Here is a 144,179-nt window from a genome sequence, read left to right as displayed (position 1 = left end):
ATAACTGCAGTTCCATCTGCTGAATGCTACACTCAATTTTCCCTAGCTCAGCTCTATACTTTTTTCTTTTAAATGCTTGGATAGAAGTTATTCTCCTCCTCAAAAAGGCTTTCTACACATCCCAGACAACCCCTATTGGGGCGCTGTCCCAGTTAACCTCAAAGAACTCCTGGAACTCTAAACCTAGTTTCTCAATTACTGCATCATCCAATAATATGGTTCGATCCATTGTCCATCTCCTATGTGATGTAATTTCTGACAAAGCTAGTACTAGAATTACAGCAGAGTGGCCCGAAAGGTGCGCTCCTACGTGCCTAACTTCCTGTACCTGGTCTTTTATCTCTTGATGAATCAAAAAGAAATCAATTCTTGATTGATTACCATATTTTTTATTTTTATATGTAAAGCTCTTTAAGACACCCTTTTTCACTCTCCACATGTCACACCACCCTAACTGCTTGATAGTGGCTATTATTAGAGACTGCATCTTGCTATTTGTTACAGCTCTGCTTTTAGATGAGCGGTCTAAATTGCCATCGAACACCACGTTAAAATCCCCTGCTAAGATAATTTGGTCTGGGAAATCTAAGAGCTCCATCAGCAAACCACTAAATGGGCTAGGGTCATCTAAATTTGGGCCACAACATCCAATGTCCGTACACAGCCGATGGTAACACCTTAATCTGGCAATAGCCCATCTGCCTCTCTTATCCACGCTACTCTCCTCTATTGTAATATAAGGGGATTTTTTTTACCAGGATTGCCACAACTTCTATAGTTAACTGTTGGCTAGTAAAGATAATTTCTTGCAGCCACGTTCTAGACTTAAACATCTCTCTCATTTCCGGACCAGTCAAATGAGTTTCCTACAGAATTATAATCTGGGCTGGAGCATCTCTCAAATACTGCAGGATCTTTTCCCTCCTCTTAGCCCATTCCTATTCCATGTTAAGATCTCCATCCGAGTATTCTGGTCAGGGCTCATCTCTTACCCTGTACCCTGTAAACTAAGTACAACGGGGGTACCAAGAATCATAATTGGTCAAAGAGGATGTATTTTTTTTTTCCTCCCATTGCTCACCACCCAGTGACCCCAACCCTTCCTGGGACTCCTATGCCCCCTCCCCAGAGAACCTTCCTTCTACCTCCTCCGTGGCCTGTGGGGATCCTCCAGAGTTGTGAAAATACAAAACACCTTGCTATATTGTACCGCTAGGTCTGACTGCTACTTTTTTAATGAGCTCACAAACTCACCTAGAGTATGATTATTGGTAAAGAACCCAGGAAGCCTGAAAAAGACAGAAAAGTAGGAACTTGGAGCTTTCCTCGGCCCCTAAACCCTCTGTAACTTATCTCGGCATCTGATAAGGACTTTATAAATTCCTCTGCATCTTCCACATGCCTAAAGTTGTGCATTTTGTTATTATACATCACGTGCATGATTGCAGGGAATCTCAGTTGCGCCGTGGCACCTAGTTTTCTTAACAGGTCAAGCAGTTTGCCTAACTCCCATTGCTTATTTGCCATGATCTGTGACTTGTCAGACCTTATCTCAAAACTAATACCACCCACAGTTAGCATTTTCATTTTTAAGGCCTTGGTAAGAATTTCTTCCTTCACTTTTTACGTGTGAAAGTGAACCAGGATTTTCCTAGGCTTTGTTTTATTTGATGTTAACCTAAAGGGATCTCTATAAAACCTCGGGATGTCCTTTATGATGTCTTGTTCCAAACAGTCCACCTGGGTCCCTACTTTGATCAATCTTGCCACAAATGATTTTATGTCATCCACCTCTGCCCCCTCAGACACTTTTAACAAACAAAGGTTGTTACTTCTCTGATTATTCTCCAAGGATTCCAGGTTTTCTTGAATCCCCACTCCATTACCCTTTAGAAGAGTATTCTCTTTTTTGTTAGCCCCTGTTTGAAGGGTTAGTTCTCTCACTGAAGTTTCCAATGCTGACGTTCTGGCTGTGAGATAATCCAACTTCTTTTCCAATTTATCACAAGTTTATCTAATCTCCATTTGATTTATCTCGGAGGTTTCAAATCTGCTCCTGACTTCAGTCGTTAATAATTGGATTAGGTTGGAAACTGGTTGAGGTGGGGATTGGATTGGGGGTAAAGGTACTAACTCAGATTCCGCCCCCTGCCCTGACTGTTTATCCAGAATCCCTTGTACCGCTTGACAGGGAGTTCTTGTCTACCGCTGACATCATATTTTCCTCCTCTAACCTCAGAATGCTGGAGGTAGCCACCTCAGGAGACTGAGGAGCCCCTGCCAAAGCTTGGAACCTATATGGACTTACTATAGAATAAGGAGGGAGACCTCTTGGGGCAGCGAGACGTTTGTCAGAGAGGATATACCTGGGTTTTTTAGAGTTAAAGTTTTTGGCATCACTCTAAAGAAAGTCTGCAGAGAAGGGTTGATTTTTAAATTCTGCACGTGAAGATCTGCTTTTTTCTTCCTATATTTCCCTCTTATGGGATTAACCTAGTCTTCTGCAGATACCTGATCTGAGTTTGATTCTGTTGATTTCCTTACAGTGTCCGTAATGCTGTCCTCTCCTCTCCTCCTTCAAATTCCATGTTACCTTGCCGTCGCCCCCACCCCCTCGAAGCTAAACTTCTGAGAGGATATCTGCCCTGAGATATAATACTCTCCTGTGGGAGACATCCTTTACAACGCAACTTTTACCACGCAGTGCCTTTACGACGCAACTATTACAATGCATTTTATTACAACGCATAGCGCTGGGGGGCGCTCAAGGATAGGGAATAGATTTAATTTACTATCCAACACCTTCCCTACTATCCACGGGGACTGGAGTTGGAATAGTAAATTAAACTATTCACTATCCAGCACCCCTTAACGCTATGCGTTGTAACAGCATGAGTTGTAAAAACTGCGATGTAAAGGCATGCGTGGTAAAACCATGCGTTGTAATGTCATACATCCCCCTCCTGTACCTTCACCCCACTGTAAAGTTCCTGGGTAACCTTTATTCTCCCTTGAACAGTCTTTCCTCCTACCACACAGAGTCTACTCTTATCTTTATTTGCCTGTTTTTTCTTAAAAGCGTTACCTTCTTTTCCGCATTTGTTCCTCAAATATTCTGGACCCCTTGTGCTGTCTCCCTCCTAGCTTGGCTCCGCGTTCTCAGCCCTCCTTTTCAGCTCCTTCAGGGGACTTACAGCGCTTGTGCTGCCTTTGCCACCACTCCCCCGGAAGGAAATTTGTGTGACCTCTTTCTGCCCTCTGCCAAGCTTGAGCGCCACTCGAGCCCAGTGGGAGTCCCGGTCAGGAAATCCCTCTGACACCGTCGCTACTAGGAATGGACCCACTGGCACAAAAAGGGGAGAGGCTGCACTGCCCATCAACCCCAGATTATGGTAGGCATACCTTCTTGTCCTTATTGTCCTTGCATCTGAAAAAGATGTTAACACGCCTTAGCAGGAAGCGAAGAGTATCTCACAACTCTGGGAGCCTCTGCGACCTATCACTCGCCAGCCGCAATGTTCTCCCCTCACTCCACCGGGCCAATCCCGTCTTATGTGCAGTGTTGCTCTGTCTTTTTTCCCTGTGAGTTCTTTTTAACCCGTTGGGTGCGTCGGACGGGCCCTGGCCGTCTGCCTTCACAGTGGGCGTGTGCGGAGGACAGCCGGGAGCCGTCTGAAACACGCCCACTCATTAATTCACCCGCACAGCGGCGGAATTCACGCCGCAGTCAACAGGTTAATGGCTCCCTCATCCACCAAAAAGGATTATCGTTAAGCCCAGGCAAAGTACAGCAAACGTCACCATAGACAGTCCATTCACTGTTTCATGCTACAGAACCAGGTTGAATCAGTTTTAAGTGTCTTTTTTAGGCTGCTTCCGATGCACAACCTTTTTTTAGAGTGATGCTTCTCAAAGAAGGAAAAACTGGCTATGACTCCAAACTGGAGTACCCACAACATGACACAATTTAATTATGAGATCGCTGCACCTGTTTGTCATCAACCTTCTTGAAGCAACAATGAAGAGCATACAAAAGGTGAGGCTTGACCGAGAAACCTTGTATCCTTGAACAACAAATTACAGTCTCATCTGTTCCCATACTATTCACCAAGGGGCAGTTCTCTGGATGAACGAATCAGCAGCCCATTGCTAACAAGGCCAATGCCTTCATTGAATTTGTAAGGAAACCCCTTCGCATTAGTGCTCAGTCTCCACCCTCCAGCTACAGGAATGCAGGCAATTCACGATAACAGTCTGAGGCAAGCCATGTTCACCAATGTCTTGTGCCATGCCAAACCAAGGTCATCCAAAATGGATCTCACTTTGCTTTTGTAGTAACACTGAAACCCAAACCGTAAAGGTGAGCCAAACTTTAAAACCTTTGTATGTCTTTTGAATGAGCACTGTAGGGCAGGGGTATGAATTGAAAAAGGCCTGAATTTGTGTAGGCAAAGTAGGATCTATTTGGGTTGTAATCAGAGTCATGGTAATAGACGCGCAAGTGCAGATAAATATTATGCTTGCTCAGAACTGTGCCTGTTACATCATTTGGCATCACACTTCACACCTTTGTAGTGTGTTTTCTTTCACTTTGCTTCCCTAGAATGTCACACACTTGACAGAAAAAAAATTCAAAATACTGCATAAAATTTATGCTCAACGATGATGAGGAGTCTACTATCAAATTTGCTAGAAAAGACCATGGTCTTACAATAATGAAGGGAGCAAGAAAGATTATGAAGTGTGAGAGAAGGCACTAGATGAGAGTGACACTGCTACTAGCAGCAGTGTTATCACCCCTACAGAAGAAAAGGCACAAGCTAGTCCCCTTAGAGATGAGCAGCATCATGCTGCGGAGATTGATACAGACAGAGGAAACACTAAGCACTAGCTAATAGTTTGATACATTATCACTTAAACTGCATACAGCCACAGTTTTTATTAAAGATGTACTTACTAAAGGTGGGAAACAATTATTGAGAACGTAGGCATCTGTGGTTAATTGATAAAGGTCCTAAACTTCGCTGTTCTGTTTGTCGCCAAGTCTGTGATCATGGTGCTGAATATGGAATTGTCGAAAGAATAGACTGTAAAGGCATATGGCACCAATAAAGACCAACAGCAGAAACCATTGAGAAAAAAGATTGCAGAGCATGTACAAACTAAGGCTTATGTTGCAACTTTAAAGATCTTTGAAAACATTAAAAAAGATAATTTATTGCAAGTAACTGCAAACGCTCAATCTGAACAAATATCAGCAAAATCCAGAATAATCTGTATAGCTTATAGGGAAGCAAAGCAGAACAGGCCAGTGTATGGTTTTGAAACATAGATACACTGCCCCCAGTTGAATGGACTGGATACGGGGCACATTTTGCACTTTAGTGTGGCTTGCTCAAACATACAACACCACATATCTTCAGAAATGAAGAGAAAAGTATTAGCCAAAATAATTGAACTTTCCCCAAAAGTAAGTATTTAACTAGATGAATGCCAAAGCTTTAAAGACGAAAAGTTATTTCACTATGTACATGCAAAAGCAGCTACCTAGTTATTTGTCAGCTGAAGGCATAGTAAAAGTTCACTATTTGCACAAAGAAAGATCCAGTTAACATTAGTGAGGACTTTCTCTCCAAATGCCTGGTTTCAGTTGCCTGTGATAGGGTTTCAGTGATGTTTGGCAGCCACAGTGGTGTTGTAAAGAGGTTGCAAGAAAAAAAATCTCTCCCAATATTGTTGCCTAACACTGTTCATACATCGCCTGGAACTTGCTGTTCATGATGTCATGAAAGATATTGGTGTTACAAATCATTTCAAAAGCGTACTTGACAAGCTGTATTCTCTATTTGCCACATCTGCTAAAAAACATTTGGAGCTAAAAGAATGTGCAGAAGCTCTTGAAATTCAGCTTTGCAGAATAGTTTAAGAGTTAGACACTCGTTGGGTTGCATCAAGCTTCAGAACAGTGGGAACTGTTTAGAATGCTTATCCTGCTCTCTGGTAGCACTTAACTAGTGCAGCTGATGATGATTTCCATGATAATTCAAAATAAAATATGTATGCAGGCCTAGGAAGGCAGTTATCATCTATCCAGTTTGTTTTTAATCTTGGCCTCATGTATGGTGCTCTTCAGGAGTTATCAGAGTTAGCACTTTAGTTACAGATACGTGACTCTCATTGAGTTATTTGTCCGCAAATAGCAGTGTTTGAAGCATTGGTGGACAGGCAAGGGAACTATTTCTCACAGTGTAAAAAGGCCATATATATATAAAATATATTCCAAGGTGTGACGATGCACAATGGAAACACTACTGACAAAATAATTGAACTGGGACAATTTTTTCTCAGGCTTATAGAAAAAAAAGGAATTGTTTGCTGTCTACAGTAGGTATTATTTCTACTGACAATGTTGTGGGAACAAGAACTTGTGTTTAGCTGTAACAGACAATTAATAAATTAGTAACGCCAACGTTCCACCAAGCCGATGCTGAGAAAGGGTTTCAGTAGTTTTTGCCAAGTTCTGAGTACCCAAGGTACCATTTTCCAAGAGTCTACCAACTTGCAGTAAAAGTTCACAAAGTTTGAAAAACGTTTGAAAACATTTGGTAAAAGCTTCTGCTGAGTCTCCAAAGGATGGAAAACATGGAAATTGACTTGGCCATCTTGTCCACATTCAAAATCAATGATCGGAGAGTGCTGCGCAGGGACCGAAAAATAAAACTGGAGTCACTGCCAAATAAGAAGACCTGGAAAAAGCCCTCAAAACCTGGGAGCAAGCCTGAAGAGATGAAGCACCACTTGCAGGGGAGATTACCCCATTACAGTGGGGAGGAGGATGATGGCAGAGATCCCTTTGATGAAGAAGTCGAGGAGGACAATGAGAGTGGGACCCCTACAGTAAGTTCAAAGTATGCCTTCACATCTGGGAGTGAACAGGGCTCCACTTCAATTACGGGGCCCAAGGATCTAGAGGCCGAGCTTAGCCTCTTAGAGCTACAAGAGAGGAAGTTGGTCCTATAAGAAAGGAAACTGAGCTTGGAGCAGAGAAGGGTCAAGCTATGACTGAAGTCCCATGGACATGGCGGCAACAACAAAGACAGGTAAATGCAGGGAGTGCCTATGACCCTAGGTTGCCCAAGGTTATTGTGTCAAAATATGTTGAAGTGAATGATATAGGAAAATGGCTAGCATCTTATTAGAAAGCTCTCAGGATTGGAGGGGTGGGTGCACACCACTGGGGATCCTTACTATAGGAACTGATTCCAACAGTGGGGAGGGATAGGCTGCTGACACTATAAGATGATGTAGCAGTCATATTCACATATGAAGGAGGCACTAATTGAACTGTTTGGTCTAACACCTGAAGAATACAGGCAAACGTTCAGAAATATACACAAGGGTCAACTCAGACTTGGTAGACGTAGTAGATGCGTCTGAGAAGTCGCTGGAAGTATGGATCAAAGGTAACCAGGTATATACATCTGAGGGGCTCTACAATTTAGTGGTAAAAGAACACATACTTATACATTTTACCTCAGAGAAGTTACACCAGAATTTGGTAAATTCTACGTTACCTGGCCCCAGAGAGCTAAATAGGGTAGCAGATGACTGGGTTAGGACAAGAATACCCATGAAGAACCAGGGTTGACACCAAGGAGAGGGCGGAGGGTTAGGCTCACAGAAGGGAAAAGGGGGGGCTAGTTAACCCACCAAAGAGATTCCCTTAGGACCACAGAAACGTAAGGAGGGGGGTCAATACCCAGCCCACCTTTAGTAAGCAGAGTTGTGTTGACCCAGGGTTAAATCATGGCTGTGCTTTGGCTGTCAGCAGCCAGGACACCATAGAATAGATGGAGCATGCCCCAAGAGAAATCTTACCACAAGGGGGGCTAGTGTAGCCTTGGAGGAGGATACCTTAGATTATGAGGTTGCAGAAGCTTTTAACTGGGCAAAGTGTAGGTCCAGATGGTAAGTGTGTTATCCCTGAGGGTGGTAGTCAGCACTTCCACCAACTCAAGGTCAGTTGGGCCCCACCACTGCCCTGAAAGACACAGGTTCAAGTTACTCCATAGTGGTGTGCAGTTTGGTGTCCCCGCACCAGTATTTGCTAGGAGAGGTATGGAGAGTAAGGGCAACTCCAGGGGAGGTCACAGACCACCCTGTGGCCTAAGAGATAGGGAGTACTCTTACCTGGCATAGTGTGGTAGTCAGTCCTGACCTCCCCCTAGAGTGCCTATTAGGCAGTGACCTCCCATAGGTTGGTTTGGGCCTAGAGCGGCAGCCGCCCTGGGTGCTGTCAGTCTCAAGGATCTCGGGGTCCTGTCCGTAAGGTTATGAGATTTAGGCCCCAGAGAAAAGGTAAAGGTGGGAAAGGAAGGCCACTCTTAGTAAGAGACCCGGGGAGTATGGGGCAGCCTACCCAAGATCGGCCCTGAAAAGGTCTCTCTAGACCCAAAGGAAGCCCTGGAATGTCAGGCAACTACTTAGATTCAGCCACCTACACCCCAGGACTGATAAGAGGAGTGGAAGGAGCGTGCCAGCCACCTGAGGTGGTAGTACCCCACCTTGAAAAGTTAGAGAAGTACCCAGATACCACAGCAGGCCAGCCCTTCAGATGTCCCATCCACCTGTCAGTGGAGAGCTCAGGGTATGGTTATGGGCACTGACAGTTGTCAGTGTCCTCTAGTGAGTGCTTGCCTTCGTGGCAGCACTATCCTTGGCATGGGAGTCAGATCCCATGATTGGGAAGTAAGGTAGACCTTGTGTAACCACAAGACCCAGAGGAGATCTGGGGTGATGGAACCAGAGGCACGGGGTGCTAGGAGCCGGCAGCCTCCAACAATAAATGTTCAGCACAAAAAGAGCCGCTCCCAGTAAGGTGTCCCAGGTGCTACAGTTTATTAATATGTGAGTGCAGACAACTCACAAAAAGTGAAGGACTGGTCTCACACACCATCTGGTGGCATGCTTCATCATTGACCAGTACTGGCCCTCTAAAAACTTGTTTTGGTAGAGGGCGGGCATACACCTGACAACAGGGATGCACTTCTAAACTGAGTGGGGGCCCTTACAGACAAAAAGTGAGTTTTAAAAGCCATTATAGGTGTCAAATTAATTTTAATATTGCAGGCATCTATACTGTAGTTATAACAGGGTGATCGGTGTGTTGGGGATTATATTGTTCCCCCACCCATGTCAATGGGGTCGACATGTTTCTGCCAAATGGCCCAGTAGGGTCTGTGGCATTCATCAGGACCTTTGTGAAATAACTGTGTGCTCCACCCTTACCAGGCTGTGGTGAGAGGGTTCCACTATGTGGGGTGATCGGGATCACACTCCACTGTGATGCGGCCTGAGACTAAAGCCTGAAAGAGGGTCTGAGTTTAAGGCCCTCCTCCAGCCCCAGGCACCTGCCTGCACATCATCCCTATTGGTCCAGTGGCGAGCATCTCTGCTCTGCTGCTTCTCTGCACCATGTATCTCTGCGTTCTGCCTTTCTGAGCTCTTTTTCCTTCCTTTCATCTTTTCTGCTTTTTGGCTCTTTTCTTTCACTCTTGCCTCATTTCACATTTTGCGCCGTTTTCCCTAATGATGTCAGTCGCATCCCTTTAAGGTCTCCAGCAGTAGAACTGATCACTCACCAGCTCCCAATGTGCCCTGAATTTCCTGGTCCGACACCTGAGCAGATTAAGGACTTCAAGGAGGCAATGCTGCAAATTTTCTAAAACTATACAACTGGCACTGTGGGCTAAGAACAAGGGTGCCCTGGTGTAATATCAAGACAATTCTTTTAGCACACTTTCACGCTCAACTTTGTGGTCCCACTGCCCCTGGGCCACGTTAATGCAAAGTCCAATTTTTGAAAGAATGGAGCATGTAAAAGTCAATCAATTATTTTTATTTCTAAAATTCAAAGAATAGTGATATTCATTCCATAACTCTTTTCAGTCCCCATTCAAAAAAATAATCAATTAGGAGTCTTATGTTTCTTAATATGGATCTAAATTTTATTCAATCAATGCTTTTCATTAGAAGCAGTCAACGCAGCCCAGCCAATGTGTTACGTCCCTACGTACATCATCAGGGCTGTAAATCAAAATATACATATCAATCATATGAAGTTGGCTTTACAATTTTCATATCCACCACTATACAGCATTATCCCGAGAATACAATAAACTACCCAGAATACCCCCACAAGACTCCCTACCTATATACAATCTATCGTAGACATTCTGTCTAATGAACTCATTGTGACATTTTATAATGTTTAAACCCTCTAATTCAACTATGTATGTAAAATCAAGATTCATTTTAATCCCTTTTGAAAAAATGTTCGTTATATCTTGATGCCCCCTATCTATACATATTCATCCTCTCTAGATATTATGATGCTTTCACCTATTCAGCCACACCCTCCATCCCTATGTTCCACCTCTCAATGATAGGGAACCCTCCATCTGTGTATTTAACCATCCTGCTCTCCCTCCTCCTGAGGGATCAAATATATTTTTTCCAATGTGAGCGAATACAAGCAATCATTACCTCAAGATCCCAATTCAGTCAGAAGACTCTGATAATTCTTGGGGAAACACTTGGCTGATGGTAATGGAAGGGTGTACACTTTGGGCCGGGTCCCGTATGATTGACTAGGAAACAGACCACCGAGGATAATTGAGACATGGTGACTTATAAATCTTGCCTGAGGAGCTGGCACAGGGTTTTACTTCCGGCCCACGACTGAATGTCTTAAGACTTCCGCATTGGCCGAGCGGTTTGTGATTTTTTCTTTTCACGGTTTCCCTTCTGGTCCGCCGCATCAGGGATTGGCTAAGGAATCAGAAGCCCGGCAGTGAAGACGAAGACAAAGTTCGATGAATTGAGGTGATATTCTGCAGCAACGAGAATAGTTTAAAATGTAAGATTTAAGCATAAGAGGGTTACACATAAAATAAAGGGAAGTGTGTGCAACCATAACAGTAAGGAAAGATGGTGTTGCTAGCCCAGAAAGAGGACGAGCAGCTGCTTTTGAAGAGGGGATAGTAATTTAGGTTTCTGATTGGCTATGGGGTGGAGAGGACCAGATAGGGAACTTGCACGCAGCAAACACATGCTGATCCGTGATTGGTTGGATATCGAGTATAAATAAGGGAGGATCGGAGACATAATCGCCTCGGCAGGCAGCCAAAACTCAACACTATCAGAAGGTACTAAATAGACAAAGATGAGACTCTTTGAGGAAACATGCTGACAATTCTGCAAACTCAATTGACCGCTACCCGCGGCCCATCACCGAGCTGACCCTGTGATACAAGCTCAACTGTGACAAAGCATCACACATCAATAAGACAACCTAAACAGCGACTAAAAAATTCAAAATGAATGTGGAGTAATGAGGCTACTGCCTCGGTATCCAAAAACTCACCACTGTCAGAAGGAATCTGACAGACGAAAATAAGACGGTAGACAATGGCCAAGCATCGACTAGATGGATACTGGATGAGTAGCAGTCAGGAGGTCTCGATGGACAAGTTCTATGGACTTGCAGCATGGTATGGGACCAAGAAGAGGCTATTATTTTGGGCAGATGCAGAGGAATGGTTGGAATCAATTGATAGGGGATGTTGGATGGGCATTGACAGCTTTTGACCGTTTTACTTAAGAATTGGGGCAGTTGGATAAGGGGAAAGGTGAAGGATACCATTGTCCTGGGGACTGAGGACGATCTGTAGGATAAATGCTTTAGAAAATTGTTTTCAAGAACCCTGGGGTTTAAAATAGGATAGTTGGATGAATGAATTACTATTTTTTTTATAAGGAATGGATTGATCAGCTGTGTCCATGTATTCATTCAGGTTAAAGGATAGTGGTTTGATGGAATGAAAAGCTATCTGGTCTGAATCACTGTGTCTTATATTATAGAGATCAATGAGAACAGGAAATCATACATGAATGTGAATGGTGTTGCACCTTCGCATACACAGCTGAAGAATTGTCAGAGTCTTCTGACTGAATTGGGATCTTGAGGTAATAATTACTTGTATTCAGTCACATTGGAAAAGGGATATTTGATCCCTGAGGGGGAGAGAGCGCAGGATGGTTAAATACACAGATGGAGGGTTTCCTTTCATTGAGAGGTGGGACATAGACATGGAGGGTACGGCTGAAGCGGAGAAAGAATCATCATATCTAGAGTGGATAAATATGTATAGATAGGGAAACTTCAAGCTATAATGAACTTTTTATCAAAGAGGATTGCAATTAATCGATGTTACATACATTGTTGAATTAGAGGGATTAAACATTACAATATGTCACTATGAGGTCATTAGACATAATGTCTACAATAGACTAACATTAACTGGGATAATGCTGTATAGTGGTGGATATGAAATTTGGAAAGCCAACTTCATTTGATTGATACATATGTTTTAATTTACAGCCTTGATGATGGCAGTAGGGACAAAACACTTTGATTTCCCTGCATTGACTGCTCCTGATGAAAAGCATTGATTGAATAAAATGTGGATCCACATTAAGAAACACAAGACTCCTAAGTGATTATTTTTCTAAAGGGGACTGAAAAGAGTTATGGAATGAATATCACTATTTTTTTTTATTTTGGAAAGAAAAATCATGGATGGACTTTTACACGGTCCTTTTCTTAAAAAGTTGGACACTGCAAATTTTCGGTGTGCATCTGGCTCCCTTGGGTGCACCTTCAGGCCCCATGGAGCTTCAGGGTACTCCAGCCAGGTTACCGCTGGTGGGTCCATCCCTGGTTACACATGGGACGCGTTACAGAGCCCTTACCAACGCTGGTACAGACATCTACTCCAGCCCCAAAATCTAATTTGGACCCTGCTACCCCGACGCCAGTGAGAATACCACTGGTGCCAGATGATAACCTGGTACTGATGTCAGTGTTGGACTCAGTTGGAATTGGCACTTTCTGGTTGACTGAGGCGATGCCCTGGCCAGGCAGAACCTACCTCTCCCGTCAGGGGTAGTTAATTATACTCACTGTATACACCTGCGCTCACCCTTGGGTAGCTTGACACTGAGCAGTCAGACTTATCACAGAGGCAATGTGTAAAGCATTGGCATAGCACTCTGACACAACAAATACACAAAAGAGACTTCACACTGGGTGTATGTAAATAAAGACTATTCAACACTCACATTAATCAACAAAACATGAATATCATGTATTTCTGGGCATAAATCAAATTTGGAAATAATACTAGCAGTACTACGCCCAACCGTTTTAAAATTACATCTGTAGTATGCATACCTGGGAAAGATCCTACTTTACCTCCAGCAGCCTTATGCGCGGCAAAATGTTGTCAGAACTAGGCTCACCCTGGTAATTATTACAGTTCAATACCACACAGTTATAGGATCCCCCCAGATCACTACGATATAAAAAAGGTGTACACACAGATAATTACAAGACTTTTAAACAGCACCGTGGGCCAAGGCCTCACAGGTGAAAATCAACGTCAAACGTAGTATTCTTTTGGCAAGGAATCAATGTGTATAGCAACACCGCCGTGAAGTGTAATTAATAACAGGAGGTCCTCATGCAGTAACTCTCATGCATTCACTCTTCACCGCTACGAGGTGCAAAAGATATAAGGCATATCTGTATGGTGCGCACTCACACCCACGTGCACACCTCATTGTAATGTAGTACAACTGATATCCGACAGCTCAATTGATAATTCAAAGGCGAACCCCATGGCCCAAACCATCCTCCACCTTTCAACTAAACCCAACTACCCTACATCCACGGGTTGAAGATAAAAACCCTCCCCCTGATTCTAGGCTGATTGTAGCTGGAGTCACACTTAGTCAGGGTCCCAGAGAAGAAGGTGGGGGTAGGTAGCAGGGTTAATTAGGAGGCAGTCGAAAAATTGAGGTTTTGGCCACCCTTGGGATGGGGAGCAGAAGCGGGCTGAGGGTGATATTGTTTCAATCAAAGGATTTCACAATTGATTTTCCAGCACCAACCTAGTTCTGCGAAGCACTGGTGGGGAGGTTAGGGGGGTGCACACAGTCTCTTAACCTGCTTCCAATTGCTCACAAAAGCGTTCCTCAGCCCAGTCAAGTACTCTCGCCACCCATGCCCGATCCGGGCAATGCTACCTGGAAGTCGTCGGGCCAGGTGAGAAGAGGGCAGTTGATCTGACGCACAGAGGGCATACAAGAAACCAATCAATGAATGGGGGTGAAGCAGGGGAGCCTCTCAGAAGAAATAGGCACCCAGTTTGACACATGTCGATCAAAGTAGCACCCAGGAAATTCAGGTACAATGGAACACAAATCCGCTCATCTGTACCTCCCTGGAAATTAGGTACGCTGGTGCATGTTGATACGGTCACACCAGACAGTTCTGGTCACACACACTGAAGAGTAGCAAACCCTCTACCTCCCTGTACTGTAAATGAGGCACAAAGTCTGGTGTGCTTTGATCCGGGTTGCAAATTCTGTACCTCCTTGGAAATGAGGCACATCTGGTGAACGTTGATACGGGTCGCACTAGACAATACCGGTTACAGACAATGAAGAGTTGCAAATTCTGTACCTCCCTGGAACTGAGGCACAACGTCTGGGGCACATTAATATGGGTCGAAGCAGACACTACTGGTCACATGCGATGAAGAGTTGCAAATTCTATACCTCCCAGGAAATTAGGTACAACGTCTGGTTTGCATAGATGTGGGTCACACAAGACACTACCAGTCACACACAGCAAAGAGTTGCAAATTCCATTCCTCCTTGGAAATGAGGCACAACGTCTGGTGCACATTGATATGGGTCACACAAGACACTACTGGTCACACAATGAAGCATTGCAAATTCCGTACCTCCCTGGAAATGAGGCACAGCGCTTGGTGTGCATTCATATGAGTTATATTAGACAATTCCAGTCACACACAGGCGCAAGTTCAGCAGTGCCGCATGAGGAAGAATGAGGCACTACTAAGTGTACGACCTCCCTCCGAGGGTCGCAACCTGTGACTTGGATACCGCACGCAATGAGCATGCAGTCGACATGTCGCACAAAAGAGATGCGGCACGATCGATGAAGCGGGCCACGCAATATCCCTCAAACGGTGAATCTGCTCATCAAGATGCTTATGCTTGTTAAGGCCCCCATGATGGAGGGGCAAAATCCCTAAATGCAGGCAATACTTTTGGGGCTCCGCACAAGGCAATTTGGTCTCCAGGCACAATACTTAGTTCCACTCTCACGCTGCCCTACCAAGTGGGATCCAGCAAACGATGTGAGCACTTGAGAGTAACCCTGGGCGGAGTATACAGAGTGGTGGTCTGTGTAGTTCCATGGTGTTTTAAATAAACTCAGTGGAACTACGCTCCGCTCGGCCCACAAAAAGGGTTAAAGAACAAAATGTACAAATCCCACTTACCTTCTCTTCTGCCTGCCCTCCTCCTCACTGTGATGTTTCCTTCTTCCGTCGTCCTCCTACTCGTATCCCTGTACGTATTCCGTCTTGCGTGAACTGCGCAATTCACGCAAGATGTAAAACGTACCGTGACACGAGGAGAAGGGTGACAGAAGTAGACACCACGGCGAGGAGGCGGGCAGGTAGAAGAGAAGGTAAGTGGTTTTTAATTTTTAATTAAAGGGATGACCTCGTACTCCGCTCCGTCACAGAGTCGGAGTTTTGCGGAAATTTCACGTTCCTAGGGGAGCATAAATTTGGTAAAACTCTGCAAACTCCGCTGGTGGAGCGGAGTATTCAGCCCGGGGTTACTTAAGAAGGCACCACTGTCCAGGTGACACACGTAGACAGAGTGGGTCCCTTGCGGAAGGTCTTTAATGTCCCTGACACCTCTACAAGAAAACATAGGACAAGCCAACAAGCCCTTGGAGAGCACCCTTCAGGGTGCCACACGGCAGGAAGTAGGCAGCCCAGGCCAGCCACTATTCAGGAAGGGTGCACGGTTCCTTCAAATGGCAGTAATTCTCCTTGTGCACAACAGATTCCTCTTGCAGTTTACAGCCCGCAGTTCCAGGATATTTGGTCCCCCGCCCCCACAAGTGTATCGCAACACTCGTTCGGGAATGCACAGATGTGCTCCCCCAGCGCGGACTGGAGTCAAACTAAAAGGTACACAGTAGTTATACTGTAGTGTTCCTTTGAAGTTGGGGCTGGTTCAGAGGGTTTTTCCTTTGAACCACAGATGTCTCCCCTAAATTCCAGGCCTGTCTGTCATGAGGCTGTGGAATGCATATCTTAATCTTTAGTGGGGCCATGATTTGGCTTCCCAGAGGCCAAGTGTGAAAACCATCGCTCCAATCTATCCATTCAGCCCTTCGAATGGCAGAGGTCTGCTGTTCCAGTTACATGCCCAATGTTTATGGCTGTAGCTGGGGAATGCACAGATGTGCTCCCTCGGCATCCAGTGCAGACTGGAGTGAAACTAAGAGGCACACAAAGAGTTTTAGAGCAGAAAAATGCCCACTTTCTAGAAGTGGCATTTCTACATTATGAATGACAAATCTACCTTTACCACAGGGAAGGGTTTGTCATTGTGAATCCAATCATATGAAATATTATGAGGCTGCACCACTGTAAGCCAATATTGCAGCTTGGAGTAATTTGATCAATACCCCTGTCCCTGAGACCTCCACAAGAAAACAGGGTAGAAGCCAGCAAGCCCTTGGAGAGGCACCCTTCGGGGTGCCACACAGCAGCAAGCAGTCACGCCAGACCAGCCACTATTCAGGAAGGGTGGACAGTTCCTTAAAATGGCACTAATCTTCCTGGGCACAACAGATTCCTCTGGCAGTTTGCAGCATGCAGTTCCAGGATATCCGGTCCCACGTCCCCACAAGTGGATCCCTACACTGCTGAAGTATGGCACCAGTAGTTATACTGTAGTGTGTCTTTGAAGTTCAGAGGGTTTTTCCTTTGAACTACAGATGTATCCCCTAAATTTCAGTCTGCCATGATGCTGTGGAATGCAGATCTTAATCTTTAGTGAGGCCATGATCTGGCTTCCCACAGGCCACGTGTCAAAACCTTCCCGCCAATCTTTACAGTCAGGCCCTCAAATGGCAGAGATCTGCTGTTCCAGTTGCATGCCCAGTATTTATGGCTGTCGTTGGGGAATGCACAGATGTGCTCCCCCAGCCTCCAGTGTGGACTGGAGTCAAACTAAAAGGCACACAAAGAGTTTTAGAGCAGAGAAATTCCCACTTCTTTGAAGTGGAATTTCTATGATATTATTGACAAATCCACCTTTACCACGGGAGAGTGTTTGTCATTGTGAAACACTATTGCACTATGTTAACCTATGGGAAGAGCAAACCCTTATAGACAGTGAAAACACACATGACTATTCTTCACTACCTGGCCAGGAAACACAAGTGTGTACCTATCCTGCCTTTGACCTACCACCTGCTTCACCCCTCAAGACGTATCCGAGAGGTGCTCTAGTTGTGGTGAAAGGTCCCCTCAGGATTGAGATTTAAAAAGGCCAAACTGAGCCTATGTGCAATTGTGCACACACAGGCCTGCAATGGCAGGCTTGAGACATCTTTATGTCTCACATACAAATTATCTTTCCTCCCCTTTTATTTGTCACATAATGACTACTTAATCTATTGCTGGAGAACAGTTTAACCATCTGTTGATTTTGGAACAGATAATCATGTATAGAATTGAACGCTCCTTTTCTTTTGTTATTTCCTGACCTTGTATTGGGGTGGCCTTTTGGCATTGGGGTCACAAAAATAGAGCGTTGAGGAAACAGAATTTTTAATAATTACATATCAGTGCGCCGTTTGAAGCCCACATTGCCAGTGTGCTGTTTGCTAGTATTTATTGTAAGGGGCAGGTGTAGCGCGGTGTGAGGGACAACAGGTACAATTGTTTCGGTAATCATACAAAGTCCAATATGGAGGACGTTAGAGAGAAACTAGCAGCAGAACCTATTCAAACAGAGTAAAACTATACCAACGGGAGAGGCTAGAAATCTCCCAAATACCTGTTTCAGAAGCAAGTTCTTGAAACTAGAAAAACTTTTTTAAAAGTAGAGCTTTTGAAATGGTGGGTTGGGATACCACTGAAAAACTATTTAGATAACAAGCGTATTCCAAGGGGACATAGGATTCTACTTTTTCCGACATTCGATGACCTTGATGATAATCTTCTCAAACAATGTGGGAGGATAACTTATTTACTTCATCATTTTGCAAGATGCAAATTCTGATTAAGAATGCAGAAAGAAAAATAGAAAAGTTATACTACAACTAGGAGAGCTAGAGAAAGAAATCAAGGGAATTAAACTACAAGATCTCACAGAAAAGAATAATGCGATCCTGAAAGAAATGATCAATAGACACCAGCTACAGATCAAGGAAAGAAAACTACATAAAATCAGACGAGATGAGAGAGATTACAGTTTGGGGGGGTTCACTTTTGCAAAAAGCTATGATGATACCAACAGCCCAGAACCACATAAAGTAGTGAGCAAGCTGCGAAGCTGAGTTCTGTTAATTACAGCAGCTCCGATTTGTCCTCAAATAAGGACCCAGGACCGAGTAGTTCAACGGGTCTTAAACCTCCTGTATGTTCTTCTTTTTCCGAGGAGATACTGCGGATGAGGCTAGGAAGGAGAAATCTTGGGGGAGGATAATGAGGGGAAAACGTAAACACAAAAACACCAGAATTGGCACCCGAACTCAGAACAGGAACAAGATCTAGGATCAGACACTAGGACAGATAAGCTAGATTCAGATAAATCTACTACATTGCAGGCCATTAATTTATGTGACCGGAATCTTAGCCAGGTACAATTGCAAATTCTGAAACAGGGGCTTGCGTTTTATCCAGACACACCATGTGATTTCACTGATCTCCAAATTGATTTGTTTTAATTTGCAAGAAGATTGAAATTGAAAAGTTTTTCCCAGCTATGGATAAATGTGATATTTCTCACAAAAGTGTAATAAAAAGATCAGATTTGACAATAGTTACGTGCATGATGTACAAATGTTCTTATCCTATTGAATAATGATAATCTTGAATTAGAAGAATTGTCCAAAATGCTGGATATTGAAATGGATAATATTTGTACTAGAGATTTATCATTGCCTTCTTAATTTGTACCCCAAGGGAACCAATTTGCAGCAATTGATTTGTTTGTTAACAAGACAACAGAGGAGTTGCATAAGATTGAGGATCAAAACTATGTTCGTAAAACACATTACAACAGGCATGCTAATATTAGCATTTAGAGAGCTTGGAAGTGATCGAACAATAGTAATAAGGGAACCGAATAAAGGAGGCAATATTGTTGTGATGAGTAGTTCGGATTATAGTAATGACACTAACTGCTACAGGAAATTGGCTGGCAACCCTACTTTGGAAGCGGGGAAGCTGATTGCAGACAAACTCTTCTCTTGGAAAGAGATGGGTTTGTTGGATGAAAAGATATTGAAATACTTACATAATGAGTCCAATATTTCCCTTCATCTATACACTTCAGAAAATCCATTAATCCTGAGAAATTCCCCAGGGTAGACCTATTGTTTCCACCATTGGCAGTCTGACTGAACATCTTTCAGAATTTATAGACATATTCTTAAAACCACTGGTGGTGAACTTGCCTTCTTACAAGCTGGACCCCATGGATGTGTTGAACAAATTGAAGGATGTGGTATGGGATGCGAGCATGAGTTTTGTTACACTCTATGTACTAGGACTATACACTTGCATAGATAATGATCGAGGACAACCAGCATTGCAAACTTTTTTTAGGAATAGGAGTGCTAGTCTTTTGGAACACTCCCAAATGATTCTGGAAATGAGTGACTTAATTCTTAAGAATTATTTTTTTCTCTTTGAATGAAAGTGGTACCACCGGATAAGAGGGACTGCCATGAGGTCACGGTGTGCTTCCTCTTACACCAACCTATTCATGGGGTGGTTTGAGAGGGAGCATGCTTTGTCCTTGAATGCAGGAAAATGGATGGATTTCATTTGTTTCTGGGGATTCTTTATAGATGACATCTTGGTCATCTGGAAAGGAACCAAGGAGTATCTTGGAGAATATATGAGTAATGTTTGCTTCACAGTGTGTCTCAACATGGAGAAGATAGATTTTTTGGATGTACAGTTATATGTAGCCAATAATGGGATTCAGAGCAGGCTATTTCAGAAGGAAACTAACACGAATAGCATTTTAAGAGCAGAGCGTGCCCAACCCTCAGCAGTGCTTAAAGGTATCCCTTATGGGGAAATGGTAAGAATTCACAGGAATTGCAGCACAGATAAGGATTATATTACCTATTTACGTGATCTGAAAATCAGATTGAGCGATCGAGGTTATCCTGAATATATTTTGAACCAAGCAGAGAATAGCGTAAATGGGGCGTAAATGGGGCATGCTGCGTGTGCCCCTTGCCTGCCCTCTGCCTCGCTGCTGCCTCGTTTGCCGGTTGCCGGCTGCCTCCGCTGCAGAGATTGTTTTTGCCTTGTTTTGTCGATAATTTGTGCCTGTTTTGTTTAATTTCATTTTTCCCTTGTTTTGTCAATACTTTGTGCCTGTCGTGGTCAATTTCTTTTTGCCCGTGTTTTGGTTTTCCTTCCTTGTTGTCCGCCTACCTCGCCGCCCTCCGCCCTCCCTTCCCGCCACCGCCGCTTTTTCCCGCCCCTTTTTCTATTCTGTACCCTCCCCGCTCCCGCCTCCCAGCTGCTCCGCCCACCCGCGCACTTCGCCTTAAATGGCGACCGTGCGAACGCGCAGCGGCCACGCGCAGCGGGCGCGCCGATTGTGCGCCGAAGGCGCGCCAAAGGTAAGCCCGTCTGCGCCCGTCCGCGACCGGATCGCGACCAGCGCCAGGACCCCTGGCCCACGTAGACCCCGACCGACCCGCCTGTCGTACTCCGCCGCCACCCTCACCGCTCTCAACACCGGCCGACTCCCAGAATGCCATCAAGCCACTCCACGACGTACCCACGGACCTTTCAGCTGCCACGCCTGCAAGTTCACCTGCATCCGGACCAGCCTCGCACCAGCACCCGCCAAGTCGAACACCAGCAGCACCCACCTCAAGTGCATCCTGCTCAACACCCGCTCCGTCCACAGACACGCCATCGAACTCTGGAACCTCCTAGACGCCACAGCCCCGGACGTTGCCTTCCTCACGGAGACCTGGATGAACGCCTCTTCAGCGCCCGACATCGCCATCGCTATCCCAGAGGGCTACAAGATCGTCCGGAGGGACCGAAACGCCAACCAGATGGGAGGAGGCATCGCCATCGTCCACAGGAGCACCATCCGTCTCACGACCAGCACCGACAACACCCTGACCAGCGCCGAACACCTGCATTTCCAGATCCACACCAACCCGAACACCACCCTCAGAGGCACCCTGATCTACCGACCCCCTGGACCACGCACACAATTCAGCGAGGACATCGCCGACTTCGTCAGCCCGCATGCCCTCTCCTCCGCTGACTACATCCTCCTGGGAGACCTCAACTTCCATCTGGAGAACAACAGCGACCGCAACACCAGCACCCTGCTCGACAACCTCGCCAACCTGGGACTCAAGCAACTGGTGTCCACCCCCACCCACCTCGCCGGACACACACTTGACGCAGTCTTCTCCTCCAGCCCAGACATCGACTTCAGCCACGCCACAGAGCTTCAATGGACGGACCACTGCTGCGTCCACTTCACCTTCAAGAGAACGACGAGCCACCAACACCAGCAACAGGCCGCCCGCAGAAGCTGGAACAAGATCACAGCAGACCAGCTCGCCACCTCCCTGAGCCAGCACCCCCCTGCCAGCTCAGCGAACCCCAGCCAGGCCGCCGACAACCTCACGAAGTGGATCAGCAACTGCGCGGACGAACTCGCCCCACTGAGGACCCCGCCTAGCAGACCCGGCAGCAAGAAGGCCCCATGGTTCACCGACGAACTCAAGAGCTCCAAGAAGAATTGCCGAGCCCTCGAGAAAGTCTGGAGAAGGGAACCGACACCGGACAACAGGACCTCCTTCAAACTTGCCACCCGGAAACACCACCAGCTGATCCGCGCCGCCAAGAAAACAGCATTCAAGGACCGGCTGGACAACAACGCACACAACTGCAAGGAACTCTTCAACATCGTGAAAGAGCTCTCCAACCCCAGCGCAGGAAACAACGACATCACCCCATCGCAAGACCTCTGCAACTCCCTCGCTTCATACTTCCACAACAAGATCGCGGACATACACAACAGCTTCAACAACCAACCAACGCACACCATGACCGAGCAACCACCCCCCACCACCACCCTCCACGCCTGGACCCCGATCAGCACCGAAGACACCATCCGCACGATGAACTCCATCCACTCCGGATCACCAACCGACCCCTGCCCTCACCACGTCTTCAACAAGGCCGACGCTGTCATCGCACCCCACCTGCGAGACATCATCAACACATCCTTCGACACCACCATCTTCCCTGAGAGCTGGAAACACGCCGAACTCAGCGCTCTACTCAAGAAACCAACAGCGGACCCCACCGACCTCAAGAATTACCGCCCCATCTCGCTCCTCCCGTTTCCAGCCAAAGTCATCGAGAAGACCGTCAACAAGCAGATGGCCGCCTTCCTCGAGACGAACGGATCCCTCGACCCCTCACAGTCCGGCTTCCGAGCCAACCACAGCACCGAGACCGCCCTCATCGCCGCCACCCATGACATCCGAGCCCTGATGGACAAGGGAGAAACAGCGGCCCTCATCCTCCTAGACCTCTCCGCGGCATTCGACACGGTCTGCCACCGCACCCTAGTACGGCGCCTCAGCAACATCGGAATCCAGGACAAGGCGCTGGAATGGATCATCTCCTTCCTCGACGGAAGAACACAGAGAGTCCGCCTACCACCGTACAAGTCAGAGGCCTCCAAAGTCATCTGCGGCGTCCCCCAAGGATCATCTCTGAGCCCCACCCTCTTCAATGTCTACATGAGCCCCCTCGCGGCCATCGTACGCAAACACAACCTCAGCATAATCTCCTACGCCGACGACACCCAACTGATCCTCTCCCTGACCAACGACCCCGCCGCCGCCAGAGCCAACCTACACGAAGGGATGAAAGAGGTAGCCGAGTGGATGACGACCAGCCGCCTGAAACTGAACTCGGACAAGACGGAGGTCCTCATCCTGGGCTCCTCACCCTCCGCCTGGGACGACTCCTGGTGGCCCCCCGCCCTGGGCACCGCACCCAAACCGACAGACCATGCACGCAACCTGGGCTTCATCCTGGACCCCTCCCTCTCCATGACCAGGCAAGTCAACAACGTCTCCTCGGCGTGCTTCAACATCCTACGCATGCTACGGAAGATCTTCTGGTGGATCCCCACCGAGACCAGGAAGACCGTCACCCAGGCCCTCGTCACCAGCCGACTGGACTACGGCAACGCCCTCTACGCCGGTACCACCGCCAAGCTCCAGAAGAGACTCCAGCGGATCCAGAACGCCTCAGCCAGACTCATCCTCGACATCCCGCGAACCAGCCACATCTCCGGACATCTGAGAGACCTTCACTGGCTCCACGTCAACAAAAGAATCACCTTCCGCCTCCTCACCCACGCACACAAAGCCCTACACGACCAAGGCCGGAGCTACCTCAACAGCCGAGTCAACTTCTACGCTCCCAAACGCCACCTCCGATCAGCCAACCACGCCCTCGCCGCCGTCCCCCGCATCCGAAGAGCGACTACAGGAGGGAGGTCCTTCTCCTACCTGGCCGCCAAGACCTGGAACTCCCTCCCGACCGACCTGCGCCTGACCCAAGACCACCTCTCCTTCAGGAAGAAGCTGAAGACCTGGCTGTTCGAGCAGTAGCGGCACCCCCCCCCCCCCCCCCAGCGCCTTGAGACCCTACGGGTATGTAGCGCGCTTTATAAGTGTCACTGATTGATTGATTGATTGATTGATAAAAAGGCAGGACACTTTGGTGCCAAAACTGAGGAAGCCATTGTATCTATTTATAGCACTGAACACAATAAGGTCCTGTGAGAAAGTGCCCTCTTTCTTGCATGGTATGCCCCCACTTTTTGCTGAATTGCTGATGTACTTTTACTGAGTGTGCCCTGGGCTCTTGCCAATCAGGTACTCAGGGCCTGTGTTCCTTCCCTAAAACTGCATTGAACCCTAAACCCATTTGGCATCTCTGGCCACCTGTCAGCCCCTGGTAAATGATACCATAGGTTCCCAGGGCACTGTGACCAGAGAAGGTCCCTAAGGGATGCAGCACTTATTGTGCCACCTTTAGAGGCCCTGTGCCCTGACACACACACACTGCCTTGGCAGGCAGCATGTCTTGGTGCAGAAGAAAACAAAGAGACGATATGTGCCATGGCCACAAAACTCTGCCCTGGCATACATCAGTCACCCTTCTAGCTGGGTGCCCTATGCCAGTGGTGAGGGTCCAGGTGCATGAGCCTTGTATCCCTAGAGTACCCAGGGCCATTCCTGGGCATTGTAAGTGCAGTGCTGCCATTAGGAGTATATGGTGCTGGGAGGTTGTCAATACGAACTCCACAGCACCATAATGGCTACACTGAAGACTGAGAAGTTTGGGATTTAATGTAAAATGCATGACAGAGGGCATCTTAGAGATGTTCCCTGAAACTCAACCAACTCCCAGTGACCTGAATGAGTGGCTGCCGAGGCTGCCACTCCCAGACACGTTTCTAGACCCCTGGGGCGAGAGCTTGCCGCTCTCGGGGGCCTGAAATAATGCACATCCTGGGACGAGGCGCCAAGCCTCCTCCCCCAGGATGGACAGGGTTCACGAAGGAGAAGCTTTAAAACCATACCGCCTTTGTGAGCCTCTCCAGACCACTTGCTGTACTCAGCAACTGGTCCCCGCTGGTTCTACCCCCCACTTTGTTGGGGAGACCTAGTGGGAAAAACAAAGTGAAGAAGAGAGGTGTGCCCACCTCTGCCAACTCCACCCCTAAGGTGGGGGAGGTGAGGTGAAGCACAACCTCGAGTCCCCGACATCCTGAGGATGAGGGGACCCAGCCAACCATGGACAGGCTCCTGCCCCCCTCCCACTGGAGAGTGGCAGAATAGGGGGTGTACCCACCCCTGGGAAGGGACCCATTGGTCCCTGACCTTTACCTACCGGTAACGCCCCTAAATTTAGTATTTAGGGGCACCTTGAACCTTCCTTCCTCAGATCCAGCAATGACAAGAAAAGGACGAGAAGCAGCGCAGAGCTAATAAGAGGACGACGACCACTGACTTGGCCCCAGCCCTACAGGCCTGTCTCCCCTCGAACCTGCTCCTGCAAAATTCCGGTGTGTCCAGCGGCCAGCAACCTCACAAACCCCGGAGGACCTGCCTGCATTCACTTCCCAAGCTGTTTCTCCCGTGAACACCGGACGTGTTTGAACTGCAGCTTCTGATGTCAATCAGGAACTGCGAATCCAGCACACTCTGCACCCTCCGAGCCTGGCCCATGTTTGAGTGAACAAACACCATGAGGAGGTCCCCTCTGCGATCCTGACCTGAGATCTGGCGACCCCTGACCTGCCCCAAGTCTCCAGACGACGGCTCCAGCCTCAATCAAAGGGGGCCCCCCTACCACGACCAGAGCGGATAAGAAAATCCGACGTCCAAAGACACCCCTGCACCCGACGCCCCACGGCCTTGTGTGCCCAACCCAGCGGTGCCTAACCATCCCTCTACATCCCAACTTACCCCTCGAAGTGGTGGTCACTCTTGGAAGATCCTTGTCCCCGAGCCTGCAGTGTTTCTTTGTCCCGGAGAAATCCCATTGAAATCAACAGGGCAGCCGACCTCAAAACTGCACCCTGCACCAGGCTGCCCTAGCGCCACTGAGGGTGCCCCTTTGGTGCTAACTTGGTCCCCAATGTGCCCTGAGCTTAAACCTAGGAGCTGTGCTCCCACAACCCTGTGGCCTGCTTGTCAGCCGCCACTGACCGGAGTCCTCCTATCCCCATTGGATAACATTAGGCCTCAACACTCTGCTCCCGTCCGACTAAGTGCTGCTGAAGGTGCAACAACAGTGCATCACTGACCCTGGGAGACCCCTGAGTCTAACCCCAGAACCCTAACTCAAAAGACCGATTACACACCTTGAAAACGATAACTCATTTTTCCTCGTAGGATAACATTGACACTTTTTCTCCCAAAAAGTTTCTAAGTGTCGACTTTTGAAAACTGCAAATATTCCTTAAAAATCACCCGAATAACGAAAACGCATTTTCTCAACTGTTTTCAGGAAATGTCCCAGTGCTGAATATAGGATCCAGCACTGAGTAAGAAAAAGTAACAATAACCTAACTTAACTGCTAAGTGAATTGCCTCCCATAGGATAACATTGGTGATTCTATGTGAAAAAGTTTCGAAGTGTCAACTTTTGAAATACAATAATATTCCTTAAAAATCGTACCTTTAACCAAAACCCATTTACTCACCTGTTTTCAGGAAATGTCCCAGGACTGAATCCTGGATCCAGTCCTGTGTTAGCAAAAGTAATCTGAAAAGTAATTAACTGCATTTTTCTTAAAAAGCACATTGTATTAAATATACCATACCTGCAATGTGTTTCGAACTGCTTTCTTAAAACTGTAACCAAAACCAGTACAAGTTACACTGCTATTTTGAACTGTGTTCATACAAGTAATTTACTACTGAAATTATTTGTATGCTTACCTGTACCAGGCTTGCTTGGTTCTAGAAATAAAACATCAGTATATTTTTTTATACAAACAATTGGCCTAGAGTTCAGTTCTTGAGGGTGTACATCAAATGCTTTACACTGTCCTCTGATACTGCCTTACTGCTCGACCAAGCTACCACTTTAGAGAGTAAGGTTATATCTAATTTTAGCTTCTGCCAAACCTCTGGAGACTGCTGGACTCTGTGCACACTGTACCTCACTTTGGTGCAGTATATACAGAGCCACTTTCCTCAAGGCTTTAAGCAAAAATTGGGATCTTCTTAAAGGTGTTCCTGGATTAACTGACTCCATTTCCAACAAACCTTTAGAGACATATAGGAAATGCACCAGGAATTACCTGGAACCAGTAAGAGATTCAGTTTCTAACTGGTTGCCCTAGCAACCGAATGGTTTCTACACGTGTGGCTCATGTAGTATCTGTGAGCTCGGCCAAATAGATTAAAGGAGTTTAAGTATAATACGGACAAAGCATATGGCTTAAATGAATCTATCAACTGTAATAGTTGTTTCGTGATAGATGACATTTTATTCAATTGTAGAAAAGTGTATATTGGGAGCATGAAAAGATGTTGAAAATTAGGATTCCGCAACATCGTTGATCCATTGCTAATAAATGACGTGAGATCTCCTAACCTGCAATACATGAGGGTCAGTCATTGAGATTACCTCAGGTTCGAATTCCATGGGATTAAACAAATTGACAAGGTTAGGAGAGGTGGTAACATGGAACTAAGACAGGAGGAGACTAGGTGGATAAGTTGACTGAGGACAGTGTGATTTGGCATCAATACAGAGAATGAGTTGCATTACTTCCTATAACATTTCTATTTTGGCTTTGGCTGGAGGTTTCACAAGTGGGTGGACCATCCCAGTAAGATGGGAGGTGAAAGTCTGGGAAAAAAGGATACCTGGTTAACAGTATATGGTTGGAGAGGTTGTCAGCATTAGTTACGGAGAATGGATATGCATTTGCTTCCGGTCTAGGGACCAACAGTTTAATGAAAAGTTGGTGCTCTACACCAGCATTTTAAGTGATGTGGAAGTATTTTAAAAAGTTGGCTGAAGTATATTATCTTTCTCGCAGAGTAGGTTTTAGAGCGGAATATTTTATTTTGTTGATGAGGGCATCTCTGCACTGATTTGGAGTACTGCTAGTTTTGTGATTGGCTGGAAGAAGAGTTAGTGTTTCCTAGAGCTGAGAGGTTGGAACTACTACTGAATTACCATTGCAGCAGAAGGTTATATGAGTTACAATGGTCTGATAACAGTTTCCGACCAAGTGATAGGATATCCTATGGAGGGCTCTGCTTTGAAGGGATTTAAAGACACACACAAACGTAGACACTTGAGATTCAAATTGTTGATGTCAGCATCAGATTGGAGGACAGCTAGTCTTAATATAATACAGGGTGTCCTCTCTGGTCCGGCGGACCTGCGATTGGCTGGAAGAAAAGTTAGACTTAAAGACACACACAATAAAAGTCACTTGAGATTCTATTTGTTGATGTGGGCATCGGATTGGAGGATAGCTTGTCTTAGTAGAATACAGGATGTCCTCTCTGGTCCAGCAGACCTGTGATTGGTTTGAGGAAAAGGAATTCTTAAAGACTCACAAAAAAGATATTGGAGATTCAAATTATAGATACTGGCATCGGATTGGAGGATAGCTAGTCTTAGTAGAATACAAGGTGTCCTCTCTGGTCCGGCGGACCTGTGATTGGCTGGACAGAGAATTAGATATCATGTGACAGAATATCCTAGGTAGGGCTCTGCTTTTAAGCGATTTAAAGACACACAGAAAAAAGACACTTGAGGTTCAAATTGTATATGCCGGCATCGGATTGTCCTAGTATAATACAGGGTTTCCTCACTGGTACAGCGTGGCAGTGACTGGCCAGAATGAGGGTCTGAGCTAACATTTGGGTGGTTAAAACTCATTAATATATGCATGGATTTTGGCTAGGATGAAAACAAGTGATGTGTTTGGTACTTCCTTAAAATGGGCCAGAGAGGGAACATGTTTCTGTGAAGGTTGTGATTGGTTGAGAAACAGGTATAACTAAGGTATAAATAAGGTGGCTTAGAAAACCTGAAAGCTAAGCATGAACTCATAGGACATTCAAACCATGAAAAAGAAAGGATGACGTCAGTACTGGGAAGGATATTGCCCTGGTAGATAGCTTAGACTATTGACGGGAGGATATTTTAGTGGTGATTTTAACCCCATGTTTTGGTGAAAGTGAGGTCCAATAGTGCTTGGGGCTCAATTGTATTGGGGTCACAAGCTTACTCTTTTTGGAAAGGAATTTATGTAAGGACTAATGGAAATTGATGTCTTTTTGGTTACAACTTTTTTTTAATTGTGGGTCGATTAGAAAGGTATGGGATCCTTGAATTGAATTTTGTCATTGAGGGTATTAAAAAGGATACTGAACTAAATCCTTTTGTTATAGATAAGTGGGAGCGCAACACGCCATCTAACGGTACAAAATTGTAACTAGCAGGATTAATGAGATAACAACAGGAGCCAACACTGGGTGAAGAAAACGTTGGAATATTGGTCAAGTGAGTGATACAATTTTCGGACCAGGGATTTTTCCCTGGGAAGAAGGACACTTTTTAAACTGTGTGTTCTGGAATTGGGAAAGTGGGGTGTGCAAGGACATCTTGATATTACCCAGTCTCCCTATACTGGTCAAATGTTTCCTAAAAATGAGACCTTTATGGGATGTAAGGCCACTGTCTCCTGATCTCCATACACAGGCCAAATGTCTCTTAAGGATGAGAACTTTGTGGAATAAATGGCTAATTATCTATTGAATGTAATTATTTTGAGATTGTTACCTGATCTTCATACATAGGGGAAATGTCTGTGAGGTTGGTTGGCCATTGATATAACTTTGGTGGCAAATTCAAAAATGTAATGGTTCTAAGAATGTATTAATTATAATTGTTTATGGACTATGACATACACTGGGATGGTGGAAACCCTCAGTGGATGGATTATATTAGTATGTATATAAGTAGAGAGTCTTGCTGGGATATGTTTTGCTGTTTTTTGTGGAAAAAAGGTTAACCGGTGAATAGGCAGTGTACTACAATTTGTATGTATCAAACATCACTGGTGATATGTAGGTTTTAAATTGTAGGCCCTGATGAAGTCCCACTGAGATGAAAGGCATTGGCTGGGCCACATGGATTGCTTCTATCAAATTGGCATTTGTTGAATAAAAATGGATTCAAAGCAACTCGCAAGACTCCTCAATAAACTTTATTTGTCACATCATGACTACTTGATCGATTGCTGGAGAACAGTTTAACCATCTGTTGATTTTGGAACAGATTATCTTGTATAGAATTAAACGCTCCTTTCCATTTGTTATAGTTTGCTCACCATGTCACCTCAGTTTGGACCCAGCCGTATGCAAATGAGCTTTGACCCTGCTCCAATGGATGAAGGTCCAGCCTGAACTGCCAAGCAAAGTCCTCCCTGAATCAAAACACAAGCAATCTAGGACCATTTCCACCCTACTTACGGCTCATAAACCAGGTATAGCCTGGTTCCAGTTTAGGGAGGACCTTGCCTGGTAGTTCGAGCTGGACTGTTCCCACGAGGATCAGGGTGAAGACTGATTTGCATATGGCTGGATCTAAACTAAAGTGACATGGTGGGTCAAAAGCTATGGATTGGAATACGACCCGAGCGATTGCATGTGGCTGAGATTAACTCAAGCATTTCATCCATTACCTTGTTGTTTTTGTATTTGACGCCCTAAGTGCACCAGGTATGTCCAGATATGGGTGCCAGTTCCCTATGCTACTGAAACCAAGCTATACCTCGATCAAGAACCCTAATAAGTCAGAAACTGGTCCTGGTTTGCTTGTGTTCCAGTTCATGGTAGATCTTATTTATTTATTTATTTATTAAGCTTGTAGAGTGCGGCAGCTACCCAAATAGGGTTTCCCAGCGCTGGACGGACTAAGTACAGGTAATAGCTAATTTAAACTAATAGACAGAGCTACTGGTTGAATAGCCAGGTCTTAAGGGATCTGCGGAAGCATGTGTAGATGGTTTCTTTGTGGATGTCGGGGGGAGAGAGTTCCATAGCACTGGACCAAGGTAGGAAAAAGATCTCCCACCCATCCTAGAGAGTTTGACTCTGGGTACAGTGAAATTCCCATGAGTTGTAGACCGTAGTGGGAATATCGAGACCGACAAGGGCTTGTTAAGTACTGTGGAGCCGTGCCCATTTTGATTTTAAACATATAGCTCAGGGTTTTGAATTTAATACGACTTCCAACCCTGAGACAATGTAGGTCACGGAGGTAGCCGGAGACGGGGGTGGCTTTGAGAATCCTGCACAGTAGTCTCGCGGCAGAGTTCTGTGCCAGCTGCAGTCGTCTGATCACTGCCTTGTTAGAGCCCAGATAGAGGACATTACCATAATCCAGCCGAGATGTTATAAGGGCATGGACCACTGATCTCTGGGTGTCGCCTGGCAACATCCAGATTATTCTCCTTAGCTATTTCAAGATAGTGAAACAGACGGCTGAGACCTTGACTGCCTGTTGGTGCATGGTTAGGGAATCGTCGATAGTAACTGCCAGGTTACGGACGTGTCTGGAGGGTAGCGGGAGGGCGCCCATCTCGGCAGGCCATTGTGACGTGCCCCACAGGTCTTTCTTTTTACCGAGAATCAGGACTTCAGTCTTTTTGCCATTCAATTTAAGAAGGTTGCAGTTCATCCATGTAGCAATTTTCCATAAGCCTGACTGAAGGAGAGATGTCGAGCCGGGGTCAGTGCTCGAAAAGGGAAAAGGTGATCTGGGAGTCATCAGCGTAAGTAAATAGGGTCTAGCCGGCTTGTTCGGCAATGTGCGCTAGAGGCCTGACGTATAAATTAAAAAGCAGAGGGCTAAGAATAGATCCTTGGGGTAACCCATTAGGTGAAGAGTGAAAGTTGGAATTGGCCGTGGCAGAAAAGATTTGAAAGGTGCGGTTGGCTAGAAAAGACGAGATCCAGTTAAATTCTGGGCCACAAATGCCTAGTGAGCTTAGTGTGTTGATAAGTATGGCATGGGAGATCATGTCGAACGCTGCGCTGAGGTCGAGCAGTATACATGCAGCTGTGTCTCCTCTATCAAGGTGAAATCGCAGTTTCTCCGTGACCCCCAGCAGTGTGGTTTCAGTGGAAAAACCAGTTCTAAAGCCGGATTGAGAGGGTTGAAGGATTTTGTTAGATTCAATGAATTGGGAGAGAGGGGAATGAATGTGTCTCTCAAGAATTTTGGAAAAGGCTGGCAGAAGAGAAATTGAACGGGAATTGGAGAGACCACTCGAGTCGGCTGTAGGTTTTTTCAGTAGAGGGGTCACCATGACGTGCTTCCAATGTGCAGGAACTGTGGATTCGAGCAGGGAGGAGTTTAGAGTTTTTAGAATAATGGACAGATGAAGGTTATCAAGCTGTTTTAATATTGGGATTGGAAAAGGGTCCATCGGAGAACCGGATTTTACTTTCCCTAAAATAGTTTTCAGGGAATCCAGGTTGAGAAGAGGCCAAGCATCCAAGTGTGAGGTAGTGTGGGGTAAATCAGTTAGGAAAGGACCGGGCGTGGTTAGAGATGTGATAATTGAATGGGGCTGCGGGGTCCTGTCGGAATGTGATTTAGCGATGTCCGTGTAGATTTTTTCAATTTTGTGTGTGAAGAATTGTTAAAGCTCGTAGCACTGGCATTGGTTGAGGGGCGGCGATTTTGCAGTGGTCTCAGAGCCAGCAAGCTCTCTGACCAGCCCAAAGAGTTCTGGAACAATTAGCAGAATTGGAGATTGTTTTGGAGACAAAGCTGGCCCTAGCAGAGTTGCAGAGATTGTGGTACAGCTATTTAGCCTTCTTATAGACATCTTTGGAGTCAGGTGTATAGTCTTTCCTCCATCTCCGTTCCAAGCGTTTAAATTTAGATTTCTCGGCTTTTAAGGCATCGTTAAACCAAGGAGCCAGAGGGCAATGGTTCATACGTTTTTTGTGAGTGAGGAGGAGAGAAGAGTTTATAGCATCTGAAAGCCAGTCATCCACATTTCCTGCCAGCACTTCAGTGCTAGAATCGGATGAGGGTGGATTGGAGCATAGGATTTTGTTTAATGCGTTGACATCCAATTTTTTCCAATCTCTTTTTTGAGTTTTAAGAGACGAGAGGGGAAAGGTAGGGTCAGCGGGGGGAGGGGGGAGGGAACTGAATTTAGATAAAAAGTGGTCGGATCAGGCTAAGGGCACTGCAGGGGCACAGTAGATGTGCGGAAGGCTCGAAAAGATAGGGTCGAGAAGATGGCCAGCTATGAGTAGGGCCCACGTTTAAGAGGTTAATGTACATGGCAGCTAGGTCAGAAATGAAATTGCTGCACGTAGAGTTACGGGGAGTCATCTAAATGGAGATTTAGATCACCTAGGACTGAGACATTTTCGGAGTTGATAAGAAGAGGGGTTACTTGGTTGGGAAAGGATGCCTGGCCGTTTTGGCAGAACTGATCTGAAGACTGATTTGCAAATCGCTGGGTCCAAGGTCTGATGGCATGGTGGTGAAACAGATGGATTGGCATGCTGCCCGAGTGATTGCCAGTGGCTGAGATAATTTCAAGCATTCCATCCATCACTTTTTTTTGTGTACCCTTTCTTTAGGGTGCACCAAGAGTGTCACTAACAAGCACTAGATCTGCAACTTTAACTGTCCATGGTACTTAGAAGACTCACAAATTCAGCTGGTTTGCTGTTTGTGGACTGGTTGCACACTTGTGTACCTAGGTGCAGCACCTTTGTTGTCTCAGTACATGCCATGATACCATTCAACTGGGAGACTCTAGATGGGATATTCTGCCACTCTCATATTTTTCAGTTGGGTGCTGGCCTAGTGGGCTGCTTTCAGAGCAGGATGGGCTGCCATTACTCAACCATGGCTTGATTCAAGTTGCTCCCTTCTGCAGTGTTGTGTTGCTACTTTAGCGTAGTTCTACAAGGTTTGCTTTCCCACCCACTTGTGACACAAATGAACTTAGTGAATGCACCAGCGCTAAATGTGAAAGACTGGTTATTGTAGCCCTGCAAAAATCTATCCAATACATTGTTAAAATAGAGGTATTGATTTTGAGTTACTAACAATCCCTATAAAGGGATCAGGGACCCCGTGGTAAGAGAAACAAACCCATTTCATTGTTCACAATATCACACACATACTGCATTAAGAAGAATAGACACTTTTAGAATAAAAGCATTTATTATGACAGGAGTAACCTGTTTCTCAGTACGTCTGAAGCAACTAAAGACGATATCATTAAAACAGCAAGAAGGCACATTATAAGCAACGAGAATAAAATTAAACATTTCTGACATGTTTAAAATGTCATCTAATACGTAATGCCCTAAAACCCACTTGTATGCACTACACTTAGCATGGAAGCAGAGCAACTTGCAGTCTAGAGTTCCTTACGGAGAAGAGACACACTGCATACATTGTTGACAGCAAGGGCTGTTGTTATCCGCAGAGGCATGACGGCAGTGTTCCCTGTGAAGGGCAAACAGGCACTGCAGTAGCTGCCTTCCTCAGGGACTTATCTTTATCAGCACTGAGCGAGAAGTAGCATCTTTGAAGTGTGCCGGTGTAGGAAGCTGGCTTTTTATATATCAAAAAGGAGATATACTATGCAAAGAGTCAAGGTATTTCCTTATAAATTGACTGGGGCTTGCTTTAGCACTCCCAAGGTGCTCTTCCATGGAGTATTGTGGTACAGCAGCCTTAGTCTTATCAGAGAGTAGTGTTAGACATCTGAAAATATACACAATAATCAATAAATGCACACGACTCAAGAAAGAGATTACACCAATTTATAAAAAATATGTATCTTTGTACATGTTTAGGCACCAGAATCGATACGATCAGGTAAGTACGTTTTGCAAGAGAAATACTTTACATTTTACAAAGTCAACAGTGCATTTTTCAGAAGCTGCAATGTTATCCTATGGGAGGAAAAGCAAGTATGGCACTCAGGTACAGTTCAGCGACTCATGAGGCCAATATCCTGGACTTAATGTGAGTATGGGGCAAGGTCCAAGGCGCCCGGGTGCAAAACAGCGGTGGTGCCCAATGTTAGTCAATTAAGACTGGTCTGCAGGAAAGGAGGTGCATGTTTGGACTGGGATGCCAGTTGGGCCCAGATCTGGGTGCCAGACTCCCCGTGCTACTGAAATCAAGCTATACCTGGCTCAAGAACCATAATAAGGCAGAAACTGGTCTTGGTTTGCTTGTGTTCCAGTTCAAGGAGGAACTTGCCTGGCAGTTTGGGCTGAACTGATCCCATGATGGGCATGGTCAAGACTGATTTGCAAATGGCTGGGTCCAAAGTGCGGTGGCATAGTGGTGAAAAACGATGGATTGGCATCAACAGAGGGGCTAAGGCCTCACGCTGCTCATGGAGGTGGGGACACCTTTGGTCCTCTTCTCCACGACTAGGGTCAACGGGTACAGAAGTGTCCTTAGGCAGTACCAGGAGCGGTCGCTGTTGAGGGGGCCTCTGAACAGAGGCTGTAGGCAAAATTGAGAAGTCCACAGCTGGAAACCCAAGGTGGTATTTGAGTCTGGTCTGGAGACCACATTGACACAGTTGGCCCACTTCAGCTCAGGGTAGGTGGCTCGGGTGCAGTGGTGTTTTCCGGCATCAGGGTTTTGCAGTCTTGGAGCTCAACAGCTTAGTCTTTGGTACCTGCACGGTGCAGGGGAGCAGTTCTGCAGTTCCACAGGAGTTCTTGGTTCCTGTGTAAAGTGCTGGCTTGTCTCCCAGGCTTCAGAGACACAGCAGCTGCAGAACAAGTCGGCTTTTGGTGCAATTTTCAAAGTCAGCAGGCAGGCTGGCATGGTTGGTGCCAAGTTAGTTACTGGTACATATATGTAACAAGAGGGGGAGAGAGAGAGTACAGTGGATTCAGTCTCCCTGGGCAACGTCAATAAACAAAGTGGAATGAGGGGCAGTCAGAGGAGCATTGTCCTTGGAACCGTGAGTGATAAACTTAGAGGCAGCTTTGGTAAACGAAGGTGAAACTTTTAATAAGACCCTAAAGCCTGGTTTTCTCTCATACCTACAGAGAGCTGAATCTAGCCTGATGGGACCCCCCAATATTTGGCGCAAAAGCTCATGAGGCACTGTAACTTATGAAAAAAGTAAGGTTTATTCCTACAATAGCACCTTTTCCTTTATCCTCAACACCTAGGATAAGGCAGGAACCATTAGAGATATGTGTCACATTAGTGTTTTGTGTGTGTCTGTGCTTTTTTGTTTTTTTGTTTTTTTCTTTCAACAGGGTGCATGATTATCTGAAGGCAATCAGCAACCCTACACGTTAAACAATATGTGCATACTCCTAGCCCCTTAGGTCAATGATACCTGCTTGATTAAGTTATGCTTTGAACATTAGATAGGTATTGATTGTATACTTTTCTCCCTCCAGGTCCAATTTAACCGCCAACTGGGCGCTAGGACTTCGTGCTGAACAACACGATAGGTACACATACACCTATAGTTTAATTTTTAATTAATTTTTGTATAATACACTTTAAAACATACACACATGTGAGTAAGGTGGGGAATTTTGTGCTTTCCTGTCCTGAAGAAGGAGTTGGATACTCCGAAACATGTCCATGTCGACGCACTTAAGAGGTAGCTGTACATAATTTTACAGCGGTAACCTCGCAGAGCACCCCCTTTTTTAACAATACCAGCCGGGGCGTAATTAAAGTCTTTTTTTCCCCACGTGCCAGGTATTTTTTAATTATCACTCTCACCACTCCACCACTCACGTTCTATGCCCCACACACTACCACACATAGTCCACACTTGAAGTGCTCCCGCGTATTCGTAGGTCGCAGCACGCCGCACTCCGTAGAGGGGTGCGAAGACCCCAATGATGGTAGAATGACACCAAGGGTCCTTTTGGTGTGTGAGGGGTACAAAAACAACACTGTGTGCTCCCCACCACAGTGGGGACCACATTAACCCCTCAGTGGATCCCACTTTGTTTATTGAAGTTAGTTACTGGGTCTTTTGTTCTTGCTGTTTGCAACTCTTCACATCTGCATTTTTCATTGATATCGGCAGGATCTGATTTTCTGATGCCAGAGGCTCCCCTAAAGACTGAAGTTATGGGTGTTAGGGGAGTGTAGGGTAGTAGCCAATGGGCTACCTACCCCTGGAGTCACTACGCCTTTTTTTTACCGCTTACTGTCAGAAGTGGGCATTACCCTGTCCTAGATTTCCTACTTTTGCCATCATAAAGATGGCTAACTGAAAAGTAGACTGCACTTCAGGTAGCCCACCTTAGGGGTGGTACTAGCCTGAGGGTGGATACGCCTATCTATCTAATTTTCCCACCTGTACAGGTGCCAAAGGGCTATGGACAAGAGAGGGCTGATCATCTCTTGTGAGAGAAGCCAGATTCACAGTGGGCTCTTCTATGCTTTCCTGCCTTGGAATACTAATCTGCACATCATCCTATGGGAGAGGGTGCAAACACCCTCTGCTCGAGCGGGCTTTGTTTCTGACCTTCTGTTGAGCAAAGACCCCCACCCTTGGGAGTCAGAATATTGTCTCTGGCAGCAGGTTGGCTAAAACCAGTCAATGAACAATCTAGCAGCTGGCAGATTTTCAAGGGGCACCGCTAAGATGCCCCTCTATGTGCATGTAGTTATTAATCAAACACTGGCATCGGTGTGGGTTTATCTACATGAGATGTTTGATACCAAACATTCCTATTTTCAGTGAAGCTATCATGTAGCTCGGGAACTCATTTTCACCAGTGTCCAGCACATTTACTTAAAATGGCTTCCCTGTACACTTGTACTGGCAGCAATGGAACTGGCCAGCACAGGGGCATATCTGCTCATGCTGTTATGCCCTCACATGTAGTATAGTGTACACTGCCTTAGGGCTGTAAAGCCTGCATTAGGGTGACTTAGCTATACTGCATGCAATGTCTGTAGTCATGCACACAGGGTGTGTGCCATGTCGTGTTTTTGTCATGTTTTACTCGCCTTTTCGCAGGAACGTCATGCAAATGAGGAAAGGTGCTCAACCTCTCCTGGTCACCTATTGTACCCAACTGAGTCAAAGTATCAACAGTAACCCTGGGAAGAAGGGAAAAAAGACAAGGAGGAAAAGAAAAGGTCCCATGGCGCACCCCACTCTGGGACAGAACCAGTCAGCCAAGAGAGATCTCTGTTAAAAGAAAGGAAAGAAAAGAGGTAAGTATGCAGGACATTTCTAATCCTAAAATCTAGGCTTTTCTTATGCATGTTTATAACTACCTGAATAATTCCCTCCTTCCGTGAATTCTGGTGACTGTTGTAAATGAATGGGGGATTTTATCTTAAAAGGGAACCAAAGTATGATCAATAAGGTTTTCAGAGTTGTGAGTAATGAATAGGAAAACGTGTAAGGCAAACTGTAATGAAACCCACCTAGAGACATGTGATGACTGAATAAAGGAGTTCCAACTGAATATAGCATAAGGATCTTTGGTGGCGCTATATGGTACACTGTATAATCTCCACCTTAACTTCAGGCAGACCTAACATTCTTCCTTATCTTTCAGGAATCTTCAGGAATTTTTTAGGTGATAAACAGCAGCAAGAGCACATCTCCATAGACACGGAGATCACATCAGATAAGTAACATAAAGATTTTAACCATATTTAGTAATGTCAGCGCTAAAACGCTGCTACCGTAAATGAATTATGCAGCTTTTTTATCTCTTTGTATCTTTACTGCAGGTAATATATACCCGGGAGACTGGAACATGTAGCCGACGTAACTGGGATCAGGAGTGTTGCCAAGAACAGTCAGGAAAAGAAACGACGGTCACGGAGGCACCGACTCGACGAGGGAGAACGTCGAGGCTGGATGGGCGACAACCCGGAAGAGACGGTAGGTGAACTGAAAGAGGATTACTCTATCCCGAAGCTAGAATGCGAAGAATCTCTGTTAAGAAAGTATGCACGCGTGGGTTCTTATCCCATCCTCGTCGCTGGTGTGTTAAGAAAGTATCCTTTAGCAATAATCATGAAGCAGAGTGAAAGGAATTCTTCAACGAGGTTTATTCAGAAAGAGATCCGTGTGGTTCATTCATAGTTTTCCAGTACCAAGAATTTCAACTGTAAACCCTAGTACCTCCCAGCCTTCTACATATCAAAACATAACATGTTTATTGAGAGCGAGACAGTCACGAGCTGTGACAAGAATGCCACGTTCGTGACAGCCATGATAGAGCGTGCGGGACCACTAGCTCAATTTTACCATACTCACCTAGGCCCATAAACATTCACACATTGACCTAGTAGTCCTGCCTGTTTACTTACTTACAGTCTATCAGTACTTTGAGTCCTTTTAGGACTTATACCTGTAAACCATGACCTACCAATCCTTGTCCCCTTAGCTATAATTCCTAGGTATTGAAGAGAGAGTTAGAATAAACAGGTAATATTTAAACAAATGTACCTATCCTCTAATATGATGCCGGGAGTCAGGACGTGTTTTTAACGCCGACAATAGGAAAATGAAGACATCACAGCTAATGTTTAGCATGGTCATCAAAACTCTGGACTACCTAAAGAATCCTTTGTTGAATTTTTGAATATATTGTTTTATAAGATGCTTTTGAATCTACGATAAAAATAAGAATTTTAAGAACTGGACATCAGCTTTTAAGAAATATCCCAGACTTGTTGTTATTGAGTATATCACTTACATGATATATTGAAATTCTGAATTGAAACATATAAACTTCACAGTTTTGAACCCTGCTCCATCAGATCATCATTTCATGGTGTAGTCAAAAAGGTTTTTCCCAAGTTTATAAGTGGCCTTCCTGCCGAAGACGCAGTTTGCATCAAAACGCGCGTCGAAGACTACCATTTTCCTTGCCACAGGAAAAATTATAATTATTGTGAATTGCTGATATCTGCTGACATGAAAAATGCAATGTTTTAATTAGACTGTTTTTAGGAATGAAATGTTATTTTGTTTTATGTATTTGAGATGTTAAAGAGATATTAGCTTTTTGCCAGGTCATTTTTATTGTTGATTGTGTCAATAATTTGAATAAATATATGTTTTTAACTTGATACATTTTATTATTATACTTCAGTTGGTCTCTACAAATTTTTGCATTTAAGACAAGCACTGTAAAAATGTAGATCAAAGACATATAGGTAACAAGTTGATTGCCTAGGGGGAACTGCTGCCGAAGCCCAGAGAGTGCTGATCCCTTTGTGTCCTGCTTTTCCTGACTGCAGAGCAGCGCCTCGCGGCCCCCGCTTCGCGGGTGCCGCTCGTAGGCTAAAGACTCTGCTTAACACCTGTTCTTGGTAGCTGATAAGTGCATAGGAGCACCAACGCGATTTTGCCGACCTGACATCTGCTCCCTAAGGCTTGAGGCGGGACTGCGAGGACCAGCGTGCAGCGCGGCACTGATTGGCCGCAGCTGGTCCTCTTCCCGCCCCTCCACCCATCAAAAACATTGAGGTGAGAGAGAAGCCTGGGAACTGCTGCCGAAGCCCAGAGAGTGCTGATCCCTTTGTGTCCTGCTTTTCCTGACTGCAGAGCAGCGCCTCGCGGCCCCCGCTTCGCGGGTGCCGCTCGTAGGCTAAAGACTCTGCTTAACACCTGTTCTTGGTAGCTGATAAGTGCATAGGAGCACCAACGCGATTTTGCCGACCTGACATCTGCTCCCTAAGGCTTGAGGCGGGACTGCGAGGACCAGCGTGCAGCGCGGCACTGATTGGCCGCAGCTGGTCCTCTTCCCGCCCCTCCACCCATCAAAAACATTGAGGTGAGAGAGAAGCCTGGGAACTGCTGCCGAAGCCCAGAGAGTGCTGATCCCTTTGTGTCCTGCTTTTCCTGACTGCAGAGCAGCGCCTCGCGGCCCCCGCTTCGCGGGTGCCGCTCGTAGGCTAAAGACTCTGCTTAACACCTGTTCTTGGTAGCTGATAAGTGCATAGGAGCACCAACGCGATTTTGCCGACCTGACATCTGCTCCCTAAGGCTTGAGGCGGGACTGCGAGGACCAGCGTGCAGCGCGGCACTGATTGGCCGCAGCTGGTCCTCTTCCCGCCCCTCCACCCATCAAAAACATTGAGGTGAGAGAGAAGCCTGGGAACTGCTGCCGAAGCCCAGAGAGTGCTGATCCCTTTGTGTCCTGCTTTTCCTGACTGCAGAGCAGCGCCTCGCGGCCCCCGCTTCGCGGGAGCCGCTCGTAGGCTAAAGACTCTGCTTAACACCTGTTCTTGGTAGCTGATAAGTGCATAGGAGCACCAACGCGATTTTGCCGACCTGACATCTGCTCCCTAAGGCTTGAGGCGGGACTGCGAGGACCAGCGTGCAGCGCGGCACTGATTGGCCGCAGCTGGTCCTCTTCCCGCCCCTCCACCCATCAAAAACATTGAGGTGAGAGAGAAGCCTGGGAACTGCTGCCGAAGCCCAGAGAGTGCTGATCCCTTTGTGTCCTGCTTTTCCTGACTGCAGAGCAGCGCCTCGCGGCCCCCGCTTCGCGGGAGCCGCTCGTAGGCTAAAGACTCTGCTTAACACCTGTTCTTGGTAGCTGATAAGTGCATAGGAGCACCAACGCGATTTTGCCGACCTGACATCTGCTCCCTAAGGCTTGAGGCGGGACTGCGAGGACCAGCGTGCAGCGCGGCACTGATTGGCCGCAGCTGGTCCTCTTCCCGCCCCTCCACCCATCAAAAACATTGAGGTGAGAGAGAAGCCTGGGAACTGCTGCCGAAGCCCAGAGAGTGCTGATCCCTTTGTGTCCTGCTTTTCCTGACTGCAGAGCAGCGCCTCGCGGCCCCCGCTTCGCGGGTGCCGCTCGTAGGCTAAAGACTCTGCTTAACACCTGTTCTTGGTAGCTGATAAGTGCATAGGAGCACCAACGCGATTTTGCCGACCTGACATCTGCTCCCTAAGGCTTGAGGCGGGACTGCGAGGACCAGCGTGCAGCGCGGCACTGATTGGCCGCAGCTGGTCCTCTTCCCGCCCCCTCCACCAGACCTTCCTAGATAACTTGCGGTAGCAACGCGCACGCGGGACGCGCGCGGGGCAAACACCGGGGCGAAGACCGGGCAAAGAGCGGGCCGTTTAAGGCCGTTCAAGGACGGCAGAGGACGGCCCAGGCCCTGATTCCCTGTCTTATCGCCCTGAAACCACCATCCAGGTAGGCCGTTTGTCATTTAACCTTCCTTGAGGCCACTGCTATCCAATACCTGGTATAGCATTTTCATCTTTAACGCCAACCATGCGGCACAAAACAAGAAGCTGTACCAAAAGAGCTACGGAGGTAGCGCAAGTGACTGGTCCCATTGACCTTTTCATCTCACGGGTAAATGAGACAATTGACAAGAGCATTGTACTCCTAGAGAAAAGAGTCTCCCTGGACCTCATGAATGCCAAGCGTTCTTCCCTGGGCTCCCTTGCAAATGCAAATTCACCCTCTCAGCAAGCTTTGAACAATTGCTCTTTGCCCTTGCCCTTGACCACTATAGGCACTGTTACAGTACCGAGTGCTGTCGATTTGTCCGTTACCTGTTCGGAGTCGGACCCGTCCTTTGTGGATCTGGAGGCGACCCCAGATCTAGAAGCCTGTCGGACACCTAGAGAGGCGGAGCCGGGTCTGGATGGGTTAACTGCCAAGTCGACCCCTCACGTGCCTAGTGATTCCAGGGGAAAGGTTGCTTTTATCCCCATAAAAGTAGCGACTAAGTCCAAAACTAAGGAGTCTAAACCTAAGGAGAAGACTAAAGCCAAAGTTAGCAACCACAATTTGGTAACACCTATTCCACACACAGCGCCTGGTATCCCATGTTGGGTCGAAAACATGGTCACGGACCTTAAGCACGATCTTGAAACTACAATTGCGGCCCAAATCAAACCCTTGATTTCTAAACTTGATAGGCTAACATCGCTCATTAATACTAAATGGCCCAATAAAATTAATGAGCTTGGGCCTGTCCAGCAGCAAGGGCATAGAGAACCACCACCCAATTCTCAACCGCCAGCTAAGGTCACTAAACCCACAACTGATAAAGCGAACATCTTCCCATCTTCCAAGGACCAAGCTGCATCACATTCTCCCCATCCAGGGAACAACCCTGCTCAACCGCCACCTATTCCCAATACAAAAGCGGTGAGCAATCTTTCATCTGTGCAGCAATTAGCCGTTGGTACCAAATCTAACACCTCTCAAACCACGGATCCCAAAAGGAAACCTACGAATACCCTAGCCTCTGACTCTACCAATAACTCTGAAGCTCCTAAGCCAAGGCAGTCTCGCTATAAGTCTATTAGTCTGCCACCAGAAGTTTCTCCTTTCGTGGTTGTGTTAACTGCTGTCCCCCCACTGAAGGAAGGAGTTAAAGAGACCTACGTAGAGTTAAGAAACAAATGTGCCCAGTGGCTCCAAATACACAAACCACTGCCTAGCAGCATGAGCGGGGATATTCTTACTGTGCGTAGAGGGGATTGGGTGGGTAGGAGTAAGAAAACAATACCAGGGGATGTAATTACTGTTAATTTTAGGGATGTGGGGGCTGCGACTTTCATCTGTAATACACCTAACAGCGGTCCTGCCACCCAAATCAAACCACTCCCCTTGTCTTACTTCCTCCCCAACTTGACAAGACCCAACTTCCACCGGCCAATCATTCCAAGTAACCAAGGGCCTGTACGTCCCCCTCAATATGCCTCTAACCATTGGCAACAGCCGCCTAACTTCCCACCTTTTGTTCCGCATCATGTTGGCCCCCAGTGGCAACAACCTCTCCACCCCTTACCACCTTTTTTCCATTCTACTCAGCAGTGGCAGCAACTTCCTCAGCAACCATTCATTGCCAATCACCATTGGCAACAGCCATGGCAGGATCCGTCTCCATCCCTGTCCTTTAACCCCTCCTATACACAGTTTGCCCATTCAAATAGGTACGGTGCATTGGATGAGGTTGATTGACTTTCTCCTAAGGGAGGCTTAGATACTAACCTCCCTCATGTAAATACCGACATGAAGGATGTAGCGCTGGGTACATTTCACCCTACAAACTCAGAGGTGTTACCACCTACATTAATTAGGGACAGTGCAGATTCATCCAACCCCCACTGTACTGTGTTTCCAGACGGAAACTCAGCACATGGCGAGTTAAAAATCCTTAGCTGGAACCTTGCTGGGATCTCAAGGAAACTAGGCCTCCCGGAGTGGAATGCCCTGGTTGATGCCCACAAAATTTGTATATTTCAAGAGACATGGGCCATGGAGCCACTGCACCGGGTGGGGTTTGTCACTCTTTTTACACCAGCAGTAAAATCCAAGGCAGGGAAGGGACGGCCATCGGGGGGGCTTATTATTTGGATAAGTATCCTGCTTAACTGCAGAATATTTACTAAGAAGGCAGGAACCCCGGATATTCTTGGTGTCTCCCTACTGGGTCTACGGGGAAGCATAACTGTTGACCTCTACAATGTCTATATCAGGGGAACAAAAAATGGGTGTATTTCACCCACAATGATGGAGCTTGAGGCTCGGTTGGGAGAGCAGAGCGGACTTGGACATATCCTTGTAGCAGGGGATTTTAATTGTACATATGAACCCCTCCCTCTAGAAGGAATTCCAGATTTAGGAGAAGAGGACAGTAGATGGGGTATCCCTACCCTCTCTATCCCACCCATCAAGCGCTGGACTCGCAGTGCAATCCATCTAAATGCACTCACATTGGAGTTTGGATTAAGAGCTGCCAATGGTCGCACTCGATCTGACCTCCTGGGTGCTCCCACATTCAACAGAGTTGGCCAATGCACACGGATTGACTATATTCTGCTGGATAGGGGCCTCTGGAGCCATGTTAATGACATGGTTATTACCAACACTACAGAGAGCGACCATAACCCACTCTCCTTATCCTTAAAAAATCCTTGGCACATTGAAGTACTGCCAGTCTCTCTTGGCCGCCCACAGGGAATTACTGTCGCCACTTGTGGCAGGCGTCTAAAGTGGAGTAAGTTTATGTGCAACACCGACAAACTATCCACAATAGACGAAGTGGTTAAGGGCACGCAAGCCGAAATTGGCTTTATTGATCTAACTATAGCAGCAGACAAGGTCACTGCTATTTTTGAAGCTGCCGTAAAAAATATTGGGGACCTCTTTTGGGTACAAATGCCATCAGGGAAACAGAAACCTAAACCTAAAGGCAAACATGATTGGTATTCGGTATTATGCAGGAAGGCCAAATCACGCTTAATAGAGGCAGTCAAAGGGAAGTCTCCCCCACTAATCCAAATTGCCAGAAGAGACCATAAAAAGGCCTTACAGGTAGCTAAAAGGGAGTGGGAGGATACCTACTGGCTAACCCTTAAGGAAGCCAGTATGAAAAAAGACTCTAAATCCTTCTGGGACACCATAAGGGCACGAAACAGACCGGACAGCGACCTTGTAACCTGCAACATTCCGAGCCAGGTATGGGAGGCTCATTTTTCCAAACTTTATTCCTGCCGTAATGATATGAATGGAAGAGGGTCAGTCCAATCCTCTCCTTACATTGATTATATTCTTCTCCCTAGTGATCCTGACTTTACACTGAAGGAAGTAGAATATGCTATTAACTCCATCATTCCACAAAAAGCTGCAGGACCAGATGGCATCCCCGGGGACCTGCTAAAATCCGATGGTGTTAATTGGGGTAAATTAATCCACTCCCTCCTTCTTGCCATCTGTAGGGGTGCCCCCATTCCCGTGTCATGGAAGGGGGCAGAGGTGGTTCCCATCCACAAGAAAGGCCCTAGGGATGATCCGTCCAATTATAGGCCGATTAGCTTACTAGACGTAAGCCAAAAAGTTGTCGGTAAAGTCATTCTACTCAGGATACTTAACTGGGTAGATGAAAACAAAATACTTACCGATTTCCAGGCCGGTTTTAGAGTAGGCACAGGAACGATAGAGCAGGCCTTTAGGCTTATGATGATCTACTGGAAGACGGTAGTGATAGGCAAGGGCAGTCTTTATCTCGCATTCATCGATTTAAAGACTGCCTTTGACCTTGTCCCCAGGGATTTGCTATGGAAGGTTCTGGCCAACATGGGGCTCCCACAGTATCTACTATCCCTACTAGTCAGGCTCCATCGGGACAGCTTTGCCCAAATCAGGTGGGGCCTTGGAGGGGAGAAAACGGGCTGTATTCCGGTCGAGAGAGGGGTCCGCCAGGGATGTGTTCTGGCTCCCACCCTTTTTTCCTTGTACATAAATGGGGTGGTTGAGCACTTACTTAAATCTCCATCCGACGAACCATCCCTGGGGGGGTACGCATACCGACCCTCCTCTTCGCGGACGACACGCTCCTAATCTCAAAAACCCCAATGGGACTACAGAAACTCTTGGACAATTTCCAATCCTTTTGTACTGACCGAGGCTTGGTTATAAACACCAATAAAACAAAATACCTCGTCCTTAATCCCCCTAAACAGCAAGTGCGTCCCCCTATTTTAAACACTGAGTCCCTGGAAAGGGTAAAAGAATTTGATTATTTAGGGATACGCATTTCAGACAAAATGGATTGGACTCCCCATCTAGATAAGATGCTGCTGAACCATAAAAGGATCACAGGTGCCCTATTAAGGGAGCAACGTTCCAGTTCGTTCAAACCAATAGGAACAGTCCTAGAGATCTACGCTGCCAAGGGTGTCAGCTCTGCACTTTATGGAGCTGAACTTTGGGGCTTTGCATCTTCTCAAGCTTTACAAAAATCTGAGAACAATTTCTGTAGACAAATAATGTCCCTCCCTCAAAGCACCCCACTTTTGCCCTTATTTATGGACCTTGGCTGTACCCAGATTGGCGAAATTGCGAAATTTCGTCCTCTCCTATTATGGGCCCGTATTTGGCGGGTAGAGGAACTCAGTGCCTACGCCAGAGGTCTGGAAGAAATAATGGCGTCACCACACTGGGCCAGAGTCAAATGGCTAACAGACATGAAAACCTTATTGTTGAATTTGGGCTTATTGGATTCCTGGTTAAGCAGAACCTCTCCTCCAAAACAAGTACTTAAAAATCTTTATCGGGATTGGATTTGCTCCCAAAGGCATTCTAGCATATCCATTGGCAGGCTTACAGAGGACTTTTTGATGTTTAAAGACTGTCCCAGGCGAGAACCCTACCTAGATATAATCGGGAAACCGTTTGCCCGGTCCTTGTATTTTAAATTTAGAACGGGTACTTTGCCATTGAACACTTTTACCAAAACATGGAAATCCTGTATAGACAAAACTGACTTGTGTCCATCATGTTTAGCCCACCCAGAGACATTAGCCCATTTCTTATTTGTCTGCAAGGAATATGCCAATCCACGAAGGGCGTGGCTGAAGAACTTGTGCCGGCAACTGGGAACTAGGAGCCATGATGTGGCAATTAGGATACTTGTTTCGGATAGCTATGTACCCTATGCCTGTGCCCTAGCAAAATTTTTATCCTGGGCTTGGGCTATTCGAGCCAGAAAGCTTAAATACTCTGTTTAATTTCTTTTTAAACAATATTAATTTTAGTAAATGTTATACTCTTTGTTATTAACTGGATATGTGCTGCTAATTTTATTATTAACTACTAATTCTTTTTTAACTTGCTTTTATGATAATGACATTTTATCGAAATAAAGCTTTTTGACTTGACTTGACTTGATTGCCTAGGGTTTTACTTTTGACCTATCCTGTAATAACCACAGACTCGGAAGAAGTTTTAAAAGTTTTATCTATGCATGGTTTTCTGAGTCAAAGGCCACAATACAGTGACCATAAATTTTACAAACAAGAATATGATTATTAGAATATAAAGTTTGCAAGAAATCACAGTAACACCTTTAGACATTGGTACCTGGGAAGGGTGAGAAAGGGAAATAGTATAAGGACATACCACATGGATTATATTTACCTAGAATGGTGCAATGACCGATCCTGGTCACAGGCTAGGGCAAAAGACAAGGCTCCCGACTAATCAGGTGCCCACAAGACAAGACAGGTGCAAATCAGGACAGTGACCTCCGCTAAGTGCAATGCCAGTGTCACACCCCTCTCTCAATTAAGCCAATTAGTACCCCGACGGGTAATCAATAATTTCCCCAAACACCTCGATTCTTCTGACAGAGTGCTCCTCCAGCACCTCTACTCTCGATCTCCTATAGCATGCGTGGGGTCAGTGACAGGTCAGCTATCCGGACAAGTCGGATAATTTCTCTATCTAAGCCTACCTTAGTTCTACCATTTCCAGGGCAATGTACCACCCCTAAATGTTGCAAATCTATGTGTTCCCCTTCAGTGATTGGTTGGAAAGACGAGGAGAGGTCATCACACCATACTAAGATGAGGTAATGTCAATTGACTGGAATTTATCAAGTTCTCACCCATAATTTTATTTACTCACGATTTTATTCCACCCACCAATATTATTTCATTTTAGCATAGTGTTATAATATTTAGCAAGTCTTCTTCCATTCCTCAGGTCATGGGGTGAGGTTCTCAGGCTCATTGCGGGTAAGACAATCCCTGGCATGGTTTCAATGCCACAGCTCGAGGTCTCTCGTTTCTCCCGGCACATGTGCGGTGCATTTTCAAAATGGCGTTGCAAGTCACCCCACAGGCCCAAATAAGAGCTATCAGCAAAGTCAAAGAGAAACATATTAGAATGCAAGAATAAATGAATGCACTGTATACCACTTATCTCTATTCTAACCCCATTACTTAATTTTAACTTTTGAATTAATGGTTAAGCAGAACGAACAAGTTTAATACAAGCAGCAGCATAAGCATTAGCATGTGAGGTTTGAAGCTGCCATTTCTGGCACTAGTGCGCAGAAGCAAAGATTTTCCCACCAAGCAGAGATACGTCACACCACGTAGATGTGGCAGACACATGCGCAGTAAAGTTCCCACATTTTCGGCGGCCATATTAAGACACTTGGGTTACTGTTAGTAAAAGCACATCGGTAAGCTTCCCCTAGATACTAGAAATGTTGTGTAATACAAATATTAGTAAGACAAAACATGTTGATTAATTAATTAAAGGTTATTTCGAGAGGGCTGAGTGTGAGAAGTTAGCCTGGCATATGATGTCCACTAGTCTAGTGGGCACCTTGCACCAGTCTAAACGACCCTTATTGATGGTATTTGTAAAGTCAACCTTATAGACAAGCTATCCTAGTAGTAGCATGGACCAGCAGTCTTAGACTAGAACTTCAGAGAGCATGTGAAGCCAGCTGTTTTACCATATATAATCCCTTGAATACCAAATGAAAGGACACCACACAAGGTATATATCAAATATATATGTATTTATTACTAACACAACCCCTCTGCACTTTTTATGAGGTCAGAGTTCGAGATACGTTACAAGTTACTCATTAAGCATACTATAAGTTGCACAAATACAATTCTGCCCTAGGTGCCTCACAAACCATATTCTAAGTAAGTGGTATAAGAACCACTTCAGGAATAGTTAATAGGCCTAGGGCCTAGGGAATCACTGGGGATACACTACAGAACCAAAGGTTAGAAAGTAGGAGACCCATGGGAGATGCGTGGAGTGTGGGAACACAGTCGCGAGCTACCGTTGACTTACAATGGGGAACGAAGAAGTCACAAAGTTACTGATTAAGGACACTTGCGGGTGGACTATGGTGAAACCCCTTTTAACTAGGACACTTGAAGAGTCAATACACAGGGGAGCACCGGAGTACTCGAGTTACCTCACCCAGGAAAGCGGGGTGCATAGGTGTCTTTTCGTGTCGAGTTTCGTCGATGCTTTCAATGGAGACCTGCAAAAGAAGTGCTGCAGGCGGCCGAAGGAAGAGTGTCCGGGTGGATCCAAGGGTGGATCGAGGAGCTGAAGAACCTGAAAGCAGAGGGGACAGAGTCTGGTTCACTACCCAGTGACCAGGAAGGAACCAGGATGGAACCAGGTGATGTTGCGATGCAAACAGGTGAAGAGGTGAAGCTTGTCTCTGCAGCCACGAGGACCAGGAGGCGTCGACGGCGACCAGGAGCTGGATTCGAGCTGTCCCACGAAGGATCTAGTTGACTGCGGGGTCGGTATCTGGATTGGACCCAACAAGCCTTGGTAACCGCAACCCAGCAGGAAGTGAAGATTGGCTTCAGGTCAGACCAGCAAGGTCTGAGGAGCTTCTCCTTTGCAGGGAAGCTGGAGCAAGCCTGGAGCAACCAGGAAAGCAAGATAATTTCAAAGGTTCCGGGAAGACGCGTCGAGCTGAAATGCAGGAGCGGGCCCCACGCGGCACTCGTGGAGTGCTGAGCTTCGGTGCAAATGGCGCTCGGGTCTGGGGCTTCTCGTGCCCCAATGCACAACTGCGAGTTACCTCAGGAGTCGATGCAGTTAGCAATTTGCAGGATGTCCAGGGAGTCTGGTCCCACGTCTCTCGTGTCCGCCACGGGTCTCAGCTTTGCTGTGGATGTGGGTCGGAGTCCAAGAAGTCGAAGTCCAGTCCTGAGTAGCTGAGTCTTCGGGTTCCGTCGGGAGTGTCGACAAAGCAAACTGGCAAGTTACTGGTGGTGCCTGTTTGAACAGGGTGGTCACTCCTTTACCACAAGGGAGATGTCTTCCGTCTACTAGTCGATGTAGAAAGTCGAAGGTCCAAGAGTTTCGTTTCAGAGTTTCCGTCCAGGATAATCTAATGTCTCTAGTCACAGCTCCTATCTTTATACTAATCTAGGGGGCTGGATTACCTGCTAGGTCCCTCCTATGGGTGGACCCTGAGAAGGGGGTGTTTACACCCCTTTCTCTTTGTCCACTTTCACGCCAGAGCGGGCTGGAGTGCCCCAGCAACTGGTTTGAACCGGGCTATGCATGGAGCACCTTGTGTGCCCTAGGCAGTTTCTTGTTTTGCAGCCCTCCCTGCCCCAATACACTAAAAGCCTGTCTGGGGAGGTGCTAGCACCTCCCAAGGCAGGAAACCTATTGCCCAGGCCTCCCCTGCCGGAGTTTCGTCCAGCAGCAGGAGGTCAGACTTGTGTCTGTGGCAGCAGTATCCATTTTGTGATGCTGAGGCTCTGTTTAACTTTAACCGGGTAAAGCAGTAACCAACATGTCTTCTCCCTCTAGAAGGGTGGAATGCTACCACCGCCGCCAGAATTGGCGGGGGTAGTATTTCAAAGTGTTTGACACCTTACACGACATGTTTTGATAAAGCCAAACCAAAGTTAGCATTAACTGCGAGGATTATACTGCACTTAAGAGTATATGGTATGGCTATATCATAGAACAGCTATAAGGGCATAGTTCGGAAAGCTACAGAGGGGCTCAGCTCATGCTAGGGCACCCTCTCACATAAAACCAAGCACTCTGCCTCCAGGATTGTTATGTGTCTATATATAAGGCAGATATAGATATACTATATCTAATTAAGGGGTTATTACACCACCTTACCCAAGCTGAGTGATCAGCCTGTGGTGTCAGTTTGGATGACCAGCCAGGGGTGGCATAATACATGCTGCAGCCCCTGGTAGGCCTTGGATGCACCTATGTCCTGGGTACCTATGGTACACTATACAGGGGCTCACAAAGGTGACACAATACCCAATCAGGTATGTACCTAAAGTACATGGTATCAATTTAGAGAGGTGTGGTAAATAAATAAATAATACCTCTATTTTTGACTGGACATAACAATAACAGATAGCTCAATAAATAAGAGTCAAGATTCGAGGTAGTAGGAGTTTGCAGGTTTTAATACAGCATAAAGGACAGGAACAGGACAACCTGCACGGGCAAGATCTGGGATGGCTAGCCAACAGGGGGGCCCCGACAGCTGTCGGGCAGGATCTGGAATGAGCGCGCTGTCTTTTAATAACAATACACAAGTATATATACTAAAACAATTGCATTACAGTACATACAGTAGGTGTGACAGTGGGTGGAGTTAGCAACAGTCGCGAAAGATAGGGATGAAAGTGGGTGTAACAGGAGGCGTATACATAGACATGTGATGTTGACGTAACAGAATATGTCATAAATGGGGCGGAAACATGGAGGGGGCTACCTGAGGAGCCGGGACCTCTAACCTAGTGGTGCGCGCAAGCTGGCAATGACGTGTAACTAGGGAGAAGCTGGGGGCTATGACTTCTGAGCTAGAAGGAGAGACGAAAGTCTGGAGAGTCAGAGCGACATGTACCTAAACACTATCTAGTATCTGATGTTTAGAGAACATGTTGATAGAATCCAAAAGTTATCAGGGCAAAGGCTAACAGACACTAAGACTGGTGCATGCATTGTTCTACATGTAGTGTGTGTTGAGGAATATTAAATGACCATAAATACAGTATTTCTCTTACATGGAGACGTAAAGGCTAGACTGTGACGGAAACTATTGATGCGATTCAGTAGCTTAGGAATGCAGAGAAGGAGAGCTGGACTGATAACTGGAATCATAACATACTCTTGGCAGACTGGCAGGCAGAGCCAGGACGAGCCGGGCACTGTGAGGCAGGAAGTAAGTGAAGGGTCAAGGATACAGGTGGGGGCTGTATCGCTCCTCAGCGAGGGTTCAGAAGACAGGAGCTGAATCTGAGTCCGGGCCCTTTTGAGGCCTAGAAACGGGGACTTTACAATGAAATAACGTGCACACTGTGAAACGTGGCAACGTAGCTTTACATAGGCCTAATACTCGTAGCTTTCACGAGAACTGGAGACTGGCATACTAGAGATGGACACAACTGTAATTGCGTCTTTAATCGATCATGGGGAATACATATGCATATTAATCGTGCACATATAACATAACATGGGGAACACGTAGGGACACAGAACATGGCAAAATTTTACTTTTCCACATTCCCTCCTTGTCACTACGTTTCCATCAGGAAACATCAATATTCATGATACCATCTATCATTTCATACAGTATCATTTGCTCGTCTCGAATTTTCTTGGAACGGGATCTAGGACGGGACTTGGGACTAGGAATACAAGAGGTAGCACAAATGCCGCAAATCGCAGGGCCACATTGTATACAGAGGCAGCAACTGAATATGATCGCTACTGCAATACCTAGAAATGACAATATTTTCCATCCCCAGGCAGAAATAATACTCCAAAACCAACCGGACCATGTCCAGGTGCCTGGATCCTGGTGTAACTGATGGGCAATTTTATGAAGTCTGGTTATAGCTGAATAAACAGACGGCGCGTTATTTGGAATGAAAATGCAGCAACTAGATCCGATGACTCTACATGCTCCTCCTCTATCGGCCAGTATGACGTCAAGAACGAGACGATTTTGGAGCACGACAAATCTCATAGCAGATTGCTCTTCGGTTAAGTTACCTAGGGCAGAAGCAGTCTCATTCACTACTGCTTCAAGGGTTCTGGTTAACCTACGTATTAACTTACTATTCTGGATAGGTCCTATAAAGAAAAAGAATCCTCTATTGAAATCTGTATACTGTTCTAGAGCAGTTTCAGTATAATCGACAATTGGGGACTCGATCTCCCTTCTATGTCTAATGTGTACTAGATGTGTGTTTCTGTGATAATCAGATGGGGCTAGAAAAACTGGTGGCAGTAGGAAGGCAATGTAACAGGTTCCCTCCCAATCGAGGGGCAGACGAACATATGCGGTCTGACCACAAACAAAATAAGAATGACGTGAAGCTTTGAAAATAGATTTCCCACTGTCACTATACTTGATAATAGTAGTACAATCACTATGTCCTACATGTACGGAACCATTATTTCTGACACATAATTCGCCTTTGACTGGTAGTACTGAAATAGCAGGTAAGTCTGGAGTAGGATCAGACTGAACATTCAGGACCATGAAATTCGAAGAATAATTACCCAAATTATAAACTTCATTTTCTAGATCTAACCCGGTTCTGTGGGGAAGACCTTGCTTGTCTGGAGAACATGTACTGTTCAGAAGGGACATATCAGTTGAGGATGACGTTAACATGGACCAGGCTCCACATGAGCCATTATGGGAAAATGGGTAAGGAAACAGTGGCAGAACTCCCTTAGGTGTCTGGAAAGGGGGGAGTCGACCACACACCCAACAATTAGTGACATTGCTGGTCTGGTGTGAATAATGTAACATACGGATAAATGTATTGTTGCGCATAGCAAGACGATAGGATAGTTCATGAGGAGGCAGATCACTAAACGTGTGCTCTACTGTAGCATTAGAAGACTTATTTACATGAGAAATTGGAAAACATAAATGAAATGCATAACTCGTGCAGGTAACCATCAGGCTTAAAAATAATATGAAACTTAGAAAAACGATACATCGGATTGAGTTTTGACTAACTCTCTCGCTATGGGGGTCTATTTCATACATGTCAGAAACCTGTCTAACCGTTTCACCTAGGGGAGGACTTAGACAATTAAACTGGCTGACTTATTTTACTAGACCGTAGCTTACTTTTATACTCCTGCTGTGGAGTTTTCTCTAACAGGGGAGGCTTGGTATCAATGTCATTTGCGGGACAGTCCTTGAGAATAGTATTTTGGCAGTCTTTAAAATCTTGACAATCCTTGGAAAAGTTCTTGGAAACAGTTTGTAGTCGGGGTCCGTGAAATTTCTTAACATGAGACAAATGGACCCACCCCTTCCTGCCTTCCAACTTGACGGCAGTACGGGTGGTTAAGAGGACCAACTTCGGCTCCTTCCAGCGAGGCTCCAGCGGACTTGAACGATCAAAATTGCGGACGAGGACCAAGCTTCCTGGAACGATTTCATGTGGTTTCACCTCGGTATTGTCTGGAAATGCGGCGGCAACCTGTGAACGACAAGAGTGGAGGGCAGACATCAAGGAAGCTAGGTAATCTGTCAGCATATTACTGGAAACATCTGTAATACTTCGGGGTCTCGGTGTACCCCACACGTTCGGGGGGCGGCCGAATACGACCTCATAAGGGGACAGACCTGATCTGGAATGTGCGACCATGCGCATATAAAATAAGGCGACTGGCAGAGCTACTAGCCAGTCCACACCTTTTTCTTGACAGATTTTAGCAATACGTATTTTCAAGGTTTGATTATGTCTCTCTACGAGACCGGATGCTTCAGGATGGCGTACACAATGAAACTTCCACTGGTACCCTAACAACAGGGACACGTGCTTCATTAGTTCGGATGAGAATGGCTGGCCGTTATCAGAATATACGACCCTTGGGAGTCCATAACGGGGAAAATATTCACGAACCAGCTGCTTGGCAGTGGTCGCGGCTGTGTAATCTGGGACTGGATATGCCTCTGTCCACCTGGACAAAGCGCATACAACTACAAGGACATACTTGAAACCTCGACATCGCTCCATCTGAATATAATCCATCTGGAGGACTTCAAAAGGGTGGTCAGGGGGCTGGAATCCACCTTGTTCCACCGGGACACTTTTACCTGGATTGAACTGGCAACATATCATACAGGTACGGACTTTCTGCTTGGCTGCAGCTCGTAAATGCTTGTTAAACCAAATGTTCTGGATACTGTCTAACATGGCTTTTTCTCCTAAATGTGCAGGACTATGTGCGGTATTGATAATGACTTGAACCATTGAGTCGGGGAGAAACCATGTGGCTTTTCCCTTCGTGGCCTAAGTAGATCACTTGCTGGACACAGAATTGAAGCTTCGAAGGGGACACCTTGTGCCCCATCTCGGCTAGGAAATACAGAACTGTAAGTGACGCTCGCTCGCAAGCACGTTCAGAACGGGCTGTGATCAGTAGATCATCGACATACTGGAGCAGGGCAGTGTCAGTTGGCATGTGAATGTTGTCTAGTTGTCTCTTAAGTGCTTGACTGTAAATGCTAGGACTTTCTGTGAAACCTTGAGGAGCTCGTGTGAATTTATAGCTCCTTCCATTTAAACAAAAACCGAAAAGGTACTGGCTGTCTGGATGAATTGGGACACTGAAAAATGCGTTCTTGAGGTCTATGACTGTAAAAAATGTGGCTTCAGAATCAATGGCTGTCACTAAAGAAGAAATATCTGGGACTACTGGGTACTGGGGAATGATACATTTATTGAGTTCTCGAAGGTCAATCACTAATCGATATACTGGGGGTGCATTTGGATCAGTACGTTTCATGACTGGAATGATCGGAGAATTACATACATTGGAGTCAGTTTCTACAACTACTCCTTGAGCCATGAGCTCGTCAATAATTTTGGATAAGGCTGCTACAGCCTCAGGTGGCAATCTGTACTCGTCTGATTCGTGGTAACACTACACCTTGCTTGAGAGTCACACGATGGGGTGTGATTTGCATGAAGCCAACATCAGTTGGACCTTGCGCCCATAGATGCTGCGGAACATTAGACAATCTCGGATCAAAATCTCGTAAAACATAGTGACCCTTGAAGTCACGTAAAAACAAACGTATCCCCTCTGGGGAACAGCAAATAACTGCACCTAATTCTTTCAGTGTCTTAATGCCTAACAAATTTTCTGGACATGATTTCGTAAGTAACAGGTCAGTAGTTCGGGACAATGGACCTACTTCTAGAGTAACTGGTTTTGATATCTCGTTTACAATAGGCTTTCCTGAAAATCCAAGGGAAACATTTCTAGAGCCTGAGAGCGGAGCCCCTGGAACCTCGTCGTGACTAATGGTAGTCCTACTTGCCCCTGTATCAATCAGAAACTTTCTGTCTTTCCCTAATACTTGACTGTGAACATAGGGACCTTCTTGATCTACAGGAATCTCGATGAGAGGCAAGCCTACCTCCCTCTCTAGGCTGTTTCATGAATACTGTTGATACTCTGGATACTCGGACTGTGCATACTGGTACATCTGCTGTGTAACATGCTGTGTTGCAGCGATAGGCTGCGGTGCTGGAACTGTCTGTTGTGCATTCTGTGGCTGAGAAGTCTGTGAAACTTGTTCTTGTCTAGGCGGACGTGGTCTTTCTTTAGTCTTACCGGTAGCTATATTGTGTTTCAGAACTGCACACTCGTTTATAAAATGACCTGGCTGTTTACAATAATTGCATGTCCCTTTAACGGGAGCTGCAGGATGACTGGCTTGATTCGGACCCCTCTTCTGACTGTCTTGAGGAACAGATTGTGCAACTAGTACTTTCATTTTCGTGTCTTTCATACGTCTTCTCTCATGTTCTTGCTCTTCTCTGATTCTATTCTGGTGATACTGGAGCATCTGGAGCATTTGGGACGGGGTACTAGCTTGCCAGGTACTTTCGACTTTCAAAACTCGATTTTTAACTTGTGGACTTGAATTCTCGACTAATTTAGTAACAAAAAGATGAGGGTATGACTCACTACTCGTCTTGAGACCACTGTTTATTATAAAGCATTTCTCAAATCTAGAATAAAAATCACTAGTATCTTCGTCTTGTTTCTGTTTACAGGCTGAGATTGCATCCCAGTCTTCCTTTTTCGTGGCTAGTAATCTTGGCAAAACTTGTATTAATAGTTCAGGTAATTCTTTACATTTACCTCCTAGACCGGTACCTGGTACACGTGTATTTTCTTCAGCTTCTAGAGCTGTCCAATCGATCTTTTTCTCTCCCACCTCCCAATCTTTTTCCTTGAGTTTTTCGTATATGCCCGCAGGCAACAGGACTTTTAGCATTTTAATAATATCTGGATACGTGTATTCTCCCATACGGAGCATGTCCTTTAATTCTCGGTGGAACCCTGCTGGATCTTTGTCGTGACAGGGAATTAATTTCTTCATTTCTAAGAGTTCCATCTTGGTAACTGGGGTGTAAACAAATACTCGTTGCATTTCACCACCCGCTGTCCTAACTGGGTGTACTTCTCGTAACGGATTCTGTCTGTCTATGTAAAACGGTTTACTTTCTGGGGGTGAGACATGAACAAAATGCGGGTTCAAAAACGTTCTGTATTTGTGGCGTTGTTCTAGAATGACACTAATTAAATCGGTACCTAAACCTTTCCATCTATACTGGAGTAACTCGTTCAGGATATCATGTAACGGACCTGGATCAGAATGCTGACCCTCATACAGTGTAATGAGGTGTTGGATCATATACATACCCACCAGTCGCTGCTCGGCTGGGGGCAATTTCAGAAACATTTGTGCCACTATTTCGTCTGGAAAAGTGGTAGAATCAGTAGTCCATCGGACTGCTGATCGGGCTAGTTCTTGTTCATGCATAGTACTTAACTCACTATAACCGATTCGTGATTTCAAAATGTAATCGGTAGCTTGAAATACTTGTTCTAGAGAACCTTGTTCTGGTGCTGGAAGATGAAAAACTTTCTTGTGTTCTAGGCGTAAATGTCGGTCTGGAAATCTAGATTTACCTACATACGCTATTCTGGCAGTATTCTCGTCGTCTACCTCTTCAGTAGAAGAGTCATTTTCTTTCTCGCTTACTTGTGCTTCTCTGCGTTGTTCGTGTAACCTTATTATTTCTTTACGTATTTTCTTGTACATATTCTCTATACTATTGAGTGTCTTGTGCTTACCCTCGGCTATATTATCATTCCACCTTGTCAGAACTTTCATTTCGACCGGATCTTTAGTCGGGGAATCTTGTTCCCGTATTAAACAATTGATCAGAAACTTTAATAACATCAACTGGATCTCAGATTTCCTGAGAGACATGACTTCAGCAATACTTTCTGGATCTTGTCCTGTACGAATGAAACAATACATTCTGTCTAAATCTTCTTTCATGTTCGGTAGGGTGACCAAATACTCGGACACCTGTCTTATACGTATGGAATATAGAACCATACTATCCTCGCCTGGAATTGGATCATAACCGCATTCAGTAAGAGCTCGCCTGATTTCTGCAACGGACTTATATTTGGGCGTACGCTGTAACGCACGTTCATGTAACTCGACTGTTCCTAGACGTCTACTTGGCGGCGGGGTGCCAGGAGGACCTCCTCCTGCGGCCCCTATACTGGAATCATCGACTGATACTCTTCGTGCTGGCAGAGTGACTGATGTGGCGGGGATTTGTACTACGGGCTGGACCGGGGGTACCGTAGCAGGTACTGCAAGAGGTGCCCCGGTGACTGGAGGAGCAGGATTTACATTATTTACAGGAGCTGGTGGAACAGGATTTGCATATTCTGGGACTGTGTCGTCCAAATAGGACGAGAGAAAAATATCAGCTGCGGTCGGTTTGTGACGTAACTTGGTCGGGACTAAAGGTGGCGGAAGATTACTGGATGCTTCCGGGGTTGCTTTTGGCAAGCCCTCGGCAAGAAGAGGGTACATACCCTTAATAAGGGCATTCCTCTGTCTGTCTGACTGTTCGGTTTTAACTCGTTCACCTATCTCGATTAGTTCCCTTTCTTGGGCTCTTTCTGAGGATTCTCTACTTAATTCTGACTTTCTGATTTCTTTTTCGGTTCTTTTATGAGATTCTTTGCGCCATAACTCGATGGCATCTTTCTGTGACTGTCTGGCTTTCTTTTTCCATAATACTTCTTCTACTCGCATGATGCACTCGGCATCCCACGTACCTGATACGGGCCATCTATACTTCTCCTCTAATTCCTTGGTGTACTCCACCCATAAATCTAGATATAATATGGCGCTTATGCCATGCTTTTGATACATAAAGTGACCTGGACTGTCCCTAGGCGGGACAGGAACTGCTTCTTCTAACAGACCTTTTCTAGTTTTTAACTGACGTAATTTAGAAAACAAAGGCATGACTGGGCTGGAGCCTAGACACAATACAATACACAATAAACACAATAATTACACCACTTTTCATACCACGACATTGAAATACATGAATGACATTTTAAAATAACAGTTCGGACAAAATTCCACCTGGAATACTGAAAACAGATTACATGAATTTCTCGAGAACATAACAGACTAGAACAGAAACTAGATGCACTGCTAAAACAGTACGAAACTTACCGGTCTCATAAAGAGACACGTCAGGACCCGCATCCACCTAAGTGGACACTTCGTGTTGGATCTGTGTACCCCAAACCCACGGACCAGAGACAATACAATTGACCCTGTCTAGATACTACCCCAGCAACGGTACTCACCGGGCAGCAAGAACGGAAGGCCTCGGACTGGACTGGACTGCTACGACGCCGGACGGACGAACTTCGGACTTCAGTTACGGGTGGGCCTCCGGATACCTCGGACCTTGGACTCTCGGCTTGGGCTCTGGTCGGGACTCGCCGCGTTCCTCCACCGCCTCGTCTGGATGCTGGACCGCAACCTCCGTCTCCTCCGTGGGCCTGAGGGATACTTGAAGCAGAAATATCTGCCACTGCGCAGGATGGTTCCGTCACGACTGCAGAGGATCAGGGGGCTTGCGTGGCTTCTCCGGCGTGTGGGGAAAGGGCAAGTCCCTATTCGGGCGCCATTATGTGGTAAATAAATAAATAATACCTCTATTTTTGACTGGACATAACAATAACAGATAGCTCAATAAATAAGAGTCAAGATTCGAGGTAGTAGGAGTTTGCAGGTTTTAATACAGCATAAAGGACAGGAACAGGACAACCTGCACGGGCAAGATCTGGGATGGCTAGCCAACAGGGGGGCCCCGACAGCTGTCGGGCAGGATCTGGAATGAGCGCGCTGTCTTTTAATAACAATACACAAGTATATATACTAAAACAATTGCATTACAGTACATACAGTAGGTGTGACAGTGGGTGGAGTTAGCAACAGTCGCGAAAGATAGGGATGAAAGTGGGTGTAACAGGAGGCGTATACATAGACATGTGATGTAGACGTAACAGAATATGTCATAAATGGGGCGGAAACATGGAGGGGGCTACCTGAGGAGCCGGGACCTCTAACCTAGTGGTGCGCGCAAGCTGGCAATGACGTGTAACTAGGGAGAAGCTGGGGGCTATGACTTCTGAGCTAGAAGGAGAGACGAAAGTCTGGAGAGTCAGAGCGACATGTACCTAAACACTATCTAGTATCTGATGTTTAGAGAACATGTTGATAGAATCCAAAAGTTATCAGGGCAAAGGCTAACAGACACTAAGACTGGTGCATGCATTGTTCTACATGTAGTGTGTGTTGAGGAATATTAAATGACCATAAATACAGTATTTCTCTTACATGGAGACGTAAAGGCTAGACTGTGACGGAAACTATTGATGCGATTCAGTAGCTTAGGAATGCAGAGAAGGAGAGCTGGACTGATAACTGGAATCATAACATACTCTTGGCAGACTGGCAGGCAGAGCCAGGACGAGCCGGGCACTGTGAGGCAGGAAGTAAGTGAAGGGTCAGGGATACAGGTGGGGGCTGTATCGCTCCTCAGCGAGGGTTCAGAAGACAGGAGCTGAATCTGAGTCCGGGCCCTTTTGAGGCCTAGAAACGGGGACTTTACAATGAAATAACGTGCACACTGTGAAACGTGGCAACGTAGCTTTACATAGGCCTAATACTCGTAGCTTTCACGAGAACTGGAGACTGGCATACTAGAGATGGACACAACTGTAATTGCGTCTTTAATCGATCATGGGGAATACATATGCATATTAATCGTGCACATATAACATAACATGGGGAACACGTAGGGACACAGAACATGGCAAAATTTTACTTTTCCACAGAGGGAACAGCTGGGCTGTGGGTCTGATTAGCAGGCCCACAGCCACACTAAAGTAAAAAAAACAGAGAATCACAGCAAAAAGTGGGTGTGACCATAGGAAGCAGACCCTACTCTCCTACACCGAGTACAAGCAAGTTTCGGCATATGTAACCTTGCTCCATCAGCCACGCTCCATGCACACAACAGTCTCTGCTTGGGATTAGAGCGGATTTGTACTTTCCTGCCAATTCCTGCGCATGCGCGCTAGCGGGGACCGGCCATTTTTGTAGTTCGCCAGGCGTGCATGACTGGCAGTCGTGACAGTTTTCACTTTTGTCTGCACCAAGACAAGGAGCCTGCAGGGGCTGTCTGTATGTGTTTGTTGAGGGGTCTTTAGGGTGGTACAATTTGTGCCGCAGCCCTTAAGGACCCTCTTTCGCCTCCATGACCGGCGTACCAGGGGAACCATTAACTGGGGACTTACAGGGAGCGCTAAAGGTATTGTTAATTGGGGAAACAATTGTACAGTTTTGGGAAAGAGATCTGGTACTGGGGCAAAAAGTAGGCGGTGACCATGTAAAAATGTGCCACTTTCCAACAGCCTGCAGTAGGTGAGATGATCTTCTGGCAGAATCTTGTGCGATAATGTGCGCGAAGGAAGAACTCTTCTAACAAATTGGCTGTCCTTATATACTAAATCTTATCAGAGATAGGAATTTCTGGCATAAGATGACGTCAATTCAGACTACACTATATTTATGTTTATGTTTATTAAAACTTTTATAGCGCGCTCAATTACCACGGGGTATCCTGGCGCGGTGAGTGATTGGACAGCAAGAGTGAGGGATCCGGGCCTGAACAAGCTGTTAGAGGGGGGCATTGAACAGATGAGTCTTGAGTTCCTTCTTAAAAACAGTGATGGTCGGCGCAGCTCTTATTTGACCTTGACGTGGTGAAAATTAAATACCTGACCCAGACTGATATTGCGGCAGGTGGTATATTTATGCCATTAGTCGAACGACCTGGCACTACCACAGTTCTTAGAGATATAGTCAAACAACATCTGCATCAAATGGTAGACATGATAATGATTTTGCATAAAATAAGAAAGATGGCGACATTCATTGTCTAAAATGGTGACATCTATTGTCTAAAATGGAGATGGTTCCTACTTAAAATGGAGTCAGACGAGGCGCACCTTAGGGGCTGTACAGTAATTGGATGGTTTGGATTTCTAGTCCAACCTTGCATATCTTCACTGAACTGTTTGTTCCGCTGGCATATGTTACTTTATGGCACACACTCCAGTGGCTACCAGAAGCATTACTAAATACTGTCGTTATCTGGCTGTCTTGTGTGGTTGTAGTAGTTATTCATTGTTTATCCTATGAACCGTTAAAAGGTAGAAAAATGTGGAGTAGTCTTAATTTATCAACTCCGGGTACTTAACATATACTTGACAATTTAAACGGCTACCAGATACAGCGCAAATACGTTTCTAAGATGTGTCAAACTGCTGTGTGTAAGTATCACGGATAGAATTCAAAATGTCTTCGTCCCTCTTTTAAACCTTTTAAACTTCCTACCTTTGACTGAATGCATGGTCTGGGCAGCGACAGCATGCGATTACACCTTTTGAATAACCTTGTGTGGTCGCACTACTGACCGATGTGCCCCTTTTCTTGTGTGATTGATGTGCAACACTGCATATCTAAGTTAGAGGATGTATGGAGATTGTGTTCTGAACCTGGTAAATGAAGGGTCTTTCAAACTATGTGTTGAGATTACAACCCTTCCACTTATCTTTTCTAGGTTCCCCTCCAGAGCAAGACCTGCTGGCTTGCTTCCTGATTGACCCATTGAGGTTGTATTTAGATTCTTCATTTATTTATCGTTTTTCTTTTTCTTTTTCACTGTGTAGTACTCATTTGAGGTCCTGAAGAATTGGCACATTGCCATGAAACATGTCGACCTTTTTAGAGGGTTGAGTAAGTTCACTGAAGCCTTAACAGTCCCTTTCTCCCCTCCCACCCTTTTAAACTAGGGAGTCAGCCACCCCAAATAAAGTTCATTGTGGACTGACTCACCTATTTTTAAACCTCACCTTTTCACTCACGACTACACTCACACCAGACCCCTCACCTTCACGCAAAAACTGGCTGGAACAAAAGATCTCCATCAAAGAGCGCCTACGGCGCCCGTCAGACATTGCAGCGCCAGTCTGACGAGGAGCAGGAGACCGATGATGAAGCATGACACCTAGGCTCCCGTCTGGGTGTGTGAGGTCCCCCAGTTCCAACAAGGGAACACCTTGTTCCCTGACTAACTGACACGCTCCCTTAGCTCCATACACTCCTCGTTTGCTCTTTCACCTCTCTCTAACCTGGGGAACTAAGTATCAATTTGGTTATAAGAATTCAAAATGAACCATCTTCGCGACCGTCTGCTAGGCAGGAAATATGAGCTGTACATCAAGGGATAGACAAATCGCTAAAACAGTGTGTTTGCTGGAATCATAGCAGAAATCATGTGTTAATCATGTATTAATGCACCACATGAACAGTTGGAAAACTCTATTTATATATCCATCAAACGCTTATGTAGGTTTTTAACTTGGAAGTTGGAGAAATCGTCCTTCGCTGTACATCAGACTACCAGTCAGATGCATGGGATAAATAATTTTATGGGGGAAAAAAAATCGCCTCAGTAGGCCTGGGCAATACCTGAGGCTGGCTGTGCTCGGCTGGCACTAGGACCCAGTGGGTTCCTTGTCCCGGCCCTGCCGAGGCTCTAGCTAGCGCCGTGCAGCTGCCCGCTAGTCTCCGCTTCCTCGCGCTGCTGTGGGGCTCTGGCTCGATGGTGAGGCTCCCCACCACCTCCTGACGGAGCAGACCTGCACGCCCGCTCACCCCGTCTTCCCCATGGCCTCCCCCAGGACCGTGACCATCGTGGCCCTGTCCGTGGCTCTCGGACTCTTCTTCGTCTTCATGGGGACCATAAAGCTGACCCCGCGGCTCAGCAAGGATGCGTACGGGGAGATGGTGAGTGCCGCGCGCCTGGGAGCGGGCTGGGGTGCTATAGTGCCTTTTGTCTCCTCCGTGGTGCCTCGATGCCGCCAGGGTGCCTTGGCACGGCCTGGGAAGGGGGCGAATGCACCGGGCGTGTCTGGTGCATTTCAGAGTGGCTCAGGTGCTGCTGGCACCCGAGGTTATTTTGTAAGAGGCATGTAAAGTAGAAGTGGACATTTACACTCGTTGTTGGTACACTAGAAGTTTGATGAATGCATGAATATTTGCACGTTAGCAGAAACCGTTAATGTATCCGGTTATTCACCGGCCGGTGCAGCAATACCGGTCCTCACTCACCGACATCCAAACGCAAGAGCCTTGTATGATGATGGGTGGGGGAGGGGTGCTGGGGTCATATGGCGACCCCCAGTAAGTGGCTGTCCACTGAGCTCTCTATCCTCCAGACGGATGTCCCAGCGTGACGCCTCTTAGTGGAAGTCTTCCAGCCGGTGTTCCGCGCGGCCGCTTACAGGGCCGTGGAAGCTTCGGGAAAGGGTTTCTGGGTATCATCGACACGGAAGGCAGCAGCGTGCCATTTGGAAATGCTTTTCCATCCCATAGTTAATTGTGGTCAGCGTTTGGGAATACCAGTGAGGCAACGGAAAGATAAATATTGTGACTATTCCAGTTTGAAATTGCTTTTAAGCAATGTCTATTTTTAATAGGGCATTGGGAAAACATTGAGAAATGCCACCACACTGGATTTTTTTCAAAGATGAAGCTCGCTCATAGGCAGATGTGGCATTAATGCCGGTTGAAAGCATCATGGAAAACAATAGAGCTAGTTGCGAGCGCTTCTCTGCAGGCTTCCCCTACCCAACCAACATCTGCTTATAGTGCATGTATGCGCGCCCCTCCCCCGCCCACAGCGCCTTTGCATACCTTTTAAAGCCAGTGCTGAACATATTCCATTAATAATGAATGGAGGGGAGGAAGGCGAAAAGTGACAGATTTCTACAAAAAGGGAAAATAACATTGGAATGGGAATTACACACTGAGCACATTAGGCGAAATGGGTCCTCAGCCAGTCACTCGGGTTCTTTTTAAATAACAGACCGAGGTAATACTAATTTAATGAGCCAGTGTTGCCACTGTACAATGATGTGGTTTCAGAAAAGGGTGCCACGAAAACATAATTACTTTAAACACAGCAGTGACGTACTGAAACTTGAGGGGTGCCCCCTGCAAGGTACAGAAGGACTCACCCCCGCTGGATTCAACCAGGCGCTCTCAGACCAAGGTACTCTGTTGAGGGGCCCCCCTGGAGATCGGGCCTTCTCCCCTCCCCCACCACAGGGGCTGCGGGGGCTTTTGTTACCCCACTGTCAGACAGGGGCGCATCTAGACCCACACTTGTGGGGGTCTAAGACTCCCAGACTTGGCCGGCTCGAGCACTGATGACAGCCTTTACGACAGCCTTTTTTAATGCTCTCCTCCCCCATAACCTCCTCCATGAATTTCCACATTACCTCTCCCCATCAGTGCACCACATCACTCTGTAGCCTCTCCCTGAGGTACTTTTCATTTTTTTTTATAGTGCTACTCATAGTTCACTCACACTCGGTTCTGTGATCTGCATGGTACACATTCTTTACGGTAGGCACATTAACCCTCTGTGCTACTTTACGATGAGTTAAAACTGACACTAAACAAAATTCCGAATTCTCACTAGTAGGAACATTAATCACCAGAGTTATCTCGACATTTTTATTGTTGCCTGAAAACTGCCTGATACACAAGGAAGCTCATGTGCTTTTGAACACAAAAAATAAAAAAAAACTCCGCCTATGTAAGTGGTGGGGTGTGTTACTTTCCCCAAATTCCAGCAAGCAAAACAATTTAACAGATTTGTTGTAGATGATTTAAGGAAGAATAGACTTCTCCCGTGAGAAGTTTTTGAAATATTTGGGATTATATTTCTAAAACGCTGCAGACCCTTATAGGGCATTCATAAAATATTCCAGTACTTTCATGGTGCACCAGGGAAGCCTGGCCTTTCCTAGGAGTAGATCTCATGTTTTTTAAAATGTCTGAAGTCAGAAATGAATTCCACTATACCAAGGTCATAATTTTTTCATGAGTGAGTCCCTTATGCCAAGGAGTACATTCAATATGACAGTGCCAGAAATTTACCATGGATACTTCAACCACAGTCAAGGGTACCTCTAAAAATTCCCTCCGGTATACAATGGTGAGCTTTTTTCCATTGACTCCCCCTTTAAAATTAGTACAATAAATATTATGACAAGAGTTACCTCAAATATCAGTTCCAACATTTTGCAATGGATCCACCTTGTATGTTAAGGATTATGTGCATCGTGTCCTGGCCTTCTGCCGGGTGTGGTGGCGCGTGTCCTGTCCCTGCCACTGGGAATGACTGGGTTAGAGGCTTTCTCAGTTAGACAGTTCGAGTCCCCACAGCCAATGATGTTGTCTTCATAGAAGAATGTCAGGGCCTGCAAGTTGAAATAGGTAACACCTCCCATCAATATGCTATTAGTGCCAGTGTCCATAAGGCAAGAATAACCTCCATTATGCCAGATCAGCAGCACACTTGCCGCTTAACACATACACTCACACACATTCTCACTGTATCTCTTACACTCTTTCGTACCTTTGTACTCTGTCTCACACACACACACACACACACACTGCCACTCACACTTCCATTAGTCAATCGGCTTTTATTGTGTTAGAAAAGGTTGCTCCGCTGCTTCTGCTTTACCTGCCTTGCCGTTTAGTGAAGCTTAATAAAAACCTATTCTCTATACGCTATTCAAAAATAATAATATATTGCCATGTCAATGTTTCTTACAAGTATGATGTGAATGAAAAGTGTTCTTCCTTAAAATAGCTGTATGGGGCTTATATTTGGTTTGACGTGTGGATCAAGTAGTTACAGTATTGGAAATGAACTAATCCATGTTCTAACATGCAATATCACAGCATCCAACAGATCTTATGAAATATTTGACTTCTTTGGCAACCATGGAGTTCATCCAGGGAACACTATGCATTTTTGGGTTTTTGAGACCCAACTTGCAATGTAAAAAAAAATCAATGTGTTCCGGAATAAAGTTACAATACAAGAGGGAGATAGTGATGGTATACAAGGTAGCACATGAAATCTATTAAATTTGAATGGAAAAATCCATAATTAACTGCAAAAAAGGTCCTCAGTAATGGTGTCTCTCAAGGTGAAGGACCGACACCCCACTACCAAGGTCCCTACAGTGAAATTCGAAAAATCCACTGGTACTTAATTACTATAATTGCACCCTGGCACTCTTAATTTCTATATTTTCATTCATGTATGGTAAAACATTTCTTTTGATTACAAATCAATGTAAAAACTCACAGGAAAGACAATTTTAAATTCCTATTTATTTCCTATCAACAATGTTACACTCCAGCAGTGGTATGCAAAAGTACAATGGTACAACAGGAACCAATTCCCCACACAAAGATCTTAATCTGAAATCTTCTTGGTTGACATATGAAGATGGCAGCCAACACGTGTTTCGTTACATAAGTAACTTCTTCAAGGCTGCAAAAATTATTTGATATCTGCATAAATATCCCAACACAATAACCATCATGTTATGAATAATGCAAAAAACCTTGATCAGCAAAGTTTGCAGGTCACCTTATATTCCCAAGACAAGTGAAAGATTGGAAGTGACATTGTGAACCCGTGAAAAATCACCGGAAAAGGAAAAAATCAGTGTGTTAAAGGAAAGCCAAAGAAAAGTCATTAATGTCCTCAAAAGTAATCATGACTGGCAAGGTATGCTTATCCAAGTATCTTGAGTGTACGGAATGAAACGCCGAACTGAATAAGCCAAAGTGTAGATCGAGTTGAAGTGAATAGCCCAGAAGTCTGTGTGTACCAGAAAAGCTGGTACAAAGTGTATACAAGGCCATTCAGAATACGATTGAAATATCTACCTTATATTTCTTGACAATTGTCAACTTGATGTGAAAATAGACAGTTCGAGCCCCCACAGCCAATGATGGTGACTTCATAGAAGCATGTCCGGGCTTGCAAGTTGCCATAGGTAACTCCTCCGATCAATATGCTATTGGTGCCGGTGTCCATAAGGCAAGAATAACCTCCAGTATGCCAGATCAGCAGCACAATTGCACGCTACTCACACACACATTCTCACTATATCTCTTGCACTCTTTCGTACCTTTGTACTCTGTCACACACACACACACACCTACACACACACACACACACACACACTTCCATTAGTCAATCTGCTTTTGTGTTAGAAAAGCTTGCTCCTCTGCTTCTGCTTTACCTGCTTTGCCTTTTAGTGAAGCTTAATAAAACATATTCTCTATACACTATTCAATAATAATAATATACTGCCATGTCAATGTTTCTTACAAATATGATGTGAATGAAAAGTGCTCTTCCTTAAAATAGCTGTATGGGGCTTATATTTGGTTTGACGTGTGGATCAAGTAGTTACAGTATTGGAAATGAACTAATCCATGTTCTAACATGCAATATCACAGCATCCAACTGATCTTATGAAATGCTTGACTTCTTTGGCAACCATGGATTTCATCCAGGAACTCTATGCATTTTGGGGTTTTTGAGACCCAACGTGCAATGTAAAAAAAATCAGTGTGTCCCGGAATAAAGCATTGTGGTGAATTAAAGGTCTGGAATGGCTGAAGCTGTCACACAACCCTCCATCCAGGACCATACCCCAAAGCCTCAGCCCTAGTCTCCCTCCTTGTGCCAGCCCACATTCTCAGTCCACTCTCCCCTCTTGCGCCTGTCCCGCTGTTGAAGATGGAATTAGGTGGGCATAAAGATCCATGTAAGTGTACCTCAGAAAGAGCAGGTATTCTTTTGGGTGATTTTGTTGAAATATGTGTCTATTCATGAGCGTTGTGTAATTTTTATATTTGCAGAGTAAGAGGTGTGCTCATGTAAGTGCTGGGTGATGGTGAATACCGTCAGTGAGTGCAGTGTGAGTTGTGAGAGTGTAGGGTGAAAAATGTGCCAATGTGAGGGTCAGCTGAGCTGCATGAATGCAATGTGAGAGGAGGGCCCATGTGAGTGTTGGGTGAGAGGAGTGAGTGCAGAGTGAGAGGAGTGAGTGTAGGGTGGTGTGAGCAGTGTAAATGCAGGGTGAGTGGTGTGCCTGTGTGTGATGCAGAATGAGCAGCGAGAGTGAAGGGTGATCTGTGAAAGTGGCTGGTGAGTGCATGGTGAGAGGAGTTAGTGCAGAGTGAGTGGTGTGTGCCTATGAGTTCTGGCAGACTATTGTCCTTGTGGGCAGGCAGGATGAACAGAGTGCCTGTTTGAATGCAGACTGAGAGGTTTGTCTGTGTGAGGGCGGGGTGAGTGTAAGAAGTGCAGGGTGAGTGACGTGACTCCAGGGTGAGTGCTGTGCTTGTTTGAATGGTGTGAGTGCTGTGCCCATGTCAGAGAAGGTGTGCATGAAGATGTGAAGGAAGGGTTAGCTGTGTGAGTGACAGGAGTGCCTTTGTGAGTGCACAGTGAGCGATGTGACAATGTGAGAGTAGGGTCAGAGAAGTGACTGCAGGGTGAGTGATGTTACATACGAGTTTGGGTGCGGTTGAAAGTGCAGAGTGTGAGGAATGAATGCGAGGTGAGTGATGTGCTTGTTTGAATGAGATTGCAAAGTGAGCATTGAGAGTGACAGATGAGTGACGTGTCACATGAGTGCAGGGTCAGTAGTGTGCTTGTGTACGTGCAGGGTGAAAAGCGTGAGTGCATGGTGAGTGGTGTGATTGCAGTGTGATCACTGTGAACACAGGGTCAGCGTTATGCTCATGTGACCGCAGGGTAAGTGGAGGGAGAACGGCATAGGATCATTACGAGGGGCATGAGTGCAGTGTGGTCGCTGTGAGTGCAAGATAAGCAGTGTGCTCATGTGAGTGCAGAGTAAGAGGAGGATGAACGGTGTGAGTGGAGGGTAACAGCGTGCGTGCCATGTGATTGCTGTGAGTGTAGGGTGAGCTGTGAAAGTCACAAGCGAGTGGATTGTCATGTGCGTGAAGGGTGTCCGGTATGCTCATGCGTGTGCAGGGTAGGAGGAGGGTGAATCGCTTGAGTACATAGTAGGCAGTGTGAGTGCAGTGCGATCGCTGTGAGTGTAGGGTGAGCGTCAAAGCGAAGAGTGAGTGATGAGAATGAGGAGTGAGTTGTCTGAATGCAGGATGTATACCCAGACACCTGGAGTTTCCTCAACATTGTACTGACGGCTGCCGTAGGGTTTCAGATATGTGGTATACTATTACTTTTATCGCATCAATCAGGGTATTTTGATGTCGCAGTTAGTACAAAAATAAGCAAAATCACCTAATGCCGATATTTTTAGCACTCATCTGTGCACACTTCAAACAGCACATACAAATAGAAAGCTCTTTTAAATATGTTCCAGGGATGCATTCATGATCCATGACTAATATTTACAGTTTAAGTTTAATTAAACAAAAGGAAACAAAGACCGAAAAGTCACGTTACAAATGAAGACATACCATTTTATTTACAGCCCTATTTAGTTCCAACACACGGCCTTTGCAGACTCTTTAAACAACAACAAATAGCTAGTATTTCTTGGAAAGGTGGCGCCCCTACTTTTCATGAAATGCATTCTACCACTGCAACCCTCATTATCTAGGCTAGCTGGAATCCCGCGGCACAGTGAGCCAGGGACCCATGTGTGGGCAAACCTGGCACACTTATTGCGAGAAAGCAAAAGACACACAAATGATGGATGGAATGTGGAACAAATCAAACATTCACCACCAGTCAAGAGATCTGGGTTAAATCCATTGTTCTTTTTCTCACCATGCCATGTCTGGACATTGGTCCCGTGCTCGCTACGCCACCTAATTCCAGCTAGCCTAGCTGATGAGAGGTGATACCCTGAAACAAGCCCCAGGATGCTTGTTTCTGGTCCAGGGAGCACCTGGCCTAGTAGTTCGGGCTGGACTGTTCCCATGGGGAGCAGGGTCAAGACTGAATTGCATATGGCTGGGTCTAAAGTGGAATGGCGTGGTCTGCAAAAAAAACAATCGATTTAATCCAGATCTGTGACTTGGGTGGATGTTTGATTTGTTCAGCATTCCATTCATCAACTGTTCTTTTTGCATTTGTTAGAAAAGGGGGCTGGTGTATCAAAGGGGTTTACCCATTTTGTGTCTGAGGGTTAATGTGCTAGTACATATAGATCAGTATTCTTATGAACCAGCATTTTCACCAATCAGTAAATTAATTAAATAGTCTTAGGTTCTCTAGTGTAAAAAAATAATTAGATCAGACATAAAAAATGATTCTAAACCCTGCACCTTTAATCCAGGCAGTCAAAACTGGAGGAAATATTTGAGTGACATCCCTAAGTAACAAAGCTCAAGCAGAATAAAGTTAGACCAGTATTTCTTGCTGGTGCCTTATACAACAACGTTACACTGAATTGGCCACTCCAGGAAGAAACAAAATTGACTAATTTGCTCTCACTTTCCTTTCTTTGAAAGACATTTTAGTTTGTGGTTGAGTAAGTGGTTATCTGTGTGTATGTTTACACTGATGAGGATTGTTTTCCTTTTGGTGGGGGTTATCGGTTATTATAGGATTAAACCTAAAACAAGATGGCCTATGCTTAAAATGCAAGGGACATTCTCATTGCAACAGATACTCTTCCCAGATCATTCTACCCAGCAACTTACACAACTAAGGACCCATACGTGGTAACAAAATTCCCGTAACATTCTGTGAGTACAAGACAAGCTTCCACTTGGGTACTTCCTGCACTAACACCTACTGGATCTTAGCACCCAGTGGGTGGATCTTCTTGTTGCCCACCTGATGCCCAAGGAAGACTACAGAGGACTGCCCCACCACCAATGTGGCGTCTTCATGATCAGTTTTGCTCACTGCGTCCTGGCCAACACCTGTTTGAGGTGCCTCAGATGGTCCTTCTACAAATTGCTGAAGATAGCATTGTGGACACGGTAGTTCACACAGACCTCTTCAAGCTCTGCTAGAGCATAAATTACCAAGTGCTGAAAAGTGGTAGGAACATTTATAAGCCTCAAAGGTACCACCATTAACTGGTACAAGCTCTCTGATGTTAATAATGCAGTCTTCTTTTTGCCACTAGGCACCAGTGTGATCTGGCAATTGCCACTGGTCATATCAAAAGTGGTCAAGAAGAAGGCAACATCCAACTGGTCCAGTAGCTCATCATCTTGGGGCATCGAATGCGCATCTGTCTTTGTCATCTCATTGAAGGTCTCGTAGTCCGCACAAAAGCACAGGACAGTGCACCCTTGCTTAGGCACCAACGGCACAGGACTAGTCCATGTTCATGGACTACAGAAATGCTCAAGCACTAGTAGTGTCAACATCTTAGCAGCCTCTGCTTTGAGCATTCCTGGACTCCTTCTGACATCCTATATGTCTTGCTATCGTTGACAAGTCGTCTCCTGTATATTTATCCTGCACACCGATGTGTCAGCCAGAAAAGATTGGAAAATCAGCCCAATACCTCTCTTCTTTTTATTCAAGTGTCGTAACAGGGGGCATGTTGTACCCTTTCTGATGACTCATCCATGTGCAATAAGTCAGGGAGCTGTTCCATATCCTCCTCAACTTCCTTTGTCATTGCCAGTATGTTCAGAGTAAAATCTCTCCAGAGGTATGGCTTCAGCTTGTTCACTTGGCACACCTTCTTTTGTTCCTGGTTAGTACTATCCACCAATGTCAGGAGTTTTCCGTACAATGTTTTATGGCCCACACCACCTATCCTCCAAAGTTCTGGGACAAATGGGTTTCATCTCCAGCAACTTCTTACCCTCCTTGTGTCCAGTCAGTTTGACCGTCTGGTCATTCCAAAACTTCATCCGCTCTTGGCATGCTCCAGTGTTTTTTCTGCCTGACTTATGTACTGCGTAAAGAGATTCCTGAGGCCTACCACCCTGAGTAAGGTGGTCCCGCAACGCAGTGGTTGCGCTAACAGAAGTTTAAAGGGAATAAATCCAACGCCTTTCTGAGAAATTTCTCACTAGGTGAACAAGAGGCGTGGCATGAGAAGATCCTGCTGCCTCGTGAGGTTCTGAGGTAGAGTTCTCATCATGCTGTTAGGAGTCATGTTAAAACATTCCACCAACCAGTAGGTCAGGGGGTATGCCACAGAGAAGTGGTAGGGTACATGAGGTTGCTCGCATATCTATCTAATATAAGAGGTGATAATGTTTATTCCCCAGTCGGGAATCACAGTCCTGGGAAATCCAACCATTGAAATGGTCCAGAGGAGTGCCCTGGCTGCTACCTTAGCAGTTGTACTCCTCAGAGGTAGTCCTCTGGATATTGCGGCATGATCCACCACAGTCAAAATAAACTTGTTGCCTGATTCCTTGTTGTTAGGGAGTGGTGTTTAGAATGGACCGAAAATGGCAATGCTCAACCGCTCAAATGTAACACCTAAGACTGGTATTGGCAATAACTGTGCCTTGGTCTTAGCTCATGACATTACCACTCAATTGGCTAGTAGGACAAATCCTACAGAACATGTCTGTGTCTCAGCACATCCATGTGCAATAAAATGAAGAGTCAGGTTTATCCTGGGTTTTGTTAATGCCTAATATTCCTGCTAAGAGCATTTCATGGGCCAGACACAAGAGGCACTGCACAAGGAAAATCACTCACCACTTGCTAGCTCCAGGCTCTGGAGCCACTGGTTCACTGTACGGTAATCCATCCTCCCAGGCAATATAATGCCTTTTAACCACTCCCTTCTTGGCCTGGCTTTGGGCTATCTTCTGAAGTCCCATAAGTGTATGGCTGTTATCGTGGCTGGTGGACTTTGGGAGTGACCCACACTCCAATGCCTTGTTCGCTTTGGGTACCTTATTGTCCATTGTGTATAGATCAAAAGCAGTAGGCACCTTTGCCTGTGCCTTCTCAGTTTGCCCTGATCTGCTCACTACCCTGCTCTGATTTATATACATCTGGAATGGTCCCAATTTCTCCATGAGTCAGATTTACAGCCTGTGCTCTAGTCAACACAGCTGAAGTCCAAGCAATCTACGCTTCTGGTCCTGATATGAAACAAGGGACAGAGAAGTCGTTGTCCAAGATGCATCCAGTGTCTTGCTTCTCTCTTAACACTACATCGATCATGGCTAATTTGTCATTGACCTCCGCCTCATATTGGGCAATTGGGTACTCCATGTTCTCCTAAATGGCTACCAAGCTTATGCCATAGGCACCAGGATGAATCTCTTCATGCTTGAGGTATCTCCTCTCAGTAAAAGTCCTGCAAGCACCTAAACCGCTCACATCTGGAAACTCCCTCACATGTGATAATTGCTTTCAGCACAGAATTCATGGTATTTGTATGGATGTGATTTGGGGTATGTGAGTCCCTTTCCCAAATGTCCTTACATATCCACTAGATGGAGCACCCCAGGACCCTCTTGGGACCCCTTTCACATATTCATTCACTATAATGGGTGCAGCTGGCATAGGGTCTTTCAGCTGACAATCTCTTTTATTGTGCCCCTCCTTGTGACACCCCAAACAAGTAATCCCTTTAAGCTTGAGCAAACATTCCTTTCTCCCTATGTCCTTTTGTTCCTGACTTGGAACAAAGTTCCCTTTATTGTCATTGTCCTCCCCTGGGCTGTTTGGATTTGCACGTGCTCCACTTGGAACAAGTATGTTAAGAAATCCTCTCTCCCTTTGGCTTAGAACCATGCTGCTCCATCCCGGTCCATCCCTTTGTTAATCCGTTGTCTGATCACTTATCAGCCAGCACTGAACGCCTCTTTGAGTCTCTCTGTTACTTTCAACTGGTTAAGGACATGAACATCTTTGGCTTCATCCCTCTTACCTACTCGCTACACACCATGAATATAAGTTTCAAATACATCATCTTCTTTCCTGCTTTCTTTCACTGTCTGAAGGCATTGAGCTGGCTTTCCTACATGCCCTCTAATCAGAGCTTCCTTCATTCACTCATAGTTTATCTGGTCAGCTATAGCCACCCACCCAGTGACTGCTTAACCTTTTATGGGAAAGCAATTCATTAAAGTTGCTTTCTCTGACAAATGTTTCAAAGAATGCATTCTCAAATGATTCAAAGCATGTACTCTACAAGTTGTCTCAAAACTCACAAACCATTCCAAAATATCCTGGCTTTTTACATGCAGGTACGCAAGGTATTCTGAAATCTTTGCAGGTTCTCCTGCAGTTGGAGGAGGAAGACCTTTCCTAGAGTAGCTGTCTCTGTCACGGTTCTCATATTCCATAGCTATCCTTTCTCTTGCCAATTCTTTGTTTTTCATATTCAAGCCTTTCTTCCTCCCTTCCCCTTCCTCGCGGTCCCTTTTTCTTTATTTTTGCTCCATTCATCCTACTCTCACACCTCCTTTTCTTGTTACTGGCAAGCTATCTTCAACTTCTCCGTACCAATCTCTCTGGCCTTCTCTTCCTCAGCCTTAGTTTTCTCTAGCACCCTCTGCAAGTTAAAGGTGTTAGCTCTAAAGTTGGACACAGCGGTACCTTCGAAATCATGGCGTTGGTGGGTTATCTTGGGGAAAGAATGGAAAGCAAATTTACAAATGCTCCTGGAGTGTGTCTGGGGGAAAAGCTGTGATAACGTGCTGAGAAAGCCAGATGCGAGAACAATCTCTACTTGAATTCCTGTCTTGCTACCCTCCCCAGAGTCCATCATAGTCTCTTCCCTAACACCCAGCTACTCTAACTGGTCCTTAACAAAACCCACAAGGATCTCCCTATCCTTGGTCCTGGGAACCTTCTACCCTCTCTCTAAGCATAGGTCCCTTAAAAGTTCTGAGGACCGGATGTCAAGGACTACTCCCACCAACCTTGTGTCTTTTATTACAGTATGAAGGTAATGCTGTCTTTAGGCTAAACATCTTGTTCTGTTCAAGATTTAGTACTTGGAACGTGCAGATATTACATTGCTTGCTACCAATTGCCAGACCCTGTTTAGGAGCCGCAGGGCAGACAGGGGCTAATAAACCTCAGCTGTGGTGGTTGAAGACTTTTGCCTCTGGTGGTCTGTTATTTATCCTACTATGGCTCTGCAAACTGGTCAAGTATACCCCTTTCACACTTAACTCTCAGAGTAGAGAGTGCTAGCAGTCTACGGTTTATCAGGGAGCTAGTGTAGGGGCAACGATTCAGAGCTCAATAATCAACCAACAGCGACAGTTCATTGTCTAGCCAGTGCATTTCCTTAAGAAAAGAGAAATGCTTTAATGTCACATCAAAACAAAATACTACACACAATAATGGGATACATACAGGGTTCAGTAGTCCTGCCTACAGGTAATCACTAGATTGTGCACCATCCATAGTGTTTCTGCCCCAAGTCATATGGGGCTCCCCCGGGTCTGAAATATATCCAGAGAATGATAGGGCCTAGGCAGAAACAGCACAGGTATGCGTTTTCCAAGGCAATTATCATGCAGTGACCACTCATTGGACAATTGGTGTTATTTAAAGCTAAAAAAGAGTTTCTGTTGCTATTGCTATGCCTGTAAGGCAAGCAGGTATTTATAGTTCAAGGTACAGTTCCAATCTCTTTCAGGTCTGTGTTACCTGTTTTGGTGAGTCGGGGGGGGAGGGGGGGGCTATAGTAGTTCTGTTTGGCGCAAAATGTTTCACCGCAGCGGGACTCTCAGAAACTGCACTGGACAGATGATGGCCTCCCTCCTTGCTCGCATCAGTTGTGTGCACAAGACACCTGGCCTGGTTGTTAGGTGTTATGTCCTAGGCAGCTGCGACCTTTGAGTCTAGATTAGAAGGTAGGCTTCCTGCTTCAGTGTCGATGGCGATCCTCTTCAGCACCTCACATGATGATCAGTGGCTGCACTTATTCATCTTGGTACACAGCAGTTCGGCTGGAGAGCACACAGTGTTCTTGAGTTGCAAGTTGTCTTCCTGCGGTTCAACTCCTGAACCTGCAGAGAGAGAGGGGGAATCTCTCACATCTTGATCAGTATGGTAGCACTCCCTGTTGTTGTCCGCTTCTTCTGCTTGTTTGCAAACACCTGAAACATGTCTGGTCGTCTCGTCCTATGCAGTCTCTTCTATTTGTCGGCTAGGCACATTCCTTTCTTCTCTGAGTAGACAGGCAGGATTGCTAGAGAGATCCTCAGCTTCTCAAACAAGTTGCCCAGACTTCATTTGATCTCCCCTCACCTCTGTGAGATTAGCTTTCTGGTGGACACTAGCCCTGGTCACTGAGAATTTTTTCCAGGATTCTGCAGAGCACACCCTTCCATGCCACTCTTTGTCCATACAGTTGCCTAGTGTCCGTGCAGCGCAGTGGGAGGGGTAGCCGTGTCTGTGCGCAGAGAACTATTCAACCATTTGGTCAGGTGCTGCCTGTTCCTGTACGTGCAAGTTTTGCATAGTAAGGTGCTGTGGGGGCTCATGTAGTATGTCTCCCCAGGATTGCCTTAACATTCGAGTAAAGGAAGCACCCGGCAGAAGCTCAGTGTCAGTCAGTACTTAACCTATAGGTAGGAGGGTCCCATCCCGATATAAGTCACCTATACTGTGCAGTCCAACTTTATGTCAGAGCCCCAATTCCCTAAGGGAAGTTTACGTGGAGCTCCGCGGCATACCTAGCAGTGGAAGTGTGGGTGCGTAATGTGTAACTGAACAGGTGATAAATAATGTCCCACGAAAGCAGCAATATGCAACCTGGAGGAGAAGTGCGTCCTGAGCTCCGCTTTGGTAAAAGTGTTAAAAATATTATGCAACCGTTACAGATCCCATTGAGGGAGGAGTATTACTGTTTCCTCAAGAGTGCAGATAGCAAACCATGGTCCCACCCTCTCCAGCTGCGAGGCCAAGTAGTACTGGTCTAAGTTGGGTACACTGAGTCAGCCGCTCTTATCCTGGAGATAAAGCTTGGTGAGTGCTACTCTATGACACGTATTGTGCCATATAAAATCGCACATTAAGCTTTCTAGGAAACGAAAGAAGGGTCTATGTATGTATAGGTGTAAGATTGACAAGGTACTACAATAGTCTTGGTAGTACCACTTTTTGGTGAGAGCCACTCACCCACAACTGATAGCGGTAGAGTTTGTCAGAATAATATCTGTGCCCTCAAGGCAGAGACTGCGCAAACTTGGTCACCATCAAGGATATCTTCAGGTTGCGATAAACCCTTATTCCCTGATACCGGAATGTGGACATAGCGGCAAATTTGGCTAATAGTTGTTCAATGGTGGGTGGCATGGCCTGGATATTGTTAAGATAGAGTTACATATCACTTGCGTAAAGTGAGATAGAATGTGTACCGTCTCCAAGGGGAATACCCCATTGCTTGCTCTGGGCACCCAGAAGATGTGCTTGCGGCTCCAGTGCTAAAGAAAGCCGGAGAGGGGACACTGGGCAACCTTGTCGGGTGTCCCTCTGTATCCCATTGGGCTCTGATACATGAAATCCTATTTTAACCCTTGCCGTGGGGTTGGTATGTAGTAATTTGACCAATCGGAGGAAGCGGGCCCCAGAACATATTTTGCAAGGACCGCAAATAAGGAAGGCCTTATGTAAGTCCAGAACCAGGCAACACGAAAGTGGATTCAGAGGAGTATTCCTGGTTGGCACAGAACCGTTTTGGTCCGGGTGTACCAGTTGTGGCACCACTTGGGCCAGTCCATCTGGCAGTATCTTCACCAAACATTTGTAGTCTGTAGCTAACAAAGCAAGGGGCCTATAGGAGGATTTCATCTCCAACTCGTCCCTCCCCGGTTTGGCCGATGAAATAAGTAAGGTATCCCTCAGCATAGGAGGCAGTGCTGCCATCAAGAGAGCTGCATCATATAATGTTTTAAGCGGAGTGCCAGCAATGGAGCAAAGGCCTTATAAAATGTAGACAGTAGCACGTCAGGGCGAGGTGTTTTGTCTGGTACCAGGGCACGTATCGCCTCTTGTATTTTGAACACAGTAATTGCCCCAATTATTTCCTCCCTATTTTTGAGTGGGGTCCTGAGTAAGGCGGTGTCAGCTAAGAAGTTGCTAATCTCCCCTGGTGTCTTCGCAGATGTTGTTGCATACACTTATGTGTAGCGGAGCATGAAGGCGGTGTGGATCTCCCACTGTGTATGGAGTAACAACCCCTTCTCGCCTGACCGTATAGGCCATGGGTACTCACAAACTTTCTGTCGGGGGCCAAAATGACAGTGTAGTTTGTGGCTGAGGGCCGCACTGGTAGGGGTGGGGTCAGTGGGGGGCGGGGTCAGTGGGGGGGGCGGGACTAGAGTAAAAAAAAATCAACCCTGTTTAAAAAAGTAGACAATGCAATCTTAACAGGCATTGCATAGCTTCATACACACTTTACCCCAATTTCGTCGCTGGGTTACTTTTGGCCCATCCTTAGCCCCGCAATAGCCTGCAATGTCTTGCAAACGCAATGGTGGAAAGGCATGGACCAAAAACTGCATAAAGTCAAGAGGACTCCCAAGGGTTTACTTTTTTTTTTTTTTTTTTTTGGTTAAAGACTTTTATTGAGCAATAAAATAAGAATTACAGAGATGGGCCCACAACCACACGGGCTGGCCGCTAATAGCAACGCACAACATAAGAAGCAAACGATAATTTCCGTGGCCAGGCACAAAGCATATACCAATAATTGCTCAAAGCATAGGACAGGACATAACAATTTTCTGTTTTAGTCATAAAAACAACGAACTCTAAACAAGGCGAATGCACATTAATCAAGTCAGCCCAGAAGGAGGAGGGGAAGCCACTAATCAGGAGGACAAAAGTAAATCAATGGGACTCGGCAAGGCCGGGGGGGGGGGGGGCAGCGGGGAGAGCAGGAAAATCCCAAAACAACATGAAAAATTTTCGGGAACGTCAGCCTAGGGAGATAAGGTAACATCGGGAGTGTCAACCAAGGGAGGGGTACAAATATCTCCACGATATGCATTCCACTGACCCCAAATCTTCGTCCATGCCCTGGGTCTGCCCCTAGCCACATAGACGGTCTTCTCTCGGAACATGGACCAGTCCATGTTATCCTCCCACACCGACACTTCGGGAGGTCTGGATGCGCCCCAGAGTTGCGCAATGTCCCGCTTCGCGACTATGTATCCCAAGGTCGCCCATCTGGTCTGGGCCACAGAATAGTCGGTGGGTTCCCACACGTTCAACAGGCATCGTCGGGCCTCAGGGTAATACCAGTCACAACAGTCATCACCGCAAGCACATCAATCCAGTAGGCTGCTACCACCGGGCACTCCCAAAGAATATGCAGAAATGTAGCACTCATCCCACAACCACGCTTGCATAAGCCATCTGGGGAAAAACCCATCACAACCAGACGCGGACCAGTTACATACACCCGGTGGAGGATCTTAAGTTGAACCAAACAGAGACGGGCGGGGATGGCGACCTCTTTCGGAGAAGAGAGTGCCGACTGCCAATCCTCGTCATCCAAGTCCAATCCGTCACCGACCCAAACCTCCCTAAGTCGGACCAATAAGTCAGCGCGATTATTAATCAGTTTCTTGTAAATAAGGGAGATAGTGCTATCGGGCAGGTGTCCATCCAGTATGCGATCCTGAAGGGGGGAGGACTCGGGCAGGGTCACATCAGGAGTCAGAACTGAGGCCAGGGCATGCCGGACCTGCAAATACCGAAAAAACTCTCTATCACTCAAGTCATATTCTGCCTTAAGGGCCTGGAAAGATTTCACTCTACCCTTCACACAGACATCACCCACTTTACATATCCCAATCATATCCCAGCGGTCAAAGCCCTTAGTAGACCAGAGACACCCCAAACGTTCAGAAGCATAAAGCGGAGTCGCCATTGTCAGTCGATTCTCCCATCCCAGACTCACATTCGCGGCGCGCCACACATTGACTGCGGCCCTGGACGGGCCCGCAAGATGGCGCCCTGCCGATCTGGAATAAAGCGCTCTATTAAAATCCCCTCCCGGCAGCTGGAGTCTATCCATCTCAAAGGCCGGATCTCGACCCGGGGAATACATTGCATGGTTAATGGCAGACAGCTGGGCAGCCCAATAATATCTCTTGATATCGGGGAGCGCCATGCCCCCGTCATACCAAGGGATGGTAAGTTTCGCAAGGGCGATACGTGGACGCCCGTCCCAGATCAGTCGCCTTTGAAGACTCTCGATCTCACGGAAATAGGTAGCGGGAATGTCGTCATAAGAATTTTGAAGCGCGTATAGGAATCGCGGCAAAGACATCATTTTAAAAAGGGCAGCCCTGCCCAGAGGAGACAGGGGTAGCTTACGCCAATGGGCCACATCCAGTCGCAGTCTAAGAAGCGGGGGGAGGAGGTTACGCTCGAACCGGAGTGAGGAGTCCAGCGTAATAAAGATCCCCAAATACTTGAAGCCAGATTGGACAACCTGGATAGGAAACCTGTCCGGTAATGGGGGCAAAACACCCGAGAGAACATACACACAGGACTTAGCCCAATTAATAACCAGACCCGAGTTAGCACCAAACGAAGTAAGAACGTCAAATAAGACATTTAAAGATTTACACGGGGAAGTAAGATACAGAAGAATGTCATCCGCGTAAAGCGAGACGCGGTCTTCAAAATCCGGCGACCAACGGATCCCTTTGAGTGAAGGTTCCCATCGAGGCCACGCAGCCAACGGTTCAAGAGCAAGCGCGAAAAGCAACGGAGACAGGGGGCACCCCTGACGGGTCTCCCTACCAAGACAGAAGGGGACAGAAACCCGACCGTTTACCACTACCTGTGCCAAGGGTTTGACGTATAACAACTTCACCCAACCAATAAACTCAGGTCCAAAACCAAATTTCTCAAGAGCTGCCCAAAGATAGGGCCACTCTACCGTGTCGAAGGCCATCGAGGCGTCTAGCAAAGCCAAAATGGCCGGCTCCGTCAGAAGCCCCGCCCTCGCAACAGCTCTGTGGAGACGACGTAGGTTAAGAGCCGTGTTGCGATGCGGGATAAATCCGGATTGATCCGGATGAACCAAGCCACTAATGACCGTCAAGAGGCGGGTAGCCAGGAGCTTAGCCAGGACCTTGGGTTCAACATTCAACAGGGAAATGGGCCTGTAAGACGAACAAATGTCCCGAGGTTTACCTTCTTTGGGAATAACAACTATCGTAGCCAGACGCTGATCATATGGGAGAATACCCCGTTCGCGGGATTCCAAAAACATGGTACGAAGATAGGGCGCCACCTTGTCAGGACGTAGCTTGTACAATTCAATTGGCAATCCATTCGGGCCCAAAGCTTTGCCCGAACGGAGTGAGCGAATGGCCGTCGCTATCTCGTCCGTAGTAAAAGGGGACTCCAAAGAGACTCGGTCTAAATCGGAAACACTGGGCAGAGCTATATCACGCAACAAAAGGCGAGAGTCATCAACATCCCGTTCAGACACAGGGGTATAAACCACACGAAAATAATCCGCAAAACATTCAACTATTCCAACCGGGTCTGTCACTCTCACACCATTCGAAGTCTGAATCACAGGCACCACACGATTCGCCCTCTCCTTCTTATCCAACCATGCCAGTAATTTACCCGCTTTGTCCCCCACATCATACAAACGACCCTGTTGCTCCCGAAACATCAGTTTAGCCGCATCTGTGACCAAGGACTTATAAGCAAATTGTTTCAGACCCAGGGCGTGGAGTTTATCAGATGTAACATCCGATTCTAGGTCAGCCTCTATCTCAGCAATCTCCCTCTCAAGGTCCACCACCTCCCGATTCCTCGCCTTTTTGGATTCAGCAATAAGGGAAAGGGCCTGCCCGCGAATCACTGTCTTAAAGGCCTCCCACAGGGATACCGCAGAGGAGACGGAACCCTCGTTGTCTAAAAAATAATTGTCCAAAGACTTAATCAAGAGATTGCGGGTCTCGGGGGAGGTGAGGTACCATGGGTTGATAGGAGCCACCCGGCCCGCCGCCTCCACCCCCACATCAAAACAAAGCCAGAGCGGAGAATGATCAGAGATGCCCCGGGGGAGGTGTCTAATCTCACGAACCGCCGGCGACTGCGCCGCAGGCATCAGGAAATAATCCAGTCTAGACAGACTCCCATGGGCCCCAGAGTGGAAAGTGTATTGAAGCTGAGTAGGATGCATAAGCCTCCAGCAATCCACCAAGCCGAACGTATCCAGAAACCCACCCAGCCACTGTTGGGCCAAAGGGGTGTCCCTAGGGGGGTGACGATCATGTAGACCGGAGAACACAGAATTAAAGTCACCTGCTATGAAGAGAGTACTATCAGGGAGGTTCAACAACACACGGCCCAAATCGGAAACGGTAGAGGTCTGTAGACCGGGGGGCACATAAACGGCAAACAAGGAAAGGGTCCGACCCTCATAGCGACCCACGAGGACGGCATAACGCCCCCGATCATCAAGGATCACATCATCAATAGCTAGGGGGAGGGAAGCCCGAACAAGGATACCCACCCCCCTGGAACCCGTGGTAAACCCCGAATGTGCGGCGAGGCGATAGCCCCACCTATTCATCGCACGACATGTATTGCCCACCAAATGAGTCTCCTGTAGAAAAACAATATCTGGAGACAAACGTCGTAGATATCGCAACACCACACCCCGCTTAATACGATCCCCCAGACCATTAACATTCCACGAAATAAACCTCAACCCGCTACCCCCCATCCCACACAGCAACGCCGCAACCCCCCTCCAATGAGCATGACATCGAAAACATCAGTAGCAAGATAGAATCGCCTTGAGAACACAACACACAAACATCAAACTTCCCATCCACCCACCCCCCAACAATCAAGGAAACACCCCCCACCCTGCACCCCTGCAAGAAGCTAAAAAGCCACCCCAACATGCAGTGTGCCTGTCGCCCAAGAACCCCCATTCTACAAAAAGACCCTGGAGGAGGAAAGGCTCTGGCCCACCCGCCACCCCAACAAGACAAATAACAAGGAAAACACACAGACAGTAGAGGCACTTAGGCATAGAATCCCAGAAGAAGTTACTTTACACGAGGACCCGGGCATAGACAAATAGTTCAGCTCTCTACACCACCCTCAGCACCACCCGGGTGGGCGGCGGACTCAGCCGCAGGAGGTCGGTCCAGCAGAGATTCCAGCCAGTCATTCACAGAATCAGGCCGATCAAAGAAAAAGGTTCGGTCATTGTACTCAACTCGCAGCCTGGTCGGAAAAAGCATAGCGTAGCGCAATCCCATGTCCCGGAGACGCTTCTTGACTCCACGGAAGCCCATACGCTGTTTCTGCACCTGTTGAGAAAAGTCCGGATAAAAGTTCACCGTGGCATTCTCAAAGGCCACCGGGCCCTTCACACGTGATGCCTGCAGGATAGCGTCCCGATCCCTATAGTGGAAGAGTTTCGCAACAATAGGCCTCGGCGGGGCGCCTGGCTTGCCCTGGCCTCCCGGAACACGATGGGCACGCTCCACTGCGAAGAATTTACTCAGCCCAGACGGAGAGAGGTAGTTCTGGATCAGGTCCTCGACCAGGAGATCAACAGAGTGCGGTTCTGGATTCTCCGGAACGCCAACCACACGCACATTACAGCGACGTGCTCTGTTCTCAAAGTCCTCCAAGCGCCGGGTCATGAAATCGTTCACCCTACGGAGATTGCCAATCTCCGTCTGTATCTCCGAGACATCTGCCGTGAGGCTGGAAGACTTGAGATCCAATGACTTCACCTTCTCATTGGTTTTAGATAGGTCGGCCCGAATCAAGTTCACATCAATGGCCACGGTGTCGATTTTGTGGGCCAAAGCTTCATATTGTTGGCCTATCGTCTCCTTCATGCCAGAAATGGCGCCCATGATGTCCTGCAAGGACGGTTCCGTTGACGCGTCCACAATGTGGTCAACCGCACTTGGGCCAGGCAGGGCGGCTCCGGGGGACCCCTTCGCATGGGTGTAACGGTCCATAACGTTAGACTGGACCGGGCCCCCACGCAGTGGCGTCTTGGTCTTTCGTGTCTCTCGGTCCCCTCTGCCCGTCATGTCGGAAACCGCGTCACCAGGAGACTCACTCGACCCGATGGAAATGGCCACAGGAAAGTAGGGCGTCGGGACCAAAAGGCAGCTGCAAGGGTACCACTAGGAGAGGACCAGCCTGAAAGGAGAATAAGCCAGCCAAAGGCCCGACAGCCGTTCGTGCGCCGGACCCAGCCCAGGCCAGACTCCCCTGCCAGATGTCTCAGTCTGAGGCAGAATCGAAACCGAAACTTAAGAGGGGGACCCAGAAGTCCAATCCCCCTGCCGCTGTTGTTCAACTCCGAGACGGCCAGAGAGCCTCACCCAGTCCCGGGCGCACCTCAAGGGCGGACCCCGAAAGTTCGAATCGCCGTATCTTCGGCGCCCCGGGTCCAAATCAAATTCCAAAAATCCCAGGAAGATCAGCCCAGCGTCCTCTACATAAATCCTCGTGAAGAATCAGGATATGTTCAGGATATCATGCCGGGAGTGGCGGGGGTCCGGAGAGCGCTGTGCTCACGCGGCCATCACGGATGCCCGCCAAGCTCCTCCTCCAAGGGTTTACTTTTTATTCCTGGAGCAAACTCCATGACTGCTGAGGCCAGTGTCTCTCTCAGTCAGTCAGTCCCTGTCTCTCCCAGTCAGTCAGTCTCTCTCTCTCTCAGTCAGTAAGTCCCTCTCAGTCAGTCAGTCAATCAATCTCTCTATGTCAGTCAGCCTCTCTTAGTCAGTGAGCTAGTCTGTCAGTCTCTCTGTCAGTCAGTTACTCTCTCTCTCAGTCTTTCTCAGTCAGTCTCTCTCAATCAGTCTCTCTCTCTCTCCTAGTCAGCCAGTCTCTCTCTCTGTCAGTCTCTCTCTCTGTCAGTCAGTCTCTCTCTCTGTCAGTTACTCTCTATCAGTCACTCTCTCTCTATCAGTCTCTCTCTCTCAGTCACTCTCTCTCTCGCAGTCAGTCTCTCTCTCCTAGTCAGTCAGTCTCTCTATCCCAGTCCGTCTCACTCTTAGTCAGTCAGTCAGTCTCTTAGTCAGTCAGTCTCTCTCTCTTAGTCACTCTGTCTCTCTGTCTGTCAGTCTCTGTCCGTCAGTCAGTCTCTCTTTGTCAGTCAATCAGTCTCTCAGTCAGTCTCTCTCTTAGTCAGTCTGCCTCTCCCAATCAGTCAATCTCTCTCCGTCAGTCAGTCTCTCTTAGTCAGTTACTCTCTCTCTATCAGTCACTCTCTCTGTCAGTCTCTCTCAGTCTTTCTCAGTCAGTCTCTCTCAATCAGTCTCTCTCTCTGTCAGTCTCTCTCTCTCTTAGTCAGTCAGTCTCTCAGTAAATCATTATCTCTCTCTTAGTCAGTCAGTCTCTCTCCACTCTCTCTCACCAACCTCTCACTCTCCCCTTTTTCTCTCTCCACACTCTCTCTTCCCCTCTCCACTCTTCCTTCTCTCCTCTCTCTCCACTCTCTCTCCTCTCCACTCTCTTCTCTCCTCTCTCTCTCCACTCTCTTCTCTCCTCTCTCTCTCCACTCTCTCTCCACTCTCTCCTCCCACTCTCTCCCCCTCTCCCTCCCCCTCTCCCTCTCCCCCTCTCCCTCTCCCCCTCTCTCTCCCCCTCTCTCTCCACTCTCTCTCTTCTCTCTCACTTCTCTTTCTCCACTCTCTCTCTACTCTCTCTCTCCACACTCTCTCTCTACACTCTCTCTCTCTCTCTCTCTCTCTCTCTTCTCTCTCTCTCTACTCTCTCTCTCTTCTCACTCCACTCTCTACTCTCTCTCTCTTCTCTCTCTCCCCACTCTCTCTCTACTCTCTCTCTCTCTCTCTCTCTCTCTCTCTATATATATATATATATATATATATATATATATATAACCAAGCAAATGTCCCAAGTGGGGGGAGCTCTTTGAAGCCGGTGCTGGCGGCGAGAGTTAGGACACACTCGCAGAATTTGCAGAAAACAAAATTTCTTTGTATAAGAAATACGCCGCACACCACTCTTTAGATTACGCTGTTTATTTCATGTAGGTCTCCCACCTACGCGTTTCGGACTGCAAGAGTCCCTGTTCACGGTATCAAACATTAGTCCTTTGTTTATTTTGCACTTATATACTGTTTAAGCCATGTGGCACATTATGATGCATTATGGGCACAGTAGGCAAAATTGCGTTTTTCTCTTTTTGCTAACTTTATTAGCATCATTCACTGTTGTTGGGTTACTGATGCATCTGACTGTGCACAACATTTAGGATTTGGAGCTTAGTGCTCTTAATGTTATATATATATATACAAGGATTAAGGTTTATTACCGAAACGCGTCTGTTATGCAGTGTTGTTTGGAGTTCTAATAAATTAACCCAAACTGTCCCCCGAGAGTGCTTTTTTACCGTAAGGACAGTGGAATGGTCCTGAGTGCGGAACGGAGCAGTGATTTATTTAGTGGGTGCACCCCCCACTACGAGGAGCACCCGCCTGCGAGTGCGAGTTATTGGTGTCACGCAGGAGCTTTGATATATATATATATATATATATATATATATATATATATATATATATATATATATATATATATCTCTATCTCTATATTGCTCCACTCTCTCCACTCTCTCCACTCTCTCTCTCTCTCTCTCCACACTCTCTCTCTCCACTCTCTCTCTCCACTCTCTTCTGTCACTGGTAAAAGTGGGTTTCTGGAGGGCCATGGGTACATTAACTGCAAGGTCTGTGGGCTGCCAAGGAAGGCCTGCCGGCCTCACTATGAGTACCATGGGAAGCAGCACCAGTCCTGGGGAGAGGTATGCTGGGTTGTGAACCATAAAAGTACAGGGATATGTATGATTCCCCTTCAGTATCTAGGTACTTTGTGGGCAAATGTAGGTGAAAAGAATGCTGTCAAAATCGTAATTTAGTGCATTTAAAAAAAAAGATACTTTGCAAGTACTATTAGCATATCTCACAAATTGAAATGCCGTGTACTAATTGAACATACTTAGTAGGGCTGTGTGTGATCTTACCAAGTGTTCAGCAACATTAATTTCTAGGTTGAGGCCCTCCCATGACGGAGCAGTAACACAAAGCAGCCTTATGTGAAGTTGCACGACATTCCTGATTCTTCTCTTTTGAACTGAATTGTGACCACCTAAAATGTGTTGTGCTTTGAGTTTCGTAGCCTCTTTATTCCAATCATAAAAATTTAAAACTTTAAATGCCCATGTACACGTGCTTGCTCTGTGAGGTGAGCTATTTCAATGACGTGTTGGTGGCATGGTCACGGTTTGAGGAATCATTTTTGCCATTCCTGTACTTGTAAGTGTGCAGTGTGCACCCACGCCAGCCCAGAGCCTGGCCGAAAGGGCTTCAGCAAATTCCCCCCCCCCCCTCTCCCCCCTCCCACTCCACCCCCAACGCCACGCCCCCCCCCCCGCATGGCAGCCCGTCTCAGACAGCTTCCCCGGGCACACACAGAGCCGCACCCGAGTACTTCACAGGTCTTTTAAAGACCATTTACTTGCAAATAAGGCTTCGTTGTGTTTCGCCTCTCCTTAGTGCCCCTGCATCTCCACTCTATTATCGGAACATCGCCCAGCCCCCAGAGAGCAGAGTCTCTCGGAGTCCAAATGGCGGTGTCTTACTCAAGCTGAGGACAAATAAGGATACAGACTCGCACGCAATAAATCAAAACTTAAAAAAAATACATAAAATAATATATAAAAGTGTGTTTGCGCAAATATCCATTTTTAGCATCTGCAAATTATTCCAAAACGCCAGTGGCTCTCGTTCCATGAGACAGGGGTCGCATCCTGTGCGTCTATTGACAAATCTAAACCTCTCTTCTTAATCCTCACAGTTTATAAATCACCACAGCTAGTAAACACTGCACTAGTGGCCGCTGGCAAAACATCACACAAACAACACACCCCGCGTAAATTCAAAGTCCCCGCCGGCTCGTCTTCCTAAATTAAGAACTGTTATGTCTGCCTGGGGTAGGACACGCAAGTCGCCCTCTGCCGGAGTTGCCACAATTTAATGTTGTGCTATCTCTAGCCTAGGGGTACTCATAGTACGGCCCGAGTACTTCACAGGTCTTTTAAAGACCATTTACTTGCAAATGAGGCTTTGTTGTGTTTCGCCTCTCCTTATTTATTTTTATTTTTTTATTTTATTTCAAAGGTTTTATATAGCGCTGCTGGACCTGGGAGTATCAGAGCGCTTTACATGATAAATAAACAGGTTATAATACAATATACAATTGGAAATTAGCAGAAAAATTCAAAGAAGATATAAACATTGCGTTAAATGAGTGCAGGGGGCAAAATAACTGAGGGATATAAGAGGTGACAGGGACTAAAAATTAGAGAGAGAGCGGGGGAGAGGTGAGGGCGAGTGAGTGAAAAAGGGGGAGAGGGGGTGGGTAATAATAGCAAATCAGAGCATAGAGGTAGCGAGTAGGGACAAAATCAGTAACCTTAAGAACCCCAATATTTATTGAGGAGGAGAACTTTGAGTCGTTTTTTGAAGAGAGGGTAAGAGGGGTTACAGCGAAGATCCTTGGGGAGTGAATTCCAGATTGTAGGAGCATTGCCAGAGAATGCACGTGATTGGGTCTTATTACATTTTAGTTTAGGAGGGATAAGAACAAGGGAGTTAGTGCTCCTCAGAGACCTGCAGCACCCTGCTTTCTGTAGTTTGCTCGAAGGTGTTTTGGTGAAGAGCTTTGTGCGTGATGCAGGCGATTTTGTAGGTGGATCGACCTTCGATTGGGAGCCAGTTTAGGTTTTTTAGAACAGGGGAGATATGGTCAAATTTTTTACAGTCAGTAATAAGTCTGGCAGCTAGGTTGAGAACAGATTTAATCGGTGCTAGGTGGACTTTAGGGGTACCAGCAAGAGTGGCGTTACCATAGTCAATCCTAGACAGGACAAGAGATTGGACAACGATTTTGAAATCATCTGCTGGTATGAAGGGTTTAATTTTTTTGAGGTGATGAAGGGAGAAAAGAGCACTTTTGGCTGTGTTTTTGATGTGGGGAATGAGATTAAGGTTATGATCAATGCTGATACCTAGGGATTTGACAGAGTTAGAGGTGGAGAGGGAGCAATTAAGTGCATTGATATCATTGATCCAGAGCTGAATGGGAATGGAATTATTTTTGGGAGTGAAAAAGATGATTTCAGTTTTTTTAGGATTAAGTTTGAGATGATTAAGATGGAACCATGATTGGACTTTAATCAGGGTGTCATTGATGTGGAGGATGTCATTGTGGGATTTAATCCTGTAGTATAGTTGAGTATCGTCGGCATAGAGGTGGTAACTGATTTTGGCTTCATTGAGAATGAGGGTGAGTGGTTCCATAAAAAGATTGAATAGGGTTGGGGAAAGGATAGACCCTTGAGGTACACCGAGTGAGACAGGTTGGGGTTTGGAGAGGCAGTGACTGAGCTTGATTTGTTGTGATCGATTTTGAAGGAATGAAGAGAACCAGTTGAGTACAGTGCCTTCAAAGCCAAAACGATCTTTGAGGGTGTTAAGAAGGGTGGGATGGTGGACAGTATCGAAAGCGGCTGAGAGATCGAGGAGGATAAGTAGTGAGGATTCGCCTTTGTCTAAAGATCGATGAATGTCATCTGTAATATTGAGCATAGCAGTTTCAGTGCTGCACCCCTTTCTAAAACCAGATGGGGAAACGTCAAGGAGATTGAAGAGGTTGATATGGTCATTTAGTTGAGACAGGACACATTTTTCGAGGGCTTTAGAGAGGAGGGGAAGGTTCGAGATAGGGCGAAGATTGTTTAGGTCATTAGGGTCAGCGGTGGGGTTTTTAAGAATGGGGGAGATTTGGCCTAGCTGAAGGGAGGGAGGAACACAGCCAGTGGAAAGAGAGGAGTTGATGATATCGGTCCATAAAGGGGCAATGATGTATTTGAGTTCCTGAACTAAATGGGCAGGGAGAGGGTCTTTAGAGTGAGAGGAAGGTTTGAGTTTCGAAATGATTTTGATGATAGAGGATTCAGATATTGGACTGAATTCGCTCCATAGAGCCTTGTTTTTAGAGAGAGGATCAGTCTGAGAAGTGTCGAGAAGGGGTAAAGCAGGGAGGGGTTGAGATGAGTCGAGATGCGGGAGAGAGGAGGACAAAAGTGAACTAGGAATGTTCGGGAGGGTATGTTGGTTGGGGGAAGGTTGTTGACCGAGAGGGGGGGGGAGAGAAAGAAAGTTCGATGTTGTTGACTTTATTCGAGAAGAAGCTAGCAGTTTCTTCGCATCTTTCAACAGAGGCTGTTAAAATAGGCGGGCCAGAGGAACTTTGTTTTTTAACGATGTTAAAAAGTTCTCTAGGGCGGTTTTTGGCCTGGTCAAGTTGTGACCGGAGAAAAGAGGCCTTTTCGGTAAAGATATGCTTTTTGTAATGGGCTCTGCAGGTTCTCAGGAGAGCCAGGTTGTCTGACGAGGGATGACTTCTCCAAGCACGTTCTGATTGTCTAAGGGCCCGTCTTTCATTATTGAGTTCTGTATTGAACCAGGATTTGGGAGGGATGTTTTTTTGTTTTTTGAGTTTAATTGGGGCAAGTAGGTCGAGGGCACCAAGAATAGATTTATTATAATGGTCAGTAAGGTCGTTGGTGCTATGAGAGGGAGGGGGGAGAAGTAAGCGAGTTTTAATTGTGGATTCCAATTCGCCAGGAGGAATAAGGTGAAGGTTGCGAGTGGGTTTCATAGGTAAAGTTCTAATAGGGGCGGTGCGAGTAATGGGGTTATTCAGGGTGAAAAGGATGAGGTGGTGATCAGACCAGTCTACAGGAAGGATATTAGAGAGAGAGGCCAGATCCTTGCTCGTCACAATAGCATCGAGGGTGGCACCTTTGGTGTGAGTAGGGGCAAGGCAGAGTTGGGTCAGGTCAGTGATGTCTAAAGTTTCTTTAAATTGGATGACAGCAGGGTCATCACTTATGTTCCAGTGGATGTTGTAGTCACCGAGGAAGAGATTCTTGGAGTGGGAGAGCGAGGCTTGAGTAATAAGATCGGTCATCTCATCGGTGAAGGGGAGACAGTTTCCCGGGGGGTGGTAAATGGTGTGAAGTCGAGTGGTGGGAAATCCAGGAGAGGAGAGGTCGGCGCAGAGGTATTCAAAGGACAAGGGGTCTTGGAGCTGGATAAGTGAGATGTCGAGTTGGTCCTTAAAGATAGGGGCAAGGCCTCCTCCTATTTGATCGATTCTATCTTTTCTAATGATAGAGTAGCCTGGTGGGATGAGCAAGTCGAGGATAGGAGTAGAGTGGGTGGAGAGCCAAGTTTCAGTTAGGAATGCAATGTCTATGTTTTCACTGAGAATGGTTTCAGCAATCTCAGTTGCGTGGCAGGAGGCGGATCTGCAGTTTATCAACATGCAGCAGAGGGGAGAGGGGACAGGTAAAAGAGTGGGGGGGCAGGGGCGGATAGTTCTAAGTAGTTGGGGCGGTCTAGGAGATGTCGGGTAAGGTGGGAGTCTGTTAGTTCCTAAGAGAACTGGGATAGAAGATGGACGGATAGGGGGGGTAGTGTGCAAGGTTGGGAAGGGAGAGACAGGGGAGTTATTGGAAAAGTTAGCTCCTGCTGTAGTAGGGCATGTTTCCCGTTGAGGGGGGGAGGACGTGATGGTATTATAGGGAGGGACGCTTAGGGAGGGATCTGTGTGATTGGATCGGATAGTGTAGTTACAGGGGAGGGCAGGAGTGTCAGTGTTGGTAACAACTATAGGAGGTTTGTTTGTGGGTGGATTTAGATGAGTGTCAAAGTGCAAAGGTAAGGTGCATTGTGAGGCGGTTGATGTGTGGTCAAGGTCGGAGGGACGGCTTTTAGAAGGAGTGAGATGTCTCTTCTTAGTGAGGAAATATCTAAAACGAGGGAAGAAAGGAGAAGTTCAATTTTAAGGAGTGATTGAGTGGAAAAAGAGGGGTGAAGTGCATCGGTTATTTTAAGGAGATTGGTAGGGTTAGGGTTCACAGGAGGGTGTATATCAAGGAGTGGAAGGGGGGGAAAGCCTGGAGGAGGTGGGGGGGAGTTATAATGAGGGGGAGGAGCGATTTTAGTAGGGAGTATACAGGAGGTAGACGTAGGAGAGGGGTTCAATTTAGGAGGCCTGTTAGGTGTATGAGGTGTAAATCCAGTGATGGTCGGTGTACCTGGTGTATTGTGGATTGTTGGAGGGAACAAGGAAGAGTGAAGGAGGGGTATGGGTGGAGGATTAGGAGGAGCTAATGTATTGTGGATTGCGGGTTGCGGACCTAGTGTGTTGTGGATTGTAAGAGGGAGCAAGGGAGAATTAAAGGGGGGTATCGCTGGAGGATCTGATGGGGAGGTGTGTGAGAAGGATAGGCGAGGGGGGAGAGGATGAGTAGCATCAGAGGGTGTGGTGGTGTGGGAGTGGGAGTCAGAGGTAGGGAGGAGGATAGGAGAGAGAAAATTATTAGAGTGGGGGGATATCATGGGGTAAGTAGGTGAGGTTGGAGAAGTCACTGAGGCGTTGAATAGGATGGAGGATGACGGGGGAATATTCAAGATGTAGTCAGTAGGAGGGGAGTGAGTAGCAGAGCATCGGGAAGACGGGGTAAGCGAGGGAGCCTGATTAGATGAGCGGGAATCAAGGGAATTGGGTAGATTAGGGGAATCATGAGTGGGGGTGGGAGAGTCACATGTTAAGGGAGATGAAAGGGGGACAAGTACATTGGAGGACCTGTAGACAGAAGGGGATTGAGAGATATTAGGGGACAGGGAGACAAGTGTGTCATAACAAGTTATAATGTTGAGGGCGAGGGTTGTGAGTAGAGATTGAGAATAGTCTGCTTGATTGGGGGAAGAGGAGTGTGAAATGGTGAGAGGGGGTAAAGGAGTAAGGAGGGGAAGGGAGTCATTATTAGTAAACGCAATGGAGGTAGGGGGGGTCGAGTGCTGTTGGGAAAGGGTTATGAAGTTGGGTGTAAAGGAGGAGGAGGGTGAGTCAGGTGGAAGAGAAAGGGGGATAGGAGAGACAATGGGAGATGGAGGACCTGAGAGTTGAGGAAAGTCCAAGAGAGGAGACAGGGGGGCCGGGGATAGGATGGGGGTATTTGGGACTGGGGGTTGAAGGGTTGAGAGGGAAGGGTTCAGGGATTGTGTGAGAGATTGGGATAGAGAGCTGAAGTAGCATTCAAAGATGTAGAGGTGGTTTTCAGAAGCTTGAATGAGAATGTTACCAGATTTGAAGATGGAGATATCAATTTCTCCCGGAAAGGAAGGGGAGGGAGTGGTGGAGAGTTTCAGACCGTAAGGGATATTGCGGGAATTTGTGACAGGGAGGTGTCGGAGAAAAAGGCTTTTCCATTTAGAAGTGCGTTTGGTAAAGAAGATGTAGTTGGTGATAATGGAGGAGTTAAGGTTATTATGGTGATCAGCAAATAAGGTTTCTGGGTGGAGACAGAGTAGTTTATGCTTGAAGTTTTTCTTACCATGTTTTGAGAGATGGGAGGGGTAGATGATAGACCAAGAGTTAGGGCCGAGTTTAGAGATAGGTGAAGCTGAGATAGTGGGAGGAAGCGAGAGGGGAGGCCTGATTAGGAGTATGCAGAGATAAAGTAGGAGCAAACAGGTTAGACCATATAAACACAAAGTAAGACTGTGAAAGGAGGAAGTTTGGGGGTTAGTTAGCGTTTTCGGCAAAGCAGACTCGGATAGAGAGAGGAGAGGGTGAGGCCAGCCGGCGTGACAACGTTTGGGGGGGCAGAGTGAGAGGAGTGGGTGAAGCCAGACAGAAGGACAACGAGTAGAGGCGCAGCGTATTCAGATAAATATGCCGGAGAAAGGGGGGAGGTATGCAAAATTAAACCCACGGGGTATATCAAGATAATAAAATAATAGAATGTGAGGAGTACATTAATAAGGTTAATAGTGCATGACAACAAAAGACAGGTAGTCAAAATTACAATAATAATAAAAGATTACAATAATAAGGACTGGGGGTGAGCTACATAAAGAAGACAACCTAAGGGGGGATAATGTTGCCAAACAGAAAGTACAATGAAGATTGACAACAAATCGCAGTAAAGACTTAATAAAGTGCCTAAAATAACGTAATACAGTGTAAATATAGATACATTACAATTAACAGATTGCAGAGTCTAGAACGCAGGGAGCCAGCCTCGTAACAAGCTGAGCCCTGGGGAGGACAGCAACATAGAGCATCAACAGGATAGGAAAAACAGTAGAGACAATATCAGCATGCAAATCTAGTATTTCTGCAGCCCAACATGAGAATGTTGAAAGGCTATCTTATATGTAGTCAGAGACATATAGGAAGGTCAAGACAGAAGGCTAGAGTAAATAGGTGGGACAGTGTATATAGTCAGGCCACAAGGTGGAGCTCCAGGCTAAGGCAAGAGAGAGAGTACTATTAGTTAGCCGTAGAGGATGGATCAGATGTGGTGCAGATTGAATTGGTAAAAGATTATAACTAAGAAAAAGGGTATAACAGCATGTGAAGATACTAAGGAGGGGAGAGTAAAACACAGTGATGGCAAGCGACTAAAGAGTCAGTGGGGCTCCAACAAAGGTCCTAAAGGGAGCAAACAGAGGTTATCAAGGGCTAGAAAGTGCCAGGTTGACCCTTGAACCAATAGTAAACAGCACAAGTAAATGAAGGCCATTGAGGAAACCAGGAAACAGATAAAGTGTCAGTATTAGACATTTGAGCATCGATGGAAGTTTATGGCAATAAAATAACCATAGTTCTCAGAAACAAAAACAATCCTGACCAAGAGGAGACCAAGTGACTGGTAATATGACAGAGTTAAATATTTGCGCATCGATGGGAGTTGCTGGGAAAGATAACATCTCTGATGATGGCGTGCATGTTGAGAAATGTTTTCATCTAGGCAGCAGGGACAACCACAAGATGGCGGATCAGGGAGCAGAGTAAGTGATCTAAGGAGGAGATCACAAAATGGCCACAGCGAATACCGGTATGACGGGAGCCATTAATCGGCCCCAGATGCGAAATCCGTGTTAGTGGAGCCATAAGAGATCAGGTACTGGGGGGAGCAAGCAGATGTCAGGCGATGAAATCGCAGAAGCTCCGTCAAAATAAATAAAAATATATGGTCAAAAATCATCTTAGGGCCCGTTGTCTCAAGCCACGTAGGGATGCAGAGGGAGCCGATCTGTAGTCCTCTCTGATCAACCTGAGGAACTCTCAGCAGCCATCAGTCGTCCGCATCTGCATCTGAACAATGCTACCGACACGTAGCGCGAGCTGGCAATTATTTAAAGAATGTGTCCGCACCCCCTGCCAGCGCTGCAGCACTCACAGCCAGACTCACCACGGTAAAGCCTCCCAGGGCTGGAAGCTCACGAGCGGGGCACCCTCCGACGGTGACCGTATCACTCTGGTAAATAGCTGAGTCCTGCCAGCCGGCGGATCGGTCCAGGTGTCACCGGAAACAGAGCATCAAAACTGCAGGACGGAACGAACCAGGAGCGAGAGCGTCGATTTGAGTGCCCCCCCCGTCATCGAGAGAAGCCGGTGCTGGAACCGTGTGCAGGGGGATCGGACAAACACAGTAGCCTCGAGGATGCTGGGTGCCGTGGGCGTCGAGTCAGAGTCAGAGATGGGCCATTGTATCCGTTCAGGTAGGTGAATCCAAATAAAAAAAATCCGGGTCCAGGAGGAGGTCCGCCGTGTAATTTGATGTTGTTGTGGTGAGATGAGGATGGATGGGTTAACGGGGGATATGCACCGGTAAGGTGATCCCCAACCCGGGAGCTGTGAAGCTGAGCTCCTATCAGGCGGCCATCTTGCCAGTCTCCTTAGCGCCCCTGCATCTCCACTCTATCACCGGAACATCGCCCAGCCCCCAGAGAGCAGAGTCTCTCTGAGTCCAACCGGCGGTGTTTGCTGACACTCTTTTAAAAAAAAAAAAAACACCGGTAGGATGTGTGCAAGGTCCGCGGGCCGCCAAGGAAGGCTTGCCGGGCCGCTGGCGGCCCGCGGGCCGTACTATGAGTACCCCTGGTATAGACAGTAAAGGGCGTCTTACCGATTCCTGTCTTGTCAACCATGCCAGTAATGATCCAGGCCTGTCGGCCTCAGGGTGTGTTTTTTTAGTATGAGCAGCATAATTAGGGCAACACAGTCTTTCCAGCAACAATATGTGATTGTTTTTGGTTTTATGCAGTCGCGCCCGGGCATCGTCTGAGGACCTTGCCAATTCCTCAAGGCCCAGCAGGAGTCCTTCCATGTGAGTGATATCTTTGGTAAGGTGTCAGCGCGTGTGTTGCGTCAAAAGAAGCTCGAAACGGAGGGTCTTATAATGTTGACACATGTGACCTCCAAAAGGGTGTCGGAAGAGGGGCGCACTCCCATCGCAATTATAATGGAGCTTTGTGAGAGGCACGTGGACTTTGACTGTGTCTTTAAGCACGGGTGTTAAATGGATAACCTCCTCTGCCCTCCTGAGCAGTTGATAGCCACATAGGTGTAAAAGCAACAACTCTATGTCGACAGTAAAAATAAAAGCTGATATACTAATATTGTATGCATAAACCAAATTAACTGTCAATTTAAAGGATATTATCTGATGTTTGAGGAGTCACTATGGGCATCACTTCCGAGTTTGGAGGGACTAGATCTCAAGGGCTGGGGTCCTCATCTCCCGAACATTGAGATTCAGCATTGATCCAGCGCCCCTATAGAAAATATGTCATAGCAACGCTACCCAACTCCACAATACTCACCATTAATCATAAAACATTCACAAGGCCCATAAACTAACGTGACATATTTTTGAGCAACTGAATCATGTGACCTAATTAATAAAACCTATTCACAAAAAATATACACATTTATATACAACTGCAGTATAATGATTTCACCATGGTTTTTGTAAAGCTTTGCATTTAATTAAGTCACTTAGGCAAATGGATCTGCTGATGGTAACAAGACCATGAAATAACAAGACCAGCTTGTCTTTTCAAAAATCTTATTTATTAACTATTTATTCAAAGAAAGTGCATTTTATTAGAAACTCTTTATTTAAGCAGCATTATTTGAGGAATTGCAAATTAGACTGTCAGTTCCAAGCAAAATCAAATAGCATGTTTAATGAAGAATAAACAGTTTTCCTTCACCTAAGCCCTATTTTCCCTGTCTAAAACTTACTTTGCCTAAAGGAATAAAAGGTAAAAGTCATTTAACCCTATTGATCTTTACGTGCTCCAGAGAGTCCGTCAGCACGTCACACCTAACAGGATTCGGAAAACGGGAAGACGAAAAGCCCCCTCCCTCCCATGGGGACAGTTTTTATACTTTTTCTAACTAACTAAAGTATCTTTATCGCACATTTTTTCTGAGAATCCAAACTCTTGATTGGCTGAGCCATGTCAGTCCACAATTCGGTCATGCTCTCCTGACCAAGTCCGGGCCTCATCATAGCCCTTATTGTTCTTAGTTTCACCATCCTTTTTGCTTCCTCAAAAAGATACTTTTTCCTGGGGAGAAATTTACACTTCCTAATCTTGGCAGGCCATTCAGTATCCTGTCCTTGGCTACGACTCCAAGAACACATTCGACTCGACCACAATTGTTTCTGCATTAAACGTTGTCAGCTCAGCAAAATACTCTTTCGTCTGCGCATGAGTGAAGGCTTCACTCTGGTCAAGTTTCATAAACTGCAACACTGCCAGCCATTTTCTTAGGCCCATTCGTAAAACTAATGTATAAACAAACACAAGACATCGATTAATGAAAGAAATAGAGTACGTTCTGTTACCCACCCACCTTTGCTAATTATTAACCCATTAATAAATGTTACCTAGCCAAAGCATTTCAGCAACAAACAGAATTTGTGCAACATGAAGACAAAAAGACAAAACATGAGCACACGCAAATAAGCACATGCCATTAATAAAACAGCCGCATTTAATTCTGACAAAGACAATAGACAAGGTTAGTTTATTATTTTTTACAAACAAGCATTTGCAACATAAAGCACATATATGAGCACACATATTAGTCCCTTATGTAATGTTTTGCAATTTAATCTAGGTTGGTTTAGTAATATTCACTCCATTCACGTTAATACAATTATTTTGTTATGGAAGTTTAACTTTGCGAGCTAAAATAAATTTATTTTAAAATCTCGCTCCATCAACTCCCTCATCTGGTGATTTCAAAATCACCAAACTACACCCAAAAATGTGGCAAAATTTTTTATCCCAAAGAAGAACATGTTTTGATTTTCAGTGTGTTAGTATTTCTAAAGTCTTGTCTCAGCTGTTTGTCTGCAACTCTCATATTGAGTTCTACAAAACTCTTCCAGTTCTATCTCTCTCTCCTGTTCCTTTCTGAGCTTGTATATTCTCTTCTTTTCCCTCAGGTATTTCTTTCTTTTATGTAGCATGCTACTGATCTTTAACAACAGTATCACAAAGACTATAACTAATAAAGGTGTCAGTATTTTGCCAAGAATTGAACCACCAATCTCTTGAAACCAAGTTTTGATTGCTGCAAATCTTTTGCTCAAACGTTCTGAAAAATCATCCTCTTCTAAGGGTACAATTTCTGATTGCAACTCAGTGATATTTTTGATATACATCTCAATATTCTGACTCTTATCAGGGATATAGGAACAGCAATGTTGGACATGCAAAATGCCACAAACTCCTCCCTCTTTTGCTAGCAGAATGTCTAAATCAAGACGATTCTGCATTACCATGGACCGTATAGCAATGAGCTCAGTATCCACTAATTGAAAGCCACTAGCTGTATCGGTTGACAACCTGTCAACAATTGTGGACAATTTTCTGATTCTACCTGCATTCAGGGTTATACCCACTAAAGGTATTACTGCTTCAAAAATGTCTCCCAAAATGTCTGAGAAACTTTCTCTTTTTAAATCTATTTAAATGATTGCTGATTTCAAATGAACCTTCTGCATTTCTGTCAACATGGAATATTTTTGGAAAAACAAGTCCAACAAAACACGTCCCATACCAGTGATCTGGGAGGTTGTAATAAGCTTTGTCTCCACATACAAAAATAAATTACAGGGAAAATTGGATCCTTGCCACCTTTGAATCCCCAACCCCCCATGATTTGATAAGTGTCCTCACAATGACTTGCACCCACAAAATAGTTATTGAACAATGTATTGTCTCTCCTAATACAAAATTTACCACTAATTGGTTTGTCGATGTGAATAGCAACATTTTCAAATGATTTACCATTAAGTTATTCGTCCTCTAACTGCCAACATTTAGATGTGGTCCGTTTGAGCATCTCAATTCTTTTATAAATTGCTCTTCTCTCCTCAACTAAATTCAGGAAAGATTTTTCCTCAGATCTCAATTTACAAGTCAAATTGTTTTTAAAAAAGCATACTCATAGGTGAGTTCATTTGTAACGATGAAAAATTCCCTCATCTGTTTGGCTTGTTTATGCTTATTTAGGCTTTTCTCAATTTTCAGGTTTGCAAAAATCTCGTCATGGTCCGAATAGTAATATTCTAAACGACCAGTCTGATAAAATAAGCTAGCTATTACACTACAGGTTATGCCATAAGTAAGAGGAAGCATGTTATAGGTAACTCCCTCCGAAACAGAAGCAGGCAATTTCACACAGATATAACAATCTTTAACTTCCATAACCTTTACATACTCAGCCAAAAGTCTTGAAAAAGTATTGCTAGAAAAATCACCAACAGATAGCCCCCTCCCTCCCATGGGGACAGTTTTTATACCTTTTCTAACTAACTAAAGTATCTTTATCGCACATTTTTTCTGAGAATCCAAACTCTTGATTGGCTGAGCCATGTCAGTCCACAGTTAGGCCATGCTCTCCTGACCAAGTCCGGGGCCTCATCATAGCCCTTATTGTTCTTAGTTTCACCATCCTTTTTGCTTCCTCAAAAAGATACTTTTTCCCGGGGAGAAATTTACACTTCCTAATCTTGGCAGGCCATTCAGTATCCTGTCCTTGGCTACGACACATTCGACTCGACCACAATTGTTTCTGCATTAAACGTTGTCAGCTCAGCAAATTACTCTTTCGTCTGCGCATGAGTGAAGGCTTCACTCTGGTCAAGTTTCATAAACTGCAGCACTGCCAGCCATTTTCTTAGGCCCATTCGTAAAACTAATGTATAAACAAACAAAAGACATTGATTAATGAAAGACATAGAGTTCGTTCTGTTACCCACCCACCTTTGCTAATTATTAACCCATTAATAAATGTTACCTAGCCAAAGCATTTCAGCAACAAACAGAATTTGTGCAACATGAAGACAAAAAGACCTGAGACATGAGCACACGCAAATAAGCACATGCCTGACAAAGACAATAGACAAGGTTAGTTTATTATTTTTCACAAACAAGCATTTGCAACATAAAGCACATATATGAGCACACATATTAGTCCCTTATGTAATGTTTTGCAATTTAATCTAGGTTGGTTTAGTAATATTCACGTTAATACAATTATTTTGTTATGGAAGTTTAACTTTGCGAGCTAAAATACATTTATTTTAAAATCTCGCTCCATCAGCATCATCTGCATCGAAACATGGTGCGGGGTCACAAAATTCCACCTGTGCCTGCAGTGCCTTCTGACTCTCCTGGATGACCTCCTCGAGACTTTGCAATCCAAGCATGCAGGGCATACTCCCACTCCTGGCATCCAAGAAATCAGACCAGGCTTCATTTCACAATTCAGTCTTCTTTTCCATCAAAGTGGCTTTACACTCTTTAGAGAAGAGATTTAGAGATTGGTCTTCTTCTTTGGAACATATTTAAGGGCCGCCTTCAACGGCCTGTGAGCTTTTGAGCAAGCCGCATTGAACCAATGATAGAGGGAGGGAGTAGAAGTGTAGCGGTTCATAGTTAAAGTCTGCGAAATAACTGAGCAAACGCTGGCAAAGTCCTCTATTGTTGCATGTGGGGTGGCATTCGGGGTCACATACTTATATATTGTGCCATAGTTTTTAAGAAACAACATTTCCCCCAAAAAAATATTAGGCTGATCTACTATTTCAATCTGAGTCCACTATTGGAGCAAAATGTAAGAGGCCACTGTCTGCCTTGCTTCTGCTAGCACATAGTCTGTTTTGAGGAACCTACCAATGGTGTATGGTCACTGGCACAATTGGAGATTTTAAATTCATCTACTAAAATTAAATCAATAGTTGATGAAGTAGCTATTAGACTCCAGGGAATTTGTTGTCCATCCATAAGTTGTTGACATATATTATGTTTACTTCTGAAACCATTGTGGACCTCTGTGATCATACATCGGCAATCGTTCACATTGGACCCACACATCAAATCCACTTTTATAAATGCAGAGATTATTATAAAGAAGGCAAGCTCCAAGCCCCGATTGTGTTCCTTGTTTAAGGCAGACATGTCTTACTGGGTAACCTGGTTTATGCCTTTGCTCAGGGCAACATTTCAAACAACACTTGTCCCAAACTCATGAAAAGGCTCCATCTTACACCCCCCATATTAAGAAAGGAGACCACCGAACAGGGACACTACCGACTAGTTGCAATCCTTGTTGCTGAAGCAGGTACAGCACTGGCCTTGTTAGCATTAACCCTGTGTGGACCTCCCAGCCTGGTTTCAGAGGCACTGTACATCAAAAGACAAACAGGAGCATCAGCTGCCAATATGCTGTGCAAACAGATGCCAGGGCTGCGATTAAGCCAGCCACTTAAGAAGGCTTAAGGTTACTCAAAGCTTAAATCGCCTTAATGGAGGTTTTAAGCATGTTTCTGCTTGTATACACGATAATATCATTTCTTCAATTAGCCTAATTTGTCCTGCAGAAATTCGCAATTCTTCGATTTAGCTTAATTTCGTACCGGAAGACGCATGGCTTAATTTCAATTCTGTCGTTAGAAAATACATGGAAGCACAAATTTATGTAATGTATATGTTATTATTAATCCATATCAAAGTTACATGCTAGTGTTCTGGGCTCACCTGTTCATCGCCTGAAAAATCACAAGTAGCAATTTCAAAAGGACGTCTTCGTTACTAACGTCTGATATCTATTTTCGTACAAATCGCAGGGATCATAGCCTTTTCTTTTTTAAAAGTGTCTTCCTTGCGTCTTTGATCTTTTCGGAAAATTTCCCGTTGTAAACGGTGAGATTCTGCGATTGCTAAACACTTACTTGAGATGAAAGACCTCTCGGTAAAAAAAGAGCATGACAATGTATCAGTCTGCTGTGGATAAATCTGTATCAAAAATTCTCTGAGAAAACAGAACATATACACATTAACACACGCCGTTCATAATGCTCAATACGCCACTTTGCCAATGGCACAGGAAAACAGACAGTCCATCAAGAGTAACAAGCATTTGCAATGCAATAGGTCTCGCATTTACGAGAGTTTGAGCTATTGGCAATGCAATAGTTTAAACTCTCACAAATATGAGACCTTTTGCATTGAAAATATTTATTTGTTTAGTAGGGCCCATGCAGCGCTTTCACATCCATGGAAGCAGCGCCCCTTTCTTTAGACAAGCTGCGTCTAGATGGGGCGTGGTCAACATTAAAGTGAAATTGCGGCATGGGACTTTGACAAAAAAAAGCTTATGTTTGGCAAGTTGACAAACAGGGTTTTATTTTTTTTGTAAGAGCGCCCGTGCCGCACTTTCACTTTGATGCCGTGCTTTCACTTTAATAACGGCTGCACACCTTTCTTTAGACGTGGCTTGTCTATAGAATGGGGCGCGGCCTCCATGAATGTGAAAGCACTGCATGGGCGCTAGTAAACAAACAATAATAAGTAAGTGCGGCCACTATACTTAAAGCAGACGTGCTGCTAAAATGAAGAAAGAAAGAAACGCGGATGATATAGTTAAAGTGGGCCGCCATTAATAAATAAAATAAAAGCGTGCTGCGACGTAGTGGCTGGAATAGGGGCAAACCATTAAATAAAATAGTGCTCACAGTCTCAAACCATTAAATAAAATAGTGCTCACAGTCAAGATAAAGCAGACCTTGTAACAAGACAAGTAAAAGGTGCAGTAGGTATGGGAGGTGACAAATGCAGACAAGGCGGTACCAAAGAGGGACTAACAAGCCTAATAATGACTCGGAAGCCAGCGTTTACGAAGGACAATGACACAAGCCAATTAAAAATATGGGCGTGGAGTGGGCGGGGCTTCAAAGCCATACTCCAATACTGCATGCCTCACAGTAGTGCATGTGCTAACCAGGCTCAAACAAAAAATGGTGGGGACAGCAGGAGTTTGTGTGGGTCTTGTGCACATTGCAAACCATAACTGGTGAATTTCAGGGGGTTTTCTGTTTTAATTCACTGAACTAGAACCTTTAACTGTGGTTTTGTCAGTGAGTATATTTAAGCTTACATAGAGCAGAAATACAATGCCTAACTGTTGTGGCCAAAAAGCGTCAAGAGACAGTTAAAGAAGCAACACTTTATATTATGTTTAAAAGACCAACAAAGTCATCGCAGGCAAAGCTAGCAGCCAAGCTTGACTTCAGTGGACAAGCTGTGTAATGTTCAGCCCTACCCACCAGCCCACGTTACATAAAGGGTATACCCAAAAGTACTGGGACCTGGGTATTCAATGTTACAGAGAAAAGTGGTCCCAGTGTACAATCTTTAAGGAACATAAACGATTTCACACAATATACACAAAGAAATTCATACACTGAATTAGTGAGAGATGTTGTTTAATCACGTCCTCCTTTCAGCAAAAATATGAAGAAACACTTTTAGTATTGCATAAATGTTGTGCCCGGAAAAGGGGAGTAGTGGGGAAGGTAAGTGATTAAGTGAAGAGTAAAGTGGTGTAAACAGTTCAAAAGATTGGTGCAATCCCACAATTGACAGTTGACGTCCCAAAGGCATATTGTTTAGCCACATAGAGAATTGAACAGTTGTTAGCCTCGCTCATACAATTAAACACTGTAACAATGGTCTGTTTGTGAGCTGGCAAAAGTAGAAAAGTCGACGTTTCGACCCCCGTGCAGCGTAGGTTGATTTCCACCTTACTATGGGGTCTTCCTCAGGACTCAGACGTGGGAGGGGAGTGTAGTGGGGCACCTAGGGTAAATGAAATTAATGTGATTAAACAACATCTCTCAGTAATTCAGTGTATGAATTTCTTTGTGTATATTGTGTGAAATCGTTTATGTTCCTTAAAGATTGTACACTGGGACCACTTTTCTCTGTAACCTACCCACCATCCCAGGCAACAGAACCTAAATGTACCGACACTCAGTGCCCCATCTCAGATGCAACCCTAACTCCTCCCCTTTACCAAACAAAATCTGTGAAACATGCAATTGTCTTAAGAATCTTCTAAAGTGTTCTTTTATTACTTCCCCTCCATTTTTTGGGATAGGATTCAATAAAATGTAATATCATAATTTAACGTATAATTTTTTTTTCTACGCCTAATGTGTGACACATTAAGTTACACTTATCTTATACTGTCTGTAATACAATTACTGACTTGCCTAGTTAAAGTGCTTTCTCAATTCCAAGATGGAACCTCGTAGTACTATAAATAGTCAAGTCCCTATTCCCTAATGCTCCAGCCAGGATTCCATTCTGTTTGTCTCTGGTTACCAAAACACAAACATCTGCAGAGATATTGCATTAACCAATTGAGGTTTCACATGTAAAAAGGTGCATTTCCCACTCATTACCTGAACTTGAATTCATCGTTCATTTATGATGTGTGTGTTATTTTATGTATAATTACCTGAAGGTGAAAGAGCAACAAGCACACAGACAGAATGTTATCTTTTTTAACCATGTTTTGCCATGCCTGCCTCCACGCTTTGACACTGCCCCATTGCATTCAGTTTAGTGCTCTGCTGCTGGACTCACCTGTGCTAAACAGAAGTGATTGCCAGGGCAGGCTGAGCCAGAGCTGCAGAAAGCATCTTGGAGCTGGGGGACCCGTCGGATGCAGGCTGTGTCCTGCCCTTGATGGTTGTGCTGCCTACGTTTTCAAGCGTGGCTGACAGGCTCTGGTGAAATCGTGGTCATTCTGCCATGAGTACCGCTTGGAGGGTAGACTTGTGACAGCTAAGGAGAGGCTGACCAGCCCTTTTAAAGTGTGCGCTCTGCCAGTCGGTAGGTGAGCCCACCCTCATAACTGGGACTGGTTGGAAGATTAGGCTACAACTTGTTGACTTTTTTAAAAGTCACCAACATCCACCAGCCCGGACTGTTTGTTCAGGGGCTTAGAGAGACTCATAGCAGAGAAGGACGGGCACAGCTTGAGTGATGACCTAGCATGGCGGCAAATTCAGGACGGGACAGTAAAATAAATCTAGACAAAGGGTGTGGGAAAGTGCCATCTTTCTTGCATGGTATGCTCCCACTTTTTGCTGAATTGCTGATGTGCTTTGACTGAGTGTGCCCTGGGCTCCTGCCAATCAGGTGCCCAGTGCCAGTGTTCTTTCCCTAAAACTGTGTTAAAACTAAAACCTAATTGGCATCTCTGGCCACATGTAAGTCCCTGGTAAATGGTACCCTAGGTACCCAGGGCATTGTGACCAGAGAAGACCCCTAAGGGCTGCAGCACTTCTTGTGCCACCCTTAGGGGCCCTGTACCCTGATACACACATACTGCCTTTGCAGGCTGAGTGTCCTGGTGCAGAACTAAACAAAGAGTCGACATGGCACACATCCCTTTGTGCCATGCCCACAAACACACTGCCCTGGCATACATCAGTCACTCCTCTAGCTGGGTGCACTATGCCAGTGGTGTGGGCACAGGTGCATGAGCCCTGTGCCCCTACAGGACCCAGGGCCATTCCTGGGCACTGTAAGTGCAGTGATGCCATTAAGAGTATATGGTGCTGGGAGATTGTCATTACGAACGCCACAGCACCATGATGTCTACACTGAAGACTGAGAAGTTTGATATCAATCTTCTCAGCACATTAAACCTGCACTGATGCCAGTGTGGGATTTAATACCAAATACACTACAGAGGACATCTTAGAGATGCCCCCTGAAACCTAACCCACTCCCCGTGTCCTGACTGCGTGGCTGCCGAGGCTGCCACCACCAGATATGATTCTGGACCCCTAGGTCGAGGGCTTGCTGCTCTAGGGGGCCTGAAACAATGCACATCCTGGGATGAGGTGGCAAGCCTCCTCCCGCATGATGGGCAGGGGAAGCTTCAAAGGCATGCTGCCTTTTGTGAGCTTCCCCAGGCCAATTGCTGTACTCAGCAACTGCCCCCCACCGGTTCTGACCCCCACTCTGGCGGGAAGACAGGCGGGAAACCCTAAGTGAGGAAAGGGGGTGTGCCGGCCTGTGCCATTCCTCCCCTCAGGTGGGAGAAGCGAGGTGATGCACAACTCTGGGCTCCGGCCGTCTTGAGGATGGGGAGCCCTGCCCAATCAGAGATAGGCTCCTGCCCCCCTCCCACAGGAGAGGAGCAGGATTGGGGGTGTACTCACCCCAGGATAGAGTCCCATTGGTCCCTGCCCTTGCCCTACTTGTAATGCCCCTAAATTTAGTATTTAGGGGCACCCTGAACCTTCCTTCCTCAGATCCCGATTCGAAACGAGCAAGAAGATCAAGACGGATAAACTGGGCCTCCCAGGGTAGAGACAGGGTAGCAAGTTCTGATATAACGATGTCAGACTATTTTACATCGTTATATCAGAACTTGCTACCCTGTCTCTACCCTGGGACGCCCAGTTTATCCGTGCAGCGCCACTACAGTCCAATACTTCCACGCAGCACCTAGCGATCACCTCTAAGCCGCAGAATCCTTTTGAGGTTGAGCTCCACCTTACTTTAAGACTATATACGACCCAGATTCCACGGATACCTTGAATGTCGAGAGGGATTTTGGATTGACCCTGCCCCAGACATCCCCAAGCGAGAATCTCAGTTTTTGGATACCCCTGAAGCTTACCAGTGTATCCCTGATTCATTCTATTTTTTCCCTGTGTGTTCCCCTCCCTGATTGTACACCCCCGCCCTGAAGAAGGTGCGGCCTATTTTGGCCATCACCGAAACGCGCGTCGGCGCCATCTCTATGGATGGCAGTTCTCTAGTTCTTGTGAAACTTTTTTCCACCAGCTCTGCCTCCTTATTCCATCTCTAGCTCTTGCAACCACTTTCCATTTACCGGTGCAGGCGTAGTTGTACTTGTATGAGAGTATGTATAAATAAATGAGGAAATGAATGAGTATCTGAGTGATGATGTATATATGAAATTTCCCCGAGTGTACGGGAGTGTGAGGAAGATCCTTGTGTGTCGTATCTATTTCCCCAATATCCCTGGTGGGATATGCCCCTTTTTCCCCCACTGTTGTTTTAAAGTTCATTGTATATCAGCTTGAAATGTCCTTATATGTGTAGAAAGATACACTGTGTTTTTAAAAAATAAAAATATCATGTACTAAAATAGCACTGGTGAAGTCCTTGGCTCTGAGTTTCATGTTCACCCCATTTTTTACTGGTTGGATCCTGTAAGGGACCCCTGATATCCTTGTGGCAGGGTTATTTTTGTTCTATTTGATATGTTATAATGCCCTCTTCTCCTGCCCACATCCTAAAATCCCATTGGGGAACCCCCTTCTATTATATATAAGCTAGGATTTGAACCCAGGTTTCCTAGTCACACGTAGTGCAATTAAGCAACTGACTAGATTACTTTCTTTTTCTCAATTCCCTTTAGCACCAGAGGACGGTGTTTTTGTACAATTCTATCAGATAAATAGCTGTGTTAAGTAAATACAGATCACAGGTTAATTTGGCACAATGTTAAAAAAAATAAGGTACATAGTGAAGGTGAGAGACCGTGGGATACCATATGCTAACTTCACTGGCTTTCTCAGTGGTCAAAGAGCACTAAAATGTATGCATACTGGGATCCTGAGTGCAATGGGGATGGAGTCAGTGAGCATGGGGGTGGAGTCAGTGAGTGTGGAGGCGGAATCAAAGGGGTGGGTAAAAAGAACAAAATAGTCTGTGACTATTGTTTGATCTTTCACCATCAGGTAACTGCACATAAAATAATGCATACCTTAAATTAAAAATAAATGCAAGCCGAAAAAAGATTCACTAGTTTATGTTAAGAAATCTCTGTTGGTTAATGTGAAAACTGCCGATCTATGTCTGTGCAACCAGAAGCCCATAGAATTGAATTCTGATTGGTTCAGTAGGGAATAGTGGCTTGTGTATTTTTAGTGCTAGGAGGTCCCTGCCCATCACAGAAAGCACTGTGAATGTGCAAGTCATCTTTAGGTCTCGGCTAGCGTGGCTGCGTACATGCGCAGCTCACTCAACGATATTTTATGTTGTGGAGGAGTTTCAGTATAGGGCTTTAAGCCCCGCTCCTCTTTTCCATTGGCTGGCATCACCATTTATGCTAAACGGTGGCCAGGAATTGGAAAATAGCTTTTTGTGTCATGTACTTTTGGCTTTTACAGACGGCCCACTTGGACAGGCTTACCTGCTTTCCTTCTGGCGTGTAAGGTTTCTTATCTTTATGGGGCCATGTGTTTAAACACCTGGCCCCATAAAGACAAGAGATCCCAAATGCTTGCAGCGCGGTCCTCCTTTCACTTTCGGGACCGTGCTTGTCTATATATGCATCTACATCTCCCAGTATGTTTTTCCACGTAACCCTCTATAGGCCCGGCAAAGCCTAGGGTCCAGGGAAGAAGGTCTGACATAGCTTTGCGCAAGACAGCTGGGCCAGGAGTCAGCTGAGAAAAAAAGGCAATCCCCCCCCCGTCCACAACGCCTGCCCCCCCCTGTCCACAGCACCTGGCCCCCCCACAATACCTGACCCCCCATCCACAACGACTGACCCCCCCTTACCAATACTCAAGGATTAGGAAGGTGGGGTACCTCGACATGCTACAACCCCCCCCGCGGATCCTGGTAGGTGGGAGCGTCCATCATTTTCGACTCTGAGTCCAAGGACCCCTTGAGTCCAGGCGTGGACCCCTGTGCCCGGACATGGACCCCGGTGCCCTGGTGTGGTCTGCCATGCCATAGCATGCTCGGGTATGGACCCGATGCCCGGGCGTGGACCATCGGGGTCCTGACATGCCTGGGCATGGACGCATGGTGACTGACCACCGTGGGCGCTCCGTCAGGAGGTGTCCGAGAGGCACAGACATTCCCCTGTTGGACACAATCCTAGCAAGGGCCGTTGGGCATGAGAAGGCATGCTTCACGAGGCCAAGCTTTGAATGGGCACGGTACAACCCTGGCAATGGCATGTGTGAATGGCACGCAGATGTGCCCGACCCTGGCACGCCAATTGCATTTTTCTGCTGGGAAGCCTGCAAACAAGAAGTTAGGTGGTATAGACACGTCCATAACTGGTGACTGGGGACCTAACTTCCAATCTCAGCATCATTGTTTTCCCAAATTTTGTGACCCTGGGCGCATCATTTTGTCCTCATATGAACTATCATCCTTTAACGCCAAACCATGAGAGGCACTTGGAGATAGGCTGACGGCAGTGGCACGAGTTATATCAAACTGAGCCCAGATTTTATTGTGATCTGTGCACGTAGATATTGTGTTAAATGACGCGTCAGACGCACAGGCCTCACTAACGCACGTCCAGTATGAGAAAATTAAGCTCAAAACCAAGTACCGTAACCTCTCTCACCTGCGTCCAAGTCAAAATGACATGAAAAGGCGGCTTTGCCTGGCCTTCCATTGCATGTACTAGAGTCGACGTGTTATTTTTTTTTGGGGGGGTGCGGGGGGAATCACAGATATGTTAGTCATTCCGAGATGACAATATAACCGAAAAAACCACGTCCGGGTTTAGCGCTCCAAGGTAGTGTTTTATAATCAGCGTCTGGACCGCATAACAGCAAAGACGAGTAGGGCATCAGGGGGTGGTGTCATCCAATCAAAGCCCCGAGGCTTCTGGGCGCTAGCCGAGCATTCTTATTCATGGAGCACTAGTGACTGTAAGGGGCCCATGCGATCCTAGACGTGAGGAGTCATTCTACTGATTGTCCGGCCTGGATAGCAGACGCCTATCGCACCCTCCTGACTCATGCTGGACACTTTAAATCTCATCCAGCTGGAGGTATCACACAATCTTCTCTGCCCAGGTCTGTCTGACTCGCACAGTGATGCATTCAAAACCTTAATCACGAGTCTTCAATTTAAGACATGAGAGGTGTTTTCTAGGCTGTAGAAACCCTCAAACTTGTCCATTGTCATCATGTCGAACAGCTCAGTGGGTTTTACTCCTGCTGCTGGTATTGGCACTTAATCCACTGGTCACAGGTTGGATTCTGACACGATCAGCCAGCCATGTCTTTCATCCCTCACAAGTTGACAAACGGAAAACTAGTGAGACAGTAGTGTAAGTAGTGCAGTGGCAGTGACGTCAGCTCGGATGTGAAGTGTGCTCTTTGTGTCTGTAGTTGGAGGCGGTGGGCGTTGGCACCCCGGAAACCGGGTCTTATCTTTCAACATCGCACATTAACTGCGTGCCCGAGAGAGTCCAAGAGCCAGAGAAAGCCGGGCTGAAGAGGGCGAAAGAAAGGAGAAAAAATATAGGAAAACAGTGAATATGAGAGAGAGCAGAAATTAATAACAAAACTCCAAGCATGAGATAAAGAGACAAAGTGTATGGTGGTGGAAGAAAGAGGCATGAGGTGGAATCGAGACATGGCAGCCTCGGTGTTCATGAGCTAGAGACAGGAAGTGTAGAGTGGAAGAAAGAGGCATGAGGTGGAATCAAGATCAGGCAGCCTCGGTATTCATGAGATAAAGAGACAGGAAGTGTAGGGTGGTGGAAGAAAGAGGCGGGAGGTGGAATGAAAGCTAGGGAACCCCAGCATTCAACAGGGCCAGCAATGGGTCCTTAAGAAAACCTTTTTATGCATTTTAAAAAAGGAGCGTTCTATGCTATGTGAGTAGTAAATAGATAATTTGCTTGTGGTTGTAAAATAATTGCCTGCAACCAAAAATAAACAAAGATTGAAAATGCTATAGGTCTCGCCTTTGATTAAGTTAACCCCTTGGCTGCTGGGGTCATTCCCCTGCCGTGCTGGGGGGCGCGCACAGCGCCCCGGTGCTCATGACGAGCTCAGCTCGTCATGAGCCACGGTTCTCGTGTGCTCATGACGAGCTGATCGTCATGAGCCACGGTTCTCGTGTGCTCATTCTGAGCTTGTCATGGCCACACCCGTTTCATTAGAACGCTTGCACAGCAGGAGAATTTGCCCAGCGTGCGAGCGTTCTAACTGTCATGACGAGCCGAGCTGAGCTCGTCATGAGCACACGAGCACCGTGGCTCATGACGAGCTGAGCTCGTCATGAGCGTGGGAGGGGTTAAAGCCATTTGCTTTGCTAATGGTATTGTATAGCAAAGCAAATGGCTTTAACTTAATGAAAGGCGAGACCTATTGCATTTTTAATGCTTGTTTAAATTTGCATTACACACAGTATAAAATAGGCTGCCGCATAATGTGCGCATACATTTAGGTAAAAGATAAATTGTTTTCACAGGGGAAGATTTTCGCAATATGGAGATTATACCCAATGGAAACAGTTTTACAACAGTCCACTAAAAGCACGCACTCCACAGCTAATCTTAGAACACACATACACTACCTCTCAAAAAGAATAAATCTTTGTCTTCCTGAAGCTTACAATGTCTCCATCAATTAACGCCACCTCAACCGGCTCCCAAGCAGCCTTTATATTGACAGATTAACGAACTGCACAGATGTACGTTTCTGTTCAGGCAGCGGGCATCCTGGTAAGAAGGCTTGTTTATTGTTTGTGCCTGCTCCCTCCCTCAGGATCACAGCTCACGAGACCTTCCACTACCGCCCAGGCATTTAAAATATGACATTGGTCTTTTAGCACAAAGGCTACAATTACAGACCAATGATATATGTTGAAATCTCCAACACGGGCAACGAACACTAGGGTTGATTGACGGACAGTCCGTGAACATTACGGACGGGTGACACCCTAGACGTAGCAGGTAGAGCTGCAACACTCAAACTGCCTGGGCCAATAATTAGGAGCACGTGCTGGAAAACAACAAGCCACCATACGCGTGGGGCTGTTATCCGGATCCTGTTCTTTTCACATAGAATGATGCCAGATCCACGTAGCCCAGAGAGGCCGGGTCAATAGTGTATTTACTCTCAAAAACGATCTGAAGCAGTTTACTATTGACACATAGTTACTAGCCTGAAAAACCTCAGCCCTTGTGGCCGGCTTAATCAATAAGCAACCGATAATAATAATTGTGGCTGGGTAAGCTGAAGTGCACTCTCTGCCTTATATGAATGAAGCACGCTTTACAATGTTGATCCCAGGAGCTATAAAAAGCGTGCCTAATGCCATCTAGTGCAGTGAGAAGGACAACAGCACAAACATGTGTTAGTCTACCCTCTGATGTGCTGTTCGGCAGAGCTGGAAAAGGTAAACATGTCTATGATGTAATTTGGAAAACTGTACGTTATTGCATGTTTCTCCTTTACATTTGTATGTTATATATGTCTCCCCTCTCCCCAATCCTCTTCCACTGCTCAGCTGAATCCCTAGGATCAGCTCAACATGCACAGTGGAGTCATGCACAGCATTGCTTGACTTCTCTCAAGCCCCCTTTATTAGCTGAGGGAAAAAATATACCTGGGTGGTATTATACATAGCGCCCTAGGGGCAGAACAGACGTTTGCATCTGCTTTTTGAGCCCCCAAAACATTTTGGTATTACAGAAAGGGTTGCAGGTGCTTATGCATCCCCTTCTTTAATATGAGCTGCACAGGCTCCTAAATCTGCACCAGTGCAATTATGTGGGACTCTGCCCTTGTTTGTATGAGCAGAGGGCCGGACTGGCCGTAGTTGGCAACAGGCGTTTTCCCGGTGGGCTGGAAGGGTGGGTGCCGGTTTTGGAACAGTGGGGCCTGTTTTTGTTAATGTGGGGTCGGTTTTGCAGCAGTGCTGCAATACCCCCCCCCCCCCTGTAACAAAAGAAGCAGCAGTGCTTCCCACTAGCACCCCCATAACTCCCCTCCTCTGGGCCGATCCATCTTCATTGCTGGCTTGTGTTCTTAATCCGGCACTGCATGACCCCATGCAAATGAGGGAATTATTTTGCTCACAGCATGTCATAGACATGGGGGCAGTGATAAAGAAGCCATCAGGAGTCACACTGATGTGTGTGTCACATTTGAGGTGGCACACGGTCAGATCACCCCCTAAATTCTTTTCTTTGGAGCGGAGCATGGGGGAGGGACCTAAAAGACCTTTGTAAGCCGTTCACCCTCAGGTGGGTGCAATTATAAAATGGAGTCTCCTGTGAGGGGATCCCTACCTCTATTACATGGGAGGCTGGCAAAGACAAATCTGCAGTTTTAAACTCGACGTCGTTCACTGATGTGCTCTCCTCAACAAAGACATGTCAGTACAATTTTGGGTGTAACAAAAAAAAATACAAAGCACTTTGCGACTCCAACCACTAGATGGCGGAATATGCACACTTTGTGAATTTGAAGAGTCTAGGCTGGAAAACTATTCTTACAGGTAAGTACATTTTCGTTATACATCTGGAAACCTCTGTTAGTTACACAACAGGTATGAGCCTTGTGTTAATAAACATTAGCATAACAGGGAACACAGTCTTTATGGAATTTTTTATGCTTCCAAATATGCAAATAATATAATTTCCCCCTCTTTATTGGCCATCTTTCTTGCATTCACTTTGTCTCTGCAACATGTGCATATATGTGTTGTACATCATTTTGGCAAAATAATTGTGGCTATGTCAGGCTACTGAAGATTTGAGCCAAGATTCAGAGTTTGTTAGACTCCATTTTCTTTATTGCACCAGATGAATAACGATACCCTGGGTGCGTTTTTTATCAGGTGAGATAAATAGCACCTATAGCAAGTTTCTGAAGAATAAAATGCAGATTTTGGTGTATACCGCACTCGGAATCTACATGGTATGGTAATTACTGTACTCGTTTCCCCTGGTAAATTCTGGCATGCTGAAATTTAACACAGCGTGAGTTTTTTTTAATGCACCGGGTAATTATCGGATGCAGGATATACCACCCAACTGGTAATTCCGACTCCTGCACAAACAGGGGTATACGCAGGTGTCAGAAAACAGCGATCCATTCATAATCAGGGCCTTAGTGTCTTGTAGTAGGTGATTTCACTTAAAGGAGGACTGACAACCTGAGAAGAGCAGATCGCAAAGTACATTAAATTTTGCAACCTACACAGCTCTCTGTTTCAGATATGACATAGACCGGGTCTGACGGAGAGACCTGTGTGGGGTAAACAACCTTTACAACGCAACTTTTACCACGCAGTGCCTTTACAACGCAACTTTTGCAACGCAAACCATTACAACGCATTGCGCTGGGGGGCGCTCTAGGATAGGGAATAGGTTTAATGTACTATCCAACACCTTCCCTACTATCCACGGGGACTGGAGTTGGAATAGTAAATTAAACAATTCACTATCCAGCGCCTAAAAGCACTATGCGTTGTAATGGTGTGCGTTGTAAAAGCATGCGATGTAAAAGCATGCATTGTAATGTCATAAATCCCCTGTGTGGTACTCGTTTTACCATATCACTTCCTACTTTATACAATTTTCCTGCAGAGTAAAGATACGTGAAGTCCATTGCTACCAGTGTTACACTCTCGTGCAACATTCTGATATTCTTCAGTGCTTGATATGTTTTTTTTTCTATGTGGCGGTTTTTGTTTCTTAAAATGGGAACATACAGATAGTTGGACAATATCAATGAATGCTCCAACACAGAGGACTGGGTGGTGAGAAACATTTGTTCCATTATATGGCCACGAGTGGGAAAACAGGCAATTTATACTTTATCTTTCCCACAGTGTATCACTCATGTGCCTCAAGATCTTCTTTGGTAAAGAGCAGTATGGCCACAGTCAATGTTCTCTCTGAATGTGACTTCCCAACTGAATTTCTTTTCTTCTGTTTAATTCCAGAAACGTGCCTACAAGACCTATGTTAAAGCCCTACCCATGTTGAAGAAGATGGGAATCAACTCTATTCTCCTCAGAAAGATAATTGGCTCACTGGAGGTGGCTTGTGGCATTGTCATGACTCTAGTTCCTGGTCGCCCAAAGGATGTGGCCAACTTCATCCTCCTTCTCCTTGTACTGGCAGTACTATTCTTCCATCAACTGGTTGGTGACCCCCTCAAGCGCTATGCCCATGCCTTAGTGTTTGGCATATTGCTTACCTGTCGACTACTAATTGCTCGTCAGCCCGATGAGCGACCCAAGAAGAAAAGTATCACACCTGAGAAGGAGGATCAAATTCCACAGAAGGGTGGATCTGAAAAAGGGAAGATGAAAGTCTCATAGTTTTCCTTTGCAACGGCAGAGGACATTCCAGGCACCCGTCTTTGAAAGAACATGACTTTTTTGTTGCTTTTCAGACTGTACTATTTAGTTTTTGTTTACAAAATGTGATAGTATGTTTCTCAGTGTCCTAATTTTGTTCCCTAACTCCTAAATATCAGGGTATCGTCGCTTATAAAACACGATCAAAAGTATTGTTAGCACACGTGGGGATTGGTTGATTTCTGATAAATCAGTCTTTACATTTTACTTGTCACAAGTACTTGTTGGTGTAGAATAAGTAGACACCATTGGAGATTTGCCTCTTCTTTCCAGAGCTTGGCTCCATTTTCAATCTTTCCATTACTGAACCTGAACTGAACCTGGCACCAAAGAGTATGTGGCAGCTTCTGAAGGATTTTCAGCAAATGTATATTGTGTACATTTAGTGCTAAATCTGAGTTGGGGGAATTGTGAATACAAGTTAAGGGTAAAAAAATATATTAAAATATTGGCACTTTGTCAAGACACCGCATCAGCCAGAGAATTACGGGTACTTAAATCTGTCTGCCTTTATCCATGATTTGAACGCATGGCCATATGGCCACAACATATGCACATTTAGTAATATTTATGGAGTGGCGTGTAGTTGTTAGAGCCACTTTCTCTTAAACTTGACAGTATTATTCATGTTACTTTGGGCAATACTGTAAAAGGAGTTACCCAGGTTAATAGTGATTATTTTGTGAATAAACTGCTGTCACATTCAGAATGATGAGTAAGCTGTCAATGTGAGTTCTCAAGGAAACTAAAGTTTGGAATTGAATTTAGCTTCACATCACCAATGAGTGCCATAGAAGCAGTACAGATCACTAGGGAAGGAACATCACTACACTTGAAGACCTCGTACAACCGGTGTTTCTGGTCCATCATTCAAGGCAGTGTAATATCACTGGAAGATAAAGTTTTTCCCATTCAGAAACTGTAACTTGGGAGACTTCAGAATGACACTAAACATGTCATGGGATGCTCATTCAAATAATAAAGACTAGTTAGTGTTAATCAATGCCGAACATTCACTGCCTATGGTAACTTATTGAAATCTTCTTCAATACTAGTGTGATTGGTAAACTTTTGATTTGAGGTAAATTGGTAATGGGAGGTTGAAGAGAATGGAACTTGGCTCGTGAACAATAGTGTCACTCGTTTGTCAATGATTTTATAAGTGATACCTGTAAAAAAAAAAAAAGAGGTTTTCTGTGTTCGTGCTAAGCTGTGGTTTTTGTTAGGTCTGGTGTTTTATTTGCAACTGGGTGATTTAATATTTTATTTCTTTCTGGTACTGATTGGACATTTATTTTTAGTAATTTCCACTCAAAAATAAATCTTTTTGAAATGTTTTGGTGTATTTTTCATACCTGACAGGTGGTCCCTCTACCACCATGCAGTACGCAATAGCATTGAAGAAAGAATGGCAGAGATGGACATAGATTCCCATCTGCTGGATCCTGCCCTGATCACCATTGGGAGTCAAATCCTTATTTTGCATCTGGTTATTAGCTGTTTCTAGTGCCCCCAGCCTTCAGCTAGAAAACAGCACACAACATGAAGCACTGACCACACACACATCATAAGTGGTACAATGCACTGTAACGTTCAGTCAAAGATACCCACAAAAGCTGAATATTATCAACTACCATTTGAAACAACTAAAAAACAGAATGAGGTCGATAATGAATCCTCAAGACAAAGGCCTGAATGTACTTGAATGCTGAAAGCGATGCAGGCCCACAATAATGACAGAATACATGCTATACAGATCTTTTTAAAATAACAAAACATTTCCTCAATGGTATCCAAGACCATAAAGCCCTGCTATATCCAACAACTAATGATGCATCAGCACTACGTACAAGGCAGTGATGGAGAGGATTTCTAAAGAACCCCTTCCAGCTCTTGGTAGAGAGCCACAGCAGTCACACCCTCAATCGAATACCACATGGATCTTCTTCCCTCAGCTGAGTACTTAACTGGCCTCTGGGTGTAAAAAGGTCAGTCAGAACACATGGTATTCTTGCATAGGCGTTACAGTAGGTGGGTGGAACTTCACTGAAACGAGCCTGAATGTCTTATGTGAGCGCAGTTTTTGTCTTATGCAAAGCAGAGCGCTTCATTATATACAAATTGTTCATTGACCTAGATCATTCCTGAAGGTAAGTCCCCTATTTTCTTCAATCCTTTTGCCAGTTAAAAGTTAGAGTTGGGATATGGTCAATCAGATGGTGGTACCCATACTAGTTGCCTGCCAAACACCTGTCATGTAAAAATGGGGTGGCTGCATGCTATTTCCATGGCCTGGTTGGGAGAAAAGATAGTGGTAGGACCATCTTTGAAATTGGGTTATTAGATGAGAGCTACACTCAAATAATAAGCACAATCATTGACCGGGTATGCCACAAAAGTCACTAAAACCTGTGCTCTACTTTCTGGTAGTTTGGCACAATATTAGCCATGCTTGACTTTGAGCCAATGTGCAAAGTATTTATGAAACACTCAAACAGTAATAAAATGAAAACATAGCAGAAAAATCCCAAAACAATTAGAAAACATAGTATATGTTAATAAATACACTGGGCTGGGGCAAAGTAAAACTTTCAGGCTGACCGACATGAAGTACTGTTTGAATACAGGGACCAAGTTTATTCCGGTTCAAAGATTACCTTCAACTTAGCCCTGTTCTACGTAAGAAGCCTCGATCGGCACTTCGCATTGGCAGTGCGGTTGTTGTCAACGCGTGGAGCTCTTGGTGGTGGAAGTCCAGGGTCTGTGTTTGGGAAGGTAGCGTTAGCAGTCGGACGCAGGCCCACTTTAACCTCTTTGAAGTCTGCTCACTTTTGCAAGGAGACGGATGACGATTCTTATAGACTCTAATAGCCCAGAACTTCATTGGAGGAGAATTCTACTAATACCAGCCAAAGGCCGAGGATCTAAAGGGGCACCTCTTGGAGAGTTCGGACTCGCTCCAGCAGCAGGGTTCAGGCATGTCCAATTGGTACTGGTCAGCTGGGCAGTTGAAGGGAAAGGCCTCTTTAGCTCAAACAGGAGGTAAGCCAAATGACGCTTTTTTTTTAACCTTTATTTAGCATTTTGTGTAAAGCAATGCATAGCACAGAGTTCAGTTGTAATAAACATAGGGTACATTTTAACGCATTCAGCATAAATGGAGAAAGTAAAAAGAGAAAATCAACTAAAGGCACAGTTGTACAGTCAAGTAATGACAATGCCACATCTGAAACACATAACGATTGCAACAGGCGGTCCAGCATGACCTCGCTCCAATGGTTCTCACCCCAGTTTCCCCTCTATCCACCTTTACCAGGATTCACTACGGACCCATTTGGTACATACATCAAGAGTGTGTCAAGGAACGCATATGGTCGCAGTTCGTACCTCTAATCCACCCCTGTTGGTTCAATACCCTGTCCCCGTTGTGTGGGAAGAATTTGCTGCTGAGACGCCAGGTAAGCCCGGAGTAGACTCCATATGTCCTTTGGCCTGGAAGAGGGCGGAATAGTGCTTGCATACATGTCACTCTTCATAGAGCAGGTCGAGAGGCTCTGGATCCAGCCAGACAACACAGGTGCTCTCTTGCTCTCTTGCTTCCCCAGTAAATTTCGACCTCTCTTTTACCCAGAAGTAGAGCGATAGCGACTAATCTGCGCATCTTTAAAGGGACCTGGACTACGTACACTAGAAGAGCTATCTCGGGCAATGGCATCAATGGAATCTGTATCATTTTGCTTAATAGTTCATGTACCGCTACCCAAAAGGCATAGATTCGAGGACATGTCCATGCAAGGTGTGAGAAGTCTGCCTGTGGAGCCTGGCATCGCCAGCAGCAATGCGGTCTGGTGGGGTCTATCCTGTGTATTCGGGCCGGTGTAATATAAATTCTCCGCAGAAATTGTATCAATTTGTGCCTGCTTTTGAGACACACTGTTTTAGTAACCCTGCAGCAGGCTGCCCATTGTTCATCAGTAATTGTGTTGCCTAAGTCCAATTCCCATGCACTTCGCAGCCTGCTATCGTCCACTGGGGCCAGGTCAGAACATGCCCTGTACAGGTGGGATATAATGTGGAATCATTTGCTGCTGTTTATCACCAATGTGAGTGGGGGAAATGAGGGCGGTTCTAGTGGATACTCTGGAAGCCGAGCTCGCAGGGCAGACCGTAGTCTGGCTAGGACAAATTTATCCATGAACGTGGCTTCCGAGATGGCAGACATATCCTCTGGGTCAAAAACATGGCCCGCTGGGTAGAGGTTCCCCATTTTGACAATATTAAATTTGGTGCAGGTCCTCTGTACTCGTTTTTCGCCCGTAATTGGGAGGAAAGTGGCATTAGGAAGCGGGAGCGAGGAGGAATACAATGTTTGTGTGCGTGTGAGACGGCGCAGTTTAAGCCAAGCCCAACTAGTGGTAGAGACTGGCTGTATATCTTTGGGGTCTCTCGGGAAGCCGTTAGGTAGTATGGTAGCAAGCGTGTTAGGTAAAACAAAATCCGATTCCGGGCGCAGATATGTGATCTTTGCATCTGGGTGATACCATGTTTATGCGAAACTGCATTGAACGGCCAAAAAGTATAAGTTAAGGTCAGGGATCCCGTAACCCCCTCGATCGTAGGGGAGTGTCAGTACTTCCCATTTTACCCTGGGCGTCTTGTCGCCCCATACCAATCTAATCAGGTGTGATCTCAGGGTGCTGAAGAATTTATTTGTGAGTGGGATTGGTATATTGTGAAAAAGGCATAAAAATTTTGGGAGCACAAACATTTTAATCAGCGCTACCCGTCCCACCATAGATAGGGGAAGTTTAAGCCAGGATTCGATTTGTGTCTCCAATTTAGAAATGGCCACCCCATAGTTAAGGCGTATAATGTGATCTGTGTCTAAATGTATATGTATCCCCAAATATTTTACAGAGTCTTCACACCATTCCAGAGGGAACTCTGGGACCCATCGGGCTGTGCTAGTAGTGAGGGGGAATATAACTGATTTATGCCAGTTTATTCCTAAACCCGAGAAATTACAGAATCTGATTATTTCACGGAGAAGAGGGTCTAGGTTTATTTGGGGATTTTGGACATATAGTATAGTGTTGTCTGCGTTTAGTGAGACCAATAGCGGACCTGTTTTGAATTGTAGCCCCCTGTGTAAATGTTGTTCCTAGAAATGTCTTATCAGTGGGTCCATTGCTATAATAAACGATAGGGGTCAGCCCTGGCGTGTACCGCGTGACAATGTGAAGGGTGTTGATAGGGTGCCGTTTAGACTGAGCCGGGCTGTTGACTTTGTGTATAATAAAGCCGTTGTGGCAATGAATCCCAGGGGCATTCCCATGCGCTGCATTATGGAGAAGAAAAAAGGCCATTCAAAGGAATCGAACGCCTTTTCAGTGTCTAATAGTATTGCGGCTGCAGGAAATTCTGGATGCATTTTGTGTAAGACATTAAAGAGGGTACCGAGATTGAAGGCAGTAGAGCGATGAGGAACGAACCCTGACTGCGCGGGGGATATTATGAATTCCATAAGTTTTGAGAGGCGGCAAGCTAGCGCCTTGGCCAGGATTTTATAATCTAGGTTTAACAGTGACATGGGTCTGTAGGAGCTGCAATGTAATGGGTCCTTTCCGGGTTTGGGGAGCAGGATAATTACCGCCTCTCGTAGAGTAGGAGGGAGCTGTTGTTTTTCGAGAGCTTCAGCATAGACGTTTAGAAGCAGAGGGATTAAAAGATCCTTATATGCTTTGTAGAATTCACCTGTAAAACCATCCAGCCCGGGGGCTGTGGATGGGTTTAGGGCAGGAATGGCTTCATCTATGCTGTCTACTGTAATAGGCTCCGCTAAAAAATCTTGCATATATTTCTCCAAGTATACCAGTGCTATCTCTGAAAGGTACGACTCTGGCCAGTTTTGTCCTGTCCTAGCCTGGATGTGTAAAGTGTCTTAAAATAATCTAAGAATTCCTTCTGTATCAGCAGTGGGTCTTTGAGTATAGTCCCTGATGTGGAGCAGAGTTCTGTGACGTACGCCTTCGCATAGGGAGGGCGGAGCATTTGTGCTAATACTCGACCAGGGCGATCCCCTTCTCCGTAGACTTTGGCCCTATGACATTTCCCCATATAGAGTATTTCCCTGTCTGCTACCTCCTTGCTCGTTTCATGGTGTAGTCTAGGTCAGCAGTTACTGTTTGGGCAGTATCAAGTGTAGCCAGTTCCTTCTCCAAACGGGAAAGTGTGCCACGTATGTCCCGGAGCAACCCGGATCATTTTGCAATACATACCCCCCGCATATATGCCTTTAATCCTTCCCACAACACTGCCTCAGAATCTACAGAACCAGTGTTCAATTCAAAATAGTCCTCTATGGCTACATAGAGTTCTTGTTTAAATGCTTCGTCATCTAGGGCACGGTTTAGGGATCTCCACTGCTTTTCAAACCCCTCAGGGCGGGGAATCAACAGTCCCAGTAGCACTGGGGTGTGGTCCGAATACGACCTGGGCAGTGTCTCTATGGTGTGGAACCATTTAGATATTTCAGGGGAGGCTAGCCAATAGTCCAATCTTGTCCAGGTGTTTCTAACACTGGTATAATGCGTAAATGTGGTGTGGGCAGGGTCACAGATTCGTCCCACATCTAATAAGGTGAGGTGTTCGCATACGGAAAGTAGGGATCTTCGTGCTCTCGGCTTAGGGTCTGGAGCCAAGGATTTACTATCAGATGCCGGATTGAGCGTAACATTAAAATCGCCCCCAAGAAGAATGGGTGTGGAGCCTAATTTTAGCAGTTTTGAGTGGAGGGCATGGAAAAAGTCAGGGGAGTCAGTGTTGGGGCCATATATACAACCCAGCGCAATCCTATGATTGAATAGTGTACCCTCCACAATCACATATCTGCTGTCATCGTCGTATACAGAGGAATGGAATTTAAAGGGGAGCCGTTTGTGAATAAGAATGGCTGCGTCCCTAGCGTAGTCGCTGTAATTAGCAAAGTAGCAGTGTGGGCCCCATGAGACTGCAAAACGGGACCGATCACCTGGGGGAAGATGCGTTTCTTGAAGAAAGGCTATGTCTACCCTATGACGGCCCAAATAGTGTAACACCTGCCTACGTTTACGGGTGTTGTTTAAACCGAGGACATTCCACGTGGCCAGAGATACGCCTGAGGGACCGGAATTGTGACCTAGGTGTGCCATAACAAGGTGTCCTGAAATTATTGGCGGAAAATGCAAACTTGTACCCTGTAGAAGAAACTGTAATTAAGCATGACATGAACTCATTGCAAAGCTTAAACTCTAATACCCTCCCACCACCCGCCACCCAGCCTTCCCGCCCAGTCGGAGAGGCAGACCCCGTTTTTCCAAATACATTGCATGGCACCCGTGAACCTCAAAACGGCTAGAAAACTTTTCTATTGGGATGCATGTTATTGTAACCAAAAAAAATACAATGGTTGTATACACCAAAGGTGGGGGCACATGCTATCCAACGAACCCGTAACCAGTGCTAAATGATACTTTAAATTTCTATAGACAATACCCATCAGCAGTTGCGATAAAAGTTAAAGAGCGGCAACTAATGTAAATCAAACCAATTAGCCATGCCCCGAACTCGAGAACAAGTCTGCGCTGGCATCCGATCCACTATGCGGTGGGGAGGAGGTGGCGGCCTTGGAGCTGTGCTTATTGTTAAGTTTATATGTGTGGCAAAATTCTTGCACCTCCGATGGGTTCTCGAATATTCGGGAGCGTCCATTAACTTCTACCCGGAGTCTGGCAGGGTATAACATGCCGTATTTGAGGCCCAAGTTCCTGAGCGTTGCCTTAGCTCCCTGGAATTTCCTCCTAGCATCTTGTACCATAGTTGTAAAGTCAGGATATAGGGACAGCTTGGAACCCTGCCATTGGAGGTCTCCCTTTTCACGGGCAAGACGTAGCGCAGTGTCCCTATCTCTAAAGTTCATTATCCTGGCTATGATGGGTCTGGGTGGAAGGCCGGGATTGGGCCTCGGACCAAGCGACCTATGTGCGCTTTCTACCACAAATCCTGGTGTGAATGCCTCTCTACCAAACAGGTCAGTCAGTATGGTTTCTACTAGGGTGTCCATTCGTCCAGCGGCTGTGGATTCCGGAACGCCTACGAGGCGGATGTTATTGCGTCGGCTCCTTGCTTCTAAATCTTCGTTTTTTATCACGACCTCCTTCAGTATGCGCTCCATGCGGTCTACCCTCTTCAGGGATTGGGCCATCCCATCCTCGAGATCGGACGTTCGGGACTCCAGTACATCCAGTCGCCTGTCGTGTACCTGGATTTTTGCCCCCAGGTCAGCCATATGTTTGTCTGGGGTATCAAAGCGAACATCTAGTGCCTTGAATCCTGCCCTCAATTTTAGGAGCAGGGGGCCTAGCTGGGTGGCATCCTCCGCCGGCGCATTTTGCGTCTGTTCATTTGTCGCCATGTTGCTGGGCAGATCTCGAGTGGCGTCTGAGATTTTTCCGAATGGGAGTTGGCACTGCTTCAGAGTTTTGCGGCCCATGCCGCGGGGTCCCCGGCGGATCCGACAGGGAGCGGGTCTTGGTGCGTTCCGGCGATATACCTACAGTAGAGCAGCAGCCTGATTGTAGTGATACCAAGCGCAGTAATCGCGCAGACTAGGGCCCCCTGTCAGTGTCCACTCACGAAGATGTAGTGCATGCAAAGAAAGACAATTATTATGGCTTTGTGTGCAGAGGGGTTGCGTTCTGGTTTGCAGTGATCCTCCAGCATGCCGCTCAGGTGTTTCCACGGTGGTGCAGGTAGGATGTACTACCAGGGGGCCCGTGCTGGGAGACAATGTTCATTCAGGGCCACAAGATGGTGGAAGGAGCCCTATCATAAGCCGTCCAGGCAGATCAGTATGGCAAAGGGATCACGGCCCGTAGGCCTCCTCGTTTTCCGGGAGTCTAGGGGGGTTGAGGTGGTGTGGGGGGGGGGACAAGAATGCACGATGTGTTCCCGGCCTCCCGATGCAGCCGCCCAGGGTACAAGATCTGTAGGGCCGCTGGCCGCCAATCCGCTTTGTCTGGCCGGAGTCCGCAGGTGCTGCGGCAATGGTCCCCCCCCTACTGCCACAGAACGCGCGGTGATCTCTAGGGCGGGCCCCGCGGCGGAGGCCCAGCGATAACGTGGTGCTCTGGGGCACCACCCGTTGACCAGGGTTCAGCTCCGGGTGCCCCGATCCTGCGCCCCCACTCACCGCACCTTCCAGCAGCGGATGGATTCCACCTCAACCCCCGCCGTCGGGGAACGAGAGCCGCATCCCTGGTCAGGCCACCATCTTGCGTGTCGCGGGTCTGCTCTGCCGTGCCTCCGCCAAGGATATCTCTGTCACAGAACGTCACGGTGATCTCTAGGGCGGGCCCCGTGGCAGAGGCCCAACGATAACGTGGCGCTGCGGGGCACCACCCGTTGACCAAGGTTTAGCTCCGGGTGCCCCGATCCTGCGCCCCCACTCACCGCACCTTCCAGCAGCGGATGGATTCCACCTCAACCCCTGCCGTCGGGGAACGAGAGCCACATCCCTGGTCAGGCCGCCATCTTGCGTGTCGTGGGTCTGCTCTGCTGCGCCTCCGCCAAGGATATCTCTGCAGCCAGGTTCGGGCGTGGTACCGCAGTTCTCCCAGCCAGTGTATTATCGTTCCGCCAGCTTTCTGTCAGTTTTGAGCCGCATTCGCCGCCTGGGAATGTCCGGATGGGTTACGGGTATCAAGAGAGCACTAGCCTAGTGCGGCCATTTCAGTCGACGGCTCAAGCCAAATTATGCTTGGAATCACTTTTGGGGACCTGGGCTCATGGCAAGCAGACCCAGGCTTCCTTCAGGTTTCAGACAGCAGGACATGCCTTTTGAGTCTCCACAGGTCCAAGCATGGTCTGATGAAAGGTTCTGAGGGTGCAAATTGTATACCCAGTGTTAGCGTGTGTGTATGACATCTCCTTTATCTGCCCCTAAACTGGTTCTTGTCAGTTCTCCACTTTTCCTGGGGTTTTGTTTTTTTGGAACACATTTTAGCAGTTTGCATTTGATAATTGCAACATGGGCAACCTGGACTTTTCCCGGGGTTTGATTCCTCACTGTCTACGGTAGCACAGGGCAGGCAGGCCCAGGTGTTGGCTGCATTTGCCCCTGACAGGGTAGGCATCTTCAGAAGTCAGGAAGAGGCTGGGTACAGCCCTCAGACTACCCTTTTAGTTCAGGCAAGGAACACCCTTCCCTACACCTAAGCCCCTTTTGTCCACTGTCTCAAAGGAATACGCATCGCACCACAGGAGAGCCATTAACGGTCTTGTGACCCTTGACACTGGCAGAAAGGTACATTTGGTTTGGGCAGAAAAATGCCAACTTTCTAAAATTGGCATTTTCAGAATAGTAATTTAAAATCCGACTTTACCATTAAAGAGGATTTGAAAGTACAATTCGAATGAGTGGAAGAAATATTTCCCTATCTACTCCCGAGCTGAATTTATCACTTGTTAAGTGTAATAAGGTAACCCAGTGTTAGTGGAATGGGGAGCATGAAGAAGCATGTCAATGAAGTAGCAGTAGCAAATGATATTGGTAACAAGCAATAAAACACAATAGTGAGCCTGTTCCTAAAAAAATGAATCCTGTGAGTTAGTGTGGCATAGTCCTTGGGTGGAAGCACTCGGAGGTGGGATGTCTGTCCCCCTATCTGGCAGGTTCGCTTGAAGGGGCTAGGGATACACAGTGATGGTTGTTAGCTGAAATGTGTTTAAGGGCAGGGAAGTGTTGGTGGTGTGCCAGACTATGGAAGCCTGGTGTCAGCACTGGCTTTACTTTGGAATGGAAGAAGCAGACCATCCCAGGCGGCTGCGATTGGGCACCCACAGAGAACACATGTCTCCTCTCGATGCAATGTCACGGACTCAGTTGCTGCATCCAGTGGACAACCGTGCTGTGTCATTGTGTAGCTTTTGGCAATGACAGGTCTTTCCATTTCATTGCATTTGTGGGCCTGGCTACTAACAGGGCAAGACAATCAAGTGGTTGACCCTCAGCCACCGGTGCTTATGAAAACCCAGTCTGCAGCTGTCGGCAGGGTTCAGGTCCTGACGACCTGTGGTCTGCGTGAGGATCGTGCAGACTTCATCCCAGAAGGTTTCCTTGATCGGGCAGACCATAAACGTGAAGGATGTCTGCCGGGGGTGGGGGGCATATTAGTGGGAGCAATCTGGCAATGCTGTGGAGTAGATTATGGGGACCTTAGGGGTTAAATAGGTTCTCTGTAGGATGTTGTGCTGTATGCATTGGGATCCTGCATTGCGGTTATGAAAGTGCCCTTTCCCATTCCTTGGAGGTCAGGGGGCGTCCTATATCTAATTCTCACTTCTGTCAGAGAATAGGTAAAGGGTCCTCGGTCCTGTCTGCTATTGCTCAAGCAATCCAGGAGATGAGTCTCCTTCCAGTTCCCATTGTAAAGGTAACTTGTGATAAAGGATGAGCAGGGGTTCAGAGACCACTATCCCCCATAGGCGCTCAAACTCGCCAACCAAGTGCATGCGCCTCTAGAACTGCTCCGCCAGGAGTCTGGTCCGCTCAGACAGTAGATTGAATGGGATCAGGGTGCCTTCCTGAAACAGGTTCCACAAGCGTGCCCACTCCTGTGGATTCCCAGGTCTGCACCATCTCACTGCTGTGGTCATTATAAAGGTACGTATAGATCTCTGGTGCATACCGTACTGGAGAGGCTCGCAGTGCAATTTGGTAACTTCCATGGGATATACACAGCAAATTATTAGGGGCACAGGTAAGACCAATTTCAGAAGGAACAATTCCTTGTCAATTGCCAGGAACCTCTGTTCATCCCCCGAGCACACCTCGACTAGGTTGCAGCCGGATAGCCAAAAAGCTGGCCATTGCTGCTGCGCCGCCAAGTAACAGTGCCCAAATATCAGGGCCCCCAGACCTCCTCTATCAGCGTGGCGTTGTCGCTTGGCTAGGGGAACTCTGAGCTGCTCTTTATTCCTGATCAAGTCGTTACTTTGTGTGTTCTACTTTTAGGCACTATTTTACAATGTATTCTTTAAAAATTCATACATAACTGGTGCTTCTGATAAGATTTTTCTCATTTTGGGCTTGTTTTATTTATTAAATTCAGTTCTGTTTTTCATGGCGTGGGATCTTTTGTGGTGTGTTCTCACTGGTTTAGTGTTTGAAGTGTTGCACAAATACTTTACACATTGTCTTTAAGTTAAACCTGACTGCTCTATGCCAAGCTACCAGGGGTTTGAGCCCAGGTTCATTTGGGGTTTGCTTGTGCCTTATCCTGACTAGGATTGTGGTTGCTGCATGACCAGGGCTCACACCACAGTCAACCAGTATTCCAATTTCTTACACTGCATATTTCACGCAGAGGGAGAGAAAGAATGCTCCAGTTATGTGAATTTTAGAAACCAAATGAAAGTCAACCTATAGCTAGGCCAGGACGAGGAGTACTCTTATCACATTGCCTACCTCAGTTGTTATTAAACTCAGCTGAAATTAGAACTATGTGGTGGAGAAAATCAAGTGCTCGTCAAATTGTAGTTTTCCGGATTTGAAGTGACTGAGGTAAAAAACATTGGGGCATATTATCAAGAACAGGCAATAAAATTATCACCGCTTTATCTGCAGGATAATTTTATCACCTGTTCTTGATAATATGGCCCACTGGACCTTTAAAAAAAATAAAGATTGCAATATAGAAGATATGACTGAGACCTACAGGACCTTACATTATGAAATGCAGTCAAGTGTGAGCTGAAACAGGGCTGAAAATGTGATTCTCATTGCTTTTATGGTTCCAGTGGGTCCTAGGTAGCAAATCCTATGGATGTATCAGACATGTCTCGTCCCCTGTACATGCACTGCCACGGTACCCTCCAGAATCAAGAAAATTGACTTGCATGACCCCGAAATCCCTAAACCAAAACCAAAATGCCTATTCCCACAAAATGATTCCTGGATGATTGAAGACCCTTTATGTTCAGTTCCCACAAGAACCATGTTGCCGCCCTTTCCACCCACAAGCAAGCTGAGTATTGCAGAGTCCCCAACAATGGTCAAACCTTATGGAAACAGACCGGTAAAGTATCTGATGGGCCGAGTCACAGGCACAACATCCCAGGTCTGTGTTTGGGCTTAGCTCATTCTTCAGTGTTTTCAAAGCAGGCTCAGGCTTGGGGTGTGCAAACTTTGGAGCAGAAACCCTGATCCATCTAGGCATGTTTCAATTACAAACCGCTGACGCAACTCAAGCCCCAAGATAAAATAAAGGCCCCGTTATTACCTAGAGAGTTTTCCACCTGTGCAAAAAAGCCCCACTGAATGCTAGTAAAGCACCCAAACTCCTCCAAATTGATCACCACTTATACATGTGGGCTCACAGTAGCAATACAAAGGAAGGCAGAAATCATGTTATGTTTAATAATGGCTTATACCTCACTAAATGCAGTCCAAGGTTGCTTCAGAGTGCTTATTTAAGGACTGCTCACTGTTTCTCATTGGTCCTAATAAGTTCTATGTTTTTTAAAATTATATAGCAATAGTTTGTGGAGCCACTGATCAGGAAGAATCTTCTAACAGCAAATTGTTGCTCATCAGCAACACCTATTGGGATACTATGGGTACCCCCAACATATTGTTTTACAGGGGTAGCCCCCTTGCTCTATTCTGTACCCGCCTTTCCTAATGAAAGCATTTAACATTTTTGGAATGCAGTAGCTACACCCAGGGGCCTTTATTTTATCTTGGGGCTAGACCTATTTACTGACCTATGGACATACCACATACCACCCGTTGTTGTTTTTTGAATACATGATCGCAAACCTACCTCCAATGTTTGCAACACTGACTCCAACGATCAGAGAGAGAAGAAAGAGTGTGTGTGTGTATATATATATATATATATATATTGCTTTCTTCTGAATTGTGGAGTGATGCTCCCCGCAGAGGTTCCCTTACCACAAACCCCTCTGGACTTCTTATTAAGGGGATCCAGGAATTGTCAAATGGGTCATTGAATTGACAAGGGTATTGGCCCCATCAAGAATGACAAGGTCTGCGGATGCACAGCAGTCCTTTCATGTTTTGCCTGGAAGTTTGGCTGCAAAAAAGAAGCTGGTCACCAGGAAAAAACTTGGGGGTGTGGGAGGGGTAAGGGGAATTACAGTTTCTCTCTGGTATTCTTCGTTACTAAACAAATCCTCTTGATTCAATTCATAATCTCTATTGATTCTGCACTGTCAGAGTTAACGAGGCCCCCACTATTAACTCTGGGGTGTGCGGAGGTAACATGCAGCCTCTCCCCACACGGGGGCACTTGGAATAAAGTCCAGAGAAAGGATTTTGAACATTTGTGGAATCATAGACGCCAGCAGAGGGCTTCATCTCACCTTAGTTTACACCCCTTTGGACACAGATCTGTGTGGAAGCTCCTGCTGTTAGTGCTTCCGGAACGCTGAGCTGAGTGCGGTCTACTCCCCCCTTTCTAGGAAGAAGCTTGAAGACCCTGCTGATGTTCTGCTGACCTTGCCTGTGTGGAAGCTCCATGGCCCAATGACATGAGAGACACTGACAGGCATTTTCATTATGAACGGTGGGAAAGGTGGTGTTCTCTAACTCTTTAGGGCTGTAGACTTAGTCAAGGAGCTTGGGCTGTAGACTTAGTCAAGGAGCTTGGTAGGACATAGAGAGAGGTACCACAGTTGCAATGAAGACGACTCTCCAGATTTGAGCAAACAAATCTTTGGTAATGTCTCAAAATATATACCGCCAGTAGAAGTTCTTACAAATATCGGGCCACTAGAAAATAAACATTCCGACTGCAGGAAAAACAGCACATAGCATGCCCATTCGAAACCAGTTCAGCTGAAGGTTTTTAAATGTACACACTTAATCACAAACAGATACTAGGTGGCACTATTTGACAATTTAAGTAAAATATATTTTTATAGTGGAAAACGGATGCACTTACTATAGTTGCACAATATATCATTATTTATCGGTGCAAGCTTCCGGGAAACAAAGTCTGTTTTATAACAGCTCCCAAAGCGCAAACCTGATGGATGCACTGCCAAAAGAGTACTGTGAATTTTGATAATCAGAGTGCAGATGTGCAACTAGAGACACATTTCGAGGGGGGTGGGGGGGCTAATACAAATTTCGGGGGTGTGGGGGGGCTAAATATTTCACAACAACAAAAATCTGCGGGTCTAGAACGAGACAAATAATGGTTAGACCAACATTATAGAGTGCATGGAACAGGAGATAGTCACAAATGGAAAAAGGCTCATTTGAGAGGACGGATTCCCATCACCCAACGAAGTGGCATGCTTCATCAGTTGGGGATCTCCTCTCGGCTGCACACTAGTGCAACCAAAGAGCTACAACTCCTTGCTGATGTAAAGGAGGAGCTCGCGGATGTTTTAAAGGAAATCAAAGGCTAGATCATATAAGATCAACGAAGCATGATGCAGTGTAGTGACTAATTAGTGCAGTGTAGCGATAAGTGAATTAAAATTGACTACCAGGGTAAAATTATGTTTAATCAGTATTCTATGGTGTCAAAGGTTAAAAAGTGCAAGGGCGCTCTCGATAGATGTGTGAGCGCACCAGTATTGAGCACTACATGTATCAGCCATTCAAATCACAGCTTTCTTCAGGACCCAGATGTACTACTGCACATTAATTGTGATATAAGATAAACATGTCTTATATTGGACGATACAGCCATATACCTGTACACAACAATTGATGGCACCAAGCATAGGTGTCGCACTCCTGGCCCATGAGAACTTGTAGATTTAGTACTAGTCATAGTGGGCAAGATGTACTCTACCCAAAAAATAAGTTTTTAGATAGATTTCTAAAATATAAACACGTGGGTTGTATCTAAACAAAATGATAAGCAAGGCTGTATCAAGTGCCTATAATGCCTGCATTAAGCTCTACCTGAATATGCAAAGCCAACTACATAGAGTTACTATATCAATGTAAAACTTTTCTTAAAACATTTACCAACGAGTGAAAAGGGCAAGAAAAAGCCATTGTGACAGTAATCAAAACGGCCATCTTGGCGGCGGTAGAAGCCGCGGCTAAATCGGCCAATATCAGGCATTGAAAAACCAAGAATAGCGTATCTGAAAAATGGCTATTCAAACTCAGAGCAGACAGGCAAATAAAGGCGAACGGATACCCTTACCTAATCCGTCGTTACCCCGAACCGGAACCTGAGAGTCACCGGCGGTGACATCTCGTCTGGAGTAACGGTTTAAATACTAATAGATGGATCAGGAAAGTGCCCGCACCTGTGGAAAGATCAAAGGCCATGCGCAAAAACAAAGACGGGAATCTCAGGCGTCGCGCATCCAAGACGCAGGACGCCGTCATGATTGGAAAACTACAAAAGGCACCACGCTCAATAGGGAGTTGTTGTTTTTGATGCCCCAAGACTGTAGAGAAATCAGATGCCATGCGCAAACCAGTGACGGAAGTCTTGTGCGTCGCATATCTAAGACGAGAGACACCGTCATGATTGGAAAGCTACAAATGGCACCAAGCTAGATAGGGAATTGTAGTTATTGATGCCCCGAAACTGAATCGTGCAAATCTCAACACTGCTTGTTATTCCCGTTAATGGAGGGGCAGTATAGTACACCTCACTATACCTAAAGGAATCAGGAAAATTCTAAGTTACGAAACAATGCCCAGAGTTCACAAAAGTATCTAAATTCATAAAAAGGGTATTGTTGTTGTAGGAATAACCAGCAAAGCAGGAAATACCGAGTGACCCTACAATATACCTGTCGTGTTCCCCTTGCCCACAGATACGGTGGACACGACGATGTTCTCACGTAAACCTTTATTCACTTATAGTTACAGCTGCATTGTGTTGCGACCTCTTGCCCCGAGGTCCTCCTTCGTCTGCCCTGTCCCCTCGTAGCCCCTCCCCTACACCGGACGTGGTGTCCAGTGTCCCTTGGCCTCTGCCCTTTGCCCAGGGTCCTAGTGCCCTTGTCCAGGGCACGACATCTCGCCCCTTGTTACGAAACAAAACATTTCGCTTGAAGTTATGTGTGGCCTTGGAGAGATCGATAGTTATAGAGGGAGAAAGAGATCGATAGTTATAGAGGGAGAGAGAGATCGATAGTTATAGAGGGAGAGGGAGAGAGAGAGAGAGAGAGGGAGAGAGAGAGAATTTCCAAGGCCTCCCACTCTTTACATCTCTTCGATCAGTCTTTTGGTCTTTTTGCATTCTCTTCTTGGTCGTTGTTCTCTGACCTCCTCTTGTGTTTCTTTCTCTTGGGTGTCTTCCTTCAGCCCATTGGTCGGCAGCTCTTCCTGCTTAGTCTTTAGTTCCCTAAAGTGTGAGCTGTTTCTGGTGATTCGATATTGTCCTGCTGATGCCGTTACCATTGGTCCCTTCACTTCTGTTACTGTCAATGGGTCTTTTGAGAAAGCACTGTCTGACTTTCGTAGTTGTGTTTGCCGTACTACCACAGTGTCCCCTTCCTTCACTTTCGCCTCTGTTGCATGTCTCCTCCGATCAGCATACGCCTTCATTTTTGCTTTCGCCTCCTTGTCCTTTGTCTGATCCACTCTTTCCGCTTCTTTCACCTGCAGCAACCTCGTTCTGTTTGATCGCCCCAACACTAGTTCTGCAGGGCACTTTCCTGTGGAACTGTGAGGTGTGTTCCGATAATCCCTCAGCACTTGGCATAGTGCTTGCCCAATCGAGATCTGTGTTAGCTTTGCTCTCTGTATTGCTTTTTTGATTGTCCCCATGAATCGTTCGGCCATTCCGTTCGCTTGTGGCCACAGAGGCGTTATCCTTCGATTATGTATTCCAAGGTATTCCATGAACCTTTTAAATTCTTCCCCGGAAAATGGCGGGCCATTGTCGGTCTTCAGTGTCTGTGGTGAGCCCCATGCTGCAAAGATGTCATCCAGGACTGGTAGCTTTGCATTTGCTGATGTCGACGCTACTTGTCTCACAAGTGGGAATCTGGAAAATTCATCTATTATCACCAGTAGATAATTTCCTGTTTCTAAAGGCCCATAGAAGTCTGCTGCCAATTCTGTCCACACCGCTTTTGGAAGGGGGGACATTTTCAGTGGCTCCTGCTTTGATGGTGGCCCTGTTATTTGGCAGATGTGACAGTGCATCACAATTTCCTCTACCATGTTGTCTAGTCCTGGAAACCATACTTTTTCTCGCAGCATTTTTTTGGTTGCTACAATCCCTCGATGTGATTCATGTGCCAGTTCTACTGTCCTTCTTCTTAGTGTTCTGGGCATTACTACTCGGGTACCTCTCATCACTATTCCATTCTCGCTTTCTTATAGTTCCTCACTGATCTTTTTGAACGCTAACAGCTCTTCCTTCAGTACTCCTTCTTCCCAGTTGCTGTTGCTGTTTACGTGCCTCCACCTTTGCTGCTTGGTCACTCTCATTATCGTTTGCATGGTGGTGTCTTGCTTTGTTTCCTGTTCTAGCTCTTCCATCGTTATGGTTGCCGGTGTGTTGTGTTTTAGTGCAAAATTCAGATATTCCTCCGCCAGGGTTGTCATTTGCGATGCTTGTGGCAGGGGGTGCCTTGACACATAGTCAGCGGGATTGTGTTCCTTCCCGGGCTTGTGTATTATCTTGAAGTTGTAGTCCATCAGTCTAATCCCCCACCTTTCTATCCTGGGCGGTATCTTTCCATTTGGGTTTCCATATATCGTTATCAGTGCTTGGTGATCCATTATGATTGTGAATGGCTTTCCGTAGATGAACATGTGGTAGTGTTCACACGCCCATACTACCGCCAAGCTTTCTTTTTCCGACTGAGAGTATCCTTTTTCTACGTCCGATAGGCTTTTGCTTCCATATGCCACCACTTGTCTTGGGGAATCTTTTCCTGGTTGATGTTGTGCTAAGATTGCTCCTAGCCCCACTGGGCTGGCATCTACGGTCAGTTCAGTGCATAGCCTCGGGTCAAAATATGCCAGATGATCCACTGCCGTCACGGCATGTCTTATTTCTTGGAAAGCTTTGCTGCAGTCTTCATTCCATGTGAAGCTTTTTCCTTGTTTTGTCAGCTCCCTCAGGGATGCGCTTACAGTCGTAAAGTCTTGGATATATCTTGCACAGTAGCTTGCAAGGCCGAGGGATGACCTTAAATCAAAGGCACAAGGCGATTTTCAAAACTAGATCCATGTAAGGGATATCACCAGCTAGAACTAGATCCTCAGTCACGATACATCACAACGTTTTCCACACACCTAGGTCTCTTCAGGTATAAACAGCTGAGTTTTGGAATATTGTCCGCAGCGGAGATTTTTCAGGAGACGATAAGACAGATAATAAGACCAGTGAAAAAACAGTCTCAACTACAGTGATGACATTCTAGTTTTTGGAAAATCAGACGAGGAACACGATAAAGCACTAAGGGATGTGTGCTCGCACCTAGAAAAGGCAGGTCTGACACTAAATGAAGACAAATGTGAGCTGGAGAGGGACGAACTGGTATTCTTTGGCCACATTTTCTCGAGAAAAAGGAATGCGGCCAGACTGCAACAAGGTCAGGACACTGGAAAAGGCAAATGAACCGAGAGATGTGGCAGAAGTAGGCAGCTGATCATATAATCAAGGTGTGGTCCGGGATGTCTTTCGCGTTCAATTGCCTTGTTTGGTATCCTCATGTCGACACATATTATTATCTTTGTTGTGTCTTTCTTGGGTACAGCTCCTATTGGGGACACCCATGGTGTTGGTCCTTCTGCTGGCTCTATGATGTCTTGCCTGAGGAGTGCTTCCAGTTCTTCCTCTACTTGTGGCTGCAGATGTATCGGTACTCTCCGATGGTGTTGCGCTACTGGCCTGACTGCTTCGTCAATGTGTAGCGTTATGTGCCGCCCTTTTAGTTTCCCTAGTCCTTGTAACAGCTTGGGATATTCCCTCAGGATGCTCCTTTTCTCTGACATGTTGTATGTCATTGCCATGAGACCCATTATTTGAGCCGTGAGGTTGCTCAGTAGGCATGGCGCTGGGATGTCTCCCTTCAGCACGTGGATGTCTTCTTTGATCTTTTGGTCTTTGTACGTCAGTTCTTCTGTAAATTTCCCCATACTTGTCACTTGTTTCCGTGATCCCCACGTGAATACTTCAACTCGGGATGGTCTCAATGACGGCTTTGTCTTCATCTTTTCATACTCCGATACACACGTTACATGTTGCACCGCTGTCCAGGACAAACTTTGTTTTGTGTGGTCCTACTCCTATGGTCACGGACTCTGTCTTCTTCATTTTGCTTTAGTCTATCAGGCATATTCTTTCTTCTTTGTCATCTTCGTCAGTATTTTCAGTGGTAACATCCGACACAAGATATAGTCGTTCAGTCTTTTCTTCCTCCTCTTCTTCACCTGATTCTAGTGATGAGCTCCTTGTTCCTGTTTCGACATGTCTGACATGCCTGGTTGTCGACATTCGTGGTCTTCCTGTCCTTCCCCTGTCGTTTCTGAACTGCACTCCTTGACATACACTGGCATAGTGATTTCTCCCGTTGCATTTTCTGCATGTCTGGCCAAACGGTGGGCATGGGCCTCGATGTGGAAATTTGAGTCCGCATTTGTAGCAGGTTCCCTCAGGTTGTTTCTTCGCTGCCTGTTCATTTCTGTCTTTTTTCCACCGCCAGCGCGATTGTTGTTCGTTATGCGGTGTGCCTGTTCCACTCGCTTCTCTTTTCCTCGCTCCATTTCCTTTGCATGTGCTGTTGCCCTTGCCTCCGCTCTTGCTAGTGACAGGATGTTCTCTAGTGATGTTGGTTCTTTCAGGATCCTTGCACGGAACTCCGTGTCGCGGCGGCCCTCAATGATGCGCAGCCTGATTGCTTGTTCGTTGTCGAATTTATCAAACTCACAGTGAGTCACTAGCTTTCTCAGTCTTGTCGCAAAGTCATCTAACGTCTCATCGAGTTGTTGAAACCCGATTGCGAAAGTGTATCGTTCAAAATCGACATTTCTCTGTGGGTCAAATTTCGCTATTAAGCATTTTTTTTATCTGTCATAGGTGGCGGTTTCCTCGCTTGGCAATGTCACTAAAAGGTCTTCAATGTCATCCCCTACCAGATTTAGGAACAGTCCTAGTCGCGTTGCGTCTAATACATCTGTCGCTTCCATGTATCTCTCGAAGCGTCTGATCCACTTTTCCCATCTTATTCCTACTTGCGGCTCAGACAAGTTAAATGGTAGTGGTCGTCTGTATTGTGCGCTTTGTCTTTCTGGCTTCGGGTCTGCCATCTCGTCTTTCTTGTGCTCTTCCTGGCACTCTTTTGTTGTTTCCTCTATTTCCTTTGTTTATCTCTTTTCTTATTTCCTCTCTTTTAAGATCTTTTCTGTGCTTGTTTTTTGCCTTTGCCTGTGCTTTTCTTTCTTTTTGCTGCCCAAATCGGCACTTTTTTGCTTTCCTTGCGTTTTGCCTGACTTAAAAATGGCCGCCGCGCTGTTCTCTCTTGCTATTGGCTGATTCGCCGACTTAAAGATGGCCACCGGTGGTCTCGCGAGACTTCCCGGCCAATCACCGCTCTGCCTGGTTTCAAAATGGCCGCCCTCGCTTCTCGCGCTGTGATTGGTCCTGGCCGCCTGATCCTAAAACGGCCGCCTCTCTTCTCGCGATGACTCGCGTTTTCTTTGTTTTAGAGCGCGCGCTCTTTCACTCGCTTTTAGTCTGCTTACCGGGCAAATGCAGATGGTGCTGTCTTCGTCGATGGCGGTCGGGGTGGGCTCCCGCGCCGCTTCCTCCTCAATTCACGAGACAGGGTGGGCTCCTGGTCTCGATTCTGTCGTCGTCTTTCTCGCGACGTACCGCAGCTCGTCGGGCATTCGATCACACAGCCTTCGTCGCCAGTTGTCGTGTTCCCCTTGCCCACAGATACGCTGGACACGACGATGTTCTCAGGTAAACCTTTATTCACTTATAGTTACAGCTGCATTGTGTTGTGACCTCTTGCCCCGAGGTCCTCCTTGGCACCAAGGCATAGGTGTCGCACTCCTGTTAAAAAAGAGAGAAATTTAGGAACATTATTTACGCAAACTAAAAAATGGTCTAAACTGTAAGTATACTCAAGCAACGCATTATAATGAGATGTGTGCAAAACAAAGTCCTCCCAGGTAGATGGACTCAATATAAAAAAAACCTTACTCATTGTGAATCGGGAGGGTACTCACCGCTCCTGGCAACCGCTCAGGGCATGAAGCAAAGCTCTGTAGAAAAAGGGGAAAGAAAAACTGGCCCATGAGAACTTGTAGATGTAGTACTAGTCATAGTGGGCAAGATGCACTCTACCCAAAAAATAAGTTTTTAGATAGATTTCTAAAATATAAACACGTGGGTTGTATCTAAACAAAATGATAAGCAGTGCTATATCAAGTGCCTATAATGCCTGCATTAAGCTCTACCTGAATATGCAAAGCCAACTACATAGAGTTACTATATCAATGTAAAACTTTTCTTAAACATTTACCAACGAGTGAAAAGGGCAAGAAAAAGCCATTGTGACAGTAATCAAAACGACCATCTTGGCGGCGGTAGAAGCCGCGGCTAAATCGGCAAATATCAGGCATTGAAAAACCAAGAATAGCGTATCTGAAAAATGGCTCTTCAAACTCAGAGCAGACAGGCAAATAAAGGCGAACAGATACCCTTACCTAATCCGTCGTTACCCCAAACCGGAACCTGAGAGTCACCGGCGGTGACGTCTCGTCCAGAGTAAAGGTTTAAATACTAATAGATGGATCAGGAGAAGTGCCCGCACCTGTGGAAAGATCAAAGGCCATGCGCAAAAACAAAGAAGGGAATCTCAGGCGTCGCGCATCCAAGACGCAGGACGCCGTCATGATTGAAAAACTACAAATGGCACCACGCTAAATAGGGAGTTGTCGTTTTTGATGCCCCAAGACTGTAGAGAAATCAGATGCTATGCGCAAACCAGTAACGGAAGTCTTGTGCGTCGCACATCTAAGACGCGAGACACCGTCATGATTGGAAAGCTACAAATGGCACCAAGCTAGATAGGGAATTGTTATAGTTATTGATGCCCCGAAACTGAATCGTGCAAATCTCAACACTGCTTGTTATTCCCGTTAATGGAGGGGCAGTATAGTACACCTCACTCTACCTAAAGGAATCAGGAAAATTCTAAGTTATGAAACAATGCCCAGAGTTCACAAGAGTATCTAAATTCATAAAAAGGGTATTGTTGTTGTAGGAATAACCAGCAAAGCAGGAAATACCGAGTGACCCTACAATATACCTAATGTATGTGTATTAGAGTATTGAACTATCCAGACCAAAGATGTTACCAATATGCCCTCTTATAGATCTACTTTGGGGCTGCCAAACAAAGTGGTTGCGTGCTAAGTAGTGCAAACATATAGTCCGATAGTAAATCTCACTAATATTAACACTCCAAGTGTAGTATAATTGTACTTCAAATCCTAGTTAGGGGCTGCAGAGGGTTGAACACAAATCTGCCTTCAAAACAAACTGCGATTTGTGATAAAGTACTAGTTCTTCAAAGTGAGGGGAGGAAGGAGGGACTTAAATCAAAGTCCACGGGATTTCATTATTGAACCCCTCTATGTTGCTCCGTAGCTTAAATACCCAGCGTTGTTCTTTCCTAAAAAGGAATGTGGTAACATCAGTGATGTGTCCAGGTATATAAGGCTGTTCCCGGATGGTCCACATAATTTCTTCAGGTCTGTGTTTGTGTTCAAGGAAGTGACTAGTCAATCGTGTTGCTTGTTTTTTGCACCGAATGGTGCTCTTGTGCTCTATGATCCGTTGTTTGATTTTGCGTGTTGTCATTCCAACATATCTCTTAGAGCAAGGGCATGTTATTAAATAAATCACTCGCTCACTGTTGCAATTAGTATGCTTAGTCTGCCTCCAAGGTCTAGAAGTACCGATATCAACCTCTGTGGTATGTTTGGTCTGTGGACAAGCTGTGCATGTACCACACGGGTAATGTCCCTGCACCGCTGGCATATTCCAAAGTGTGTTAGGTTCTGGTGCAATCATCCCTCTAGGTCGTGTGTGGACAAGACAGTCGTGTAGATATTTACCCCTTTTGAAAGAGAAAAGTGGTAGTGAAATATTATTCTGCCCAACATTCAAAATGCGCCAGTGTCTGCGCACAATGTTTTTAATTGAATTGGATTTAGTGCTAAACGTGTTGACACAGGTCAGCCTTGTAAGTGGTGGTTTAGGCAGAGAGGGTTCTATAAGGGCTTCACGGTTGTTATTTGAAGCTCTCCTATCGGATTGTCGTACCAATCTTTTGGGATATTTTCTGGCTCGGAGGTTGTGAGAGAGCACATTGGCATGTTTCCTAAAATCTTCGATAGTGGAACAATTCCTTCGAAGACGGAGGAACTGCCCAAATTGTAACCCCTCGCGTAAAGATTTGGGATGGAAACTATCATAGGTAAGCAATGAATTCCTAGCCATCGGCTTCGTGTAGAGTTCACTTTCCAAACCCCTTGATGATGGAAAAATCCGAAGGTCAAGAAACGGCAAACTGGTCTTGCTCACATTAATTGTGAAATTCAGGTAGTTATTCTGTCCATTCAGCCAGGTGTGGAAAGACTTGAGAGTGTCCAAGTCCCCTCTCCATATGACGAATATATCGGCAATATAACGTTTCCAATCAATCAGAAAACTAGAGGCGCAGAGTTCGGAGGTTGGTGAGTGTGTTGAGTTTCCTGTAAGGGAGGAAGGTTGTGATAATCATTTTGGGAGTGAATTGCAACATTTTGATTCACACAATCAACTGCCTGTAGAGGATTCAAGTTTGCAGAAAGGGATAGTTATGAAGACAACGATGTGGTAAATAAGTCTAGTAAATTTGGGAGACAAATTATTACTCCAAAGAAATTTGATGATTTTGTCCGTTATAAATTATCATTTTGTTATCTTTAATTAAAGTTTATTAAGAAGGGGTATGTGTAGTAATTGCATATTTCTTTAAGGAATTCAGTGTAGAACTAATACTTTGTAATAGAATGTTGTACATGTAATGAGTGTTATGTTCTCTACTGGTTTGAAGAATGTTATGATTCATTCTTCCAGCAGTTCCCCACTGAGCTGCATGCATTTTATGTACTCCTCTACTTTTATTAAATTCATTAATTGTATTTATAATCAATTGTGGTTTCTCCACTTATTTAATTGACTACAAAATTACCACATAATGCTAATTAAATTCAAGAAATGTAGAACAACTTACATAGCAAGTGGGTTTTTACTCAAAGAATAGTTCTGAAATCACTTTACTTGGCATCATTCATATTCAGTGGTACCCAAAATGGATTCACCAGATTTAGCCAGGGTATAAGGGTGGCCCAGAGGTCTTTTCAGCCTAGATAACTGAGCTGCTACAGGAAGATTTGAATGTTCTCATATCTAGGTGACAAACAGTACAGGCGATGAACTGGATGCGCATCTTCAACGTGTAGATAGAATAGTCACAATACCAGCAGAAGCAGGTTTTAAGTTGAATTTCAGAGGCTCCAAAATATTCTACTTAGTTGTGATTTTCCTAGAATATGAATCGATCAGTGATGGACCCGGATCAGGGTTCCTGGAGAAATATGGACAATAGAGCCTAGAAACACCCTCAAATGTTGCATGCACTAAAGGGATTTCTTAATTTTGGATGCACATATCTTCTACATTGAGCAGGGAGAGTATAACCATTAATACCAGATTTCTTTTTTTTTCTTCAAACTTTCTTTATTGAACTTAATTAGACATATAATTGACAGTAATTCAATTGGAGGAGACCTTCATTATACATCGAGGTTGCCAGTATGACAAAAAGTTTCAACAAGATACTGGTCCCTCAGTTATAAGAAAAGCGAGCTGGTTGAACTATCACCGTCGATTCTGAAATAGAGTCCAATAGATGTATTTCTCAACTTAATCCGCCCTCCCCATACCAGATATCTTTTGTATCTATTATTTGCATTTTTATTTTGTATCGGTTCATAAAAAACCATCACAAATTCAATCAACAAAAATGTTTTAAAATCAGAACACATATGAATAAAATAAATATTTAAAAGCATATATCCAGCAAAGTATTCAACTAATACCTTCTTAATAAGTTGTTTCAATAAAGCTGTATTCATGACAAAACATATAGTATCAAAAAAGGCTAGGAGTGCAGATCAATATAAAATATGTACAAACTCATCCATATATACCTATATTACCAATATATATGATTCAATGTAATGACGTACAGGCGGAAAATAATTCATATGCGTTAAAAAAATAAATATTTATTCATCTCTATTGTCCATATATATGTTTCAATGCAGTAACATGCATACCCCACATATTTAACAAAATTACATGAAATTTGCATGTGCACCCCACTTTGACATTGATTTCAAACTACCCTACAAGATCATATTTGTAATGTATTAAGGTGCTTCCACAAAATGTGTCTACGTGCATCAATCAATTTTGGACATGTACAAACACGTATTACAGATTCTTGTTTATACCCACATAGATGGCAGGTTTGAGTTGCCAAACAATGCTTTCAATGAGGGATCAAGTCTTTTGTGGGTAAGTCACATATCCTTAATCTCATGAACCTAATGGAATGTGAATAAGAAGTACTCGAATATGGATATAGATCTGGGCACTCTTAAGAATTTATAACCATTCAGGAGTGAGCTTTCTTGGCAAATTGTTTTTGGCGTGGTGCAAATATGAAGACAGTCTCATTGACTTATTCATAGCTTGTGTAAAAGAAGGTCCTCAGGTGGCAGAAGTCCAAAGGGACTAAAGGCCCTAAAGAGCACAAAGCAGAGATTGTGTTTCTTACCAATTCCAATTTCCACCCATAAAAGGGAGGCCAAAGAAGGTTGTGGCACTTTGCAGAACGTGATAAAAGCACTCTCTAGTGACAGAGTTTGTCTTATTAGGCCAAGCTCAAAGGGAGCCTCTCACCCAAGTGTTATAATAAAAAAACTGAATGGCGCAAATCAGATCTGGGGACCCCATTGAGTTAATTTAGAACATAAATCCTGCTGTGGGACCTTATACCAGATATTAACACCTACATCTCCTTAGAGGCCTACAGAAAGACATGATTGTAAATGCACCTTTACATAGAGGGGGCAACAAGTATAATTTGGTGATTAGGATAATTCCTAGTTTTGCTGGGTTCACATATATAATGTACAACTAAGACGAGACTACACTGATCATATATAAATCACATTTCTAATGAGCTGCAGAGGTGCACTTTGCTCCAATGGTGAAAGTTCTCACAGCCGTA

The 144,179-nt window shown here is 45.8% G+C and overlaps 1 protein-coding gene across 1 annotated transcript; it reads left to right on the top strand.

Moving 5' to 3' along the window:
* The first annotated feature begins 64,130 nt into the window (after positions 1 to 64,130).
* Positions 64,131 to 118,150, top strand: TMEM35A (transmembrane protein 35A). The gene is made up of 2 exons (XM_078688408.1): positions 64,131 to 64,391; positions 116,394 to 118,150. Exons 1-2 carry the CDS (start codon positions 64,272 to 64,274, stop codon positions 116,772 to 116,774), a joined length of 501 nt encoding a protein of 166 aa, XP_078544534.1. The 5' UTR covers positions 64,131 to 64,271; the 3' UTR covers positions 116,775 to 118,150.
* The last annotated feature ends 26,029 nt before the right edge of the window (positions 118,151 to 144,179 follow it).

Source organism: Lissotriton helveticus, chromosome 4_1 (genome assembly GCF_964261635.1).
Source record: "Lissotriton helveticus chromosome 4_1, aLisHel1.1, whole genome shotgun sequence".
NCBI classification, from domain to species: Eukaryota; Metazoa; Chordata; class Amphibia; order Caudata; family Salamandridae; genus Lissotriton; species Lissotriton helveticus.
The sequence above is the reverse complement of the archived record's forward strand: the minus strand, read 5'-3'. Positions and strand labels throughout refer to the sequence as shown.

Coding starts and splice junctions, on each gene's coding strand:
- TMEM35A (XM_078688408.1), top strand. CDS start 64,272: ATGGCCTCCCCCAGGACCGTGACCATCGTGGCCCTGTCCGTGGCTCTC. Junction 64,392..116,393: donor AGGATGCGTACGGGGAGATG/GTGAGTGCCGCG, acceptor GTTTAATTCCAG/AAACGTGCCTACAAGACCTA.